Source organism: Setaria viridis, chromosome 3 (assembly GCF_005286985.2).
Source record: "Setaria viridis chromosome 3, Setaria_viridis_v4.0, whole genome shotgun sequence".
Lineage (NCBI taxonomy): Eukaryota > Viridiplantae > Streptophyta > Magnoliopsida > Poales > Poaceae > Setaria > Setaria viridis.
Window position 1 is genome coordinate 2056302 of NC_048265.2, and position 133769 is coordinate 2190070.

Sequence of the window (133769 nt, forward strand, 5' to 3'; positions counted from 1 at the left end):
TTACGCTTACAGGAGAGAAGGCTAACTTAAAAACACCTCAGCGATCGGTTTTAGTAATGCAGAGGCGATAGAGGAAAACAAGATGCAAAAAATGTTATGCTCTGTGGGAAGTGTGTGTTATGTATCTAAGGATGACAGGAAATGACTATGACCATTTACTAAATCGATTGCAGCGCATAAATGAACAGTTGTGGTGTTTTTCAGTAGTCAGTGGCTTTTGTACCGTCATTTTTTTTATTTTTCTTTTCCGTGTTCTTGTCTTTGATTTTTGTCTGCTTTCCTTCTAATAAAAATTCGGCAAATCTTTTCCCATCCGTTCAAAAAAAAGTGTAGCTGTCTTTTCTTATCTTACCGTATGCATACCTTCTTCCTCGAGTTAAGACCAACGGCATGCAGCACAATACACTATGAAGTTAGGGGTCTGGGAGAAGGAGGCATCAGGAATTGCTTTAGTTTGGTTGTCACGGGATCTGGCGCTTGTAGCCTTGTTTTCTTTGCAAGACGCTTGCTTGTCTTCGGCCATGGTAGCTCTCTAACCAATCGCACTGGTTTCAATTTAGCTTGGCCACTGATCCATGCACATTACCTTCTGCGTTGCAGGTTCCATCGAACCTATACGAGCAAGGCGTCGTCAAAGAAAATGCAGAGGGGCACGATAATCTTGGTGTCGTCCACCTGGCTTAGAAGATTGTATGATCACTAATGCCCCTGCTGGAGCCGAAAGTGATAATGTTTCGCCCTCTAGCCCACAGCATCATACGTCAAGTGGCAACTGCACTCCATGACCCATGATAGATATTGGTTGCCCGAGGTTATAAATCATTCATTTGCCTTTCAGAAAACATGAAAATCGTCTACAATGCAAGTCTTCTTCTCATCTAGCTCTTCCAGGGCCGCAGCTCCTGTGTTTGTTGAACTTGCAGTCCGCACAAGATTTACGTTCGATAGCAGCAGTGTTGAAATCGATGGGTGGGACTCGGGCTGCAAATAAAACACGGATAACATTCTCTCTCTCTCTCTCTCTCTCTCTCTCTCTCTCTCTCTCTCTCTCTGTCTCTCTGAATGGATTGTATGGATTGCTTTCATCTTTGCAGCTCCTTTTCTTTTCAGCTTGGTTCGAATTGAAAACATGGTTCCATTTTGTTGCCTGACAGCAAGATTCTGGTTGGGCGACGGTTTGATTACTTGCAGCACTGGAGCTGGAAGATGGTATCAGATCGAAATACAAGAGACATGAAAAAACCGAAAACTCTCGACAATCTGACCTGAACACTGCAGAGCTTTGCCGAAATCATCCATGTATTGCCATTCTTATCGCGTACAGAATAGAAGTACAGGCTCTATCTCGAGCACAGCTAAGTCAATCAGAATCTCGTCAAGAAAAGAAGACCAAAGCAAAATCGCCTTCTCTTTTTTTGCTGTTTCTGTTGGTGGATCCTATGGCTCAGAGCCGCAGTTCCGTGCAGAGTTGGAGGCCGTGGTCTTCGTCCACCGGCGCCGGGAGGTTGAGGTCGAGCCCGAGCGGCGCGCGCGACCGGACCGTGGAGGCGTCGTCGCCGTCGTCCACGACGGAGGCCGACGAGGCGCAGTCGCTGTGGCAGTCGGCCTCGGGCGCCGCCTTCCGCGGGGGACGCGGCTTTACCAACCGCCTGCTGCTTCGAGGAGCCACCGCCGTCGTCCCTGCCGCCGCCCTGGGCTGCGCCCCACGGGGCCCGCTGGAGGACTCGACGGTGGAGCTGGAGCTGCACGTGGGCGCGGCCGGCGCCGGCGCGACGGGGCGTGATGCCAGCGGGAGGCGGGAGGCGGCGGAGGGGAAGTTGGTCCTGGCTAGGGGCCCGCGCAGGGTCCGCGCGGCGACGTCGTAGGCCCGCGCGGCGGCCTCGGCGGAGTCGAAGGTGCCGAGCCAGACGCGCGCGCGCTTGGCCGGGTCGCGGATCTCCGCCGCGAACCGGCCCCACGGCCGCTTCCGCACGCCCCTGTACCGCGGCGCTGCCACCGGCACGGCCGCCGCCGTGTCGCACATCATCCTATCCTGCTTGTTTTCCGATCAGCTAGCTAGCTAGCTACCCGATCAGAAAAGGAACAACTCCTCGGCGCGCCGCGCGGCAAGCTGTTCGTCGTTCTGAGCTGAATTGAAACGCGCGGGAAAGCGGCGCTGCTGGCCGAGCCGTGAAGCGCGGGACGACGAGAGGAGGACGGTGTGGTGTGGTGTGGTCTGGCCGTGGAGGGGGGAGAGGCGGGGGGTAGAAGAAGGCGTGCGAGGTGCGGTAGGGGGAGGAGACGCGGCGCGGGCTAGCTTTGGGCAGCCGCTTCCCACCTTCCCCACTCCCTCTCGCCTCGCCATTATACTTTTCTTTTCCCGATTTGATTTCCTCCTCCGCGCGACGACCGTCGCCGAGTTCACTTTGTGCTCCCCGCGTCTCGTTGCGGGGCAGCAATAACACGTTTCGATTTGTTTTTCGGGGCTGCTGCCATCTCGCGGGTCGCTGTGCTGTCCACTACGTGGAGCGGACTCCGGCCGCACCAAGCAAAGCAAAGCCCCTCGCATTCACCTCGCACCGTCTGATCTGACGCAGGATTCGGATCCTATCATCCGTGCTGCAACTGCAATTCAGGAGAAGGTTAAGGCTGGGTAGGGTTACTCTTGCTTATTTTTAGCACGTGTCACATCGAATGTTTAGATACTAATTAGGAGTATTAAACGTAGACTATTTACAAAACCTATTACATAAGGGGAGGCTAAACGGTGAGACGAATCTATTAAACCTAATTAGTCCATGATTTGACAATGTGTTGCTACAGTAAACATTTGCTAATGATGAATTAATTAGGCTTAATAGATTCATCTCGTCGTTTAGCCTCCACATTAAGTTTTGTAAATAATCTATGTAATTCGATGTGACACATGCTAAGGGAACCAAACGCTCCCTAAGCAGTGGTAAAAAAACATCTGAATGTAAATGTCTGAAAGCATGGCATAGATTTTACTCTGGAAGTTTCACGCTCGGTTTGAATTTACAACGGCAGAAATAATCCAACTCCGCGATGGAATTAGGTTTCAGTGAGGGAGGAGTTGTTAACTTAGAAGGGACTTTACCGGGCTTAAAAGAGACGGCCTTGGGTTGGGTGATGTCTGCGGCGTGACAGTGCTCGCTGTATGGAATGGAAAGTGATAGTTTTGACAGCACCAAGTTAGGGACGTATGGCAGGTTAGATAGTGGGAACATCGCTGGAGATGGGAGGAGACTGTGTTGGAGCTGAGCGACATCTCGAAAGGAGCATGAGAGAAAAGTAAAAAACGGAAGGAGGAAACAAAACTACTAAAAGAGGAAGATGAATAGAGGAGGTCTTTACGTCCCATCTAGTGCCCAACTGCTGCCGGAGATCGTCGACAGAGATTTGTTCAATTTTATCCATGGTTGATTGCTGAGAATTAACATCTAATTACTCATCAATAATCCGAAGGTTCACGCTACTCACATTCATTTCGGTTAGGACCACGATTTGGGTGCAAGGGAGAAGCTAGGTAAAATCATTTGCACTGAGTTGTTTTGCCGTTGCAGTCACCTTGCCTAGAAAACTATCACATGGTGCCACTAGGTGTCTCCATTAGTCAATATACTAGAAAAGCTAAAACGTTGTTTGTTGCAGAGTCCCCCGCGTCACCCTCCTCGGGCGACACGGGCGGAGCCCAACCGCCCATGTCGCCGGCCCTCCTCCTCGTCCCCTCGACCTCGCCGCTGCCAGAGTGCCCTGCCGGAAGTCCGTGCGGGCACAAGGAGGGTAGCGGCAGCAAGAAGAACGCCGCGGGTGCAAGCGGCGGAGGTGGAAGGAGGCATGCGTGTCGACGCGGCAGCGGCGGCGCGTGGAAGAGGCCCGGCAGCACGGGACGCAAGCGGTCGAGCTACGGCGGCGAAGGCGGCCTGTTTGGCAGTGGTGCAGCGGACGCCTCAGCGGTCCTAAGCCACTGCGGGGGGTGACGACCGCACGCGGCAGCCGCCGCTTGTGCACCGACGATGCGGTGAGGCATCGTGGTGGCGCAACCGAGCGTGGTCTACCTGCGGCGCGAGGAGGCACGGCAGCGACACCGCCCCCGGAGGGCTTCCATGATTGTCGTCCTAGGAGTGCCGGGTTGTGTACATGCAGTGGCTAGGGGTGGGATGCTCCGGGTGAAAACTTTTGCCGGCGATCTTGTTGGTTGCGATGGCGGTGGTGCCTTAGGGCGTCGTTCTTCCCGTTGGGGGCGTCATCTTGGAGCTCCATCCCTACTGCACGGAGTTATTTGGGTGAAAACCCTGTCCAGATTTTAGACGAGCAACGGTGACGCCACATGCGTTGTCCTCTCCTTGGCAGCTTGTGGCATTGCTGGTGACGCATTGATCATGGGAGACTGCAGTCGGTGGCGACGGCCACGCCGCGACGGGCTTGCAGTGCGGCAAGGCGGTATGGTGCAGATGGCAAGCTTGACGGGGGTTGCTGAGCTCACGTGAAGGCTTTCGCAGTTCTGGTGGTGGCCAGGGGTTGTCGCATTTTGTCGGGTTGGCTGCTTGCAGCGGGCCACGACGGCGGTGTTGCTTGGCAACTGTCAGTGCGGTATGGGACTGCATCAGAGGACGACGCTTGCAGCAATGGCATCGTGGGACGACTAGGCTTGTAGTGGATTGTGTCAGGTTGCTCAGCTTTGTTGGGCTACTCCGGTGCAGTACATCGTCAGAAGATGGCATAAACGACTACTTTAGCCTGCTAACACGGTGGCGGAAGCTATGTGCTTGGGCGGAGCAATAAGGCGAAGTCGACCTGCGGCTGCGGCGGCTTGGCTATTTGATGGAGACCTTGGGAAGCGGGGCAACATTCCTCACCATTCTGATGGCGATAAAAGAAAGGGATCCGTGACATGGAGTACTGTGGCGGACGTGGCGAGGTCCCCGCGCACCGTGTTTCTTCGAGGTGACGAGAGCGATGTGGAGTCCAACGGAGGATGTGGTGAGGCCCCTCGCGTTTGTGTTATCGTGGTGGCGACTGCGAGGTGACCTGTGAGAGGTCCAGATCTGGTGGTTTCACTTTGTCGCGTGGAGTGTGGTGTTGCAGCGGCACTACGGTGAACGGTCCCGCATGGCGGTGGTCTTCTCGGTGCAGTGCATGTTGGGGATAGATCCCCAGTACCCGCAAGGAAGGAAGAAGACGAACTCCTACTAGAATTCCCCTGTAATCCTACTAGGACTCTTCCTTGTAACCGACTAGTAATCCCGTCCCCTGGAGTATATAAAGGAGGGCAGGGGTCCCTGGATCGGTAGGTCAAGATCTCATAGAACCACCAAGAAGATCAAATCCTCAACACCAAACAACACTGAAGTGCAGGGCACAATATACAACACCCCAAACATGACGTAGGGTATTACACTACTCTGGCGGTCTGAATCTGTATAAATCTGCGTCTTGTATCCTCGCTTTTACCATTGAGTTCGAGGTCCAGCGATCCTCCACCAACCAATCTACTACCTCGCGATACCCTCGATAGGTTGCTGGGTATAAAACACCGACATCTGACGCGCCAGGTAGGGGTGATCGTCGAGATCATCGGGCGAGCTTGAAGGACCTATCATCAAGATCAATTTACCCGGCGCTTGGCGGTTGCACAGCTCAACTTGCCTCCGCATCGAAGTCAGGACCCAAAATTCCAACAGAATCCTTTTCCTCAAATCCCTTGACCGATTTAGAGTAGAAGCCATCGTCAACCTGCGCCAGATTCCGAGTAAGAAGCCAAAGAATTAATTTTGGTATTCAAGTTCGAAGCACAACGCAAGTACTACTCGGTATCGCTAAGCTTCTCATCTACTTCGTTGCACTTACTGCATCGTTGGAGACTTCTCTCGTGTCGCTGCTGATCCAAGAAAAGAGAAAAAGAAGAAGCAAACCACGTGAATCGAGAAAAACTAAAGAAGCTTTGTTGTTTGTGCGGTGGATTGATTCTCGTCCAATTTAAGCGCCACCGCTAAGTGCACACTAAAGACTCCAAGTGCTGCGCGGAAACATCCAACAATCGCCGACGACTACTTTGATTACTCATCTCGACTAGAAACTAATCGGGGTCTGGGTCTCACACCATCGACAACTACTCGGAATCGACTCCGACTAGTCGGCTTCATCAATAACCGTTGCGGCTTCACGACGACCGCTACGGCTTCGTCGACAATCATCCACGAATCAAGCTAAGTCACTTTTTTAATTATTTATATTATCTTAATTTTTTGGCTTGTTTTCCACATGATGTGCAACGCCCAGAGTAATTATTTGTGTACGCCTCTCAACAGGAATTACCCACCAGAGCTACACTTTACCAATTATTGTTGGGGTATGTTGACCAACCGCCACGGGCTTGATACATCGAATTACAGAGGCTATGGCCACGAGTTTGGTGCATCGAGTACTGGAGGCTCACTGCGACTACACCATAAGGAGGCACAGATCTTATGCGCGGCAACACGCACTCTTCTTGTCAAAAGGCAGAAAATCACATCGACTACTTTATGCGCAATCGCGCTCTCTTTTTGTCGCAATGTCGACTAGTTATTTTTATGTCTCCTCTTACGGTTGTTAATCTACTCTAGCAGAACACACATTAATCTGTGAAAGCCTCGAATCTTCTGTTATCCCCAAACGCTAGGACGCGAGACAAAGATCTCCGTAGCAGCAGTGCCAATACGCGTACACGAGATAAAGATCTCACATGCAGTAGCAATGGCTAAACAGGGACTGAGAGCGTAAACGTAATAGGCTAACTACTTGGGAAAATATGGTCGAAACAAGAGCATGACACACAACATTTACATTATATTCATCACTGAATAATTTTCAGTAGTTCCAAATTCTACAAATATGCTACATAATGTATGCATCTCTTTTTGCAAGTCAAGCTTCGACGACAACTCTCAAGGACGCTCAGCGTACCTCCAATGGCTCCGCTAGCTCCCAAGCTCGGGGGCTAAGCGTCAATTACTACTCGGAATATTTCCAATGGCTAAGCTAGCTTCCAAGTTCGGGGGTGAAGCGCAAAATAACTACTCAACATGGTTCCTACGGCTCACCTGACGCATAAGCTCGAGGGCTGGACACCGCAAAACTACTCAGATGATGATTGACGTGAAGACTAAACTCACTAAACCCTTGATTGATTATTTAATCATTCCAAGGCTCGGGGGCTGATAAGCTACATCCAATAGTTAATTTTTTTCAAGATGAAAGAAAAAGATTTAACATTTTATTGACCCTCATCCTGATTCTTCGGTTCAACCTAAGACTCGGAGGCTACTCCATATGGAATGAGACTTTCGCCGCCCTCCATATCACAATGAAGATTACAAAATTAAGACGATCAAGGGTTTGAACACACCATAGCCTCATGGTAGCTTTGAAGAACTTTGAAGATTCAGCCAGATAAAGTACTCGAGAAGCACTAAACTACTCGGGGAGGATCTGAAAAGTACTCAAAAAATCTGCATTCGACTATGAAGCGCTCGAAGACTTGTCGGGGATAGATCCCCAGTACCCGCAATGAAGGAAGAAGGCGGACTCCTACTAGAATTCCCATGTAATCCTATTAGGACTCATATCATGTAATCCTACTAGGACTCCTCCTTATAACCAACTAGTAATCTCGTCCTCTGGAGTATATAAAGGAGGGCAGAGGTCCCTAGATTGGTAGGCCAAGACCTCATAGAACCACCAAGAGGATCAAATCATCAACACCAAACAACACCGAAGCGTAGGGCGCAATATACAATACCCCAAGCAGAACGTAGGGTATTACGCTACTTTAGCGGTCCGAACCTGTATAAATCTGTGTCTTATGTCCTCGCTTTACCTTCGAGTTCGAGGTCCGGCAATCCCCCCACCAACCAATCTACTACCTCAGGATACCCCTCGGTAGGTTGACGGGTATAAAACACTAACATCTAGTTTGTTTCTCTCGGTTCCCTGTCAACGCGAGGTCATGCCTGGAAGTTTCGACGACTACATGAGAGTGAGAATGTTGGTGGATGCCGCAATAAGGCTTCGGTTCGGCTGCCGTTGTCGAGTGGAGTGGTGCAGCCGCGTTGATGTCCCAATCCAACCGGTCAGGTTTGGCGGTTTCTAATTGAGTGGCTACCCGCTCTGATGTCCCAATCCAACTGGGTGAGTATAGTTGTTTTTCCTTTCTTTTCTTTTTCATGCTTATGGCATCCTAGGGCCGTAGTCTTATATTTTTTCTGCTATATCAATAGAAACCCGCATTATCTTGTTAAAAAAAACTAGGTATATCCGTTGTCTAGTTTGAAACTAAACGTTACCATTTCTTAATCTTATATTTCCTACTATGCATCATGCATTAAAAAGTAGATGTACCGTGGGGGTACGCGGAGAGCAACGTTGAATTGAATTGATCACACTTAGAGTTACAAATTGATGTACACATCGGCAGCACGCATCATCGGCTTATCGAATGAGAGACCCCAATCCCAATGCTGAGATCAATCGTTCCCCGAGCAGCCAAACAAAACGCCACGCTGCCCCTTCGGCCTAAAATTAACAAGAATCTGATCCTGGAATTCGCTTTGGGTTGGGCATTTTTGGAATGAAACTTTGCCGCCCGCCCGCCCTTGCATTCAGAGAAGAAAGAAAACGGCGGCGGGCAGTGACCCACTTGTCACGACGACGGCGCAGGGCAATCCGCAGCCGCCTGCCGTGCCGTGCGGTGCGTCGGCCTCGGCCAACCCAATTGCAGAAAAGAAACGGCAATTGGCGGCAGCGTCGGGAGGCACGCCCCACCACTCAACGTCCGGACGTCCCAACCCCAACACGACGGCTCCCACCGGCCGCAGCCGCACACCTCACCCGATCCCCCCGCCGCCGACCCATCACCATCCAGACGGTGGCCCCCGCAACCACCGCCGTCCGTCCCGCGCGTATCAGCGCGAGCGGCCGGTCGCCGCCACCCACGCGGGTCGCGGGGCCAGAGGAACCGCGCCGCGTGGTCTTGGTCACGCACTCGCGAGTCGCCCGCCGCCCGAGGGAGGGCACCCGCTTTTTTTTTTTTTTTTTGAAAGCAGGGCACCCGCTTTTTGATGTGACGCGACGCGACGCGCTGGGATCATGCGCGGTGGGAGGCAGGCGAGGCGAGGCCGGGCCGGCGGGCCCCGCCTTTGACCGCCCCCAAACGCGCCGCACCCCCGCGAGACCGGGTCGCGCGCCAGCGCGTGGTGGCGTGAGCGGGGCGCGCCGCGCGCGGGAGGAGATAGCGATGGTTTGGGCCGAATCCGACGAGTTCTTTCCTTTGGGCCACTTCTATTGAAGCCCATGGTTTCAAAATCTAGGCCTGCTAATGAAGCCCATGGTGCCTGGTCAAGGCGCCACTTGCCAGCGCCCGGCGCGGCCGATGGGCAACGCCGCGTTTGCCGCGGCGGCGAGCCACATTAACCCGCGGGAAGAGGCTCCCCGCGCGCGCCTGCCGTGGCATTCTCTGATTCTCCTTCAGGCACGAGTTGCCTGCCTGGCCTCCCCGGGGCCTCCTCCCTCTCCTCGTCTCTTCTCTCCTCTCCGAGGGGCTCCGGCAGAGAGGGAGGTGAACGAGCCGGGGAGAGAGATGGGACCCGACTCGTCGCCCAAGAAATGGAACCTCAAGGAGCAGCGCAGCACCTACCTCCAGTGGTTCTCCCTCGCCGACGAAGGTTTGCTCCACGATCCGTCGCACCTCCATGACAAATTCTAAATCCGTCTTGCCGATGAAAGAATGAATGAATGTTGCTAAATTTGATTTGCGCTGGTATGGTTCCGCGATCGAAGACGGGGATGGGCGCCTGACGGGGAACGATGCGCTCAAGTTCTTCGCCATGTCCAATCTCTCTAAGCCCGAGCTGAAGCAGGTGAATTGGCATACTCATATTCCTTCAGTCAGAGCAGAAATGCAGAAATTATCTGCAATTCTGCATGCATTGTAACACGACATGATCCATTGTGAAGAAACATGTGATGGGTTCTTTTCTCCTGATGATCAGTTTTCCAACGATCAAAATGTTCCCTGATTTGTTTTCCGTTTACCACAGTTACTAAAACGTTCCCTTCGGATCTTTAGGTTTGGGCAATCGCTGATTCCAAACGTCAGGGATATCTTGGATTCTACGAGTTCATGACCGCTATGCAGGTTTGTACACCATACATTGATTCTGGGCCTTCTTCAGTCTGATCTCAGCACTGCATATATGGACTTGTTTTTCTACGCCATGTTAAACTTGATAGCAACGTGCAGCTGGTTTCTCTCGCACAAGCAGGGAACGAGATCAGTCCAGACACCATTTCAAGTGCAGGTAAAGCAGATTCAAAGTAGATTAAATTACTAATGGAATTTACCTGAAAAAAAATTCGCTGATTGCTTTCTTTTGCTTCAGATTTGGAGAGGTTGCAGCTTCCCACAATGGAAGGTCTGGCTAAAAAACTAGTATGTCAACGTTACCTTTTAGTTAACTTGAATCAAAATGCGGCAATAGCACATCACCTCATTTATTTCTCCCTTTTCTTTTCCTATACGATTCTCAAAGAAAAAGAATTCTGGGGGCAAGGGCGAGTCTGCTATTGTAGGTATGTGTTGTTACCTTAAAACCTAATGGAAGTCCTAACCATTTGTCAGTCTAGTACTCTAGTGTGTAGATTGTTTCCGAGATCTCACTGGTATTCTCACCCATTATGCAGCATGTCATCCATCAGAATCACCTATACCAGCCAGCTGGTTTAACTCCAAGTCAGGAAAGAAGGTGCGCCGATAACTAGATGCACACAAACGATTCAGATATTATTTTTCAGAGTTTTACGTTGTACTCAATAAGTATATTCATTACTTTTACAGATTCCTTTAAAATCAGTTACTTCAATCATTGACGGGCTAAAGAAATCATACATTGAGAGGTTGAGGCCTTTGGAAAAAACTTATCAGTTCCATGACTTTGTGTCTCCCTTGCTGGTAATTATCATCCCTTTTTTCTCTCTTCAGTTTTGTTTCACAACAGAAGATACATCTGTTAAAGTATCGCGCTGTGCTCTTTAGATTTCAAGAAAAAACACATAATCTCCTGCCAAAATTTAAAAAGCTCCCAATTTAAAATATACATAGTTAAATAATAGAAAATAAACAAAATACTGGCAGAAAATGATGTCAGATATTACCCAAAAACTACCTTGGTATGTGTGATGTCAAAGGAAACAATGCATCTGCAATTTATGCTTTGCGTTGCTCATTTCTACAGCTGCAGTAAGAGTGTTGCATGGAAAAAGATAATACGTGATATGTTCAGACAGTTTACATGATTTACTATATATAGAGACTTCTACATCATGACTTTTTAAGATATCATATTTGTAGACTAGCAGTGATTTTGATGCGAAGCCAATGGTCATGCTGCTGGGTCAATACTCCACCGGAAAAACAACCTTCATAAAGCATTTACTAAAGACAAGTTATCCAGGTGACTAAGATGAATAACCCATTGTTAATTATCTCACTTTATCTCTTGAACATATTTAACAATATCTGCAACCTTCCTTGTGCAGGCGCTCATATTGGACCAGAGCCTACAACAGACAGATTTGTTGTCATCACTGTAAGTTCTCTCAGACAGCTATGATACTTTGATTCATTCAGTACATATATTCTTCATTCATCTTCTCATTCCTATGACAAATGTTTCTACCCCTGCAGTCTGGACCAGATGAAAGATGCATTCCTGGAAACACAATTGCGGTCCAAGCTGACATGCCATACAGTGGCTTGTCATCCTTCGGAACGGCATTTTTATCGAAGTTTGAATGTTCCCAGATGCCGCATCCAGTATAACCTTTTTCTTGCAATGATTATTTAATTTGACTTTTGTTGGTTTTCCTTGTGGTAGAAACTAACTTTCCATTCTTTGTGAAGTTACTAGAGCATGTAACCTTCGTGGATACTCCTGGAGTTTTATCAGGGGAAAAGCAGCGAACACAGCGCAGCTATGATTTCACTGGAGTTACATCATGGTTTGCCGCCAAGTGTGATCTTATTCTTCTCCTATTTGATCCACATAAGCTTGACATCAGCGATGAGTTCAAGCGTGTGATTGGGTCACTCCGTGGGCATGACGACAAAATACGCATAGTTCTCAACAAGGCAGACCAAGTTGATGCACAACAGGTGAATATTCCTGCTTATCGCCATGCCATTTCCCTATCCCTCAACACGTCAGGGTATTCAATTTTCTTGCTCCTATAAGGACTCTTGAAATATACGACAACAGAAACGAATCTTATGTTTCGGAACTTTGTATTTCAACAGTTTAGCCCTTCTAAGCTATTCAGTGTTTTCTGATAGGAAAAAAATTCATATTTTTCAGCTAATGAGAGTGTATGGAGCACTATTGTGGTCTCTCGGGAAAGTCCTGAACACACCAGAAGTTATGCGTGTCTACATAGGGTATGTCTATCCCCACTGGAGATCTAACATTTGGCAAAATATCGACCAGGTATTACCATGATGCGTTGGTGTCACTGAAAAATACTAAACTAAGTACCTCTTCTAGTTCATTCAATGACAAGCCGATCAGGGAGACAGCTGCTGGCCCACTGGGCATGGAGCTATTCCAGAAAGAACAGGATGACTTGCTCTCCGACCTGAACGATATCCCTAAGAAAGCTTGTGATCGTCGGGTGAGACACATCACCGTATTCAGAAACTATGTTTGCTGTTTCAATTTCACTTGTGCTAATCCATGTGATGACCTTTGGACATTTGGAATGCCAGATCAACGAGTTCGTGAAGCGTGCGAGGGCTGCCAAAGTTCACGCGCACATAGTCAGCCATCTGAAGAAAGAAATGCCTGCACTGATGGGCAAGGCCAAGGCTCAGCAGAAGCTGCTCGACAGCCTCGATGAACAGTTTGCCAAGGTTATAACCGAGCATTGCTCATTGCTTACACTCATACTCACTGTCTCTGAAGCTGAATCTACACGCACTGTCTCTGAAGCTGAATGGTTCCTTTTGTTTTTGCCGTACCATATGCAGGTCCAGAAGGAGCTGCACTTGCCGCCAGGGGATTTCCCCAGCGTGGAGGAGTACAGGGAGCTTCTAAGCGCCTACAACTTCGACAAGTTCGAGAAGCTGAGGCCAAAGATGGTCCAGGGCGTCGACGACATGCTGGCCTACGACATTCCAGAGCTCCTGAAGAAGTTCAGGAACCCCTACGACTGAACGAGGAACTCCCCGAGGTGGCAAAGCTGCTACGGCTCGTCGTGGCTGACGGGCAGACGGATCTGAGAAAGGGTTGCCCGTTGTCAGTCAAATCCATCTCTTTCTGTTTCTGATTGCTCAAATTCACAGCCTCTGTGGCTATCGGGAACTGGCAAGTGGCAACTAGCATCGTCTTTCCTGGCGACTGTTTGAGCTGATGTGAGAAGGTTGTTGAAGCCTCCTCACTCACTGAGGATGGGGTTGATCGGACTTGGGCCTCCAGGTCTCACCTATCTGCATTGGGCTGGGCCCAGCACCAAATCACTTCGTCTTCTTTTTCAGCCGTGTCTTCAGTTTTTTCACACCCACCTACCTCGTTTCTTGCCGGCGGAGACCGTAGAGTACGGCTGGACGGTGGACTAGCCGGAGAAGAGGTGACTCGAAACAGGCAACATTATCAACGTCTAAGCGGTGTTTGGTTCCTACAGCGGACTAAAATCTTAGACTAAAATCTCAAACACTATAACTAAAAGGTGATTAAAATCCTCGAGCCCTTCCACCCCCTCCTAAAATAGACCTACCGCTCGCTTCCTAACCCCCCTCCTAAAATAGACCTACCGCTCGCTTCCTAACCCCCCTCCCCTGACGCCGGTGGCCGAGCCCTCCCACCCTCACGCCTCCCTCGCGCTAGAGGGTGGCCATGGTGGGCGTGGGGCTCCGCCTCCCTCCTAGCGAGCGGCGACGGGAGGGTGCTATGGCGGGCATAGGGCTCCGCCTCCCTCGCGCCGAGCGGCGATAGGAGGGTGCCGTGGCGAGCGTGGGGCTCCGCTTCCCTCGCACCAGCGTTGGGCTCCGCCTCCCTCCTGGCGAGCGGCGACGGGAGGGTGGCCATGGCGAGCGGTGGCGCACTGGCTGGCACAGGGGCTTCAGTCTCTAGCGCCAGAGGCCATGGCGCAGGGTTAGGAGAGGTGAAGGCTGGAGCTGTAGAGGTGAGGATGGTTTGGTTGGGGGCGATTTGTTTTTGTGGAGAGATGCGGACAAATTTGGCTGACGCAACTGCACAGCTCGGCTCTGTTCGTGTATGCCTGGAGTGAGAAGGAGAAAGGAAAAGAAAGGGAGAAGAAGGGTAGAAATATCTTTATAAGGGTAGAAATCACTTTGTTCAACAGTATTTATGGATTTTAATTTATTTTAGTCCATGGAACCAAATAACTATTTTAATCTACTTAGTTCATGGATTAAAGTTGGACTAAGGAAGCAGGGGCTAAAGAGCCCTACGCTTTTTTTATATAAAAAAAAGAGCCCTATGCTTTCGATAGAAGATGAAAAGAAGAGAGAGAGAGAAGAGAGTGGCACGGCGACCGTAGGTCTGAACGAACATGCGTAACCATGAGGTCCGTGCACGCGGTACACAGACAGCCGTGTGCCGTGCCGCTGGCCTGTCCTGACCTGACCGTCTCCGTTTACGTAGTCGTAGCAAAGACCTCCGTCGCCACCACCCAAGACATCCGTCCCCCTCCCCCAACCGGACGGCAACGCAGGAGAAGAGAAGGGGAAGCCAAAGCCAAGGCAACCGAAACCTCTCCCCGTCTCAGATACCCAGCAAGATTCCCATCCCAACTTCCCCAAGTACTAGAGGCAGTTCCCACCCACCAAACCCAACTCCACAACCTCCCCTTCTCCTTCCTTGTCGAGCCCCCCCAGGCCCCCAGAAAGGCAAGACCCCAGCAAACCCTCAGCGCAGAGGAGGGGAAGCGGCACGAGCTGCGCGGCTGCCATCCCGCAGCTACTCCGAACAGCAACGTCGTAGCCGACGGGAGCCGTCGCCACCTACCCACCAACTCCGCCCGTCGCCTCCCCCGTTGGCTTTTCGCCGAGCAGTTGGTGGGCACCTAACCGGGCTGTGCTAAGGCGGGCGGGGGGAGAGCGGAGCCAGCGAGCTAGGGAGTGAGTGAGATGAAGAAGCTGTACCAGGGGAAGGGCCGCCGGGTGCACCCGGCGCCCGCGGACGCCGCGGCGGCGGCGGCGGCGGCCGTGGCGCTGCCTGCCGCCGTCCTGGCCCTGGCGTCAGCGCTGACAGCGGAGGAGCAGGAGGTGCTGGCCTACCTCCTGTCCTGCGGCGGAGCGGCGGGGGGCCGCCCGCGCCGCCGCCGCGGGCCCCACCCGCCCGAGATGGGATGCGGCTGCTTCGGCTGCTACAAGAGCTTCTGGGCGCGCTGGGACGCGTCCCCTAACCGCCACCTCATCCACCGCATCATCGACGCCGTCGAGGAGGGGGGCGGCGGAGGAGGAGTAAGCGGGGGCCCTGCGCGCCGCGGTCCGTCACGCCGCCGGCGCCGAGGCCGCCGCAGCAGCGATGCGGCCGACTACGAGGACGCCGCGGACGCCGGAGAGGTGGACGCCAGTGTGGACCACCACCACCAGGGCTGCGACGGCGGGATGGACCACCACGGCGAGTACGAGGGCGACGGCGACGACGAGGAGGAAGAGGCGGGCAGCAGCATGGACGGCGACGAGGATGACGCGTCGGTGGCCAGCGAGGGCGACGGCTGCGGCGGCAGCGCCGAGAAGAGCACGGTGGGGAGGCTGGTGCGCTTCATCGGCGAGAAGGTCTGGGGTGGCTGGAACTAATCCAGCGCACTCGCCTGTTCTTGTAGATTAGGGGAAGGAAGGAGACCACCAAGAAGGAGGGTCTCGTCAAGGTCAGTACCAGTAGTAGCTGTTTTGATCAAGAGCACCTCTGCTCTACGCCCTTTTCCTCTCCTTTCTTTTGTTCAATTTCTTGCACTCTGGTGAGCATGCGAGGATTGGAAGAAGGGGGAAGTTAACATCATCCCATCCAATTTCAGCTCCCCACCTTCATCCTCGTCTGTACCATATTTTTGCTCCTTTGGTTCAACAATGAACTCCTTGCAAGAGAACAAGCTCCCTTTTCCCTTTCTGCATGGTGTCAACTCTTTGGGCACTGACTTTTACTAGCACTTGGCAGCTGTGTTCTGTACTCGTGATTCATGTGTGTTGATTGATTGATTCTTCCTGCCCTGAGGAGGGAGGAGGAGGATGTTTGTTTAGCAAACCTTTGCATAAAGCTTGGCATGTCTGCAATTGGTGGTGGCATCAAGTTATGCCTGCCTCGTTGGCCACTTCTCCTCTACCATGGAAAGGGAAGCATCTGTGCAAAGCCATTGTGTTTTTTTTTCTTATGTTCGTTAAGTGTGTTGCCTGCATTAGTGGGGTTCCATCCATCTACCTGAATAATGGAATCATTAGGAGTAGTAGCATCTTTGATTTAGTCAGCTTGTGCTTATGCATCTCTGCCTCCTCCCCCACCAACGAAATTCCTGTTTCGAAAAACATGATACAATATATTGATATTGGACGGTGGAGCCATTCTGAATTATCAAGATTGCTCTCTTCATGTTGAAGAACAGCATGGTTCATGCTGAGTTTCTTTACTTGCCCCCAAAAGAATATTTTTTTCCTTGGCATTTTTCGCATCGGCTTTCGGTATAGTACTTGCGCCTTTCGTTGGGGAGCCTTTTGGACCAATCAATCGGTTCTTCGTCGGACGGCGCCAAAGGAACCACTGGAGCTTTCCTCTTGCGCTGCACCGCATAGGTGTACCCCTGTTGAAAGTAAAAGCGAGCGAAAGAACTGCCATCCATGCCTTGCAAAGCGAAAGTGAGCCGTGGGCAATACTGGTTTTCACCCTACTGACTTTGGCGAGGACGTGTACTCCACAAACCTTTCGCGAATTCATGACAAAGTTTCTGCCACTTTCAATACCGATCACCAGAGACTGATCCAGTAGTTACGCGAGCAGTAAATTGCATAGCACTGTGCGAGCACGTAGTAAGCAGGAGCAGGCGCGCGCCTCCACTGGCCATCTGAATTGGTGTCACTGTAGCAGCTCGGCTACGAGGGAAACACAAGTCAGTGCGGTTGTTGGGCGAAAACTTTGATCGCAGCTGCTGAAGGACAAAGTGAGCCGGTCGAGCGATGACACGCTCACACAATGCAGAATTTATGGGCACATCCAATGCTCTCTGCGTGCACTACGGGTCTACGGCTGCTGCCGCGCTGCTCCACTCCACCAGGGCAGGAGGACGACGGCGAGGACCTGCAAGGGCATTAAAGAAGGGACTTGATGACGAGCGAGCGATTTGGGCTTTTGGCGGCAGCCGATGCGAAAGCGAGAGAATGAGGTGCGGCGGCAGGGCGCTTTATGACGCAGGCAAAGTGCGACGCGAATGGCTCCCGGGTATCGGTGCCACGCCGCCAACCCTTCACTTGCTGCGGCTTCCTCCAGCTTGGTATTTTGTTTAAGGGGGGTGTTTAGATATTATGTGCTAAACTTTAGCAGTGTTACACCGGATGTTCGGATGCTAATTAGGAGGATTAAACATGAGCTAATTATAAAACTAATTGCAGAACCCTATGCTATTTCGCGAGACGAATCTATTAAGCCTAATTAATCCATCATTAGCAAATGGTTACTGTAGCACTACATTGTCAAATCATGAACTAATTACGCTTAACAGATTCATCTCGCGAATTAGACTCCATCTGTGCATGTGACATGTGCTAAACTTTAGTCTATGTTTAATACTCCTAATTAACATCCAAACATCCGATGTGACATGTGCTAAACTTTAGCACGGGTTATCCAAACACCCCCTAAGGTGTTCCTTTAACAGGATTTATCTTAGTTTTAGCTTCACTTATTTTGCATAAAACGAGACACTATTACGTGAAATTGTTTTGTAAGCCGAGCTTAAAATGAACTTAAAGTTAGGTGAATCCACTATTTTTAGCTTCACCGGTAAAATTGTTTTGGAGAACTTTCCCAAACGGTCGCTACTGCGATCTGGTCTCTGACCTCATTCGATTTCGGGGATGTTTTGAGAGCGATTCATCATAAATTTCAGAGGGCCGCAGTGCGTTCAGTCGGGGAGAAATGCGACCAGTCGCTCTCGCTGCGGCGTGGGCCCGCCTTGGTTCGTGGCGTGTGCGTGGCGGCCTGGCTCACTGCCTACCTGCTTTCCCTTGCCTGTGCCATGCATGCCCAGTCAGCAGCAACAGCGACAACACGGTGCAAAAGGCCGGTGAACTGATCTTGACTCTTTGACAGGCAAACGCTAGGCTTGCTAGGTACTTCTCCTTACTACATGGTAATCGGGTGGTTTGCTCCTTCTAGTAGTAAAAAATCACTCTTGCAGTCACTCTCTCAGTACTGGCAGGACATGTGTAGTACTGGCAGTACTATAGTAACCCTAGTCGAGGAGCAGCATATACTTGATTTTTGTACAAGAACACGGTACTGATGGTCGTACACTCCTCCAAACCGTGACCATGTTCGCATAGAGAAAGAAAGAAAGATTCTCCGTCTTGTTGGATTAGAAAACGAGAGCATTTCGCACATACCGATGATATACGCCGTTTAGGTCTCGTTGGATCAGGTCCTGTTTGGGAACATGTGTTCAAATTTAACCCAGGCTAAAGTTTAACCCCCCTAAAATCAAATTGGGATGTTTAGATACAGTGCTAAACTTTAGCACCTTGGTTGCTAAAAGATAACAGTGCCCCTTCTTTCCCTCCTCACTAGCACGCGCACTACCCTCTCCCGCTAGCACTTCTTTTTGGCGCCAACTTTCTGCTCGCGTTGCTTTGTTGCTCTGCTTTGCCCCTCTACCGTTTCTCTTTTTCTCTCATTTGGCCGTCGGTTTCCAAATAGTGAAGGACAAAAATATTTAAATTTATTTTCATTGTCATGAAATCACAGAAAAAATACATTGCATTGTCATTGCCCTTACAACACAACCATACACATTAGCTACGATCTATTGTACCAACCATTAGCTATGTCATCACGGAATTCATTCATGTTACAGTCTTCGTTACATGCTTGGGTATTCGTCGCATGTCCTTGACAGTTTGATGGTTCGGCCATTGGAACATAATTTTTATCACGATCGAACAAATCAAAGGCCCTATCGGCAATACCATTCTCTCGAATGCAATTATCAATTGCCATGCATGCTACAATTATTTTGCTTTGCTTATGCATTGGAAAACTCGGTATACCCAACAAAATCCTCCACTTCATCTTCAAAGCTCCAAAAGACCTCTTGATAACATTTCTAAGGGACGAATGTGCGAAATTGTTCATAAAGCAACAGAAATTGTTCAAACAGCCACAATGGCAATTCCTAACTAAACAAGATTGTTCTCCTTGCAATATCTCTTCAAGTGAATCAGCCTTCCTTCAGGAGTAGGTATGTTGCAGAAGAATTCCCTCTCATATGGATCTTTAAAGAGGTGTCTGCCTGCATAGAACTCAATAGTGTCAGGAGTTGCCCCACATTCTAAAGCCAACTGCTGGCACTTCTTAACAGACCGTGCCATCTCTTGCATCTTGCTCGGCTTCTGACTTTTCTCATTGATAGAGTTAGTAAGACTCTTCCCCACATTCTTGAATATACTATTAGTAGCATCTTCAGAGGCAGACCATTTAGCAACTAGAGTGCTCATCATCTTAACCATTGTGCTTTTGGATTTCTTTCCAGGACTAGTGGCAGTGGACCTGGTGCTAGTACTACTTGACCTCTTCCTGCTATTAGTGCTCATTGGGCTATGATCAAAGTCATAAAAAGACCCATCTTGGTCAACATCTTCTTCCTCTCCATCTTCAGCTCCTTCTTCCTCTTCCTCTTCAGCTCCAGGCATGAATGAGGTCGACCCATCCACTACAACATCATGGAACATTTCCTCAAGCTGATCAAGGTACTCTGGAGGACCATACTTTAGTTTCTTACATTCTGTTTCGCCCTGTTTTGCCCTGCAAATGAAGTGAATGTCCATATTAGACAATTCAAGAAGGCAACAACTTGACTGGATGCAAATAAAGTGAATATTTGTTACCTTTGTGTTTTGATCCCACCACCATTTTAGGGCAGAAATAGTACAATTGCAACAGATCAACATTGCCAACCACTAGTACATTACAAGTCATACACAATTATATCACAATTGCAACAGATGCTCATTGGCAAGCACTGGTACATACATTTCACATTGCATAAACATTAGACATTGCAACAACATTTCACATTCCAACCAGCCACACATTGCATATAGATTTCACATCAACATTGCATAAACATGAAGAAGAAAATAACTTAGAGCCGGGGAAAATAACTTCCACAGCTTCATCGTTGTTTCCTTCATCAAGATCGAAGAAATTTTCTTCCCCCAAGCCTTCTGCATCACCCACACTCGTCGTTCCTCGGCGACCTCCGCCCCCACCGGCATGTCCTACGCCGCCAGAGCCCCCCTTTGCCATGGATCCGCCACGGCCTACGCCATAGCCTCCGCTGCCGGCACCACCCTCGGGCACGGATCCACCGAACAAAGATCTCGTCGAACGCCCTCCACCACCTCTACCGCCGCCACCTCTGCTGCCGCCTCCTCGTCCTCCATTGCGAGGCACACGTAAGCCAAGGGTTCGACTGCCGCGGCCTCCGGGTACTCCGTCTCCTCGAAGGATCTCCGAGTACGAGTTGATGTCTGGGAAATCCTCCACCTGCGAGTTGAGGTCGAGGGCCTGCATGCCCGCTCAGGGAGCTCGAGAAGACTCCGCCTGCGAGAAGAAATCGAAGCCGCCAGCGGGGAAAGGCGGATCCGGCTGGAAGAAGAGGTCATTCAAGCCGTCATCGCGCGTGGCCGTCCATGAGCACCGCGCGAAGGTCGGGGAGACGGCGGCGCACTCCTGGCGGCGAGGAGGCCCTGGATCTGGGTTGGCGTAGGAAGAAGAGCAAGGATGGCGTGCGCAGTGGCGGGAGGGGAGGATCGGATGGTGCGGCGCAGGATGGCGGCATTCCGGGGAGGTGGCGGTGCACTCCTGGCGGCGAGAAGGCCCTGGATTTGGGTTGGCGTGGGGAAAGGAGCAAGGATGGCGCGCGCGGCGGCGGAGGAGAGGACCGGATGGCGCGGCGTAGGATGGCGGCGTTTCGGGGAAGCGGCTACGGGATGGAGTTGCGGCGCAGAGGAAAAGGGAGGCGCGGTGGGAGGGGGAAGAGGGATTGCGGGAGGGGCAACGGGAAAAAAATTAGACTGAGGACCACTTTTAGCTCTTTTAGCACAGTTTAGCACCCTTTGGTGGGGCTAAAAGAGGGAGCTACACTTTAGCACCATACCTTTATCATCCTTATTTGGCAATACAAGTGCTAAAATAGAGCTAAAAGTGGGGTGGCCTTCGAACGCTACTACCGCTAGCACTTTGTTTTGTAACCGTGCGCTTGCATGCTGCGATCAGCGGAATTTGACGGCGAGAGGTAAAGATCGATAAAAAAAGAAAGGGAAGGAAGGAAAGAGGACAAAAGCCGTGGACGTGGCGAAGCAGATGAGACGATAGGGCGATGGCCGATGTGATGATGCGGGTGGGGGCGGCGGCGAGCACGAGGCTCGGGGGCTCGGGGGCTTTGCCTTTTGTTCGCGTTGGTATCCTCGAAAGGCTGAGGCCCTCGCGTTTTCTACTGCCACGGGCGTTGGCGGTGGCGCCCCCAAAGCCGCATGCATCCCCCGAGCCCGCAGTTTTCTAGGGTCACCGGCCAGATATCGTAGAGAAGCTGGTGGAGACCGGTGGCCTAACTCTGGGGGACCCCATTCCATGGCCGTGCGCCCGGTGAGCCCGGCAGGCTGCTGTCAGCACTGCCACTAACCTGAATCTCGAGGGACAGGTGATATGCTACCCTGCAAATCTAGCACACCGTTCAGAACGGATTTGAATCCGGCATTATTGACCTCATCTGCTTGGATAGTGTCGATTTCACATGATTTTTCATCACAAAGAGTAGTTTATATGGTCACCTCTCGTGAGCAGTGGACAGCTATCGAATTTAGATCATGTTTGGAGAGGGGTTGCTAAACTTTAGCACCCCACTTTTAGCACCCTTTTAGCCCATGGACTTCCAAACAGGGGTGCTAAAAGGTGGGATGCTACAAGGTGTTAGCTAAAGTTTAGCACCCCCATTTTCTTTAGCACACTCAAGAGGTGCTAAAACTTGCTAAACCTGTTAAAAGTGGTCCACCAGTCCACATTTTCCTCGGTTGCCCCCCTCTCTCCTCCGCTGCCCCTCTTCTCCCTCCCGCACCGTGTGTCCCCCGCCGCCCTCCGCCGGCCACGCCACCTCCGTCAGTCCTGCTGCCCCCCCTCCTCCCCGTCACACTCCCACCGCCGTCCTCCTCCGCCCGGCCCCGCCACCTCTGCCGGCCACGCCTCCTTCGCCCATGCCTCCAGGAGGTCCGCGACGCCTGCTCCTCCTCCCCCTCCATCGCCACCGACCGGCACGCCATCCTCGTGATCGTCGTCGCCGTCGTAGCGCTTGGACCCCTCAAGGGCCTGCGCGTAGGCATCGACAGCGAGGCGGAAGGCAGCGAGCAGGTCCGGGTCGAATAGCATTGCCGAGGTGAGGTCCGGCCGGCGGTAGCAGGTAGGGTAGAGCTGTGCTCAGCCGCTATAGCCCATTATATCGCCGCTATAGCCTGTTAACTAGTACAACACTGTTGTAGCGGCAGTTAGCATCAACCGCTATAGTACCGTTAAAGTCTTACTATAACCCGCTATTTTGTAGATTGGTATTTGAGGAGGGTGTAGCGGCAGTTAGCATCAACCGCTATAGTACCGTTAAAGTCTTACTATAACCCGCTATTTTGTAGATTGGTATTTGAGGAGGGGTAGAAAAGAAAGAAAGAAAGATATACTTTTCGCATTCCAAACAGAGCCTTCTAGGAAATTTCAGTGGACCCTACACGTCAGGTAGCCCCCAAACACTGCATGCCACTGAGCTTTTGAGATTGCAGTCTGGACCTTACGCGTAGAGAGGCTGGATGGAAGGTACATCGTGGTCGCTTTCTCTGAGAAAATCTGCTAGTGACAACTCGATCAAGGTCAACAGCACAGCAGCCACAGGAGTCCAAGTGTCTTGCAATCATAAGTCACCGTTCCAGCGCCTTGAAATGGTCAGTGGTCAGAATCAGGAAATGGTCACATGTACTTTTGTGGTGACCGGTAAAACTGGTAGTCCCAATTCGCATCTCAATCTTTGAAAGGTACATGCCAATGAAGATTAAAGGCAGTTTAGTTGACCAGGTGCTTCAGGCTTATCGGACCTGTGGAATGTGAAATACCTTGCGGGCTTGCGGCTGACTGACTGAGAGACAGGCACATAGCAGTGCAGTATGAAACGTTTTAAATCAGAATTTTGGTTAGATGTGGGTTATCAAGTAATTCATGTATCCATTAGACCATCAGAACAGGGTCCATCGACACTGAGCTAGCACAACCATGCGGCGAGAAGAAAACTGCAGATGATCAGAACTGGAACCAAGAGATGAAGTATATCAGTTCATGCAACAAGCCAGAGCTGCAGTCCTTATATGCGCGATGCCAGGGACATCAGGGGCGTTCTCTAAAAAAAAAAGATAATCGACCGGAAACGTATGGATGTGGACCAAATATTCATGATAGATTGTATGAATAGACCCGGTAGCTGAATATTTGGTTTACTATTTTAATAACAGGTGCATAACGCAACAAATTCCAGGAGCAGTAGCTGACTGGTCCATCAGTCCATCTATCCGTTGACACATAGATATACATGAGAAATCTCATAGTAATAAGTTGCATGAGGCGAGGTCAGAAAGATCAAATCCAATTTAGACATGATGGCATCAGCCAAGCCGCTATACTGGGGATGGGGAACTGGTGGCGACTCGAACAAAAAAATGTTAATTGTCCTTCTCTTGAGAGGCTGAGAGACGACTCTTGATCCATGACTCAAGATAAAGCAGCTCTTCTTTGGAGAGCGAATGGCCAAGATCTGGATATGCCTGTAAAATGCACATGACAACAGCATTCAGAGCTCACACATTGAAGGTCCAATTGAAGTGAGAGAAAAAAGGACCATATAAAAATCTACCTTGAATTCGCAGCTAACACCCGCTTTTTGCAAAAATGGTGGACCAGCTTGACCAGCTTCAAACAATACTGTTCTGTCAGCAATTCCATGCGACCAAAGAATCGGGGTCTGAAAAGTTGAATGGGTTTGAGTTTAATAGTTAAATAAACTAACGGACATATTAGAATTTGAAATTTGTTTCAAACCTATATTCCTGCAGCAAACAGTTCACTAACTTTCTTCAATGTTGAATGAATGCAAGGTAAGGACATCCTTTTTTTAGGCAAGTCAAACAAGTGTCTGCACTCTGCCTGATTTCATTCAGAATTTTCATTATGTAAAGGTCAATGCTATCTAATATTATCCGAATGGGTATTGGCCTTTCTTGATGCTTTAGTTGATGTAAGACAACATATCATTCACAGGTTTATGATTGCTATCAAGAAACATATCAAGAGTAAAACTGCTGAGGAGATCCTTAAAGGATTTAGGTTACTATCATTACTGTGTAAATAAGCATTGTCATGAGTAGCTGAAATATAAAACGAGATGTGTAATCTAATTTCCATTGTGCAATGTTTGATCCTTTCTTAAGGGGAACAGTAGGGAAAGACCCCAACTGAATATATACACAACTATAATGCCCAGTGTCAACAAGAGTACAAGACCAAGGATTGCTAGCTATATACGGATAGCAAAGACCAAATAAGTATAAATGCCTTCAGAACCACATTTGTGAAGAGACCAATTAATTAGCTATTCTGAACCCAAATTAACAGATGAGACAGAAGTTCCTCTGAAGCCTCTGAAGTTGTCACCTTCAGCATAAGATCATGTCCTGAGGAATCCTCCTCTCCCAATGTTCAACCTATTATATTTGCCATAGCAAACCCTTTTTTCCCTATCCTACTTCCTACCTCCAAAGTCCTAAGATGGGGCATATATTCCTTTGCCTCAACTTGAGCCTACTTGCAACTTGATATGTAAGATTGGTCCATATATTGAAATATTTTTGTGTTTAGGAGAAAACTCTGAATATTAAATCTCAAGTACCAACTCAGAATTGTTTTAAGTTCAGGCACAGTGAATTCCATCTGAAGTCCAGGATCTTTTAATTTTGACACACAAGAAACATTCAGTAGTTCAGTTCAACAAATTACAATTTTGCATCATTCATATGTCTCTAGATTGCTCATGAAACAACACTGATCAGTAACCAATGTTATAACTAGAGGCACTAGCTGCTAGAAAGAATCGTAATTAAATGATGGTTCCTGGGAGTGGCCCCACCATTGCAGGTAGAGGTTCCAGCAGTGCTCCATAAGTAAGTGCAGTTATTTCAAATCAAAGGGTAACGACAAGGTACCAAAGATCAAACATCATCAGTCTTTTCATTCAGCAATTTTTACCAACCTATATATATCTAAGCTTCCTTGCACCTTGCGATGATGCACTAAACTAAATAGAAGGGACAAAGGGATGAAAATACTGATTACCTTCCTTGCTTCAGGTGAAATCCTCTCAGTGACTGATGAACCGAAAGGCACCCACCCGCTGAAGACTGCTCCTCCACCTAGCTTCTTCGGATAAAGCAACACACTAGCTAATGTCAGGGCACCTGCAGAGCCACGTTTCACTATTTAGTTCGCAACATCTCCAACATTTTACCCTCTCCGGAAAAACAACAGATTCAATATATCAATCTGTCCTCACCTCCTTGGCTAAAACCACAAACAAATATGTTGTCAGGGTGGATGCCATCGGCAACTTCCTTATCTATCATGGCGTGCACATTTTCCACAGCCTTCAGAACCCCAGCCTCATCTTGCGGAGAACCCTACCCATTCAAGATTTCATCTAGATCAACATCTAACGCCACATTTAGATATATGTTTACAAGTGGTAGCTAGTGAACTCACAGCACTCATGGGCAGCTCGTGGATGTCGAACCACGATGGCATCACAAAACCATCTGCAGGGAGGGAAATTGCTCTAGGGATCAGCTGATGCTAACTTGATGCAGTTATAGAGGAGGTAAAGAAGCGGGAGGGTGTGGAGGAAGCTCACTGTTGCAGGAGACGGGGGAGCGGGGGGCGGAGGGGAAGGACCACTTGGTGAGGCGGAACTCCGGGGCGGAGAAGAAGTTGCGGATGGGCTCGTTGGCCGGGCCAGAGTCGCCGAGGCCGTGCAGCCACAGCACGAAGCTCCGGTTGCGCCCCGCCATGTGGGAGGAGGGGACGAGCTGGGCGGGAAGGCCGGGCGGCGGCGTGCGGCGGCGGAGTGAGGCGACGAGGAGCGAGGCTGCGGCGATGGCCGCGGCGAGGGTGAAGAGGAAGCGGACCAGGCTACTCATGGATCGTGGGCCGAGCCGGGCCGAAATGTCGCTGAGATCGTCAGTTAGGCTGTGCGATGGATGATGATGTTGGTAGTAGTAGTTGGTTGTACCAAACTAAACTACTATACTGTGATTTCGATAGAACGTCAGTGTTGCGATGCATCAACCCAAAAGAATCACAATGCAAAGATACAAATAACGTTACAAGTCAACCACTGTTACTATCGTAAACCTTCATTGGATCACGATACAACTCACAAGGCATTCAATTCCTTCATTTGGCATCCTATAAAAATTGTTCAAGTAGCCATACAAACAGTACTGCACAATCTGATTGTGCAACTGCTTTATCAGGGCAGTCGCAATGGGACATTTACGATAGTTTCTATCCCTCTTAATTGTCATGCCAACTAAGCAATTTGCTGATGTGGCAGTAGATTTATTATGGAGAGAGAGAAACCATTTACTGGAGAGGAAACCAAGTCCTCACGCATACCGATGGGCCAAGAAACTAGCGAATCTGCATTGGGGAGACCCAAGTAGTTTCTTCTTTCTTACCGCCGGATCTTTTGCACTTGCACTGCTACTACCCATCACTCGAGCTCCTTTACATGATGCATAGAGGATCTGGTACTAGAAAGAAGAATAATTGGTTGGATTTTTATTTAGACTCTGATAAAAAAATTGCATTGTGAATGATGATTACCTTATTGATATATCGTGTGGTTCAATCACTTAACTGGTAGCATATTTATGGATCAAACGACTCAAATCAATCATTTTGGGGCCGGGTATACAGAATCGTGTAAATGGATTGTTCGTTTGTATGTGAAGTATTTTTCCAATTTAGAGATGATGTGCGGCCTAAAAATGCAGCCATGAATTTTAATACAAACTATTCATTCACAAGCAACAGCAAGCTACAGGAGATCCTTGTGCTGAGATGACGATGATGGCCTTGCGGTTTCAGTTGCTCCAGAGATCCCTAGACGACTGAGGATCCACTGCTGAAAATACTGGAGCTCTTCATCAACCATTGAATGTCCAAGGGTTGGATAAGCCTGATTATTTTGATTGAAATGATTGAAGTCAGCAAATTGGAAAAGAACGAGTCACACTAGGGCTTTGCATGTACTTCCATCTTTACCTTGAATTCGCAGGTCATGCCAAGCTCTTCCAAAAATGCACACCCAGCATGCCCCGCTTCAAATAGTACCAGTCCATCAGCCATTCCATGAAACCATAATACCGGTGTCTGCAAATTATTAAGAATTCATTGTTTAAATTAAGAAGGTGTTGTTCTAATGTGTGCCGCATTACATAAGGAAAGCTGCTTGGCGTTACCTTTCTAGCTTCAGGCGAAACCTTGTCAGCGAATGATTTACTCAGTGGAACTGAACCACTGAAAACAACACAACCACCTAGAGTTTTTGGGAAGAGTAGAACACTTGCTATGGCTAGAGCACCTGCAAAGTTGAAAACAGAAACTGTATTAGTACTATCTTATGACCTCGCTCCTCACATGTAAATGCAGATTAAGCTCGCCGATTTACCTCCTTGGCTCAACCCACAAACAAATATGTCTGACGGACTTGTTCCGGAAGCTATTTCTTTGTCTAACAATTCATGCACATAATCAACAGCTTTAAGGACTTCTTTCTCATCTCTAACAGTTTTCTGAAACAATCATTGGAAGTATGAAATCCTTAGGAGTGCTTGTAGTAGTAATAGAAACAATCAGATCAACAGAACGTTGAATAATGGAAAATTAAAGCTGCATTGTTAATAGTGTAGTAGAAGTAGGAAGCAATCAGCTGGATAAATGTTGACTGAAGATGTGGTTCTTTTGCCTGTTTTTTAATTGAAAGCATAATCTAATATGTATTCGAAAAAAATAGTCTATATAATGACAGAGTGTAACAGAAATCCACTTTGTTCGGTATATCCAAGCAGCATCAGGTTACCCCTCTGATCGGCATAAGTGATTCAGGGTCATGAAAACTCTCAAGAAGCCATGTGAATTGGGTTTAGAAACGTGTGATTTACAACACGAGAAATTGCTACAGAACTTACATATGAAAATAAGAATTTATATGAGAATGTGATTTCAGCTTGCAACAAATTGATAACTTTGCACTCTTCTCTTTATGTCCTTTAAACATGAGCTTTGTAATATTTCTTTAAATTAAACTCCAAATAGCACTAGCACTATTCTTTTAAGCTAAGCACTAGCAGAACCAAATGTGTGAAGCATGGTTGATTTGATTTCTGAAGCATGCACAATTGTGTACTCCATGGCAGATATCACCACTCAAATGTCCACAAATATTTGTTGTGAATTGAGTCAACCAACAAATATATTGAAGTGAAAGTACAATTAATCACAACATATAAATACTTGTAGAGTTAACGAGCATTGGTCAATTACCGCGGTTATAGGAACCTCCGAGATGCCGAACCAAGCCGTGATCACCGTATCACCTACAGAAGCATCAACATTGAGCAACGGAGTTAGAGAAAGAGCGCGCGCGTAATTTCTCCACTTACGAGCCTTGCAAAGCATCCATAGGGCGAAACAGCAAAGCAGATTGCATCCTTCATCCATCAATGGAGAAACACGCGGCGCAGCGAGGACGATGGACCGCCAAAAACGATAGGAAGTTAAGCAGCCATGATCAGATTGGTTCGGTTCATCGGGGTTCCTGGGGCGGGGCAGGTAACTCACCGTAGCAGGCGATGGGGACCGTGGGCGCGGTAGGGAAGGACAGTCGGACGGAGGAGGCGAGCTCCGGCGCGGCGAAGTAGGGCGCGACCTGGGCGCGGCTCTCGTCGCCCGACCCGGCGGAGCCGTGCAGGAACAGCACGAAGCCGCCCGCCGGGGGAGGAGGCGCCGCCGCCGCTGCCATCCGAACGCGCAAGGCGGAGGAGTTAGTTGGTGTCAGTCAGCGGTTCGGTTGGGCTTCCGGGGAAGGCAACCGCGGGGCTCGCCCGTACTCCCGCATATACTGATATATATTTTTAAAAACTATTATATTTAAAAATTGGTTAGAAATCAAACTTCTAGCTAATAATCAAAATTGTTTACCTGCCACTCTCTTATTTTTTTAATACTTCAATATAATACTCGTATAAATGTGCACTTATCTCTGTCTAGTCGTAATTAATTTTTAATTAGTATTTTTCATTTTGTATCGCACCTCCATACATCGTATTTAGTATAAAAATCACATTACTTCCTCACATACACATATAAATGACTATGATTTAGAAATCACATTACTTCCTCACATAAAAATTACATTACTTCCTCTCATCGATAATTTAGATATAGGTTTAAGGTTTATTTTAGAATATTTTCATAATCATAGTTGTCGGCAATTTTTTAGAAATTATAATAGACCAATGACTATGATTATTAGAGTTTACAGGATTCATATTTGATGTTTCTGATTTTTGTAAGAATTTTTAGAATTTGTCTTTTTTTTCTAGCGTGTCTTGTGAGAACTAATACGGAGTCTCCAATGGAAAAAATGAGACCACATTATTACAAAAATATTCATACACAATATTTTTATAGATATATTTTTATCCGATTGTGATAGATTTTAGTTAATACTTACTCTATAACATTTCCATCAATATTTATAATCGTTAAGTTTGGACTTTGCATCTCAAGTATGCGCTTGAATTTGTTTAATGGACCTTAAGTTTGAGCTATAATTTTAATATAGAAATCTATATTCTCATCACTTTCTCTATATCTTTATAAATGATAACACACACCATGCATATATACCTTAATTATTATATCATATATCAATAATGTAAAAAATAGATGATTTAGAATCATATTTTGGTGTACATTTTTAATTAAGGTAATTTGGATTCATTTTTAGGGTTACCCCATGTTATTTTTAATGATAGCATATGTTGATAATATAGATGCAAATTTAAAGGGTTATTTTAAGTTATTTTTTAAGCATTAGTGGTGGGCAATTTAGTTGCAAATTTAGGAGGAAGTGGGTAATTTTGATAAATATTAGGAGATTACTTTAGTTTATTTTATATAATGGCAGATGTGAGTAATTTAGATATAGATTTAGGGGTTACTTTAGGCTATTTTCATAATGGCATAGGTGAGTAATTTTTAAAAATTATAATAGATCCAATGGCTATGATGATTTGAGTCTACCGATTGATGGTGAGATGATATTTTGCTTTTTTTGAGAATTTCTAGAATTTTTTTCTTTTTCTAGAGTGTCTACCTAGGATCTAGGTGGTTCCATCTCTAAACTTCAAAAGGAACCTCCAATTTAAAATGTTAAAGCCTCCAAATAATAGTGAAATGGGGCGGGTGGGTGAGGTGGGATCAGATGAAATCGTCAGCGTATCACGGCATCGTCAGATGGCCCCGCGTGGCGTGGGAAGTGCCGCCCGTGATGATGGTGATGGCTCAACTGAACTGAAGTACTGAACTGAACTGGTGCCTGGCTCTCCGTGCTGAGAGCAAAGCATGAGCTCATGCAGAGTCCTCGCAGAAATCTCAATTCGATTCTTCGTGCGCGAGAAAGCGACGGAGAATTCGATCTCAAACAATCCAGCTCAAAAGGGGGCGGAGAAAATAAGATTCGCAGAGACATGATGCAGCACTAGCGTCAATTACAACATCACTTGATGCAATTGAAACAGCAGCTATCTATTTGGAGAAGCAGCTGAAGACTCCGCAGAACTTGCTCCCCTGAAGGCCACCGTTCTCCAGCTTCAGGTCTTCTCTGTGTTCGTTCTGAATGTTCTCTGACGCCCATCGCTCGCAGTACTCCATCTCGTACGGCGCCAGCGTGTGGCCAAGCCTGTCGTACGCCTATGTTCGCGACAAGATCAAAAGACGCAGCTTTGTAGGAGCTCAAACGCTGCCAATTTCAGGGTTTGGCCACATCTCGTACCTTGAATTCGCAGGTCATGCCGAGCCCTCGCAGGAACTTCACCCCGTCTCGCCCTTCCTGGATCGGGATCAGCGAGTCAGCTCCGCCATGGATCCATAGGACGGGCGTCTGCAGGAGACAACATTGATGTCTGACTGAATTACAATTTGGCAAATGCAGCAGGAGCTATTCGTCTGTCCGACAACGTCGATAAGATGACTAAGCGTTGCCGCTCTGTAGATTACGAAGATCACAATGCGAGGCAAGTTCATCGATGAGCAAGAAACAGATATCAGCAGGGAGGACTGAGGAGCATATTCCCTGCAGTGATCGCACAGAGGTAGAAGTTCAGTACTACCTTCTTTGCTTCCTCTGTTACTCTGGCCGCGAAAGAAGTAGAGTTGAAGGGGAGGAAGCCACTGAAGACTGCGCAACCACCAAGAGTTTTGGGGTACAGCAGCACGCTTGCTATGCTCAAGGCACCTGAAGGCATGTGTAGTTTGTTCAGTCATAGTATGTGCACGGTCTACTTCAATCATAGGAAAATCTGGAAGGAACAAAATATAGGCAAGGCAAGGACGGGTTGTACTTCTACCTCCTTGGCTAAGCCCAAAAACGAATACGTCTTCCGGGTTTGTTCCAGCAGCTATTTCCCTGTCGATCATAGTGTGCACAATCTGAACAGCTCGCAGCACATCCTCCTCATTCCTGACGGATTTCTGCAATCGATTTTTGTATAATCCATATGGCCACGAGGAGGATAATCAGGAATGCAAATGCAGGAAAGAATGTGGCACGAAGAACAGATTTGTCTTGCCGAAGTGATGGGCGGCGCGTCGTGGATGTCGAACCACGAAGTCATGAGCGCGCCACCTGCGATTCACAGTCAACACAAGGAATCGCGATCAGCAGCGACGAGCAAGCTGCAGCGCGAGTCGATGGAGTCGCCGGAGTTGTGATAGCACCTACGGTTGCATGTGACGGGGGCGGTGGGCGCGGTGGGGAAGGCCCAGCGGGTGTCGCTGAAGGCGGCGGCGGAGAAGTGGTCGGCGATGAACTCGTTGGCGCGGCCGCAGTCGCCCAGGCCGTGCAGCCACACCACGAAGCCGCAGCGCCGCGCCCTCCCGGTCCCGGTCCCGGCGGCGGGCATGCGGTCCTCCATCTGAATTGGGACTTGGGAGACGATGACGACGCCGAGAGGTGGAGATGGCGCCCGTCTTCTCGTCCTCCCCGTAAGGCGTAAGGCTCTGTAACAACATCATCGTCTGATCTCCATTGATATTCGATAGCCATGTTCTGCTGAATTTCCATGGCGCGTGTTGACTAACCACAATAAGTTGACTTTGACCGCTAGAACTGGGATGTGACATCATTGCATTCACCTTGAATAGCTGAATGCAGAGTTCAGAAACAATGAGCATACATGGGTTCTAACTGGAAAAAAAAAACAGCAACACTAATCCTGGTATCCCAGTCTAAAAAAGACAGCATCAACACTGTTGGATGCATAGACCTTTCAGACCTGAATTTCTGAACAGAAACCAGATGCATCCTCCATAGACCACATGAACATCAACAGGTATTATTTACCAAGATCTAGATTATGAAGAAATAACAAGGCAGTACAACAACAACAACAATGAATCATTTCGGTTCCAAGCAAGTTGGGATAGGCTAAAGTTGAAACCCAATGGGCGCCACTAATCAAGATTCAGACACAGTTATTAGGAAGAAAATAACAATGGAGTACTTGCCAAAAAACCATCAAGTAAAAATTATTGGTTATACACACGTCTATATGTAAGGAGATAAACTTGGAGAAATCTCGTACATTTCATTATTCAGCTCCTGGCTATGATGGAATAGCTCGAATAGTGTACAGTTCAAACTAAAAGGGGGACCAGAAATAGAAAAATTTCATCATAACCCCAACACTGAAAGCACAAACAACCAGTTCTTCAGAACAAACAAGTCATCAATACTCAGGTGTGCATAATAGATTGCTGTCCTCTCAGTTCCGATCAAACGATTGAATATGCTCAATGACTTGCTCGATGGTCTCGAATTGGCGTCTTCCCTTCAGGATCGTCTTCGCACAATTGAGGGCAGCACGCTCACACTCTGCTCTCTTGCTGGCATCCTTAATTGACTCAAGATCCTCAACATGAGCGATACCAACTATTCTCCTACATACGAAATAACAAAGTTTAGGAAACAATGTCAAGCAGGAATGCTAAAGAGAAATTATACGCATGATGTTTGGAACTGATGTTAAATGCCACTTAGGTTCTTTTGTGAAGCCATTTTCAGTTGAAAAGGAACAAGCAAATATTTTGTAAATTCTATATATTTCTTTTGCCTAAACTGCTTGAAACATAACCATTTTTTACTTCTCAGTTGATTTCATCAAAGCTGCCTCAAAAACTTTATTTTATGATGCACAGTTGCAAAATAATAGATGCTACATCAAAACTGAAATCCACAACCTTTTTACAGTTTGGCCTGAGTATGTTTCTTTCTAATTTCAGTCAAAAAAGAGAGTTATTATAATCTCATAGCAGTCCACAAATAAATAAGAGACTAAGAGAGAGTTAATTTATTTAGAAGTCTTCTCTTTTAAGTAAAACATTATTGAGAAATTTACTCTGTAGTTACCTGATCATTTTGGCTGAACCAAACCCAAGGCTATCGTGAAATAAGTTTGTCATGTACTTCTTCTGAGCAAGGCTCAGCAGGTTTGAGTTGTTGTATATGTCGGGCAGGTAAGCCTCCCCATTTCCTTCTTTGTGTTCATTCCATAGTCCAACAAACTTATTCTGGAACAAATTCCATGACTCTTCAATTGTCTTCAAGATCCATTTCTTGTAAGCCTATAAAAAATAGACAACACTTGGTTCATGCCTTGAACATCACGAAAATAGGTTCTGAACACAGCATGTTGAACATGCATCGTGTTCTATAATAAACTGACAATTCTGGCACTGCCTTTAAGTAATACTACAACTGAAGATGCCATCAAGTATTAAAGTTATCCGATGCAAGGCATATTTTGGGATGGTAAACTTTTGTCTGCCAAGCACTCTCCTCTTTATGCTAAACATGACAACTTGATTACCCCCCAGATATCAGATAAATTATCATTTCTCATAAAAGACATCAGCGCCATATTCCAGATCCATCAGAAAAAAGTAGACCCAAAGACGTGGCTGCCATTACCTTAAGCAGTTTGGAAACAAGCTAAACCACACAAAGCAAACCAACTACATTTGACACCAAGAAACCATAAGAAGAAAAATGGAGAATCTGGGAGCTAGAAAAGCCACCAATAGGCATACTACTATTGGAGTTAAGTGGTATGAGTAGATCACGTACTGATACTGCTATTAGAGATATAAAGGGCGCAAAAAGGAGTAAAGAACAAGCAAACAGATTCATACATACTTTACGATCATTTGCTTGATCAGCATGTCCGTTCTGTGCATAGTATGCCAAAATCAGGTTTCCTAGGAAGGCTCCAATGTCGAAACCCATTGGTCCATAGAATCCAAACTCTGGATCAATGACTTGAGTTGAATCGGGGGTCACCATGATAGAACCAGTGTGGAGATCTCCATGAATCAGAGCCTGAGCTCTCTCGATAAACCTGCAGTTGCAAATCAAATAAGTCGCATCCCCATGTAAAGAAACAAACCATAGGTGGCAATAATTTCTATGCAGTGAGGCAATTACATTGATTTCAATTCAGCTACTTCCAACTTCAGCTCATCATCCTCTCGGACTGCTTCGGCATCTTTGTCAAGATACGGTGAGGTCCACCGATTAAATTTGGAGACCCGGTATGGGTCTGAGAACACAACTTGCTCTGTGAGCCTACACATCTCCACATTCGCACAGTACTGAGCAACTGCAATCACAGCACATCCCATTTCAAATGCCATCAAGTTAATGGAGTACACATCTCCCCTTTACAGGCATGACCACGTTCCAATTGGGAATTAAGTCAACTCGCAAGCAATGAGCCAATGAAGCAGCTCACCTCCTTTCTTATGATCCGTCGTGTTGTTATAGAGGAGGGACGTGAAGAAGAGCGTCTTGGCCATATAATTGGACATGTGGTCGGCGAGCAGCGGGTACTCGACGCCGGCGATGAGGCCCTTGCGGAGGATGATGTGCGGTGGCTCGATGTAGCGCATCCCCATGAGCGACATGGCACGGTCGAAGTGGTAGACCTCGGGGGTGTGCTCCGGGCACAGGCGGCCGTGCTCCCGTAGCGTGGAGGCCTCGAAGTAGGCGCGCTCCCGCGTCATCGGCCACGAGTCCCCGACGCAGCGCACGTACGGAAGCGCCTGCGCGTCCCATTTCGCCCCGTCAGGTGAGGTGAGGATTAAATTAGGACGAGCGGTGGGTGGACGACGGTGAGCTGAGGTGAGGGGGTCGGACGGACCTGCTTGATGACGATGGTGCCGGAGCTGGACTTGACGATGTAGACGAAGTTGAGGTTGCCATCGCCGACCTCCTTGATCTCGACAGAGTCGAGACTGCCGCCGCCGCCGAGGCGGGAGGCGAGCGCGGGCGTGGCCTTGATGTAGGCGACCAGGGACGCCTCGGCGAGCGGGCGGAAACCCTGCTCCGCCTCCGCGGCCATTCCTGAGGCGCGGCGATTGGGGCGACGCCGCGGGCGCCGGCCGAGAGATGCGGAGGAGAGGAGTGGACAAGGGAGGGAGGGGGCCGACCGGGAGACTGGGAGAGCGGGGCGCGGTGGGAATCTGCTGTGCCGGGTGGGGGTTTATGTGGGCCGGTTCTCTGAACCTGGACGGTTGGATGGAAAGTTTCGGTGAATGTATCCAGCGTAAACCATATGTGCCGTGCAACTTTAAAATTATGAAGGTCACAAGAAATTGAAGGCAAATTAGTGGTATATAAATGCAAGTCAGGTTTATGTGAAATGAGGTGGTGCCCCACACAAAGCTCGCCAAACCCATTGAAATTGAGAGGGTGTAAGAGAGAGGAGAAAAAGAGAGGGAGAGAGAAAACTCAACATGCATCACCGTATTTTCTTCAAGAACCCTATTTATAGAATAGGGCATCGTCAATATTTTTGCAAAAGTAGTTGAATGCTAATAACTATTTTTACAACAAGACGCAGATAGTAAATGCTCCATCCCATCGTAAAATCGCATATTTACTCATCGATCACTCGCATATTTACTCATCGATCAGAGTGTTGTTGTATGCTAAGTAGAACAGAGCGATAATTTAGGTTAGCCTTGCAAACTCTAAAGAAAAAATTACATATTCTTTGGTGCGTTACTTGTCTTTTATCTTGGTTGATCACCATTTTTTTTTGTTGGCAAAGGTCTAGCTAGAAACTCAGCGAATCGATAAGGTGGAATATGACCCATCACTTGGCGGCATGCTTCACGCATTATTCGCACGCTATTCTTCTCGATAAGAGGAAATTCGGTTCCGCGGGGCCCTCAGATTGACTAGAACAGCGGGCATCAGCGGGCCGTGGCGTTCAGATATCCAAATAAACGAAGGCCCAGGTCTTTTCTTTCACAACCCAGCTAATCCTCACGTCATTTGCGAACAACATGGAAGTGGCCCGTACAACAATCATCAGCACGAAAGTGGCGAGCACTCGAAAAGAAAGCAGCATGAAACAGACCTTGTTTCGTTTGGTCCATTGCACGATAATGGATCACGAATTTAAATAGCTTTTTTTAGGAGCTTTGGAATGAAGATTACCTAATATCTCCCACGGACCACAGCTGTGTGGATCACGCATGATGTACGAGTACGACGCGGTGGCTCAGTCAGACGGTCACCGCTGGTCGCTGGAGCACGCAGAGCTATCAAGGAAACGCATAAAACGTGAAAAAGAAAAGCAAAATAGGAAACTGGGTAAAGTAACTCATAACTAAACAATTTTTTTTGAAAGTTTGGTTAAACTCAAACTTACCAGAGCCGTGCTTTACACCAGTTCGTTTTAGCTAATTTGCAGATTGTTACGTTATGCAAGCTAAAAACAAATAGGTAATAAATAGTATCAACATACCTACAAACTAACAACATGCTTCCCCTCGTCTTGCAAATCGTAACAGTTTATAGGATGCTCCATCATTTTAACTTTATACTCTATATAGATGCACAGTAAAAACTATGTATCTAGAAAAATTAAAATAATTTATAATTTGAAACGGAGGAAGTGCTATTTACAATCAACCAGAGAAAACAAACATGGTGATGAATAGTTATTAACTCTATTGTATTGAGTTTCCCAGATAAGATGGTGCCTAAAAACACGTAAAAGAAACTTAATGGGCTAACAACTGGAATTAAGTAGACCCATATACATGAAGTACATACTACGCCCCCCTTTGATAAGGCTTCTCAAAAAGCTTCTTCACCGGCTTTTGGTGAAGCCTACCAAAGGGGCAATGTCGTACATACATCTATTGGCCTACCAGAGGGTTTGAACAGTTCTAGATATAGGGCTGGACATCGAGACGTGTCAGATATGGAGGCTACGGTGCAGGACGACGTGGTCTACGTGGAGGACAGGAACTAGTCGAGGATTAGGAAACTACTCGTAGCAATTAGAGTAGGATTCACTAGTTGAATCCGACTAGTATCTTGTAAGCAACCAACCTGTAACCCTGCCCCCGGTAATATAAGGTGAGGCAGGAACCCCTCCAAAACAAGTCAATCCAACCAACATACAGGACGTAGAGTATTACACAATCTAGCGGTCCGAACCTGTCTAAATCGTGTGTTCGAGTTCATCTTCGAGTTCCTGATCTCGGCGATCCCCACGCATAAAATACTACCTCGGGCACTCCCCTCGGTAGGTTGCAGGGTCTAAACACCGACAGCTGGCACGCCAGGTAGGGGATCTCGCTGAGAATCCACTAGCGAACTCGATGGTCCAAGTCATCATCAAGCCAATCGTCGCGTTCGAAGCAGGCGCGACGTTCGTCTTTAGCTTCTGGGTTTGCGTCGCGGACGGTACTGGAACCTTTCACCGCCACATTGCGCCGGTCCCGGGGAAGAAGCAGCACGCTATCAACCTCCAGCGTCAAGTCCTGGAGGATATCGTCGAGAAAATCAGCGAAATTTCAATTTATGACTTAGTTAGAGGCTGGGGGGATGAGTCCGAGTACAACCCGACTTCTCCCACTAGTCGGACTGGTGTTCACGAGCCGATGCTTAAGCCATCATGCAAATCAGATTACGACCCAAGTCAATTCCCATTTGGACTTCGAAACATGGGTGTTGTCTACCAAGCTACCCTGTCCAGATCACAATTCAACACGAATTTGATCGAGGACCTCGACTACTACTCGGACCCGGATGAGGAGACTTCATTATCAGGTCCACAACAAAGCCTGGTGATTATTTCAACTCCACAGGACAGATTCGTCTACTGGTCCGACATGAAGCCACCAGCTCTCGCTAGGAACGACAACTCACGCCTTATCGCCTACCTTGATACTCTCCCGTACTAGGAGGGAACTCCTCTGCCACCCATCTACGAAGAAGACGGACTCTTCGCTCTCATTATTGCACAAGAAGGCAAGGATGAAGAGCAACTAGAGAGAAATCTGCGGCATGAACATCACCCAGATGACGTCTCGCAAGATGAGCTCACCGCCAACATAGTCGGAGAAGAAACTGAAGCTCAAAGAACTCAACGATGAGCAAGGAACGCTACAAGAGCATAGCGTCGCTGCCGCCTTGCAGCTAACTTGCCAATCATGAACTTGGATCACGCGTTTGAAACAGTTCAATCGCGTCAACACCGTACTCCTCTTGCCACCATCGCATCCATTGATCTCATTACCTGGGCGTGAAAAAGCCACAAACGGCTTACGCTAAAGAGGAGAACCCAAAAAAGTGGCTTCATCGGCTTCTCCTCCTCTCCAAGCATTAGTGATCATGAAATTAACCATATTGCCATTGAGAAGCTATTTTACCAAATATTTTTTCCAAAATTGCTTCAGCTCCTCTAGAGAAGTCACTCTACCAGAGGAGCCGAAGCCAAAGTCGTTTTAGCAGGAGTCGAAACTCTACCAAACGAGGCTGTACATAGTGCTGGTGATGCTAGTTAACAGCCATGGTGATAGCTTGATGCCGAATCTCTTTGGAACCACGCGGCATAATTTAACAAGATCGAGGATACATATAATTATTTATATTTCTATAGTTTATGGATCTCGTGGAGAAACATGCTGCCATACAGTGAAGTTTTACTCCACAAGTTAAAAACTAGAACAAATTTTCAATTCATTTTCTAAGATCGATTTGAAACTCTTTTCTAGTTTACGCTTTGTATTCAGGCCACCGGCTTTGGCACGCTTCTGGACCACATGTCACTGAGACACTGACTAATCATTCGGGCCAACTTTTTTTTGTTTTTAGCCCTTTTTTCAAAAGATTCTCACAAATAGGCTCCTAGAGGAAACATTTCAGAAAATGGACCCTGAGCTTGGCGCCAGCATTAGTGGCGCTAAGCATACACACCTCAATACCAAAGTCGTTGGCACCTAGATCCTTGCGCAGGTGATGACCTGGATGCTGACATGGCGAGGCTTGGCGCCAACCAGCCTGGCGCCAAGCTAGGTTACAAAGCCACGGGAGGTTTCCTTTCTCTGTTTTGCATTGCACATTTTCCCGCTGGCCCGCCACTCCTCCCTGCCCTCCCGCCGCTCGTCCCCGCGGCTGCCCGCCTGCTCGGCGGTCCTCCCCGCGCCGACCCGCCCGCCACTACCCGTGATTTCCATTATATGGCTCAGCAACCCGTGATGACTGAAGTAGTTGGTAAATTTGAAGCTATTGGCTTAAGGGCATTTCTTGAGCATAGATGTGATTGGAATGACACCATCATTCGTCAATTCCATGCTACAATAGAGATTAATTTTGAGGAAGATAAATTGGAGTGGATGACGGGTAAAAGGAAATATGAGGCCACATTTGCTGAGTTTGTTGTTGTCAATGAGGCCACATTTGCTGAGTTTGCTACTGTCAATCAATTAAATTATGATTTCCTCACTGATGATCAAAGCTTTAATATGGTTGATGAGAATCCACTAGAGCTTGATGCCATTACTTAGTATTATGAGCCGGCTAGGACGGGTATCTCTAGAATGTATGCCAAGATCAATGGTATTAGGCATCATCGAGCTGTCATTAATAAGATTGCTAGAGTAACAATACTGCCTAAGAGTGGATATAAAGATGGTTTTGTGGGCTACCAAAGGAACTTTGTTCGCCATGTGATGGATGGTCAGAAGTTTGATGTGGTTAGGTTGATCATGGATCAAATTGCTGACAAAAAGGTCAACCTTGAGATAAATGTATACTTTTCTCCATATATCATGGCACTTATCAAAGAAAAAACTAGGTTCCGAGGTTCTTGTGAGGTGGTTCACACTCCCTTCAAGTCTTATAAGAATGATAAAGTTTTTCTTGAAAGGGATTTAACTCCTTTCCCGGATGTGGGAGGCGTTCAAGATGAGAGAGACATGAGATACATGGGAGAGGCTCCACCTCAGGGTGATGATGCTCAGGATATGCCTCCTCCTCCTCCCCCTATGCAGTCATAGTGGGTACCTCCAGCTGGTTATTTTGACCCTTACTTCGCCACCATGCAGCAGAACATGAATGAAAACTTCCAACATATGCAGCAGGGGCTCAGTTCACACCTTGAGGCATTTGGGCAGCAAATGGTGACAAACTTTCAGAATATGCAGCAGAACGTGCATCAGTAGATTGATAACCGTTTTGTGACTTTTGGGCACCATATCCACTCTACTATATATGCGTCCATCATGACTAAGCTGCAGCACGTTCAGGAGGGTCTACACAGTGATATTGAGGCCTTGGATGCTAGATTCGGTGACTTAGACATAACCGAGCAGCGTCAGCAAGTTGAGGAGCGGCAGCAAAAACTTGAGAATGACTTCAATACTTTGTCATCCAACTTCTCGAGTTTCAGTGATCATTTCTACAACATATTTTTAGCTCCGGCACCTCCCCCTAAGTTCTATCCTCACCAACCTTATTATCCTCCTCCACCAGCGCCACAGGATGACTAGCCTCTTTTCATACTTGATCGCAAAGATGGAGAAGCTTTGGAGACTTGGAGTGGTGGATGTGTTGAAGAGGAAGCTCATGTAATGGATATTTGCATTTATGTTTGCATGGACTTTGGTTTTTAATAATTCGCTTCGCACTAAAACTTAAGTGTAATTCATGTTGAAATTTGTTTATGCGTTTTATTTCTTATTTTCTTTCTTGTTCTAATATTTGTGGTAATGTGAGGCTAACTTTTTCATGGATTTCGATTATATTCTCTATTCTAGCCTCGATTTCAATTTTGTAGGGTAATCTCTGCCAAAATCTCTATATCCATGCATATGTGAAATTAATGGAATCAAAATATATTAACATATGCATGAGGGAGTTCTTCTCTACTTATTAACTTAGTTTGAGAAAGTGAAAGAAATTACAAGAAAAAGTTGTTCTAAGAGAGGTCTACCTGTACAAGGGCGGACGGTCCAGCCCTAGGTGGCGGACGGTCATCTAAACATAGGCAGAAACATGTTCTCGGGCTGAGAAATTATATCTTAAAGGCGGACGGTCCGGCCCAAGGTCGCGGACGGTCACCTAAACCTAGACAGAAACATGTTCTTGGATCGAGAAATTATATCTCAAAGGTGGATGGTCCGTCGGTGTTTCTAGCAGACAGTCCGCTTGGAGCGGACATCCGGCCCAAGGTCGCGGACGGTCACCCTAAACCTAGGTCACCTAAACCTAGACAGAAACATGTTCTCAGCCCGAGAAATTATTTCTCAAAGGCAGACGGTCCAGCCCTAGATGGCAGACGGTCCGGCCCTATGCGGCGGACTGTCCGACCCTATGCGGCGGACGGTCATCTAATCATAGACAGAAACATGTTTTTGGGCTGTTTAAAAGGCGGACAGTCCGCTTGTGTTTTATTCGGATAGTCCGCTTGGGCCAAAGGGTCCGATCCTACAACGCCCCTCTAGTCGGTACTTCCTTTTGTCATCGACCATACTTAAAGTGTATTACATGATAACACAATGAAAAGTCCAACAGTAATGGAGACTACTGTGTGCAACGAGGTCACTTTTCCTTCCCCAGGGCATCGGGATTCTCCTCAATCGCTGCTTTCGCTCAGCGTGCACGCTCAAGCTTCTTCTCCCTCTCCTCCCTGTTCGCAGCTACACGTCTCCTTTCATTCTCTTCCTTGTGCTCCTTTTCTGCAGCCTCCTCTCTCCGTCCCTTCTCCATTGTCTCCTTCTTCTCTGCCTCCCAACGCAACATTTCCTGAATCTCCTCCTTGTCTTCAAGCTTGATCTCAGTGTCGATCCACTGCTCAAAATCACAGAGCGGTGGAGGGGTCTGCAACAAATGCAGTTGTTACAAAATAAAAAAAAACATGGAATATGTCATACAACACAAATTAATTATTAGACAACATCAATTTCTCACCATCTTGTTAATGTGCCGCTGACGAAGTGTAGGCTCAAACGCAAAATTGGAACACATCCAATACCTCTGCTTATACGTGTCTTCTGCATCAGATTTGGCTACCTTGCAAGGATCGTCACAAAAGCACATGGGCACTGGAACACCACTAGGCAGAGGCAATGGGTCGAAGGCATTTCTGGTCATCTGGCCATAACTACAATTTAGTTATTTTCGTTGTAAGAACCGAAAGCAATTAACATTAAACCTACACCTAGGCTTTCCAATTCGATCCACAACAATGAACCCATAACATAACAACGTGCGTTGCTGAGGTTACCTTGGTTTCCTAGCTTTTCCACGCCTTGACATCATACGGTTGCATGAAACCCTAAGTTAAAAAATTTAACTATTATATACCGAATTGATGTGAAAAAAAAATTATGAAGGAGCGAGGATACCTTGCTCTTGAAGATCCACGGAGCAAATCAAAGTTTCCAAGGTCCCATAGGCCGATTTGTGATGTATGGTGAAATGGGGAGGTAGAAAAACCGAGAGGGAGGAGAAATAAGAGGAGGGAGGCTCGGGTAGGAAGAAGACGGGTGTGGATGTTTAAAGCTTGGCGTCAGGCTGGGTGGCGCCAAGCCTCGTCGCCATGTCAGCATCCAGGTCATCACGTGTGCAAGGATCTAGGCGCCAGCAGCTCTGGCGCTGAGACGTGTATGCTTGGCGCCACCAATGCTGGCGTCAAGCTCAGGGTCCAGTTCGAAATCCTCGAAGAACCTATCTGTGAGAATTAAAAAAAAGAAAAAAAACAAAAAAGTCGGTCATTCGGGCCGTTCGTCAATCCCGATGCAACAAGGCAAAAGCCGCGGAAGAGTTTCGGACACAGATCTCATCTCGTGTGTCGTCGTCGCCTCGCGCGTGCTCCACCACTGACCGAGCCACCAAACAAATTCCTCCCCATTTCAAATCACCCAAACCGGAGAGAGATTCCCCGTCCACGCCGTCGCCGAACCCTAGAGCCTCCGGCGATCTCGCATGGCCACCCACCCGCGATCTCTCCACGCCCTCCTCGGCGGCGGCGCAGGTACGCGCGCCCACACGCACTCTCTCCCCTCCCTCCTCGGTTCCGTAATGCCGTCTTGTTATCCCCGCGGAATTCCGCCGATCTCTGACTGCTCCTAACCCCACCTGCGGGCTCCTGCTCCAGTCGCCGACGTGCTGCTGTGGCGGCGGAGGAACGCCTCGGCGGCGGCCGTGGTGGGCGCTACGGCGGTATGGTTCGTCTTCGAGCGCGCGGGCTACAGCCTCCCCTCGGTCCTGTCCAACGCCCTGCTCCTCCTCGTCGCCATCCTCTTCTTCTGGGCCAAGTCCGCGTCGCTGCTCAACAGGTGGGTTACTCGCCTACTCGGTTAATCTGACCTGCCCGCTTCTCCCCTGTTGGAAATATATTTGAGATCTGATATGCTCCTTTGCTTTAGTTGTTGCCGTGGTGCTTAACCTCTACTGAATTAGGTCGTGATGCATTATTATTACGAAATTGGATAATTCTCCGTCAGTTGGGATGAAGTACATTACTTCCTTCTAGTAGCTCACTGCCAACATAGTGTATAGTTTAGGGATTTCAAGGATTTCATTGCATGCTGCATCATTAAGACTTATTCTGGAGCTAATCCTTAAGAGCAGTTGAATTTTAATCAAGGCTTGATCTATCTTCTAAGTTTTGGTAGTGGGAGATGAGCAATCTGCTGGAGATGCTCTTACATTTTAAATTTTAAGCAATGCAATCAGATTTCTGTATTGCCTCGAATTGACTTGTACTTCTTTTTTTGCAATGTCCCTATTTCATATTTAGCTTTTTGTTATTTTAAGTGATGTCTTGTGATCAGCAATATACAGTGTACTTCCATTGTAACTATTCTACAAATGCTGTCCATTCATAGTGATACACTAAACAAGTTTTTGGTTCCTCTGCAGGCCTCTTCCACCTCTTCCTAATCTAGAGGTTTCAGATGTGGTTGTCGAGAAAGCTGCAGATCGGGCTCTGATATGGATCAATAGGGTGCTGGCTGTTGGCCATGATATAGCCATCAAGAGAGATAGGAAAGTTTTTATACAGGTCTGCCTCTTTCTCTGAGATTCTCAGTTTCTTACACTCGCTATTGGACGTCTGTACCTAATTGTGTATGCTCTTCCTTTTTCCTGTTCTCCTTGGTGCAAAAGGTGATATTGGTTTTGTGGGTGGTTTCATACGTTGGAATGCTCTTCAACTTCCTTACACTCATTTACATTGGTGAGTTCTGCGAATTGTTGCTTCATGATTGTTTGGATCTACTGTTCTCTTGTTACAGCACAATGTGCATACTAAGCTTGTTGTTTTGGCCTTTTTTTTTTTCTAGGGATGATGCTTTCTCTGTTGGTTCCACCATTGTATGAGAAGTACCAGGATCATGTTGATGAAAAGCTCGGTGTAGCACACAGTGTACTATCAAGGCATATAGATACCATCATGACCAGGGCTGGGCAATCAGCCAAGCAGAAGAAGAACGAGTAAAAGAAATGTTTTGTTGTCTTGTGGTGAGTTTTAACATGACTTCACGTTAAATATATTACTTATTCATGGTATGAAGCAAATTCAATCGAACAGCTTGCATGTTATGTCTCGTAGTGTATTACTCATACCGTTAACATGGTTGGTATTGTGGATTGTCTTGAGCTAGATTAGTTTTTTAATAATATATATGTGTCTATTTAAGTTTCGAAGTAGCATATGGTGTTTGGTTATAAACTTATAATTTGATTGTGATAAATTTAAGGTTTCAAGTGTACATAAAAATTCAAGAAGCCAAAGGGAAAATGATGTAAAAGACAGTTGCATAATAAGAGCTTACCTTGCATTATAGGATCAACAAACATGTGCAGTGAGAGGCTACCAAGTATAGGAGGTGTAACATACTACAAAGCCTTCTTAAATCAAAATATTTTAAGTAATGATAATCCCAAGAGCTCCTGTTAGACTATTTTAATATTTTAGAGAACCATGTATGTTGGCTATAAACATGTTATGAATGGTATTGAGATCACTTTGAACTTGTTATCAATCTTGGTTTATGAGTGACACCAAATTTGAAGATGACATGTGTTCTAGCAGTACATGCACTACCTAGATGTCTTTTCGTAGAACCGACTGCACAAACTGTTATATGAACAAAGTCCAAGGGATTTCCATAGCTTGTGGCTTTTTTGGACCCAAGTCCGGCAAACTACTGCTTTTTTGGACCTAGGTTTCATTCTGATATACAACTTATGTTTTGTGACGCATCGCTACCACTGTGCTAGTTGTTTTTTAGTTTTTCCCAGCAAAAGTGCATTTGCTGGAGTTTAAGTTGTAAGTGTTCCCGATAATTGCTAATTCTCATATTAATTATTAATTTTGTCTTGTCAGGAACATCTCCGGTTGTCTAGTGGAGTTGACTGTGGAGGCATGGAGTTGTGATCTTCAGTATGCTGATCTGAGGCTTTGATGTGCGCTGTTTTCGATCTGAGATATGAGATGACTTGTGTATTTTTCTTTTCATACATGAGGTTTACTGTGGGCGCATATCTTACTGGCAATGATATTGGGATATTGCAACTCGTACATACAAGAATGCGGGCTGCTTGCGCAGTTAATCATACGATCTTGCTGTCACTGATTTCAATTTTAGACCGTCTCTGAGTAACTTGTGGAGCTTATTCTATGCCCAACTGCCTGTAGCTCATTTTCTGAACTAATAAGAAACACTCCATGTTAGAATATGATGCCCCTCGTTATGCGCAGCAGCTATCAAATCTAGAAAGGATATTGCGAGTACGAAGCTTGCACGTATCAAGAACAACGTAGATGAATCTTGTAGAAATCATAGATGACGGCGTTGAGGCAACCACGATAATGTAGATGAATCTTGTAGAAATCCTAGATGACGGCGTTGAGGCAACCACGATAAGATAATAGGATTTTAATGATCTAGACCGCAATTTTTTAAGCACAACTCTAAAAGAGTACAAGTGCTCTTTTAAGACCCTACAATTCTTGCCCTATACAAGAATTTAGTGCTATAGAACTGTCTAGCCTATCCTTCTTGAGCTCCTAATTGCCTCTCACAAGTCTTGGATGAGACCTTAGTGTTTGCCTTTAGCTTGATTGATTCCTAGAGGCTCCATCCCTTGTTTATATAGTCCCTCCAAGATCCTCATACATGCAAATAGGAGTCCTACACCTAGTAGGATTCAACGCTCAAGTCCTAGTAAAACTACAAGTCCTAATAGCACACCCCTATTGAGTCCTGATCCGAGTAGGATTTGAGTCACCATACAACAATCCCCACCTTGACTCTAATCCTTTGAAGTCATCGTGCTCCTCCAAGAATTTGCTCCACATCAGCTTCTTTTTTCATTTTTATACTCCCACCACAGGAGTGCCCCACCACAGGGGCTCATCCACATCACCGCAATGTGTATGTTAGTGTCCCGACTGGAGCGCCTGGATCTTCACCTGAGAGCTCCTTCCTTGTGTAGTTTGGTTAACCACACCGTCCTTTCCTACCGCCCTCCATGCCATAGGTTTGTACCACCTTCGAGCTCCACCTGCTCGTCGGTACTGCATGGTCGGTCCCACCATGTCTTCCTCATTGCAATAGATCGCAGCTTCGCCTCTACGACTGTTAGCTTTGGCAACAGCCTTTGCAGCCTTGCACTTGATCGCAAATGAGATTTGAGTACCGGTCGTTGACGAGACGACTTCCTTCTCCTGATGAGGATTTTTACCAAATCTCCCAATGGTTGCACCGCATTTAAGATTTCCTATCACTCGGTATCCTTCATGAATCCACATACTTTTCATGATTAGTAACTCGCATGACTCCACCTTGAAGCGATAAGCCACAACCTTGGAGTTCTAGCGACCTCACGGATATTAGATTCTTTTTCAAACCCGGGATATACCGAACTCCCGTCAGTGCGCAATGTGTTCCATTATGTATCTCCAATGTAACTGTTCCCACCTTAGTGACTGCATACTCCTTGCAATATGCCAAGTGAGCAATTCCATTCGCCGAGCGTAGAGATTCTTCGTCAAACATCTCCCTCGCCAAACATATGGAAGCAACTCCCCGCATCTAATATCCATTCATGAGTAGTATCTGGTTGACTGACAATAAGTACATCACTTTCATCCTCACTTGCCACTAAGCATACTCCTCGCATAGTCTTCAAATTTGGACAATCTTTTATCATGTGACCCTCTTTGTCACAAAGATAGCATGTACGACTGCCCTTGCTCTTACCTTTCTTCTTCCCATGATTCTTGACTTTGCTTGTTCCTCCTGAAACAATCAATGCTTGATCACCCGAGGATGAAGATTCTTGTGGCTTCTTCAAGGACTTCACCTCGAGTAGGTATGCAACTATCGCGTTGAAGTTGAGAGTGATTTTCTCGATGAGAATACTCATCACCAATTGCTCCCACGATGACTGTAAGGATGAAACCAGTATGACGATCTTATCGTTCTCCTCAATATTCTCATCCACACTAATCAGCTCTGTGACAAGTTTGTTGAAGATATTCAGATGGTCGATGAATCGTGCGCCTTCTTCCATGCGCAACCTGAATAGTTGACGCTTCAGCACCCACTGATTTGTCAGCGACTTTGCCATATACAAGTTTTCTAAACTCTTCCGTAATTTCTTCGATGAATTCTCCTTGATTATTGAGTACTTTACCTCATTGGAGAGACATAGTCGAATTGTACTGACAGTCTTCCGCTCCATCACCTTCCATTCTTCAGCAGTTGTGCTCTCTGGTTTGTTTCCCTCAAGAGCATCAATCAATCCTTATTGGACAAGCACATCTGTCACCACGCACTGCCACATGCTGAAATTCCCTTTGCCATCAAATTTCTCTACTTGATTCCACATCCCTGTCATTGTCTTGATTTCGTGCTTCCTAGCACTTCCGACCTTCTCGCAAAATCAAATCAATCCTACCTTGGCTCTGATACCACTTGTGAGAATCTGATACCCCTCGTTATGCGCAGTAGCCCCCGGATCTAGAAAGGATATTGCGAGTACGACACAAACTTGCACCGTATCAAGAACAACGTAGATGAATATCGTAGAAACCCTAGATGACGGCGTTGAGGCAACCACGGAGAAAATAGGATTTTGACGAAGCCGACCAAAAATTTTTTAAGCACAACTCTAAAAGAGTACAAGTGATTGTGGCGCCCTCACAAGAATCTAGTGCTATAGAACTATCTAGCTTATCCCTCTTGAGCGCTCCTAATTGTCTCTCACAAACCTTGGATGAGACCTTGGTGTTTGACTATAGCTTGATTGCCTAGAGGCTCCACCCCTTATTTATATAATCACCTCCAAGACTCTTATACATGCAAGTAGGAGTTTTACACATAGTAGGATTCAACGCTCAAGTTCCAGTAGAACTACAAGTCCTAATAGCACACCTTTATTGAGTCCTCCGAGTAGTATTTGAGTCACCGTACAACATTTGACATTGACATAGACTGTCGTATCGTGTGAATGGCTCGGCATTTTTGTTGACGCCCAGGAAACAGAGTACCACTAGAGAAGTGTACTGGTTACTGCGAGCTATTTGTATTCTGTATGGATAAACTTGCATGTTGTAAAAAAGTAAAGTTGCATTCTCAAAATTTGGCCGGACAAAAGGGCAGGGCAAAGTAAAAAAGACGAGCGATAGAACTGAGCTGTGGTAAGCATGTCCCTGGGGGCGGGGGCTAAAGCATAGTTTACTTCAAAGTCTCAAATCAAAGCAAGTCAAGCTGATTCAGCCAAGCTTTGTAGTGTAAAAAGAATACGGCGGAGGCAATGCAATTATAGGTACTAATGTCTCGGCCTTTGCAAAAAGATAGTTCGAGTTTAGTAGCATTATGATACATTGATACCCATACGGCCATGCCTGATAGGCCCAATGGCCGATACTTCCTTTTTTTTTTGTCGTTACCCTACTTTTATGAAATTGGTAGAGCTCGTGCCAAATTGTTCAAGAAAAAGAAATCTTGATAGCACTTTCTTTTGGTGAGCCAGGGTACATGACATATCGTTGCTTGCACTCCGGCTTGCCTCCCTTTACCCTACAGGCTACAGTACGCATATCTTTGTGCTGTTCAGCTAATAAAGCCTGTAATGTGGAACGGCATCCTTCTTTTGTCAAAGTTGTCGATCGAATAAGCATCGAGCAGGCAAAGCAAAGCTAACACGCCCCAGAAATCCGTCTGTTGGTAGCGCACTCTAGTCTGCACCAAACAAACACAGTTCAATAATCAGAGGCTGTAACCGTATCAAATGGCAGATCAGAGTTCATCCCAGCATACGTAATAGTTGACGAGCAACCAAGAGCAATCACAGATGGTGTCGTTGTTTGCAGGCCTGATGCTCCTTGGAGCAGGTAACCTGCAGTCGCCTGGAACACGTCGGCTCCGTATTTCCATGTCGTCAGAGGCTCAAAGCACTATCTGAAAACACTTTCGGTTAGTGACTCTAATTATGTTATGTGCAACGTGCAAGTGAGCACAACAAGATAATGCATCAGCTGCCTTCGAGTCTCTCGCATAGTTTTCAAAGGAAAAGGCGTGTACCTGCCCTTCTGTCGAGGAAAGCCGACACTCCAGTCTCATCGCCGGCCGTTCCGATCCTGCGTCGTCTTCCCCACTGGGCACTGAGCTGGCACCGCAAGAACTCGTCACTCATCAGCCCTACCGAAAAGCCTTGACCAGAGCCGCACGAGTAGCTCGCTAGCCATTGTGCCCATTTGCCCAAGCACCGGGTGGTGGTGCACTCTGCACTGCGCGGCCTTCTCTCTTCTTCCTTGCTCGTCTTCTCCTACCGCCGACGGGGACTAACTAACTGCCAACCCCACTACCCTGCTCATGCTCTGCGTGCCATCTCACCACTCCGCCCTCAATTTCCCGCCCCCACACAAAGCTTCTCCAATTCCCACCTCTTTCCGCTCCAAAAGCGGCCGCGCTTATGCTCCACTTGTGTCGTCCGTCAGTGTGCCTGGCCCTTGCTGCTCAGTGTGTCTCGGCGTCTTCTCCTCCTTATATCCCAGCATCTTCACCGTATCCGCCACCCCTCTCTGCAACAACAACCCCATTGTTCGAAGACAAATAATGGCGAGGGGCGCAGTTGTGCCTGTCCCAGTTGCGATACGACATGCCGCGGTGGTAGCCGTGCTCGTGCTCGCCGCGGCGCACGGTGCTCTCTGCGGCCATGTCGAGTTCGCCGCCGGGGTCGTCGCGCGCGGCGGCGGCAATGCGCCGTCGGTGCGGCCCGGCGCGAACGTCACGGGTGCGGCTGGTGAGCCGGCCCCGTCGCCGGAGTCGTCGCTGGTGGGGTGCGGGTGCGGTCCAGCGCCGGCGCCGTGGCAGTTCCTGAACTACAAGCTGGCGGCGCTGTGGCCGGTGATCCAGGCGTTCAAGAAGACGATCACGTGCGACCCGCTGGGCGTGACGGCGACGTGGGAGGGCCCCGACCTCTGCAGCAGCTTCTTCAACGGCACCAAGTACAGGGGCTTCTACTGCGAGTACCCTCCCAACGCCAATGCCACGCTCACCGTGGCGTCCATCGACTTCAACGGCTTCGGCCTGTGCGCGCCGTCGCTGGTCGGGTTCGTGGACCAGTTCCCCGACCTGGCCCTGTTCCACGCCAACTCCAACAACTTCTCCGGCGACGTCCCGGACCTCACCCACCTGCCCTTCTTCTACGAGCTGGACCTCTCCAACAACAACTTCTCCGGGTCGTTCCCGGACGCCGTGGTGCCCCTCGGCGGGCTCCTCTTCCTCGACCTCCGCTTCAACCGGTACGCCGGCGCGGTGCCGCCGCCCGTGTTCGCCCTCACGGTGGAGGCGCTGTTACTCAACAACAACGGCTTCGACGGGCGCATCCCGGACAACTTCGGGAGCACGGGCGCCAAGTACCTGGTGGTGGCCAACAACCAGTTCACGGGCCCGATCCCTCGCTCCATCTACAACACCTCGGCGACGCTGTCGGAGGTGCTGTTCCTCAACAACCGCCTCTCCGGGTGCCTCCCCTACGAGATCGGGCTGGTGGAGGGGCTCGCCGTGTTCGACGCCGGCGGCAACGAGATCGCGGGGCCCATCCCGCTGTCGTTCGGGTGCCTGCGCGACGTGGAGGAGATCAACCTCGCCGGGAACCAGCTGTACGGGCAGGTCCCCGACGTGGTGTGCCTGCTGGCCAAGACGGGGAAGCTGCAGAACCTGTCGCTGTCGGACAACTTCTTCCACTCGGTGGGGCACCACTGCATGGAGCTGGTGCGCAGCCGGGTCCTGGACGTGCGCCGCAACTGCATCCTCGGGTTCCCCGACCAGCGCCCGGCGCTCGAGTGCGCGGCCTTCTACGCCGACCCGACCAAGCACTGCCCATTCATCCCGCACATCCCCTGCGACCTGCCCGGCTACCACCACTACCCGCCTGCCAAGGCCGCGCATGGCCATGTCCAAGGCCAAGAGGGTGGCAACTGATGGGGGCCGTACAGAACAGAGCAAAAGAAGTGATCGCCTTCGCCTGTGGTGGGGTGTTGGAGTGTGGCATGATTAGATTGGGGGGTTAAGTTGCTGCCTTGAAGCAGCAACTGCAACTGATGAAATAAGTGTGTTGTGACACTGAGGTCAAATAATTGCTGCCTACTAAAATGTACGTACCAATTAGCGCAGTCAATTCGTGTGATATGTGATCTAGACAAATCGTGCGTTGCTGCTGACCACTATCTGTATATGAGCTAAGGGTATACTACCAATACGGTCCGTAGTTGCTGCTTTCACGGGCTCACTCCCACTTATGATCAGAGTTCTTCTCCGGTGTCCGGTGAATGAGCACCACACCAACGTTTTCAAACGAGCGTGTTCAACTAAAAATCGAACCAATATGTAAACATCGAACTAATCACCGGTTCAACTAAAAATCGGAAGTCCTGAGTATTAGTTGGCGCCCTCTCCCAGCCCAACGTTTCTTTGAGACACCAAGCAACTTTTGGCAAGAATGCAAGAAAAAAAGATATGATCAACTGTTTCCGGCACCCTGCATATCACGCAGTTCCTATCCCCCTTCCAGTTTTTTCTTTTTTTTCGCGCCACGCCTGTTTGAAAGTCTTTCCTGGAGAACTGGCCACAGAAACACTTTCAGTTTTATAGGTAGTTTGCTTTTCCAAACTTTTTGCAAACGTCAGTTTACCACCCATCTCGAAGACAACCTTCTGTACATGGACTTGACGGTGAAGCAACCTGATTTTTCTAAAATCACTTTGTCCTGCCCCTCGTTCAAATTCACACCCTCTAGCTTGTCCATCAGCGCGTCCCATTCTGCGATCTCTTCCTGGCCAAAGGCCCTTCGGAAATCCACTTTCCAGTTACCCCCTTCGTTACAATCACTCACCAGACGTTTCTATCTAAAGTTTAGGGAAAGTTATTTTCATCCGGTATAAAGTATCAAGTTGCATCGTATTGATATTTCATCTGGTATAAAGTATATGAACAGAAAGAAGGCAAATGGGTTGCAAGTGTAGAGACATTGTCCAACGAATTTGATAATTGCAGTATAGTACATACATGCTATAATGGTTGATCTGCACACAGCCCAAAGATCAAGACCTGTAGACCGCAAATGGCTTTCCAATACCTTCGGGTGAGTGAAAATTTTGGTCCAATTTCACTCTATTATGGACACATTTGAGTTCCATCTAAATAACACCATAAACAGCAGAGTATTCCAAAACAAAAACGCACATAAACACTTCAACTGGATTATAAAACACTCCATTAATGAGGCATAATATCCTTGAGGAATCAGAGTACAAATTATAGCTAGTTATTTACAGCGAATAGTGAATTCATGCAGATACAATGATCCACGAAAGCCACGTCTTCATGCTCCGGGCTCCAGATCGATCCTGTGGACGAGTTCAGGCGGTGTTCAGCGTTGCGAGGGTGCGCTTCAAGGCCGGCACGCTCAGTGGGCTGTTCTTGCTCTGCTCAATTCAAACAAAGAGATGGTTCAATATGTCAATTCCTGCTATAGTCATATCGTGACAAGCACAAGCAAAACGCCAGAAGCCAATAAGCCTAAGTTAGCTCATGCAGGCTGTGAGGTCATGTATAAAACTGTAACTTCCATAACCTAACGAGGAACAGGGTAAGACTGAATTACTTGGGATGCCTGTGCCCAAACTAAACAAGGCTGCAGATCGTGAAGACATTAAACAAAACAAAGAGATTACCGCTGAGCAAGTTTGAGCCCTGATGTTGCACACAGGGTAGTCCGGCGGGCAGCAGCTGGCATGATCCTTGCAGCACGTGGCACCTTTAATTGGGCAGCAACCCCAGACCAGGCAGACGCTCCTGAAGCCAAAAGCGCAGCAGCAGGTGCTGCCTGCTGAGCAGGAGTAGTTCTCATCACAGACATTGTCAGGGGCGACTGGGGGAGGCGGTGTTGGAGGGGTTGGAGACGGCTTGGGAGGGTTAGGGCCCTTCTTAGTGGGGTAAGATGCCATCATAGCAATTCCACACTTCCCAGTGATGGCGTTGATGTTGCGCTCCATGCGGATGTACCCAGACTCACCCCACTTTGGACCCCATGAGTTGCGGACAATCCAGTAGTCCTTGCCGTTCTCGGTGCCATAACCGACCGCAACCACACCATGGTCAAGGTTTGTGGTGCAACTTCCGCTGAAGACACCCTGTAAGAAAGATCAAAGGGGAAGTTAAGACAAAAGGCCAATTTGTTGGATCATAACATAGGCTGATTGATGCAGTAGGCATGTTTACCGATTTGTAGAGCTGGAACTCGCGGCCACCAGCCGCAATAGCAACGCTGACTGGCTGGTGAGCAACCGCCTTCTGCAGTGATTTCTCATCATTCTTTGGCACATCTTCAAAGCCATCAATGCTCACAACCTTCGCATTTCTCTGCAGTGACCAATGTACCATTCTGAACATGAGTAACCAGCATCACCTGAAAAGAGGTGAAGCATATTAAGGGTGTTAGAAGATGTACCCTGTTTACGTCGCATTTGCCATCCACAGCTTTGTAAGGGTAGTCATCTTCAGTGTCGATGCCTCCGTTCTTTATGATGAAATCAAAGGCTGAATCCATAAGACCACCATTGCAGCCACTGTTCGCGGTTGAGCACTCCACAAGTTCTTGCTCTGACAACGTGACCATCTCACCAGTAACAAGTTTGTTAATGCTTTCAACTGTGCTTACAGCAGAGAAAGCCCAACAACTTCCTGCACACCATATTTCAATAACAACAAATTAATTACAAAGGAAATATATTCGAGTCTGCATGAGTTATAATAGTACTGACTTATATGGCAGTTGCAACCCTAATCATGACTCTTCCAGGATAATTCAGATTGAACTGTGATTTGCAGTCAAATCTTGTGTTTGACCTTTTTTTTTCTTGTGAGGCAATTTTATAAGCAACCATAGTTGGTTGTTTTGCTTATTGCAAGGGTTACCACAAGGTGAGGCTAAGAACAACCACCACCACAGGTACAGTAACACCATGAAAGTCAAGACTTTCCCAGTATGGTCAACAGCCAGGCTAGGTGTAACATATCCTTAAAAAAAATATCTGATAAGTATTCTGGTTAACGCCTTGATATTGGTTGATGGTTCAAGTCACGAAGGTCAACATGTCCCTAGCAACTGATGGATAGACACAACCTACATGATCTTCCATTGAAGGACCACAAAAAAACAAACCTAAAAGAGTGATCTTAAACCAAAACAATAATTTGGAAGATAGCTGAACTGTAACCCTCAAAATAGTAGGGAAAGCAAAACTCGCAGGGCAAGTCCAACTGTCCAAGAAACGCTAGGGGATAGTTCCGTCAAAATTCCATACAGCACGACTCATAGTCCTTGCTTCGTCCAGAAGCAAAGAATGAAGGGGGAAAAGCACCTTCTGTAATCTTAACCCGTTGAAAAAATTCTAATCACAAAGGTGGAACAGCAACTAAAATCTCAATCATCATATTCTGAGCAATTAAGATGTTTATTAAACCTCATAAAGTTCAATAAGAAAAAGATCCAACTTTACTAGAATTTTTCAGAACGCCACCTAAAACCCATCTTTTTTCAACATAAAAATAGTGTGCTTACAGGAAAATAATTAAATCATAGGTCGGAAATCTGATCAGCTCACAGGACTGGCCAGATTAGTATAGACCTAAAAGATCCGGTATGAAATTGGCGTGCACAGATCCGAAGTTATCGTCCACGAACTGATAAATCGCATCTAGTTGATAACAGTAAAGTCGAAGAAAGAGGAGGAGAGATTTCTCACCACATTGCCCCTGGTTCTTGACGGGAGCAACTGCCCCCTTGTCCCTCCAGTCGACGTTCTCCGGCAGCGCCTCGACGCCGTCGTGGCGGTACCTCTCCCCGGCGGCGCGGTCGTCCCCCCGGGCGGGGAGCCTGGCGCCGAGGTACGCGGCGCGGAACTCGTCGTTGGTCAGATCGGCGAACTGGTTCATGCCGAGGCGGTACCCGTGGTCGCCGGCGCGGGCGTTGTGCGCGTCGACGAAGCGGAGGTTGTCCCAGAACACGCGGAACCGGCGGTCGTGCTCGTCGAGCGCGTTGTAGGCGCGGCCGTGCTCGGCGAGCCAGAGGTCGTACATGGCCCGGGCCTCGGCCTCCGTCCGCTCCAGCCCCCGCGCGCCGTGCTCCTCGTTGTAGGAGATGATGGACATGTCGGGGGCCGCGGAGACGGCGGTGGCGGCGAGGAGGAGGACGGCCGCCGCGGCGGCGAGCAGGCCCCGGCCCAGAGCCATGGCGGCGGACGTGACGAGACGAGCGTCTCTTTCTAGCCTGTCCCCCTTCGCTTTCGTGTGTTCCTCTCCCTTTGGGTTTGGTTTGGTTTTTCGGGTGTGGAGTTGGGGGTTGGACGCGGGCCGGATTTATAGGCACGGGACGGAAGAGTTTGGGTCGGTTTGGCTTACAGGGCATGTTTGGTTCCATGGGGTGTTTGGAAAGTGGTGCTAAACTTTAGCACTCAGCACTCATCTTTTAGCATCCTTATTTTCTCTAGCACACCTACACCTAAGAGGTGCTAAAAGGTGCTAATAGGTACTAAAAGTGGTACCTAAGCTCACTTTTTCCCTAGTTGCCCCCTCTCTCTCCCCTCCACTTTCCCCAAGCCAGTCATAAACGAGGGCAATGTAGTCATTTTCTCACCCAAGGTGCTAAACTTTAGCACTGTATCCGAACAACCCCAAGTGCTAAAGTTTAGCACTCCATTTGAGAGTGCTAAAGTTTAGCATTGTGTATCAAACGGGGCCTTAGTCATGTTATATTGAATGTTAAGATATTAATTATGAGTATTAAATATATATTAATTATAAAATCAATTGCAGATATGGAGACTAATTAGCGAGATGAATCTATTAAACCTAATTAATTCATGATTAGCATATATGGACTAATTAGGTTTAATAGATTCGTCTCGCGAATTTAGCCTCCATCTCTGCAATTGGTTTTGTAATTAGCTCATGTTTAGTCCTCCTAATTAGTATCAAATATTCGATGGGACAGATCTAAACTTTAGTCTAGACTAAAAAGAAAGTCGTCGCTTTGGTTTGCTTAATCGAATAAATAAATAATCGTGATGATATTTTTGTGTTTATGATGATCACGAGGACTGTATCAAATATCAATATCAAAGTTCTAATCTTTTTGTTATTAGGGGGATATCGTATATCAGAGTCCTGATCGAGGGAAGGAATCAAGGAAACAGCGTGGATGCCTTCTCCGGACTTAATAAAGAAACAGTGCACGAGATTGATCGGATAAGAACCCTACACAGTCTAGATGCCCTGTCATCTTAACATGGGGTGTTAGATTAAAAAATGTAGTATATACTGTGGGACATACATAATTGCAGTTAGTACCAGTATTAGTTTTTTTTTTGTTATTATTACAGCCACGGCAAGAGTAAGACCCACGATTTGTTTATTTGTACTGCTTCGCAGCATGGATGGATGTACCTGCTTCTTGCTTGCACGAGGTTGATCAAATGGTAATGAACTCTCATCGTCAACCATCATTAACATGGGGTGCTTGGTAGGTAATGGACATCCGGGAGATTCTTCTGTGGACTAAAAGCATTTTTCCCCCTCATGGATTCTGTAGTAGCATCCATCTCTGGTACTGTTCACCCATGGACGAGACGTCACCAAAGAGCCCGTAGAGAGCTACTACGATCACGGGCCGACGACGAGCCGCGAGGCCGACCGTTGGCGTGTCGCCATGCACGCTAGCCTCTCCTTCCACGAAGGGGGAATCGTTTCGAGTGGAGCTCCGGCTTGGAGAGGCGTCAACGATCGGCAACTGCCGCTGCGGGAAATCGGTTCGGTTCGGTTCGTTCCGTGCCGGCACGGGCCACGCCGCCATGCAGGTGCAGGCCATAATGGCGTCGTCGTGTCACGGCCCCAGCGCGGCGCCCCCCGCTTCCTTACCCGGGAAGGAAAAAGAAAAAAACACAGGGCTGCTCCCGGCGCCACGCGGCTCGGCTGGTCCGTCCCGCCTATCGGTGACGCACGCTGCTGAGAGACCCGAGTCCCAGTGCAGCTGCCTCGCGCACCCATGTTCTCGGCCGCCGAACGATCGCGCGTGCCGTGGTCCGTCCAACTTGGTGGCGGCGGCGGCGGGCGAGCCTGCCATTGCCTGCCACCCACCCGATCGCCTCGAGAACCGGCCAGATCGAGCGCCGTGCGCGAACATGGACGGGAACATGGGGGGCGTTCCCCTGCATGCCCCCGCCCGGCCGTGGAACGTGCGGCTTGCGGCGGCGTTAATTTGACTCGCGGAGGGATTAACGAGACGCACGAGGGGTCACGTGTCAATCTTATCCCCGGCAGGCGCAGGCCGGCATCCTGCTCCGTGGCCGAAGGGGCGGCGGCCGGAGCACCGCAGAGAGAGAGGGCGAGATCTCCGTCCCCCACCCGGTCTCGTGCCCACCCCGCGGCGGCGGCCTAGTGCGCCAAGCCGCCAACTACCGTCCACCGGACCGGCGATTTGGCGATTCGCGAGCTCCAAATCCCGCCGCGGTAGTAACGTCCGAGCCATTTGCCGAGGGAATCAGTATGGCCGGGACGGAAGCAGTGGAATCTGGAGGTCGGCTACCCTGTTCATCCAGGCCATAGTTGGCTAGTCGCATGCAGAATCTGCAGCAAGAGCAACGTCCAATAGCGATAGGTCGCTTTTCACGGGTCCGTTGCGCCGGCGAGCTAGAAGCCAAGCCAATTCACGGCCATTTCGAGCGGCTACTGATCGTAGGACCCCCCATGTCTCTGCGCAAACCATGATTCTGGAAATTGGGATAACGACATCAACCAATCCGGTACGATAACTTCTGAATAATCTGAATTCTGACTACGTATAAACTAGCTAGCATTATTGTTTACGAGTAATACTGAAAAGAAAATGCATTGCTGGACGGACACTATTGCACTGCACTGTCCCACAGAGGCGAGAACGGGTACAGGTGCTGCTTGCCCTACGCAATGTATAATCCGTAACCAATGGGGTCTCATAGAGTCATGACAAGTCACTTAAAAAGATGGTCGTCCAAGTCGTCGCCTCGCCGTTGCTTGTCCGAGCGCCCAAAGGCTTCCTCAAAGAAACGAGGCCTTTGACTTTCTTACATGATAGTGGGGATCACGTTCTGCACCCTGTGCCATTTCCTTAATCTCGCAAAGATGCTATCTTTTCGGGTTTCCCTTCCTGAATCCTGACCAAGGAACGTTTCAGCCCTTATCACCAAGCAACACAGTTAACTGGAGCTTCCTTACCTTACCTGTTCACATACGGGGAAGAAAAGAAGCCTTCGCAAATGACGATGCTGCTTGAACAAATGAATATTTCTCACACAAATTCGTAGACTGCTTCACAAATGCTGCATATATTGACCGTTGTACTCGAACGCATTTCAAGCTTCCTTCAGTTTTTCTTTAACCGGTAGCTATCTGGACGTATCTGAAAATTCCATGTATATCAGTTTTGTTGTGAACGGAGAAGTGAATGCCTGTATAATAATAGTAGGTCCAAGGGTTCTGCTTCTGCATCATTGGGCTTGGTACATTGGATTATACTGAACACCACCTCCATGGCTCTTGGAAGATGCAGCTATGGACTCTTTTGTTAGCAACGGAACTGGGAGGAAGAAGATAGCAGAGAATTCAGATCGGAAAGCAAGAAATTGGACTGGCAGAGGGATGCTTGCATTAGGAAGGAAATTGACTTGTGTTCATACACGGATAGTCCTCTCTCTGCTCATCCCTCTCCTCAAATATCAGAGCTTTGACAACTCCACTGAATTAGTGTAGGGATGTGAAACATGGCGTGCATGGACTGATGGACGGGCTGGAGGAATGGGTGCTAGCGTGGCTCAGAGAGAAACCAGAGTGAAGACAACACAGGCACACGGCCATGTCCAGACCTTGAAAGCAATGCAGGTTTCATGTCCCCTGGTAATAGAAAATTATTGGAAAACCATGGATTGCTCACTCTGCTTGGGTTTGATGAGTGTAGGTGTTGCATTTGTTTGACTAGTGCTAGTGCAGGGAAGATCGGAGATGCTCGAGGTCACCTCTTGGAGATCAAAGAAGCTCTGCCTCACGCCGACGAGGTGATGATGGCTTCGCTGGGAGGCTGCACAGGGGCGTGGGGGAGCTGCACATCACCGGGGCCGCACACCTTGCTCGCGTGCGCCTTGCGCAACGCCGCAGCGGGACGAGCGTGCTGGAGGACAGCCGCTTCGATGCTTCCAGTGGGAGCAGCAGCACCTCCACGAGCGGCGGAACTGGTGCTCAGTGGAGGCGGGAACTGGTGCTCGAGGTCAAGGAGCAGAGGGTGGTGGAGGAGCGTCAGCTCCCACGGCGGTGACGGGGCGCCGTCCTTGGCAGCGTTGAGGAGCCTTCCCACGCCGTGCTCGTCGAGGTCTCGGCCGTCTCGCGCCGTCGTCAAATACAGCTCCGCCGCGGCCCGCGTGCAAGGCTGGAGGCAGAGGCGCGGCGCGTGAATTCGGCGAGACGAGAGCGGGATGCTTAGCAGCGGGGCCAGCGGGGTTCGCCGCCGCCGGCGCGGCCTCGCGGAAGAGATGTCGCCGGCCCGAAACATTTGCAAAACGCTCCCTAGATTGGATCGCGACTAATAATCGCGATCCAAATATTTTCATATAAGCCCCTATTTTCGATCGCGATTAATAATCGCGATCCGAATATATGCAAATAACCGCCTCGTTTTGGATAGGAATTCAGCGAAGTGCCCCCTCTGGCTGGCTCTGGTCTCTCCTCGTCGGCTCATTCTCCGGCAGTTACGCCGCCGGCCGCCGCCTTCCGTCCCCGCCGGAAGCGCAGAGACCGACCCCACGATCCGCTCCAGCTCTCCACTCCTCTGCCGCTCCCAAGCGCTCGAATCGCCGGAGTCTCCCAAGACGCCGGGTGGAGTGGAAGCGGAACGCAACAGCACCTCTCACCGATGCAGCAGATTGCGCCGGCTACCAACCCAGCAGACGCAGCGGCCGTCGACATGGATAGAGGCAACAACTGCTCGAGGAAATGCCTCTAAGGTCAGTACACTTCCCAATTTCTTGCGTGAGCACTGAGCAGTCAGCTATCATGGCCTCCTCTAATCTCTCCTCTCTTCTGTGCAGTAGGTGATCGATTGGTGCCGTTCGCAATTAACAGGCAGGTGATTTCCCCTAATCCCCACCCTTCTCTTGCATACAAATTCGTGAGATTTGTTGGTATTATTTCTAATATCTTTGATGCCTGTGAGCTTGCAGTTTGAAACATTTGTTTCATTTGTTCAGACAACTGGCTGCTTTTGTTAGGAAAGATCATCTTTTTATTCAGTTTCATGCGAGCAACTGGATTGCTTCTGCTTTCTGACATCAGGTGGATCTGACATCAGGGGTAATGTCAGGTGCTCATGAGGGACATGTCTAAATCATGACTCAAAAACACAATTCTTTTTAATTGATTGCTCTCACTCTTGCTGCAGATCAAAGCAAATGTTAGTGCTGATCTAGAAGGAGGATATGATAGTTCAAAAGATGAAGTTTCATCTATTTCCTCATACAACCCTTCCAAAGCAAATCCTGAATTCTCCCTCAGGAACTCATTGTCGATGCAATCTCTGTCATCACGCCTCTCCACAAGTGAGCTGTTTTATAATCAATTAGAACGACCCAATTTCTCATCATACAGCCCAATTCCTCGATTGTCAGTGTCAGAGATTTCAGATGACCATGTCGGAGGTAAATACCTGAAGCTTATAGTTAGATACTTAGATTTGAGTTGCGTCACAATTTTGGTACTCAACTCACAAGGAGATATCAAGTTCACAATATTATTTGTTTTGGTTTTCTCCAAGATTCTCTCTCCCTCTGTGGTGTTTTGGGCCTTCCTGGAAAGTAATGATGTGGAATTTTTTTCTCCTAGCTTGAATGCTGGTAGCAGCTATCTCTTTTTTATTTAGTAGGCAAGCCTGCAAGGTTTAAAATCTTAGCTTTTGTTGAGTTATCCTTTTGCAAATTTGAACATGTTTCTTTCTGAAGGAATTTTTTTTTAATATATTAGCTATGCATCATCCTTTACTGCAAAACTGGAAGCAGATGTGAGATGTATTGGCAGTATTGCTAATTTACTTCTATCACGTGACAACATGACCTGTACATGGCTCCTTACAGAAAGAGGGAGAGGGCACAACTCTGATAGACATGTGTAAATGTTATGTTCTTATACTATCATAGTTGGTGTTTAACTAAATAAATGGCACAAACAGGTTTAGTGTCACCTCAAAGGAAGCTAAACCATTTGCTTCCAGATCATCCATCAAATGGGCAGATATTTTCTCCAGATTTTAACACTGCCTTACCTGGAAACACCTTCAACTCTTGAAGTGAGCTGCTGCTAACAACACCTGGATTTTCATCCTTTGCTTGCCAAAGTTTAGTTCCTTTCAGCTGTAAGGAATACCAAATTATTCTGACTGCTACAATAACATCAAAAGAAGTTCCTTAGTTTTTTTTTTTTGACCGAAGTCAGTAGGAGAGGCCCCTACCTATTTTTTTTGTATATATATAAAAGGGAGCAAAAGTTATGTACTGACATTTACAAAAGCCTCAGGCTCAAGGGAGGAAGGGGAGAAGGAGAGCTATTCAGAAACTACTCAGCCAATTGGAGACAGGAGCTTGTACAGATGGTTTGGCTTTAACCAAAACCATGGTTACTTCATGAACAAAGAACTCCCTCCAAGCTCCCAGCGAGAGAATTCCATTATAAAAAATAATACTGTTCCTGTCGCACCAGATGCTCCAGCAGCCAATCAAAACAAGTTCCCTGAAGATGAAGAAGTTCCTCAGTTGTTTGAGGATGTGCAATGTGGTGCCTATTTGTGCAAAAGCACTCCAGAAACAGAGGACAAACAGAGCAAGGAGACTGATCATAAGCATCAAGATGGCTGCATTTGTTCATGGATTTCCGTACTTGGTGCAACATCAATACCCACAAGATTCTGGTCATGAGTGCACCACAGGTATACCTGCTACACAAGCTCATCGGTCCAGCGCTGTGTCAGGGATGTGCCTGGTTTGCTAACAGGTGTTTTTTTTATGTCACCATGTTTTCAATCAATAAGTCTCGTAGTCTCAAAGGAAGAAATAGTTGTAACTGACAGATGGACTCATTTGGGGTTCCTATATGCTATTACATTGTTATATAATAGTACAAAGATATTTGGCCATTAATTCCTTTTATTTTGTGGAAAACAAATAATATTATACAGTGATTATCACGCTCATATGTATCTTGTGTCTTGAGGCTGCTGGGGGGTTGCTGTAACGTAGCCATTCAATCTGTCATGTTCAGTCAAATAATCATTTAGCATGAGCACCAGACAGCTGCCGTAAGATAAGTTCGTTTTTACTTCCTCTATCCCAAATTATAAGTCGTTTTCATTTTTTTTATTAATAGATTTTACTATACACCTAGATATATATTATGTTTATATGCATAGTAAAAGTTAGAAAAATCCAAAACAACCTACAATTTGAGACGAAGTGAGTAGAATGGTAATATCTTGGTGCCACAATAAATCAATATACCTAAGCTAGGCTCATGATTTTCTGGCTTTGCTCCATAACAGTTGCTACAACTATCCTTGATGATGTATCTTTTTTCGACGCTAGCGCTCGGATGTCTGATGGAAAATTTTTAATCGGACGCTCCGACGAAACATTGAAAATTAATTAGTGCACACTATTTGCAACATGAAAAATGATGTGTAAAAATGACTACGTCATTTGACTCTAGGATAGAAAATTCCCGCCGCAACATGAACACTATGTTTCATGCAATATCTACCGTGAAACATGTAGAAACAATAGTTGCAACATTGATATTTAACTATTGTAACATATGTCGGAGCGATTTTTTTTAAAGTTCGAACATCCGACCGTAGCATTACCGATCTTTTTTACTCGCAAATTCTATTATTTTCTTTGTACAAGTTTTGAACACCAAGCCATCGCATGCAACAATTTACGAGGCTAGAATTTTTCCCGAACGTAGATCTAACGCTACTTCACGAGGCTAACGGCAATACTAATTCAATGACAGGCTCAACAATTTGCTTACAAACTTACACCTCAGTAGCTGTCAAAAAGGAGGTTTGTCTAGGAAAAATAACAAGTCTCGTATCAATGGCTCGTCTGTGATTCTATACGATCTCAACATCCTGATTTGCCAACATCATCGTCACTCTCATCCGTAGTCAAGGTTAGATACCTATCGGCGACTCGCTGAGCACTCGGCAGATGGCATTCGCTTTAACTGAGCATGACAAAACACAAGAATGCAGCAGAGTCGGTGCAAGCCATCAGAGTAAAACATGACTCAAATCAACGTTCATATGCAAAGAGCTCCTAGGTCTGATGCAACTCTAGGCTCCTTGACTTGTGCTGCTTGTGCTTGTTCTTTCTTCCTGACTTGTGCTGCTTGTGCTTGTTTTTGTTCTTTCTTCTTTTGCTTCTTCCCTTTCTGGCCTTTCCCTTGGACACCTTTGGCCCTGATGGTATCAGTAAAGCAGGCATCAATCAGTTTCTTTTATGAACTTCGACATTTTACTAAAGCATATAATATTCTTGGTCATAACCACCACCCAGGTGTCATCAGTTAACAAATAATTCCTAAAAGTAACCTGAATGTAATGCATGATTTTTTTTCAAAGATTATTGCGTGCTGGCGGTGTAGTGTTGGACCACTTCATTCCAGGTCTCGATTGTTTCTATTCACCAGTCAGTTTGTAGTGCTCATGTTCTAGATATGTTGTGTGCGCGCGCGCACACCTGCGTGAGTGTTGAGTTCAGGTGGACCTTTTATACTTGTGTTCTATTTCTTTTCTTAAATGATTGACATGCAACTCTCAAGGTTTCTTCTTCTTTTTAATATAATCGGCAGCTCTTCTGCCTAGTTCATTTCCAAAAAAAAAAACTCTCTTGCGAGAAAAAAATATTGTTGCCTCCCAGTAAAGTATATGCATGATGTGTAATTTTCCTTCCAGCAATTTTACAATGCAAACAGTGGGAAAAGCTCAGGTCACAATATATTATAAAAGACAATGGAAACATTAAAAGGTTATACCTTGAAGGTTCTCCTGGTGGTGTAGCCGTGGCTAAACTACAAGACACCTTATGATTCTTTGTAGATCCACAAGAACTTTCCTTGGTTTTGGATTTTTCCTGTTAAACATGAATATACAGGTTACATTTCTTCTTTTCAAGATAATGTGTCCATAAGACATGACATATTGGGTTAACAGTCTTTCGCACCTTGGAATGTGAATCTTTTGGTTTCTGAACCGTTTCATCTTTGCTAGAACAACTTGCTTCATCCTTGTGATCGATCGCCTGGTTCTCATCGTGCCATTTGGAAAATTCATCTACTATGAAATAATAAACTTTTAACCATAAAGAAAATTATACCCAAAAAATGCACAGGACGAGCTGTATCTTTAGTTTTAAGGACAACTGCAGGTTACATGAGTGACTCCCACCATTTCGACAGCAAAAAGAACTATGTAAAATGGGCCCAAGTACATGATTGGTATAGACTATAGAGAACTGAACCTTAGTTGAGCACAAATGACAAGGTCAAACAGAAATCAAAATAGTGGACGCCCTCACTTTCCTAAACAACTAGACATGCTTGTAGAATCTATTTACAAGATCTTTCTGACATCAACAGCAACACCTGTGATCAGAGATTAAAAACCTATGAGCTATTCATTAAGAATAACAAAAGAAGCAGCCTACATGTCCGCAAGAAAACTCTACTCTTCCCAAGTATCTGTTCAGGCTTCTCAATGATAATCTTCACAGTGACCAGAAAAATGGTAAAATCTATTAACTAATATGCATTCACCCAAACAACTTGAATACAGACCTAACTACTTGCAGACCTGCCAGTTATCTATTTATCTCAGATATAAAACCCCCTTGACAACTTCATGGGTGAATATGAGGCACATCTGCACATGCTAGACAGAAATCAAAGGAGTCCATATTTTGGCACGTACAACTAAGCTTATGGTGTCTCAGGAGCCAGGGCAGTTGACAGGTTTACCTAATGCATAGTCCGTATAAGGGTCTCCCTCTGCATCATTAGCACCCATTGCAAATTGCTCCGCTATCATGTACTCAATAGCAGCATCAACATCGCCGTCCATTTCTCCCAAAACCTGTAGAATAATAGCAAATTTGGCATTAGAAGAAAAATTACTACCAACAAGCAAACTTCACTAAATGCAAACTGCACTGCAAGCAATGATGATAGATTGTATAGTTCATACGTGCTCAGCTATGGCAGCATCAGAACATCCAGTTCCAGCCATGACCAATTTAACTGATTCTTGATCATAGGTTGATCTGTGTGAGGATTTCTTCGGGTCCTTTGCTTTTGTTTGGGCATTATTGTTTGTACTAGATATGTTGGCATCTGTCTGTAACTCGGTAACAAAAAGAAATAGACCAAGGTAAGTGGCAGTATTGCCAATGTTTCCTGAAGATCATTTTTTCTTCAAGGAACAACAGAGCTGAACAATTAACAAATATCACAACCAAAAACCTTGATGAGAACTTGCATTGCAGGACCTTGACATGGATCTTCTCTCAGCCTGACACTGTTGTAGTGCTCGCCATGATGGTAAGACCTGTATTGGCATGAAATTGATTTCAGAGTGTAAATCTTTTAATATCATTCAACATGTCCTAACATTAAGTAAGTTAATTCAAGAATACTTTAACTTACAAGTGAATCATATTAGCAGCTTCACGGCCAGAGAAGTTGTTTATGTACCAACGTGGTGAGTTAAGCTGCAGATCAAACAGCAGTTCAGTAATGTCCAACTGCTAAATAATACTTGCAACATAAGAAGATGCTAACCAGAAGCGTGAAGCAGCCATGGTAATATTAGTAAAGTAATCCATACGAGACACAAAGTTCTTGACTGCATAATCTGTGTTCTATAAATATCAACAAATCAGAAAGCTAGGCTTGCATCACAAACTCACCATGTGAATGCATATGTTTCTTCTCATGAGAAGAGAAGCGGCTTGCAACTCCATATGTCCAGCCCAAGTCCCATCCTTCAGCATAGAGTCACAATATTCTTCAAACGGAACTTCGTCCTCGATAAATGGCTCAAAATCCTCACGGTGCTTCTGCAGATGCATACAAGAAGGATTAGAGAGCATAGATAATCCAATGCCTACATATACCACCAGCAATTGCTAGATTCTTCAATTAAACTCTATAAGCTCTCCTCTAATTCATGAGGGCAGTGTTACAAAAAAAAGTTATATTGCATACCGCTATGTACTCCACAACCATTGCTCGGTACTTCATGTGCTCTTCTTCGCTGCCCTCAAGCTGGTCACCCAGTGCCCTGCATACTACAATGAGTAGCCATACTCTCATATAACTCAAAAAGATGCGTAACTCAAAAGGTGCACTAGCATTTTGCTCAAAAATAGTTAGCCTCTTTTTTCTCAAGACGACAAGGACATGCACAGTAGAATCCAAAAGAGGTCAGTCCTAAACCTGAAGAAGCAATTGCCATCTGCGTTCACTTCGACTATCTTTAGCCCCAGCGAGTCCAGCTGCGCCCTGAACTCCGTCATGTCAGCCTTCTTCCCGAGCTTCTTCTCCTGCGAAGGAATCGAGTACGAAAGAGAGAAAAAAAAGGAAAGTCAAATCCCCCAGCCCTCGGAGAGGAATCCAAGCGCGAAAGATTGGGCCACTGAGGTATTGCTACCGCTTCGCGCTTCGGCGGCTTGCGGAGCTTGGCCGACGCGGTTGCTTTCTTCTTCTTCTGAACCATCGTGCTGTCCTTTCCTGGGGCTCGGCGGGAGGCGGCGGCGGCGGCGGCGGCCGACGGCAAAGGCGGGAGCACAAGCAAAACTACAGAATTCCGCCGGAGCCTGGAGAGAGATCGGACGCGATGGAAGGGGACCGAGAGAGAGATGAAGCCTGAGCCGGCACAGGTACGGCTCGGTTACGTCAATGGGCTGAACGGGCCCGGTTGGGACTTGGGTGACACTTTCCAAGCCGGTCCCTGGGCCGTGCGATCTCCGAACCCGGTCGTGCTCCGTGGCTTGGAACTGTTTTTTTTTTTTTTTTTTTTTTGAGGAAGTGCCTTGGAACGGTTCGTGCCGTGCACCCCCTTGCCCCTCTCGTACGTGACACCCCAGTTCTAAAGGCTTTTCTGACACCTTCTTTGTGTTCGTCTCGACCGTTCGATCTCTAATCCACATCAAACTCAAGTGCCTTCGAGAGAATTGAATCATCATGATCGCATACTGCCTTGGTTGCAAGCCACATTGGAGTCGGAGCCTGACTGACATTGTGGTACAGCACTTCGGTACGGAGTACGTGCCAAATTCTGTAGGAGTGGATCAGAGACGTGTCCTATAACAAACAATGAAACTACCTTCCATTGTCACGCGTCCGACCACAACTCCCCGTCCCGACCCATAAACTTTGGGGTGGTTGGGAGGAGGGTGCGAATGTTCGGATACTAATTAGGAGGATTAAACATAAGCTAATTACAAAACTAATTGCAGAACCCCTAGGCTAAATCGCGAGACGAATCTATTAAGCCTAATTAATCCATCATTAGTGAATGGTTACTGTAGCACCACATTGTCAAATCATGAACTAATTAGGATTCATCTCGCGATTTAGTCTTGGAGTTGTATAATTAGTTTTGTAATTAGTCTAGGTTTAATACTACTAATTAGTGTTCAAACATTCGATGTGACGGTTTAGCCCCCTCCTCCCAAACACCCCCAAACCGCCGACCGCCGGGTTCTCCTGCACATCCAACCAAATCACCAGCGCAAGTCGTGCGCAAGCGCACGTGCAATCTCTCTCTCTGGTGAACTCGTCAGCTCGACACGAGTCTCGGCATCGCAAGCGTCCGCCGGCGAAACGCGACAATGGCACGAGCCGTCGGCCGCGGCGGCCTCGTCGCGGTCGCGCTAGCCTTCCTGCTCCTCTTCGCCTCGCCCGCCGCCGCGGCGGGGCGGGGCATGGCGCGGACGGAGGCGCAGGCGCGCGCGGCGTACGACCTCTGGCTGGCGCGTCACGGCAAGGCGTACAACGCGCTGGGCGGCGAGTACGACCGCCGGTTCCAGGCGTTCTGGGACAACCTCCGCTTCGTCGACGCGCACAACGCCCGCGCCGGCGCGCACGGCTACCGCCTCGGCCTCAACCGCTTCGCCGACCTCACCAACGAGGAGTTCCGCGCCGCGTACCTCGGCGGCGCCGGAGCCGCAGCGGGCCGCAACGCCACCGCCACCGGGGAGAGGTACCGCCACGACGGCGTCGAGGCCCTGCCGGAGGTCGTCGACTGGAGGCAGAAGGGCGCCGTCGCTCCCATCAAGAACCAAGGCCAATGCGGTAAGAAGAATAAACTGTATCACTTTATTTCCTTTGCTTGCATGAGAATCGAATATCACTGATCGGTGATGCTTTGCTTGTTGCGGTGATCAGGTAGCTGCTGGGCGTTCTCGGCGGTGGGCGCGGTGGAAGGGATCAACAAGATCGTGACCGGCGAGCTGGTGACGCTGTCGGAGCAGGAGCTGGTGGACTGCTCCAAGAACGGGCAGAACAGCGGGTGCAACGGCGGGATGATGGACGACGCGTTCGCCTTCATCGCCGGCAACGGCGGCATCGACACCGACGACGACTACCCCTACACCGCCCGCGACGGCCGCTGCGACATCACCAAGAAGGCCCGCAGGGCCGTCTCCATCGACGGCTTCGAGAACGTCCCCCGGAACGACGAGAGGTCGCTGCAGAAGGCCGTCGCGCACCAGCCCGTCGCCGTCGCCATCGAGGCCGGCGGCCGCGAGTTCCAGCTCTACGAGTCGGGCGTGTTCACCGGCCGGTGCGGCACGTCGCTGGACCACGGCGTCGTGGCGGTGGGCTACGGCACGGAGGACGCCCAGGACTACTGGCTGGTGCGCAACTCGTGGGGCGCCGACTGGGGCGAGGCCGGATACATCCGGATGGCGCGCAACGTGATCGCGCGCGCCGGCAAGTGCGGCATCGCCATAGAGGCGTCGTACCCCGTCAAGGCCGGGCCCAACCCCGGCCCGTCCCCGGCGCCACCGTCCCCCTCGCCGGCGTCACCGGTCGTCTGCGACCGCCACAGCACATGCCCAGCGGGGAGCACCTGCTGCTGCACCTACGGCGTCCGGGGCATGTGCAAGGACCGCGCCACCTGCTGCCCGGCGAGCCACCCCGTCTGCAACGCCAAGGCCCGCACCTGCGCCAAGAGTAGGAACAGCCCGGACACCGTGGAGGTGCTGCTCCGCTTCCCGGCGAAGAGGCAGCGGGGATCGCTGATCGCCGAGGAGCTGGTCGATTCCGTTTTCTCGATTTGATTTAGGCATTGTTTACGTTATATTTTTAATTAATTAAACATTAGTCTAGGATTTATTGTACTTGAACAGTGTACGTCAAGTATTTTTCATATGTTGTTTCAAATTTCGCAAAAGAAAACGTTAAGTGTCTCGAAATCAGAAGAGAAGGCCACCCCTCCGCGTCCCCGTTCGTGGACGTCGGTTCGCCGAAAAAACGCGGGAGGCTCGAATTCCGATTCTTGGTCGCATTACATCTCCCGAATTCTATCAAGAATCGAACTCCGATTCCTATATAAACACAAGCGTAGTCAGGCAATCTGAAGAGAACAGCAACCAAGCCTTTTGCGAGTGCTGTCTGCCTCGAGCCTCCAACGCCTCCGTGTTCCCCTTCCTCTGTAGCGCCGCACCCCGAAGCTAGCTCGCAACGCAACCATGTCGCTCGACGTGGCGCCGTCGCTGCCTTCCGCCTCAACAATCTCCGCCACGGCGACCACAGGGATCCACGTCATCAAGCTCAGCGGCTACTCTCACGCCAAGCTGCTCCTGGAGAATCAAGGTCTTCCCCAACGGAAGAAACGAGCAGTGCGCCCCCGGCTCCATCGCGCTCTTCCTCGTGCTCGTCAGCGAGCCCAAGCACGACGTCCATGCCGATTTTGAGTTGAGCCTAGTGCGCCATGGCAGCAAGCTGCAAGTAGAGGTGCTGCGTCATGGCGGGCCGTCCACCTTCAACGGCGATACGAATGCCTGGGGCTACGAAGATATTGGAGCCAGAGGAGAGCTGGAGGATCCAGAGTTTCTCAACGACGACGCCATCCTCATCCGCTGCGACATCACCGTGCTGAACGACCCGGCCGTCGAGCGGCGCGATCTCGAGGCGCTCGACCTCCTCTGCGACTGCAACGACGGCCGGTGCAAGAACCTCCACACCCACGGCGGCGGCATCAGGAAGAAGAAGAAGAAGGTGCAGAGCCATTCCGACAAGCTCCAGGAGACGCCGCCGCTGCCTTCCGCCTCGACCATCGCCATCACGGCGAGCGCCGGGTGCCACGTCGTCAAGGTCAGCGGCTACTCTCAGACCAAGCTGCTCCCTGGCAACGGTGAGTACATCAAGTCCGCGGAGTTCAAGGAGGCCGGCCACAGGTGGTGCATCCGGTGCTACCCCGACGGCGACCGCGACGAGACCGCCGGCCACGTCTCGCTCTTCCTCGAGCTCGCCGGCAGATCTACGGAGGTCCACGCCGAGTACCAGTTCAGCCTGGTGCCGCACGGCCAGCTGACGACGGCGCCGCACGGTGGCAGGACCGGCACCGATCGCAGGACCTTCGGGAGCAGGTACACCGACAATCGCTTCGGCTTCTCGGAATTCGTGGCGAGGGAAGACCTGGAGAGGTCGGAGTACCTCAAGGACGACTGCTTCTACATCCGGTGCGACATCATCGCCATGAACAAGCCGGTCGTCAAGCTGCATGATCCGGAGACGCTGGACCTCCTCTGTTACTGCACCGATGACCTCTGCGAGAACATCCACGCCCGTAACAAGGTGGAGGCCGAGGCGTTCGGCAAGCCCCGGAGGTGTCTCAGGATGAGGCTGAAGAGGATGCTTCTCTCGTGCCTTCGCATCCGAGAGAAATCATCGCAAGATCCTGTGTTTGACGTTGAGTACTCACGCCTGTGAGATCGGTCTCTGCGTTTTCCTTTCTAGATGGGTGGCACTTTACTATTCAGCTGCACATTTTATCCTCTTGAATTCATTTTATCTGCTGTAATGTAAGCAGTTTGTATTGTACTCCGTAATGAAGGACTAGCTACATCTGCATTTGTTTTCAGCTTTGGTGCCCATGTCCTTGTTTCAGCTCCTTGCTGCTAGCTAGCTGATCGTGTGTGTAAGACTGACACTTCCTCAGTGCCTCTGGTGATCGGCAATTCTTTCCAATCTTTCATAAAAAATGAAGTGCATCACAGGACGCATGCTTGCTAGATGCTCATAGCTGACGCTAATTATGCATCGTTGTATTGACTGAAGACGCTGCTCAACTGCAATGCCGAATGTTCAGTAAATCCAAGATTTGGTGTGCGTCTGACGCCAGGCAGCAGCGCCGTAGCGCACAGCACCGAGAAGGCATTCCGGGGCCATGCTCGGCTCCGACGCCCGGCCGTCGCGGCCTTGGAGGCGTCCGTCCTGCCCTCGGTGTCCTCTCCGCATCTCGCCACTTGTCTTCTCGGATGTAATCGGCGAGGTCTGGACTCGAGAGCACCTTCGGCCTAAAAGCATACAAGATTGGGAGAGGAGCGGCGCATCCCAGATCCCCACAGCTCCCACTGGGCCGTCGGGTGCCGGCCGCCGGCGATCGAAGAGGGATCATTGAGATCGTCTCGCGACTGCGATAAAACATATTTGCGAATCAGTCCAAATATTTATAGATAGCACCCTAATTAGGATCGAAATTATTATTCGCGGTCCAAATATTTACCAATAAACCCCTATTTTTTATCGCGATTATTCTCCGCGATCCGATTATTTGCATATTAACCCCTCGTTCTTCCATCGTCATCATTCCCTCCCATGGCCGTGGCCAAGCTTCCCTCTGCCGCCGGCGAGTTGGACGTGCCGCAGAGCTGCGGCCGGCGGTCCAATCCCATCCTCCGTTCGCACCTTCCCCCCGTGCCGACCATTCGGTGCTCCTTTCCTCCGACTAATCATATTTGCTCCTCTGCCTCCTCCCTTCTCCGCCTCCGGCGGCGGCTGGGGTGCACTCGCACGGAGCCTCAACTGGGCTCGAGGGGGCGAGACGTCCTCTCTTCCGACCTCTCTCCCTGTCCAACCACCTCCTCATCGCCTACTTCTAGGCGCGCCTCCACCGACACGGCCTCCGCTTGTTCGACGAAATGCCCCGGCGCAACTCTGTCTCATGGTCCTTCGCCATTGCGGGGCTCACGCAGGGAGGCCAGCCCTGCGAGTCCAATGTCTTCCTGATGAACGTGTTCCTCGCTGCAATGGTCCCTCACGGGCAGCTCGTGGACGCGTTGCAGTTGTTCGAGGATGCTTGTGTCCGGGACAGAGTCTCGTGGATTCTATGGCGAAGGATGGTCAGGGAAGTGGCTTTCAGGACTGGCAGCAAGGGCGAGCTTGCAAGTTCATGCGCAGCTCGTCAAGATTGGGCCTTGGGGAAGATGTCCTTGTGTCGAACTCTTTGGTGGAGATGTATATGAAAAGCAAGTGCCTAGTTGATGGCACCAAAGTGTTTACCGAGATTCACTGCATCGCTGCAAAGATGCTGTGTCGTGGACAGAGATGGCCACTGGCTGCCTGCATCGTGCTGAGCCAGCTAAGGTTATTGGCATTCTCAGTCACATGATTCAAGATGGAGTTAGCTAACTGTTACAAGTTCTATTTTTTTCTTTACCCCTTGAAGGCCAACACTCTCCAACAGTCATTTTGTCTTATTTTTTCAACTTGATGATTTTGAGAAATTTTAGAGTGCTTGAAAAAAAATAAAAGCCGTCCATCCGGTGAAATCGAACGGTGGAAATAATGAAAGTATCATGAAGTATCTAAACAGAATTAGGTGGTATCAAGTACAAAAATAGTGAGAAATTACTATGATGTCCTTTTAATTATGTGTAAATCTATTTAATTGTTTTTTTAAGAAAGATAAGAAAGGAAAGTATGCAGTACCACCGGTACTTTAAAAATATTGTAACAAAACCCTATAATTTTACCTTGACGTTTCGAACTAATGATTGAGTTAATTATGTCAATTCAGCTATAAAAACACAACTTTTGCCCATATGAATTTGCCACTATTTACTTCAATATCTTTGTATTTTAAGAGAAAATTATATCAACTCTAATTTTAAAGACCGTGCCTTTTTTATTTTTTTAAAATGCAGCATGGGTGTCGGCCAGCGAAGCTGAGAGCTCGTTCCAAATTATAGGTCGTTTTAGTCTTTCTAGATGCATATATATTATTATGCATCTGGACATAGGTAATATCTAAGTGCATAACTGTAACACCCTGGATTTTTCCCAATATCCGGAGGCTACCAAAAGCATAAAAAACACTGAGTATAGAGTTTATTGAAAATTTTGATAGAGTTTCCTCTGTAACTTGGGCATCCCAAACATGCACATCAACAATAAATCACATGAATAACATATAAACAATAAGTAAGCATCACAACTCTTCCCTAAGATCAAATATTTATAGATAGCACCCTAATTAGGATCGAAATTATTATTCGCGGTCCAAATATTTACCAATAAACCCCTATTTTTTATCGCGATTATTCTCCGCGATCCGATTATTTGCATATTAACCCCTCGTTCTTCCATCGTCATCATTCCCTCCCATGGCCGTGGCCAAGCTTCCCTCTGCCGCCGGCGAGTTGGACGTGCCGCAGAGCTGCGGCCGGCGGTCCAATCCCATCCTCCGTTCGCACCTTCCCCCCGTGCCGACCATTCGGTGCTCCTTTCCTCCGACTAATCATATTTGCTCCTCTGCCTCCTCCCTTCTCCGCCTCCGGCGGCGGCTGGGGTGCACTCGCACGGAGCCTCAACTGGGCTCGAGGGGGCGAGACGTCCTCTCTTCCGACCTCTCTCCCTGTCCAACCACCTCCTCATCGCCTACTTCTAGGCGCGCCTCCACCGACACGGCCTCCGCTTGTTCGACGAAATGCCCCGGCGCAACTCTGTCTCATGGTCCTTCGCCATTGCGGGGCTCACGCAGGGAGGCCAGCCCTGCGAGTCCAATGTCTTCCTGATGAACGTGTTCCTCGCTGCAATGGTCCCTCACGGGCAGCTCGTGGACGCGTTGCAGTTGTTCGAGGATGCTTGTGTCCGGGACAGAGTCTCGTGGATTCTATGGCGAAGGATGGTCAGGGAAGTGGCTTTCAGGACTGGCAGCAAGGGCGAGCTTGCAAGTTCATGCGCAGCTCGTCAAGATTGGGCCTTGGGGAAGATGTCCTTGTGTCGAACTCTTTGGTGGAGATGTATATGAAAAGCAAGTGCCTAGTTGATGGCACCAAAGTGTTTACCGAGATTCACTGCATCGCTGCAAAGATGCTGTGTCGTGGACAGAGATGGCCACTGGCTGCCTGCATCGTGCTGAGCCAGCTAAGGTTATTGGCATTCTCAGTCACATGATTCAAGATGGAGTTAGCTAACTGTTACAAGTTCTGTTTTTTTCTTTACCCCTTGAAGGCCAACACTCTCCAACAGTCATTTTGTCTTATTTTTTCAACTTGATGATTTTGAGAAATTTTAGAGTGCTTGAAAAAAAATAAAAGCCGTCCATCCGGTGAAATCGAACGGTGGAAATAATGAAAGTATCATGAAGTATCTAAACAAAATTAGGTGGTATCAAGTACAAAAATAGTGAGAAATTACTATGATGTCCTTTTAATTATGTGTAAATCTATTTAATTGTTTTTTTAAGAAAGATAAGAAAGGAAAGTATGCAGTACCACCGGTACTTTAAAAATATTGTAACAAAACCCTATAATTTTACCTTGACGTTTCGAACTAATGATTGAGTTAATTATGTCAATTCAGCTATAAAAACACAACTTTTGCCCATATGAATTTGCCACTATTTACTTCAATATCTTTGTATTTTAAGAGAAAATTATATCAACTCTAATTTTAAAGACCGTGCCTTTTTTATTTTTTTAAAATGCAGCATGGGTGTCGGCCAGCGAAGCTGAGAGCTCGTTCCAAATTATAGGTCGTTTTAGTCTTTCTAGATGCATATATATTATTATGCATCTGGACATAGGTAATATCTAAGTGCATAACTGTAACACCCTGGATTTTTCCCAATATCCGGAGGCTACCAAAAGCATAAAAAACACTGAGTATAGAATTTATTGAAAATTTTGATAGAGTTTCCTCTGTAACTTGGGCATCCCAAACATGCACATCAACAATAAATCACATGAATAACATATAAACAATAAGTAAGCATCACAACTCTTCCCTAAGATCAAATCAAAAGATATAAGCAATCCCGAGATATTTTACCATCAACCAACGATAAGGAACCAATTTACTAGTTACAGTTCTAATGAATGAACAAATTTAACTAACCAAGGATAAAATTAGACATGTATGCTTTGGATGAGTGCACTTGTTACCTAAAACCAAATAAACATAAGGGTGAGTAAAAATACTCAGCAAGTACAATTAGAACCGGAAAGAATATAATTTAATCCAGAAAAAGCGAATGGAGTGAGTAACCGTGAAATATTAGTTTCCGTCTGAAACGGACACAACCTGAAACATCCTTAGCATTTACCGGTAAAATCGAGCAAGTGGGGCCAATACTTACTCACAGGAATATGAACATAAGAACCAAATTGCACATCCGAATCCACCTAAACATGAGGTGAATATAAATGAATAACTTGAATCTTGAATCACGGAAGCGGGAACAAAAATCATAAAGCTAGAATATTGTAGAAACAAACAGCTCAAGAAAACAGCCAGCACACAACACACAAGTTCGTCATGCATTTGCCTTAACCTTGATGAGAACCCGGCGTCTCACACTTAGCTCTAGGACTCCCCAAACCTGTGGAGCAAAACCATGCTTAGGAACTAGTCCAAATCGAACACACGTCTAAATATTCGAAGAGATCGCTTGCCCAAACCCCAAATCGCCACTTCTCTGGTATTCCGAAATTTCGACTAAATTACTGCAGGGCCTACTGTTTGCTATCATAATTTTTGATCCGCTTAACCAAATACAGCAAATAAATACATTTTAGATATCCACACAAAATTTCCAACAACTTTCATATAAGTGATCAGGACAATTATGACTATAACTAAGTCGAAAACCCATGAACAGATTTCTGTGCGAAACATCACAGCGGAGACAGCAGCACGGTTTTGGGCATAACTCGTAAACCGCTAATCAGATTCCAGTGAAACCAACGTCATTGGAAAGATAACAGCAAAACCTACAACTTTCGTTATTGGACCGGGTTGACATTCCCCACCAATTAATTCCAGAAATTCATCGAAGAAATCAGCTTAATTGATTTGGCATAAACTGAAAGTTAAACTACCGATCACCTCGTCCATCCAACTACCAATCGAAGAAATTAGAAATTCTCGAACTTAAGGTTAAAAAGTCAACTCATTGGCCTGATCAACACTTTATAGTTTATTTAATTTTAGGATATTATAATAATGAAGTTTATAAATTTAATAAAAGTAAAATGATCTGTATTTCGGGACGGAGGGAGTATCACATTTGTGGATGGCTTCGATGGATGTATTTGGCCGTTTCCTCGAAACCCACAGCGAACGGGGTCCATCACGGGGCCCGCAAGCACGAGACGAGGTGACAGATCGCTCGGCTGCTAGTGTGCCAGCCAGTGCCGCCCAGATCCACCGATCCACGGCGTCCTGCAACCTTCGCTACTCTACTGGACCACATGGTTGCGGCGGCATGGCCCGGCTCCGGCGCAGCCTGCACCTCATCCCCCAACTCCCTGCTGCTCTCGCGTCCCCCAACCCACGCGCCTCCGCCGGCGAGCTCCATGCGGCGGCGGCTCGTCCTCGGCGTTGGCACCCCGGCCGTGGCGGCGCTGGCGGCCGCGGCGCCGCCGGCGGTGCTGCGGGATGGGGCGGCCACGCTGTTCGTTACCGCGGGCGCCTACGCCCTGGTGCGCACCTTCGACGTGCTCACCGAGCGGCGGCTCGTCGAGAAGGTCTCGGCCTTCACTGGTCCCCCAGCATTTCTTGTCTTGTCTTAAACGAAGTTTTAGCTTAAATCTGTCGTGTTTGGATACGTCACATGTCCTTGTCATAATCGTGAACTGATTGCTGCTCAGATTGATCCGACGATTTGTTGAATTCGGATTTCTAACAAATGGGGTTGTGGTTTTGATTGATCGAAGGAGCATAAATGCCATCATTTACTAATGCTGTTTCTTGTTCGCTTCTGATTCATGTCATGAATAAAGGCAGAGTTTGAGCAGGAAGATTGTGCATGTGCTATCCGGCGTTCTGTTCATGTCATCCTGGCCACTATTCAGGTATGCCCTTCCACCGCATGAAGCATCAGAATGTTCACATTTGGAATGACACAGCTTAAGAAAAGGGTGCTCTATCTGCAGTAATTCGACAGAAGCACGATATTTCGCTGCAGTTGTTCCGTTCTTGAACTCAATGAGGCTTCTGACTTACGGACTACGTCTTTCCACCGACGAAGCTCTAGTAAAATCCGTGACACGGGAAGGAAAACCAGAGTAAATCCTTTTGACCGAGAAGTTGTATTGTATGATCCTTTAGCATGCTGCTTTGACAAGAGCTTTTCTTCTTTGCAGGGAATTGCTGAGAGGTCCTCTCTATTATGTCTTGGTTCTACTCTTCAGTGTTTTAGTCTTCTGGCGGGAGTCCGCAATTGGGATTGTTTCCTTGTCGATGATGAGTGGCGGCGATGGTATTCCCCATAATCAAGCATCATTTATTCATTGTACATCTTTTGTAGGACATCGTCATTGCATTTGGTTGATTCTGCTAAGTATCTGCATCTGCTTGGGCCTTAACTTGGCAGGCTTTGCTGACATTGTTGGGAGAAGGTATGGCTCAGTGAAGCTGCCATTCAATGAGAAGAAGAGCTGGATTGGGAGCATCTCGATGTTCATTTCTGGTTTCCTGCTATCCGCAATGTAGGTCTTCCCCCTCAAATGTTTTGCTGATTCTTGTAATGTATCTTGAGCTGTTAAATGACGCATTGATCTGTTCTATTGCAGAATGCTGTTCTACTTCTCCAGCCTTGGTTACATTCATGTTAGCTGGGAGGAGGCATTTGGTAAACTGGCTCTTGTTGCATTGGCAGCCACCGTAGTGGAGTGTATTCCTGTGATTGATGTTGTAGATGACAATATTTCTGTACCTTTGGCCACCATGTTGGTAGCTTTTCTCTTGTTTGGCTCCAACACACAATGATGTTGTAGATGACAATATCTCTGTACCTTTGGCCACCATGTTGGCAGCTTTTCTCTTGTTTGGCTCCAACACACAATGATTAATCAATACTACTAAATAGTAAATTTGTTATTGAATTTCCCTGTGGTGCCTCCAAATTTTCTGCCTTCTATTTTCATCTTTTACGCGCAATGAAACCAAATGTAAAGATACATGCCTCATTGTCATTTCCCATGTGACCTCTATCTAGTACTTGATGGTGGGGGCCAAACATGTCATTTTTGGTGGAGAATTATGATTAGCTGGTTGGAAGTGGATCTCACTCTCAGGTATTCAGTGATGTGCTTGGCTTTATCTGATGACTGATGGTGTGCTCCATGCATTCTCCTCTCCTACCCATTCTGCCTTGCTGTGTGATTGGGTGCCCTTTCTCCTTTCGTTATGTGATTTGTTGGAGAGGAACGTTGATGTTGTGTTGGCTGGCTGCATTATCATGTACGGTTGGTTTGTCCTCTGGAAGGTTGTGGTCTCAGTTATGTTTAGGAGACTTCGATGGCATTTACCCTTCGCTCTTCAAGCATCTTAACCTTATGAACCCAATCATCTGTTCATATGGACAACACTGTAAATATTTGTTCAGCAGCGGTAGCAATTCTTATTGCAGTAAACAAACAAATTCCATTCCATTTTTCAATTCAAATGGGCAATTTCCTGTATGAACTATCACCAAACTCACTCCAATAACACATGGAACCATGTGGAAAACCACTTCTGAAGACTTTAGAAGAAATTGGTTAAACATCCGCCTACTGTTACATACTCATATTTGCAACTACCAATAAGAACAACAAAAATGGAATAAACTTGGAGTAACCGCTGATTCTCACAAGCCTTCCCGTGGGGTACCAGCAGCTAACATAAGTTCATGTACAATGACACCGGAGCGGGATCAATGCGCCATAAGGTTTCCGCTTCTCCCGAATGATTGCCTCCTGAATCGCTGGTAGTTTCTGATGAATCTTCTTCCATATGTAATTCACAGCACCATCAGGGGTTCTGCTACTAGAGTAACTAGTGTCATACTCGAAGATAGGTTGGACATGAGCCAGGTTTCTTCGGAACTCATCCTTCTGCTGCTTGGAAATATTCCTCAAGTAGTTTGTTAGCCATTTCGGTCTCATTGCGTTACTAACTGACACAAAAATGGAGAATTCTGTGTAGTCTACCATCCCTTCAAAAGGGAGCTCAACCTCATCGCTAACAATGACAGGAATGCAAAGACTGGCAATAGCATCAAAGAGGCGACATGAAGTTGGTGTGTCACCAGCTGGGTGCAAGCAAAATTCCGATGCCCGCATCCCTTTTACCGATTGTTCACGTCCAGTGGCATTAGGAAAGCCTTCTTCCATGACAATATCAGGCTCATTACCTAGCAAATCCCATAGTTTCTCTCGCACTAAACCACCCTGAAAGAAGAAAGATATACATTAAAAAAACATAAGCCAATGCCAAAGTTAGAAAAATCATCCAGCTAACAAAATTACAGTGTTTAATGCATCCTAGTCTAGCTGCTCAATCATGTATCGTCTGTTTTGTCACTACTGGTCATTAGTGAACACAAATATCTTACAATTATATGCGAAAACCAGTAATAACATAAAAAATGTTGTAGTGTTATACTAATGTAAATCGCAAAACCTTTTAACAAAAACAAAATGGGATATCCTAAGTAGAATGCAATGGAGAAAGCAGCATGTGTAGAGCTGATTTCTATATATTATCTAATGCATCTTAGTCTGACTGATCAGTCATGTATAGTCTGTTTTGTTGGTACTGGTCATCAGTGAGCAAAAATCTCTCGAAACAATTATATGCGAAACCAAATCATGGCATAAAGAAAAGAGAAAAAAGAATGCCGTCGAGTTATACTAATGTACACTGCAGAAAGTTTTCACGATCAACAAGATAGATTATCCTAAGTAGAATGCAATGGAGAAAGGACCATACATAGAGCTATTGTTAAAGATTATTATATGGCATAGCAAACTACGAGATAATTAAGATCAAGTACTGTTGAAAGCACATTGCTCAAATGATAGAGCTAACAAAAGCCTTGAAGAAAATTTATAAGTAAAATGCATCAAGCATAATTTGTTCATGCTTCTAACTTTGAGTAAATGTCAGATATCCGAAAGCTGATAAACATAAAACTGGTGCAAGTAATGTTTTTTACAACATGGAAATGTAAACGAAAATTCTCACATGTACAGGTTCCAACATTTCTTATTGATGGTGAAATGATTGTGAATAGTTTCGTAAAATTTGGAACCAAATGGGTCACATGTCCTAAGTGCTGAATAGTGTAAAAAAAAGTACGAACCCGATGCCTATGCTTTGCTCCCTTGAAGTACAAAAGGGTGGGGCGATCCTTATTCTCTGATAAGGGCAGTGTGGGAAGTAAATGTGTGTAAGGAACAATAACATCCTTAAGTAATGATACTTGAGTGTGCTGTATCATATGAGACGAGTTTCTGCTTGCAGTCTTTGAATCAAGTTTGTACCAGCCTCCAAAATCAACCACCAAAAGAATTGCTGGAGCAATCTCAGTCCGGACGTGCCACATAGCCACAGGGTCTGTCAAAGAATGCTTCAGTATTTAACATAACCTGATCATGCAAAAGAACAATAAGCTGGTACGCAGATCAATCTTCAGCAAGACATAAACATTACACATCGTATTCAAACATACTTGAATTATTGCAGGAAAAGCAACATCATCTGCTCTGTCACTCTAAAGCATGGTAACAGACTAACAGTTGCATTAAGACATCGTTAGATGTATCCCGAGCCTCAGGCATTGGAATTTATGAAACACAATATCAACTATCAGTGTCTTGAATAAGAAAAAAAGTCATGCAACTAAATTCTAACTCGTGTGCTGGTGTGTTGCAAGGATTTGTCATGATGGCACTAAGCTTGAGTGAGCCTGATTGATGCTGAGAAAGTAGAAAGGATGATTTGAAACCTTCACCAGCTTGCAATTGCAGAGTCAAATAGCTAGATCCTGTCAATAATATCCGGATTACCTGTGAGGACGAAGATATGGTCGCGGCCGCCGGACCTCCGCCACGCGGGGTGGGCGGTGACGCGGTCGACGACCTCCCGCTGCCGCCGGTAATCTTCGTTCCCGTCCTCCTTGCGGAACGCGCCCTTGGTTCCCCACCCGAGCTCCATCTCCGCGGAAAGCGTCGCGAAGAAGGGCACGAAAACGACATCAGCTTCCCTCCAGTCCGCGACGACCCTCACGGCGGCCGTCGCCGCCGTGCGGAGGGAGGCGAGGACCCAGTACTCGGCGCTGTACTGCTTGATGAGGGGGCTCTCGGGGTAGGGCGGGTGGTTGCGCGGGGCCGGGTGGTCCGGGTCGGAGGACGCCGGGATGCGGGAGTCGGTGGCGGGGAGGGACCAGTAGCGGTCGAGGAGGCCGTAGTTGAGCGCGCGGGGGAGGTCGGCGACGTAGACCCTGAGGGGGCGGTCGGGTTCGAAAACTTGCCGCGAGGGGAGGAGAGGCGAAGAGGTGGGTCGGAGGAGGAAGAAGGAGAGAGGGAGCAGCAGGAGGAGGACGGAGACGGCGAGGACGGCGAGGCGCTTCATGGCCGCCGCCGGCCAGATCTTGGTGGCCGGAGGAGGCATGCCGGCATCGCCACTTCACTTCCTGAAGGCGCTACGAATCTCCGACCGGCCGCCTTGGGTCTTTTTTTTCCCTCACTCCTATGTTTCTCGGCCCATTAGCGCATATTATCCGGCCCATCATCACTTGCCATGCAGCCATGATGCGGGCGATTTGAAAGCGCCACGTCAACTCGGTGGGGTGTGGCCGTGGCGGTGCCATCTTGCTCGGGCCGCTCAATGCAGCAGCGCCACCACCTCAAGCCACGTACGGCTGCGCGACGTCCGTCGCCGCCCGCCGCCGTCGTCTTCCCCGCACCGCCCCCGAGGCCCGAGATCGCAGTATCAACCAGCAAAGCGCCACCAACGCCGCGACAGGTTCAATGCCGCTTAACACCCGTAGAGCCGGTACATAAACCAACGCAGCTGCAGCTCCACCGATGCAGCATGCTCGCGACAATGGCAGTCGTCGCGTACCTACTGTTCCTCCCACTCGTCACCTGCGCCGTGCTTCTCCTGCTGCTCTCCGCACTGAAGCCGCCATCCAAGGCACGAGCCAGCGGCGTCCTCCCGCTGCCTCCGTCCCCGCCCACCGTTCCCGTCGTGGGCCCGCTCCTCTGGCTTCTTCGCGCACGCAACCGCCTCGAGCCGGCGATCCGGGAGCTGCACCGGCGGCACGGCCCCGTGCTCACGCTCCGCTTCCTCTCCCCGCGCCCCGCAATCTTCATCTCCGGCCGGGGCGCCACACACCGCGCGCTCGTCCGGCGCGGGCCGGCCTTCGCGAGTCGCCCCCCCGCCATCGCGCCCTTCCGCGTGCTCACCAGCGGCCAGACCACCGTCAGCTCCGCACCCTACGGCCCGCTCTGGCGGTCGCTGCGGCGGAATCTCACCTCCGGCGTCCTCAGCCCGTCCCGCGCCCCGCTCTTCGCGCCGGCGCGGCGGCGGGCCCTCGCGGCGCTGGTCTCCGACCTCGGTCGCCGGAGCGAGGAGGGCGGTGGCGAGGCGGTGGCCGTCGCGGAGTGCATCCAGCGCGCCATGTTCTCGCTGCTCACGCACGTGTGCTTCGGCCGGAGGCTGCACGGCCGCCGCGTCGGGGAGGTCGAGGCCGTGCAGCGGGAGCTCTTCGCATCGTACATCAGCTTCCAGGTCTTCGCCTTCTGCCCGGCGATCACCAAGCGGGTGTTCTGGCGGCGGTGGAAGAAGGTGATCTCCATTCGCCGGAGGCAGGAGGAGCTCTTCCTGCCATTGATCAGAGCAAGAAGAGATCGGGACAACAGCAGCATTCCCTTTAATGGAGGAGTATACGAACACGAACACGAACACGACGAGAGCCTGTCGTACTGCTACATCGATACGCTTCTCGCCCACCAGCTGCCCAAGGAGGAAGGTGAGCGCGCGCTCACCGACGCCGAGATGGTGAGCCTCTGCACGGAGTTCCTCACCGCGAGCGTCGACACGACGGTGACCGCTCTCCAGTGGATCATGGCGAACCTTGTCAGGCAGACGGAGGTGCAGGCGAAGCTCCTGAACGAGATCAACGCGGTGGTTTCGGCCGGCGACGAGGACGATGACGTCGGCGAGGAGGACCTGAAGAGCATGCCGTACCTGAAAGCGGTGGTGCTGGAAGGGCTCCGGCGCCACCCGCCGGCGCACTTCCTGCTCTCGCACGCGGCGGTGGAGGAGACGTCGCTGGACGGGCACCGCGTGCCCGCCGCCACGCCGGTGAACTTCTCGGTGGCCGACGTCTCGCTGGACGAGGCCGTCTGGGACCGCCCGGAGGAGTTTAGGCCGGAGAGGTTCCTGGACGGCGGGGAAGGCGTCGGCGTGGACCTGGCGGGGAGCCGGGAGATCAGGATGGTGCCGTTCGGCATTGGAAGGAGGATCTGCCCCGGGCTGGGCCTCGCGCTGCTGCACCTCGAGTACTTCGTCGCGAACCTGGTGCGCGAGTTCAAGTGGGGCACGGTGGCCGCCGCCGGCGTGGACCTCGCCGAGAGGGCGGAGTTCACCGTGATAATGGAGCGGCCGTTGCGCGCGCGGGTAGCCCGGAGGAGGCGCGCCGCCGTCACGATTTGATGGCACGATGATGTATGATTTGGGGGCCGTTCGCTTCGGCTGATGCTTATCAGCTACCAAATAGTGTTTTTCTCTCACAACAAATCAGCCCGTTTTAGTTTTTCGATCGCTTTATAAGCTGAAGTGAAGTCGCTAAGGTACCAAATAGTGTTTTTCTCTGACAACAAATCAGCCCGTTTTAGTTTTTCAACCGGTTTATAAGCTGAAGCGAAGTCGCTAAGGGCTCGTTTATCAGGTTTATAAGCTGAAGCGAAGTCGCTAAGGGTTAGTTTACCAGGTCGGTGGCTTCAGCCGTGGGAAGCAGCTTTTACTGGCTCCGGCGGTTCGAAAATCGTTTGGCAAAGCCAGTTTTTCTAGGTTATTTAAAATGAATAAAATATGAAATGATCATAATATCCTTCCTTTTCTTCTCTTTTATTTTTTCTTTCCATTCTATTTCTCTTTCTTTATTTCTCATCCCGTCTCTGTTATCCATTATATCCGGATCTTCCCCTTATATTGACTAAAGTTTGCATTTCCCTTTATAACATGATTCCTTATGCAAAAAAAAAATCAATAAATAAAATTATAGATTGATCCACACCCGTTACCTCTTTTCTTTTTTAATACATCTTTTTCTTCTTATTATCCGGTTCCGTTCTTTTTACCGCGGTCCTTCCCGTTTCTTCCTTATCTTATCCGATCCCGTTTGCTCCCCGTCTCTTTCCACTCGCGCATCGTGACTTGCCTCGCCTGTCGGCCGCTCACCCCCGGGCCCCGGCCGCCTCGCCTCGCCGCGCCGCCGCCGACCACCGGCTCCGTGCCTCGCCGCCGCCCTCCACCCCCCACCTTCCTGCGCTCGCCATGTTTCTGCTTTTAGATATGAACTGCGATTCTATTCGAGTAAATTGATTTCTGAGCTTTAGATTTGTAGCCTTATGCAGATATTCATTCACTTTTTTTTTAGAGTAAAGATATTCATTCACTAGAATGGTGCTGAGCCTGAAATTACTTTTGGTTGTGATGTTTTCTTATGGATTTGGATGTTTGTTATTATCATTTCCGTTTCAGACAATACAGAGTCAAGGTTCAGACTCAGGGTAATTTTCTGCTGCACTGATATACAGACTGAATGATGTCCTCAAAAAAAAAATATACAGACTGAGTGGGGTTTGCGATATGTTCACTATGTTTCAGGATTCAGGAATTGGCTTCTGGAACATATCAGGAGAAAAAACCCTATCTATCAACTAATAGTTGTATACTTGTATAGGCAAAGGTTTCCAGTAAGAGGATGAAATTTTATAAATCCATGGTGTTTTAAATAATTGTGTTGTTAAAGTCGTGCGCCTGGTAAGGTGCAGAAAGAAGTTATCTCAGGGAACATCTTCTTTTAGTGGACTTTGTTGTGTAAAAAACATGGTTACATATATGCTGGTTTAGGAAAGAAAAATAGTTTGGCTGTAGATATTTACTACCTGGAATTTGGCTTTCAAGAAGCCTGACCTTCTATTGAACATTGCCTAATTGGTCATAGGCAAGCACCAACCGCTTCAGTTGTATGCTTGTTTCAAGGAGCTAACTGAAGCGCTTGTCATGCTTATATGAACATTTTTGTTACTGTTGCTCTTTTACTACCACTTCAGTTTGTATCACATCTCATGCTATGCATCTTTCTTGTTCTTACCCACTTTTTTCCCTCAGTCCTGAAGGATCTGAAGTATGCTGACACACATGAATGGGTGAAGGTCGAGGACGGTTCAGCAACTATTGGGATTACTGACCATGCTCAGGTTAATACATTCATCATTTCTGTCACTCTGATGTGGAATCAATTTAGGTGCTGAATCCTCCATGCATTAGGTTATTCGGTGCTTCACTTGGTACCTATATACATATTGCATATAATTCATTGCCTAAACATTTTGTATAATATATACCATATGTTATCCATGGTTAGAGTCAGGACTTGAGTTTAAGTTCTGTTATGGCAAGCCATAACAAGTTCACAGTGTTATTTTTGGGGCTTTCAGGACCATTTGGGTGATGTCGTGTATGTGGAGCTGCCAGAAGTGGGTAACAGTGTATACCAGGGAAAGAACTTTGGTGCTGTTGAAAGTGTGAAGGCAACCAGTGATATTAACTCACCTGTATCTGGAGAGGTCGTTGAAGTGAATGGGAAACTAAGCGAGGAACCTGGATTGGTAAGTTGCGACTAGTAGCTAAAACTCATTTGAAAATAAACCTCCATAGAATCATAGTGTAGATTCAAACAGTGTCATTACATTTATGCTGTTTTTTTTTGTTTGGGGGCTATCTAGGTCAATGCAAGTTCATATGACCAGGGATGGATTATCAAGGTCAAGCTCAGTGATTCAGGTGAGCTCAGTTCGCTGATGGATGATGAGAAGTACTTGAAATTCTGTGAGGAAGAAGACAAGCATTGAACAAACAAGAGGTGCTTGTGAGTGCCAAAAACCTGTATTTCTAGCTTTTATCATGGGATTTGAACTGCCATAAAATATTTGCGTCTTGTAACCCACCTTTTCAAGTTGTCAATTTTTTATCATATGGAATAAAATAGTTTTGGGATATAGTGAAATTGTAATAACAAGAAAAAGATATAGGAAGAGGTGCGGCGAGGAAGATCTGGTGAACAGGTGGGCCGTTGAGCAGAGGAGAAATCCTGCAACGTAGAAGTTGAGTTAGGCCCGGTGGGCCTTCCGGTGCCAAATCAGCGTAGCATCCTAGACAAATTGGACCGGGCTGTGTCCGAATCGTGTTCTTTTGAAGGTGCAACCCACCCAGTTGGGAAAGATAATGCGACCCGGATGGTTCCGTCCGTGGTGTGTACTGTGGTGTACACAAGCCAGAGCCAGGTGGCGCTGCATGCAGCTTGACACCGCTGCCACGTACCAGCGGCTATCGCTCGCGCTACGCGACACCGTCCTTGTTCGAACAGCTGAAGGCATGGTCGACCGGAGCAAAAGAACAAAAAGCCGAGTGCAAAAGGTCTCTGAATGCTCGCGGGCTGTCTTTTTAAATTTTTTTTTACAAGGCGGGCTGTCAGCGTGTGTCCCTGCCGACGTACGGTGCGGCGGAGTTGCTTGCTCGCATGATCCCAAGCATGCTAGCAATGATTGCATCGTCGTCAGGAGACAGCTTGGTTTGAAAATCTGAATAACAAAAATGTTTCACAACTCTTTATTCCTTTTAAAGAACTATACTACTCCCTCTAGTAAGAAGATACTCCATAGCTTTTTTTTCCCCCCTTCAGAAATGAGAACCGTTTGTGTATAGATGGCTGGCCGTCATTCTTAAGTTCACTCAGAGATTCAGTGCAAAATCCAAATAGAAGCATTTTTTTGAACTCCGAATGGAAGTATTGTTCTGCCAGCAAACATTGACCTCTCATCCATATCCATGCATCATGCGCAGAACAGATATAGATTTGGGAGAGATTCATCGATTACGAAATTTTAACTGACAATTCAGAGTTACATGCTGCTATATCTGTTGATGATAGACTTGTTCAGTACACAGGACAGGATACTAGCAGAACAGGGGGGCAAACTAAAGCGATCAGAAAGGAAAGTAGAAAAGAAAAAGAAAGCTACAAATCAAAGACGACGTTCCTGCTTCCATTGTACAGGGCTGGCTAAACCTATGATGGCACTTGCAGAATCATGTCAGTAGAAAGCGAAAGCTTCAAAGGCAGGAAGCTGATGAGGGCAACAAAGCTCAGCAACGACGACAGACAGATAAAAGCTGGAAAAAAAAAACCAAAGCTACAAAAGGGAAAGCAAATATGCTATAGCTAGCTGCATATCGATCATTTTGTTAGCAGGTCGAGTACTCTCCTCCGTCTCTGACTCGATCGTCATTGTCTCTACTGCACACTGCATGCTGCTTCCTATGTCTCCATCATCCTTACTGGTACCACTCTTTCACTCCCTTTATGTTTTTTGTGTGAGAGCCATGTCAGTCTTGATCTCATGGCTTCTGCCCTTTTGCATATGCCAAATGCCAGCAGCCACCACCCCGAATCATTCCATTCCATAGATCGGCGTCTGAAAGGCTGCCACATTTGGGTACGAGTATCCAAAGGGGCCTGGCGTCATGGAGCTTTCATAGGACCCACTGAAAGCTATCGGCATGGCGAATGGTGGGGAGGAGCAGCTGTTGGAGCTTTGCTGCGCCTGATCCTGCTGGTGATCTTGCAGCTGCTGATGGTGCTGGTGCTGCTCATGTGAGGCGCCATTGGCGTAGCAGTTGGCCATGGATGAAGCAGTTCCATGAGAGTTTGCGAAATCCAGGTTCACTCCGGAGCTGTAGAGGCTGAACCCTAGCCCCTGCAGGTTCCCTTGCTGGTGGTGCTGCAATGCGAGCATTGACAGGTAGTCCTGCTGGTCGTACTTCACCGGAAGCGCGGCAAACTGCTGCGTGGTGCTAGCTTCAACGGGCATGGCATCTGATGAGTTGGATGGAGTACACTCCAGGGCCTTGGAGGTCCTGCCCCCGCTTGCTGACATGCTCCCGATAGGAAGATTGCTGCTGATTATGCTCTCGACATTGTACCGGCTGATCTCGAAGTTGGTAACAGCATTCAGGCCGCGGAACTTGATGGCCGCAATGTCATAAGCCTCTGCAGCTTCCTCCTCCGTACCTAGACAACATTTTTAGAAGGCAGCATTAGTCACTGAACTCCGTACACACAAAAATGGAAGAAACATTCTTCACCATTACCATGTATATATAAACTTCAATTTTTGCACTGAAGATCAACACTAACTAGCTAACATGTAAACTGGCGACAGATATTCATGCCAAATTCCAAAACATTACAACAGAAAGAACTACAAATATGTCAAGGCTGTGCATGAACATAATGAAATTATTATTACAATTCGTTTCTAGACAGCATGCCATGCAACTAGTACTAGCATCTATAGGATGTTTAGACAACATTTTTAGAAGGCAGCATTAGTCACTGAACTCCGTACACACAAAAATGGAAGAAGCATTCTTCACCATTACCATGTATATATAAACTTCAATTGCACTGAAGATCAACACTAACTAGCTAGCATGTAAAGTGGCGACAGATATTCATGCCAAATTCCAAAACATTTACAACAGAAAGAACTACAAATATGTCAAGGCTGTGCATGAACATAATGAAATTGATTATTATTACGATTTGTTTCTAGACAGCATGCCATAGCATCTATAGGATGTTTGACTAAGCTAACAACTATGCATGGGACAGGAGCTTAGTTAAAAATTGAAAACAGTAGTGGCCGTTTCAGAAGGTACTCTTTAGTTTAACCACAACCCACATGCTTTACATGGAAAACCGAGAGGCAATGATAAAAAATATTCCAAACGACAGGTTGCTGCATGCAGTGCACGAAGAAAGCAAGTGTTCAGGTTGCAATGCAATCAAGCCAAAATGCATGCATGGTTCCCTCTCTTTCCTTCTCTGCATAAAGCCCCCAAACACATCATGCAGGTCGCAAAAGATGACAAACTCAAATCAATCGCCGCACTACACATGCGTACATCTGGTCAAAGCAGATGGTCTTGACCTACATAAAAAATATGTCGACGAATCTAGCTACAAGGATTGTACGTACAAATCATAGAAAAAGAGGGGCCCTACGTGCAAGGTGTGGTATATTTTATGGTAATGTGGGAGTGAAGATAGTGATTTCTAGTATCAGTTGACCAATGGTCCCAACTTGTCCATCCTAGTCGAATTTCATTTTGAGCAAAGAAAAGAAGTTCCACTGGTCTGTTAATCTATTCATACATGAAAATCATATTCATTCAGAAATAAAGAAAAGATATACGATCATTTAGTTTTGCATTACAAAACCTCTGCATTTCTACCAGCAAGGAACTGGTATTGTCTACTCACGGAGCATCCAACAAGAACTAGTACAGCTAGGAAATTTGCATTCTGCTCTAACACAAGCATAATGTATATATACTCACTGAATGTTCCAAGGTAGAGGTCCTTGTTCCCGGCCACCCTTCCGATCCTTGCTTGCCATCGCCCATGCTGGTGATGTCTGCACGAATGCATGGACAAGGACACTTAGACAACTACACGCAAAAGGACAAAACACAACTGCAAGTGGAAGACGAGGGGAAATATTCACCTGGTGACACCTCTGTAAATAGAGGCACCCCTTGAGAATCCACTGCTCTTCCTGCACCACAAAACCAAGCATGTTATTATCAGAGCCAGTATAGAATGGCAAAGCTGCAAATCTGAACAATGCATGAAATGCCCAAGCATATGTGTTGGATAATTTGATCATCTGCAAACAATGTTTCAACATTTGGAAGATACAGATCAGTGATGATCATTAGCTTATACCTCCTAAGTGAAGCTACAAACTCTTGCCGAGTCATGTTCTTCATCTCCTCAAGCTCCTTTTCATACTCAGCAACCTGAAAGAATACTTGCCCTATGAAGATACATCCAGCACATAGATATGTTGATGCTTTTACTACACACTTGCAGTGTATGTATTTTTCTGTAGTCATGAATGGTCTATCTGTGTGCTTACCGGAAAGTTGGTGGTGGTGCTAGGCCCCCAATATTTCAGTGCCGCAAGATCATATGCTCGTGCCGCCTTCTCCTCCTTATCATAGCCACCTGCAGTTCATGAATAGAACATTTTCATCATCCATCCCTCCTACGTTAGATAGGGTACCACAAACGCTTTTTTAGATGAGATGTTTCAATAGAAGAACTAGAAGCCTTTTTTCTTACCCAAATACACTGAACACCAGAAGCATCAGCCAGCAACAAGAAGAATATGCCACCAAGTAAGACACAAAAAGATAGTTAGCTACACAAACACGACCACACGAGTACTAAGATCATTTGCAATAGCTTCTTAGAAGGTGATGTACCTTGGCGGCCCTTGCGGCTCTGGCCTTCACGCCGGCAGCTGTTGTCCCAAAGATGTGCCTCGTACCTGCCCGTCCACCGGTGCCTAGAAATCACCAAAAATATCACCTAAAATTTTAGACAAAGCCAAAACCCGTCATATAGAGAGCTTAGTAAACCCTTTGAAACTTACTCCCTCCGTCCCTTACTATTTATCGCTCGGGAAGCGGGTTTGTGAGGGAAACAAGAGACAGAAAAAAAAGGGACAGAGGGATAATTAAGATCAAATCCTTTCTGCTATCTCGGAGAAAAAACAGCCTAAATAGTCCTACTATTTGCAGCTACTGATCATTTGCTTCTGCACTAACATACACCATCGCACAAAGACTTGAGATAATCAGCAGGTACAACAAAAGGAACAGTTTTCTTGAACAAATCCCAACACGTTTGCATCCACTGATCCACATGGAAGCATGAAGAACGAGGCATGCCTGTGATCGAAATGCACAGACGACACACCAGACACCAACCAAGCGACCAGGTGCAACTCCGCATGCAGACAGCATCATGGTAGTAGCACTCCATGATAAGCCGCACCCAAATCCAAAGACACGCTTTTTTAGGATTCTTGGCATAGATGGACCGATCTGCGGCAGCTTACCGTGTGACGCCGCGGTAGATGGACGTCCGCTGGCCGAAGGAGTCCACGGCCTTCCTCTGCTCCGGCGCCGGAGCCGCCGCGGCAGGCAAGGCCAGCTTCGGGTCGGCCTGGTCGAGCGAAGACACCGGCGACGGCGACGGCGCCGCCGCCCCAGCCGCGCCGCTCGGCAGGAAGCCAGCGGCTATGAACTTGAGCTCCGAGTCGTACATCTCCGCGGCCGCCGTCTCGGCCCCGGGCACCGGGCCACCGCCGGCGGCGCCTCCACCGAGGAAGTCCTCCAGCTTCGGCGGCGGCGCGGCGCCGGCGATGGCGGCCAGCTCGGCCGCGGCGCCCCTCTCCTCCTCCTCGAGATCACCTGCTCGCGCGCAAACACATGCAGAGCAAACACCTCGTAAACACAGATATCATACACGGAAACCTAGACGGACGAACAGAACAGGAGCACCGGGATTGAAGATGGATTCGAGGAAAGCAGCAGTGGAGGTTCGAGCGAGGACTGACAGTGGTGAGCGAGGGAGAAGTTGAGCCATGGATAGTGGTGCGAGGTGTCCATGACGACGCCGGCCCGCGGTCAGAAGGGAATCGGCGACGTTAACTTCCGTCTCTCGAGGTGAGTTTTTTCCCGAGCGCAAGGTGAGAAACCGGGCTCGCGCAGCTAGGCGAGAGGATTTCTCGGGAGGTGAAGAATGGGGAGGCGGAGGGTGGTGATAAAATAGGGGAAGGAGAACACACGGGAGCTCCGCATGCCAAGCTAGCCGCTCACACCCAGACACGGAGGGGGGAGAGAGAGAGAGGTAGTAGAAGTCGGGGAGAGAGAGAGGGGAGGGCGCACGAGCAACGAGGCGGCGGTATATTTATATGTGGGTTTCGAGGAGCCATGTAAGAGGAGAGAGAAGGAGAGATGCTTTCACTCCAGGACTCCTCCCTCTCTACAGTGGTTTTGGCTGTTTGCTGAGGTGTGTGGGCTTGCATGGCGCGCGGTGGCGCCGTGCTGCTGCTGCTGAGAGTTTTCTATGGCGCGCGCGGGTGGTGGCCGGCCTCAGCGTTTTACAGGTGGAGGCGCGGCAATGGGCGGCCGGGGCGGTATCCTTGACCGCCTTGGAAGCAAAGGGGGCCGGGAAGGCCGAAGGCCGGCGCCGTTTGTGTCCTCCGTGCACCGTGCTACAGCGCTCGCGCATGCATGGCAATCCCCTTCCTACCTCATGGTCACGGATGTCTCTCAGACTCTCTGTCTCTGGGACTGGGGCCATCGGCTCTGCACAGCCCGCGCCTAATTCTACTCGCCGCCTGCTTCCAGCTTTCGTCCCCTCTGCTTTTTACCGTCTTTTTGTTTTTTTTCCAAAGCTTTTTTTACCGTTCCAACTCGGAAAAAAATTGTGCGGGACGGTCACGTGAGGACCCATTCCGGATCTTTGCTGCGTGGACACTTGGCGAATCGGCGCTCTTGCTTCGACGCTCGCTCAAAACTCTGCTCGGCTCGGCTCTGTATAGGAAGAAACTCGACTCGCGGGTAGGTACCGCATGATAAAGGAGAGAGGGCATGATCTCACCATGCGCAGCCGTCACTATGGCCATGGGTGACTCTTCCTCGTGGTTCTGCACAGGGAGAAGACGACAATCCCCTTCTCCAATCCGCTGCTTAGGTGTGCGAGGAGAGGGGTGCAGCGGCAAAACGGAACAATAACAACTAGGGTACTCAGTTTTAGCGGTTAGGAAGGAGAGGGAGTGGAGTATAGGGAGGGGGCAGCCATGGATGTGACAAAGGGGAGGTCAGCATGGAGGAGGTACTCGTGATCTGATCGGGAGAGACGAGAGGGATGGAGGCTGTGCCAATTAGGGTTTCCCGCGAGCGAGCGTTGAAACAGGGAGCGCTAATTTGCCTAGGTGTCCACCCAGCAAAGATTCAGGACGGATCCTCACGCGGAGAACTATGGACCGTCCCACACAATTTTTTTTCCTCCAACTCGGCTGCTCCGGTTTTTTACTTCGGAGCTTGGCGGAGCCATGTGTAGATTACAATTTTACTTGCATCTCAACTCAATGGGCATGTTCACTTCCGCTTCTAAGCCGGCTGAAAAGCTGAAACGGCTAATTTATTATAAGAGGAAAACACTGTTTGGTGGCTCAATAAGCGAACAGGGCCAGTGATCCTGCTGCTTCAGAAAGGTCTTTAGTTTGCTGGTGCCTGCCTGCTGTTCGGCAAACAGAGAGACCGTAGTAGAGGACGAAAATGACAACACTCGGAAAGTCCAAATGCTCGCTACGCAACGTAGCATGCATGCACGGTCGCGTGGCGCAGGGGTAAACCCTCCCAGGAAAGGAAAGCTTCCAGCGATGCATGCAGGAGCTCGGAACAAACACTAGAATGTGCAGTCAGGTGTCAGGTCTCTCGTGTTTATCCGCACCACTTCTCTTCTGAATAAAAATATCATGCACAGTGCCGTGGATCACACACCACGCTGCTTGCTGCAGAGATGGATCGGTCACCTGTCACCGTTCGAGCAAAGATGGCTGTCCCAGCGACATGCATGCATTGTAGTTTTCTTCCGCCGTATCCAACGGGAATACGCGGGGCAAACAGTCAAAGACGGCAGGACTGATAAAGCTGGGTAGGGCAGGGCATCCATTGATCGTAAAGCTAGCGGCGACCAAAAGGAGGGCCGACCAGGGGCAACTGGCTGCTACCATGGGTCATGGTCCTCGCTTGCAAAGAACACCGGAATTAAGGAGCTGCTAATGAGTTGTCGTCAAGCCGGCCGGCCGGTGGGTACAAAACATCATACTAGTCCGGGGGTTCTCCCCCTAATTTACTCTTTTTTCTGGTGTACAGATATGCAGGATTTGGACATGGATTGACATCTGATGATCTGAATGGCTGCATTTGGGGCGTTGACGATCCACGTCGTCACAGCACAGCCCCAAACACATGCTGTAGTGGAGCATCTTTCCGGTCGTAGTACGTCCGTCGTCGTGTAACTCTCAGCTACGTGGGCTACGTACCCACACCACACTCATCAAAGGAGGGGCATGGTCGGGGGCTTTATGCATCGCATGGAGGAAGCAAGGAAGCAGGAGGGGAGGCACGGGGGACCCTCGCCGACGTGTGCGCACGCCTTTGGCGCGGCCAGCTTTGGCGATTTCTGGCGGATCCACGGAGCACGGACCCGGCGTGGTCAATCGCTAATCATGCGGCGCCGAGCACGCCTGGCCATGCCCAGCGCGCCGCGCCCCCGCTGGCCCCGTCACCGGGCGCCAGCAGCTTTCGCCGCTCCCGCGCCCGCCCGACGCGCGGCATCCCGGATGCGCCTGGTGGCCGCGATCCATGCGTGGTTGGTCGTTGCCTGGTGGCTGGTGGTGCTTCGTATCCGAATGATCGGACGTTTCCCTCGTTGCGTGGGGAACCTTGTGTTTCTGCGGCTTCTTGTGGAATCTGCGAGCTCCGCATCCACTAAACTAGAGAGAGAGAGGGGAGATCAATGTCGCGGGGGCGCGCAGGCCGCGGTGGATCCCCTTGGGCTGCTGGAGCGACCGGGCACGTGCCGGCTGGCGAGCGCGCGGGTGGCGAGGAGAAGCAGGAGCGGGAGCAGAGGCCGCGGCGAACGTCGGCAGGGCTGGGCTGGGCAGGGCACGTGAGGTGGGGGAGTACGGCGGTGCCTTGGCCCTGCCGCGACCGCTTACAGGAGCGGCGATTCTCTCTGACACGTGTTCCCCGGAGCGGCGATTCGGCCGTGCAGTGCCCCGCCGCTGGTGATGGTGGCGCAGGCGCAGCGAATCCAACCGGAAGGAGGACTCTACGTACGGGGAATCTGGTCAAAATGAAGCCGGACCGCCCGGCGGAGGAGGATAGAACTAGCAGAGGGTGGGCGTCATGTGGGCGTGGCCTTTTTTAACAGGCCGGCGCTGGCAATTCGCTCGGCGTACGAGTAGTTTCACATTGCCATCCCCGTGCCATTTGCCGCCCTGCCTCAGCACGTTGCTCGTCAGACGTGGCAGACACCGGGACCGACCATCCCATTTGTGCCCGGCAGTAGCAGGAGCTCTAAAGTCATAACCCCTGTATTCCTAAACACCGACTTTTTTTTTTCTTCAGCGTGGTGTTGCAATCCGTCGGAACACTGTCGGTGATTTATACCGGCCGTCTACCGAGGGGTACCCGAGGTAGCAGAATGTGTAGCGGGTGATCGCCGGACCTGAAACTTGAAGGTAAAAGCGAGGACACGAGACACGGATTAGACAGGCTCGGGCCGCTAGAGTAGCGTAATACCCTACGTCCTGTTTAGCGGTGTTTGTATATTGCGCCCTGCGCTTGGGTATTAAGGTGTGACCTGTCGAGCCAGGTACCCCTGCCCTCCTTTATATATTCTAAGGGGCAGAGTACTAGTCGGATTACAAGGAGGAGTCATAGTAGGATTACACGGGATGAGTCCTAGTAGGATTATAGGGGAATCCTAGTAGGAGTCTGACTTTTTCCTTCCTTGTGGGTATTGGGGATGTATCCCCGATAAGCCCCCGAGCGCTTCATAGTCGAACGCAGCAATCTTCGAGTAGTCTTGAGATATTCACCGAGTAGTCTTGGTGCTCTTCGAGTACTTTGTCAGGCTGAATCTTTCAATGCTTCTCAAAACTGCCATGAGGCTATGATATGCTCAAAGTCTTGATCAACATGATATTGTAGTCTTCATGTATGGAGGGTGGCGAAAGTCGCACTCCATATGGAGTAGCCCCCGAGCCTTAAGTTGAATCGTAGAATTAGGCTGAGGGTCAAAATCTTGAATCTTCCTCTTTCGACTTGAAAAAATCGATTGTTGGGTGTAGCTTATCAGCCCCCGAGCCTTGGATTGATTGAATAATCAACCCGAGGTTCTTGAATCTTCATGGAAGTCATCATCGAAGTAGTCTTGTGGCGTCCAGCCCCCGAGCTTACGCGTCAGGTGAACCGTAGGAACCATGTTGAGTAGCTTTGCAGCGTTCAGCCGTTGAGCTTGGGAACTAGCTGACCCACTGGAGATATACCAAATTCAGTTTATTAATATACTGAGGAGTGCCAAATTCTCAGAGTATCAAAACGCCAGACCACGATGAGCAGAGATACGGCCGGGAACATGCCAAGGACATGACATTTTTCTTTTTTGCGAGAAGCGTCGTGATTCGGTAACCGTAGCGGTTACACTCTACACCAACAGCCAAAAGACCTAAAGCAGGTGCCCTACTCCTACGGCGGGCGGATAACCACGGATCGGAGTCGGACGCATGCAAATCCTTTGGGAGGGCACGTCACCGAAGCGTGGTATACTGGTATCGCAGAAGATAGGGACGAGAGGAAGGATAAAGCAGCCCGCCTGCGCGCGGATACAGTGTGCCCTCACCTCACGGCGGCCGATCATTAGGCGGTGGTTAGTTGCCGGTTAAGTACTCTCCGATCCGCGAGTGATCCTCAAGCAAGGGAAGGGATATGCCCGCGACACCTCAGCCTCGCGCTTTGCTTCCCGTACGTTCCAACCTAGCGTAAACTAAGCTGCGAGGTGCCCGGAAAGCTCAGCGCCTGCACGTGCCCCGCACCACCTTTCCTCCCGTTCCTGCTGTAGGCTGCGGACTGCGGCTGATATGAACCACCTGTTGGTGATTTTGGTGGATGGTAGGTCGCAAACTACGGCGGAATCCTCCAGAAAGCCGAGACACGGCATGGCCTAAACAGTGCGTCGTCAAATGTGTGGGCTTGGTGATGTCTACGCGAGAGGAGGAGCCAGCCGGAAACTGGAAGCATGACGATAAGAACACGCCTGCAAGATGACTCATGCATACTGATCCTTACCATTAGCTACTAGCTAGGATCATGCATCGTGCATTGCCGAAGGACAAGTTGGAGGGCGACATCATGTGGGCAGCGCCGAACACTGCTTCAGTATTGTATATGGCATCACACACACATGCATATATGATTCTTTTTGCCACTTACCGTCTTCTGGACCATGTGAAAGCTTGGAGGCGAAATGTCATTGATCCGGCCGTTTTTCTTCTTCTGAAGCCGGAAGTAAACGGAAGCCAGACAGTCAACGGCGATCGTGGCAGCGGCTCTGCTAAACCTGTATCTTTGACCGTGCGTGCGTGCGTGCGTGCGTGAAGCGTGCTGCACGTTTGCTGGGATCGACGGACGCCATGCATGCCAAGCACGTATACACCCCTGTCGCGCGCTTTCCGGCGGCTCACGTAGCCACATGCCTGCACGAAGAGACGGAGACCAGGACGGGAGAGGTGGACAAGCGCAAGTGCAACCACCTGCACATTTCTGGCATGGGTAAGAGGACTAGTAGCTGGGTAGTGGCTGGGCCAGCTGATGCCCTAATTCTGATTCGGCATGCGATTATTTTAGACACAGGAGGCAGGAAGCAAACAATTTTTTGTTTATTGTTAAAATGGATTACTTTTGCTCTCCGTTCATCAGAACAGTGCAGAAATGGGAACGCGGTTTTTTTCTTCTTCAAAAGAAGCATAGCTTCCTACTATCTCTGAAGGTCTGAACTCTGATCCTAGCTCGACCGAACTAGGCCAAGTTTCAGCACACCTTGCCAGGTTGCCGACCAATGTCGTCAGCACGTGAAGCTCGACGGCGACATTTCTTGTTCGCGAGCGTCGTACGTACATATGAACTAATTTTTTTTATTCAAGTCACATTATATGTTTGATATCAATTAGAAGATTAATCGCGAACTAATTTCATATATTCGTCTCGCAAATTAAACCTCATTTATGCAATTAGTTTTATCACTAGACTATATTTAATACTCCTAATTAGTGTGCAAACATCGGACAGGGACTAAAGTTTAGTCCGGGGTATCCAAACACCCCCTAAATATAAGACTGGACACTGAGACAAATCTGACATGAAGATTATGGCGTAGGACGGTGTAGACTACGTGGAAAGTCAGAAGCTAATCGAGGATTAGGAAAAGTACTCATAGCAATAAGAGTAGAACTCGTCTATTTGAATCCGACTAGTATTCTTATAACCAACCGACCTGTAACCCTACCCCTGACAATATAAGGTGAGACAGGGACCCCTTCAAATCAATTCAATCCAACCAACACACAAAATGTAGGGTATTACGCTATTCAGCAGTTCGAACATGTCTAAATCGTGTGTCTGAGTTTAACTTCGAGTTCCTGATCTCGACGAGCCCCACTAACCAAAACACTACCTCGGGCAACCCCCTCGGTAGATTGCCGGGTTTAAACACTGACAGCTAGCGCGCCAGGTAGGGGCTCTCACCGAGAATCCAGTGGCAAACTCGATGGCACAAGTCATCATCAAGCCAATCATCACATTTGAAGCAGGCACGACGTTTGTTTTTGGCTTCTCAGTTTGCAACACAGACGGCGCTAGAAATTTCCGCTGCCACATTGCGCCAGCCCCAGAGAAGAAGCAACAAACCATGAAACTCTAGCGCCAAGCTTTGGAGGATCTTGTCGAGAATTTCGACAAATTTTTAAATTCTAACCTAGTCAGAGGCTGGGGGACGAATCCGAGTGCAACTCGACTTCTTCCACCATACGGATTAACCCGCACGAGCTAGCACATAAGCCATTGTGCGAATCAGATTGCCACCAGAGTCGATTCTCGTTCGGACTCCGCATCGCGACCACTGTTTATCAGGCGGTCCTGTCTAGATCACAATACGATATGGATGCGATCAAGGACTTCGACTACTACTCGGATCCGGACGAGGAGACTCCTCTATCAAGTCCACAGCAGCGCCTGGTAATTACATCAACTCCCCAAGGTAGATTCGTCTACTGGCCCAACATGAAGTCACCCACTCTTACTAAAAATGACAATTCACGCCTCATCACCTATCTCGACACTCTCCCGTACCAGGAGGGAACTCCTCTATCGCCCATCTATGAGGAAGGTGACACCACGGAGGTCATCACCTCAAGCTCGGGAAGCTATTCCCCAGAACGAGAACTCTTCACTCTCAGTACTGGGCAACAAGACGAAGAAAAAGAGCAACGGGATAGAAACCCACGACATGAGCGTCACCCAGATGACGTCTCGCAGGATGAGCTCACCACCAACGTTGTCGGAGAAGAGAGTGAAGCTCAAAAAAACTCGATGACGAGCAAGGAACGCCACAAAAGCAGAGCGCCGCCACCGCCTTGCAGCGGACCTACCAATCATGAACCTGAATAACGCCTTTGAAGCAGTTCAAATGCATCACCATCGTACTCCTCTCGCCACCATCGCGTCTATTGATATCATCACTCGCGTGATGCCGCAGAACAAGTACACTAGATAGTTGGCAGAACGCGCATACGAACAACTCGATCAACATAATCCAATACAGTCAGTCCAACACACCGCATCCCAGCGAAGTCAACATGGCAACAGCCATAGAGGCCCTCCGTGTAGACCAAGTCAACTCGGAGGCACCAAACCAAGCCAAGCTGGAGCTGAAGGTAGTCGGGCAGGACCCTCGGGAGGCCGTGGCCACCGTGGGGCTAACCCAGAACCCGAACGCCCAGTAGAAGACTTCCGCAACAAGATCAAGGCCAGCCACGATGTCCATACCATCATCGACGGACAGCGCCGCGAGCGCGAGCAAGAAGTCGAAACCTAAGAGATGATACTGACGGGTTCCCCTCCTTCTCCAGACGTGTGAGGAGGACAACTCTACTCGAAAAATTCAAACCACCGGGTATGACCAAGTACGATGGCAAGCAGGACCCAGTCCAATAACTTCGGTGCTGCTCGCTATCAATACAAGCAGCTGGGGGAAACGACGAGACCAAAGTCATCTACTTCCCCATCTGCATGGAGGCGGAGCCACTCACATGGCTCAAATCGTTGGACAAGAACTCCATCGACTCATGGAAAGATCTCAAGGTGGTGTTCACCACCAACTACGCAGGGGCAATGCAGCGTCCTGACAACAGGATCGACTTATCCCAGGTCAAGCAACAAGAAGGCGAGACCCTGCGGAGCTACTTACATTGTTTTTCTGACAAGAAGGCCACAATCGTGGATATCACGGAGCGTGACATCATTGACCGTCGGATGTTCCAGGACTTCGCCGCATCCAAGAAGCTGTCCTCATTAGAGCTTGAGATTCCAGAAAAGAAGTCGGGCAAGCCGACAAGTGAGTAGACGTCAAAGCCATTGTCCTTGAGACTGGTGATAGCTCCAAGACAGCCCTGATCAGCACAGGGCTGGATCCTAAATAGGAAAGCACGCTCGTCAGCTTCCTCCGGGCCAATCGAGACATCTTCGCGTGGAAACTAGCGGACATGCCAGGGGTGCCTAAGGAGTTGATTATGCACTCACTCAACGTGAATCCAAAAGCTACACCGAAAAGGCAATGTCTATGACGATTCGCCCAACACAGAAGAGAAGCCATCAAGAAAGAGCTGGCCAAACTACTCGCAACAGGCTTCATAAAAAAAGTCTATCATCGAGAGTGGCTCGCTAATCCCATCTTGGTGCGAAAGAAAAATAATAATGAGTGGAGAATGTGTGTCGACTACACAGATCTCAACAAGCACTGTCCAAAGGATCCCTTCGGGCTCCCTAGAATCAATCAAGTCATCGACTCCACAGTTGGATGCGTCCTCCTCTATTTCCTCGATTGCTACTCGGGGTATCACCAGATAGCTCTCAAGGAAAAAGACCAGATCAAGACCGCGTTCATCACTCTGTACGGAGCTTTTTGCTATTCAACAATGTCTTTCAAGTTGAAGAACGCAGGCGCTACTTATCAACGGACAACCCAGAAATCTTTCAAGAAGTAGCTACATCGCAACATGGAGGCGTACGTGGACGACGTGGTTGTAAAAACCAGAAATCCCAACGACCTAGATCTAGAAGAAACTTTCGCAAGTTTGCGAGAATTCCGGTGGAAGCTCAACTTGACAACGTGCAACTTCGGCGTGCCTTCCGGAAAATTACTCAGGTTCATCATCAGTCACCGAGGCATTGAAGCTAACCTTGAGAAGATGTTTGCCATCACCGATATGCATGCCCCCTCAGGCATCAAGGACGTCCAGAAGCTGACTGGATGCATGGCGACCCTCAACAGATTCATCTCAAGACTTGGAGAACGGGGCCTACCCTTCTTCAAATTATTCAAGCGGCAAGATAAGTTTCAGTGGACCGAGGAGGCAGATCAAGCCCTACAACAATTAAAGGATTTCCTATCAAAGCCATCAGTTCTCACGGTGCCAAACCCTAATGAAGACTTGCTGTTGTACATCATCAGCACGACGATCGTGGTTGAAAGATCGGAATCAGGCCATGTATACAAAATACAGAGGTCCGTCTACTTCGTCAGCGAGGTGTTGTCAGATTCCCAGGCCAGATAGCCGCCGGTCTAGAAATTGCTATACGCAATACTGCTCACCTCGCGAAAGCTACGACACTACTTCCAGGAGTACAACATCTCCAGGGAAAAGTCAGAACCAGGCAGTGTAAGACCGCGCTTGATGAAGTGAGCGAAAATTAGCATTTCATTGGAGTGTTCCTCCAATGGCCACGGATTTCCGCATGCGGATCTTCAACTGATGAAGTCTTGCTCTTGGAGCAGCTTGGCGGCCACAAGCGCCTTGATCTCCTCCTCTTTCAAGGATGACCATTTCCAAGCGCAAGCGGGAGTTGGCAGTGCGATCTTGTTGGTTTTCCCGTACTTGGGTGCCAGCAACTGGAGATCTTTTTTCTTACCAGATCCTTTCTTCTTCTCCCCCTCGGCAGGCTTGACAGCAGCAGCCTTCCTCCCCATCCTTCATATCACGAGTTTCTTCTGTCGCATACGCTCGGAGGTTGAGTGGTGGGGGACGGTGGCGCTAGTGCTCGGAGATTGGGCAGCGGCGGTGCTAGGGCTATAGTGTGGAGATTGGAAAAGCAACTGGAAAAGGTGAAATGGAAGGGATAAACTTCCTCCGCTATTTATCACCACGGCACAGTAACAACAACGAGAATAAACTAGTTTCAGGTATAACGGATCCACAGATTTTGTGACACCTGAATTAGCATCTATCTTTATTTTCGGAAGAGATAAGATTTCCTTTCAGAGATGGTCACGTTGACCAGAGGTTGACCCTTATACCCACCAAACTAGTCGGGACAAGGCTCGAGGGTTGTGTGTCACGTGCCCATTGACAAAAAAGTTTTCTCTCTTGGTTTTTAGGGGAAATAAATACAAATTATAGATTGATCCTTAGCCTGATTCTTTGATTTAACCTAAGGTTCGGGGGCTAAGTGCCACTTTCGTCGCACTTCCATAGAAAAATTCAAGATTGAAGGATAAGAGAGTGAGTCAAATAAGGCTTGTGTACATTCTAGCCGCATGGCAGTCTTTGGTTACCTTTGAAGATAGATGAAGTACTTGAAGAGCACCAAAACTAGTCGGTGAAGTCTACAAAAGTACTCCGAACTGCTGCATTTGACTAAAAAGTATTCGGGGGCTTGTCGTACATACATCTATGGGCCCATCAGAAGGTTTGGATAGTCCTAAATATGAGGCTGGACACCGAGACAAATATGACATGGAGACTATGGCGCAAGACGGCGTAGTCTACGTGCAAAGACATGAACTAGTCGAGGATTAGGAAAAGTACTCGTAGCAATAAGAGTAGAACTCATCTAGCCGAATCCGACTAGTATTTTTGTAACCAACCGACGTGTAACCCTACCCCCGACAATATAAGATGAGGCCGGGACCCCCTCCAAAAAAATTTAATCCAACCAATACACAGGACGTAAGGTATTATGCTATTCGGCGGGCCGAACCTGTCTAAATCGTTTGTCTGCGTTTACCTTTAAATTTCTGATCTCGACGAGCCCCACTAACCAAAACACTACCTCGAGCACCCTTCTCGGTGGGTTACCGGGTTTAAACACCGATAACGAGTACGGAAAGTAGCACACAGTGCTAAGTATTTGCTTGGAATAGCACCGCGTGCTTAGGGCGTATTTGGATCCTTGGGCTAAAGTTTAGCCATTGTCACATCGAATGTTCGGATGCTAATTAGAAGAACTAAACATGAGCTAATTATGAAACTAATTGCAGAAGCCCTGGGCTAATTTGCGAGACGAATCTATTAAGCCACCACATTGTCAAATCATGGATTAATTAGGCTTAATAGATTCCTCTCACGAATTAGCCTCCAACTATGCAGTTAGTTTGTAATTAGCCTATATTTAATACTCCTAATTAGTATCAAACATCCGATGTGACAGGATTAAAGTTTAGCCTAGGAAACAAACACCCCCTTACTCTTTCATGACGAAGATATCCTACACGCAAAGACCAGCTGGCTATGAACTAGCTACAAGAGCTAGCTAGCTCTGCAAAACGCCACACCACACACTTGTTTGACATTGATGCCGACCACGTGCCTCTGTCAAATCAAGAACTTAGTTTGCTTCAGTAATTTAAGTACGGCTGCCCCTACATAAAAAGTCTATTTTACTTTCGTCATCTATTTATGTTATCCGCTTAACCTCTTAAGCAAAATTTAGACTCACTTTATTGCTCCGAACTATTTTATTTGGTACAATCTACCCCTACTTTATTGCTCCGAACTATTTTATTTGGTACAATTTACCCCTTAATTAGATTTCTCTCTCTTAGGCTCACTTTACTACTCCGAACTATTTTCTTCATTTTTCCGCGTATAAGTTGAGTTTTAATTTCAGATTTTATCACATAACTTATAACTTGATGCTCTACCTTAGAAAAATACTTTAGAAATTTTTTATAATTACTTTTCGTACATTTTTGTATATCTAAGATCAATTTTGTATTAAATATTTCTAATCTATAAAAATAACCATAAAAATTTTAGTATAATTTTTTTACATAAGGAGTCATGTTTTGTATATGCTCACAAAAATTGAACTCAAAATTCAACTCATACACAGAGAAAAAAATCTAATTAGGGATAGATTAAACTAAATAAAATAGTTCAGGGGAGTAAGATGAGCTTAAATTTTGTTGGGGAGTTAAACGGACAAAGTGGATAGATATTAAGCGGACAAAGTGAATAGGTAAGAGGAGTTAAATGGATTTTCTCCTCCCCTCCCCTGTACTGATACTTAGTGTCTCGTTTCTAAGAACGACTGTTGGAGTGAGTAGTTTTGTGGATTCGATGCGCTCACAAGTGCCCCCGTCAGCATCACACACGCGTGCTGTCGGCCTGTAGTCGTGCAGTCAAATTTTCCCACCATGTGGAAGGACTTGGGAAGCGCTGTGACTGTGAGACAATATGCATCTTTCTTCAACCAAATAACTGCATACGGTTTGCCTGTATCAAAAATTTGGTCGGCAAAAACGACCAAAATATGTCCGAAACAAATGGTTCGAAACGACCAATTGCCGTCTTCACGGAAATAAGCCAAACGGTTTGTGCAGGGCGGCGTGCTGGAAGAAAAACAGTGTGCGTCCGTGCGTGCGTGATACACACACGGTATACACACACTGTTTACGGGCTGACATTGCCGGTCGACTTTGGTGAAGAAATCCACGAGACCAACCATTGCAAGCCCAGGCCCAAGTGTGTGAATTCAGGCGCCAAGTCAAGATCTATCGGTCGGAGCCTAAAAAATGATCGTAGAGATTGGGTGATTTGTGCATCTTATTATAGGGGTGAGTGCAAGCATACCATGTTTTGCAATTTGCAGCCCATCCTCGTAGCACTGATTTGCAGCTATGCGTACAATCACTGCAACTGCAACATTACGATGCAACAAGATAAACGATGAGGTAGGCAACGACAGCAATCATAATAGCAGTAAACAATTATCTTTATAAAACCAGAAGCAAAATTTGTTTTCGGTGGTCTTCTAATGTAGTATACATAATGTCCTCATCTCAAACTGTATACATAATGTCCTCATCTCAAACTGTATGATTTATCCCCATTGCTACAATCTTAATGGGGATATACCAATTTCAAGTTCTACAAACCTACAACAGCACTTATTCTCCCCAGTGTTCACCATCCATATAATAAATATATCAGGACCATGTTAGATGTCAAAGAATTACACGGATCAACTCATTACAAATTCTAATCAATGGTACGCTTCATTTCGAAAACTGGCAATCGGGTTGGCATTCACCATTTCATATACGCAAGCCAGCTTTACTCCCGCGCGCTAGAGCTATGGCAGATTTGTGTGATGTGTCACCATACATCACGAAGGTACCTGCCTTCCATCTGCAGGCTCTTTACGTAGCTCTCAGTTTTGGAGCTATCCAAAGATCCCTGGAGCAAAATATAAAAGCAATGTTAGCAGCATTAATACAAGCTTTACACCATCTCTCAAGTGATGAAACACAGTTACCTACCTGCTCTTGGACTATAGTATGCAGCACTCTATGAACATCTCTAGCCATTCCCTTGGCATCACCACATACATACAAGTAACCACCCTGTGAGATGATATTCCAAATTTCTGTGGCCTGGTAACAAAAAGAAGCAAATCTAGTTCAGCCCAACAATGTAAACAATGTTGTGTGTATGAACTACTCGATATAAATGCTAAGGAATGTTGTAAGCAATATTGTGTGTATGAAACACTCTAGATGTATGCTAAGGAATGTTGTAAGCAACGACGTGCGTATGAAACACTCAAAATGTATGCTAAAGAATGCTGTGTGTATGAAACACTAAAGAAGTATTGCAGATGTGTATCTGACCTTCTCTACCATCTTATGCTGCACATATTCTTTCGTCGGTCCTTCACGAGAAAAGGCAACAATTAGCTCAGAAAGTGCCCCTTCCTGAAGGAAATTTTGCAACTCATCTTCATATATGTAGTCCTGCAATGATCATTCAGATATGAGTTCCATCAATATTAAGTTGAGAAATACAGCCATAACCACATGTATTTATTTCAGTAACCAGCGATTCTTACCATATTACAGTTCCTGCATCCAAAGAAGAGAATTGAAGTGCCAAGTTCCACTCCAGATTGTTTCAGAGCTAACCTTTCCTGTCAAGAGTGGAGAGAGAGGGAAGGTAAGTTACACTAGAAAATGTCAACCAGAATTGCAAATACAAGACCATGCAGGATTCCCTGGCAAAACAAACCTGCAAGAAGCCTCTAAATGGTGCCAGCCCAGTCCCAGGACCAATCATGATGATTGGAGTGGACGGATCAGCTGGTAACTTGAAATTTGACTGCCTCACAAAGATAGGAGCCCAGCTGCATTCTTCGCTGTATTCCAATGGAATTGTATTCTGCAAGCAGATGATCAAGGATGAACAAAATCAGACTGTAGGAAACTTCCTAATTGTAGACAATGCAGGGGCTTTAGCTTTATGTCAAAAAAGCAATGTTTCAAGAGATCTACCTTCATCCATGTCGAACAAACTCCTTGGTGGATCCTTCCTGTGGGTGAAGGACCATAAACTAATGCGCATGTTACATGAATTCTGGAGGGAGCCATCCTGCACAGAAGACATAAGTTCTATGAGGCCTCCCCATACGGAACATACACCACCTCAAGCATAATACAGTACGCTGATATGAACAAGACAGACCGATAATATAACAAACAAGATCTGATTACTTAAGCTTAGCTGGTGTCTGTAGTCCAAAATTAAAATAATATAAATGGAAGAAACCAAACAAGAAGCAATCATTTTGTAACACTGGACCCTCACAAAACAAAAGTCTAGTACAAATTTAGCGTTAAATCTTGCAAGATAAAGGTCACAAATGGAGGAAAAGGACAGGTTTTGTAAAACACTTACTTTGGAGATGAAGATATTGAGTAGTATCGAGGTTGCAGACGAGGAGCTATAGCTGCGAAAAACACTCCCAGCGGTGGCTTAGCTGAAGGGAATGCAGCCATAACTTCAAGAAGGCTCCTCTGACTAGCAGTTATCCATTGAGAATACTCATCCTGCACATACAATTCTACTAGTCAGCAAAGGGAAAAATATCCAATTTAGATGGCATAAGATGGGGATTCCGAAAGAGTGACAACCTTTCCAGCAGGAGAAGCCAAGAATCTAAGTCGTTCAGCTTCAGCTGGATCAGAAGCGTGAGAAGCTAAAGCAAGCAAAGCAGCCTGAGATGTTCATCATTCAAGAATCGGTCAAATGATTACGAGAAAATTAAAGGAAGGAAAATGCATAGAGGTCATGCGAACCTTCTTTGGTGGATTGAGTAGATCAGCATAACGTAAAAGCGCAGTCCGCAAGGTACATGGAGATGGGAAAGGTGGGGCCAAGGAACCTCCTCCTCTACGAGGAGATCCATCTTCTGCATCTGCATGGATAGTGAAGACTGTATCTGGAGAAAGGTCGAGTAGCTTTTCAGCTTCCTCCACGGTCTCAACAGAATTTTCCGAATATACACCGACATGATCTCCAGTTTCATACCTGAAACAAGTTTTCAGAATTCAATGTGTTATCATATGGATCAGGAGAAATCCTTGCATTCACACTTCGAACAAAATTGTCCGGACTAATATAACACCATATGTGAAATCTGGAATATAAAAAATATTATGCAACAATCAGTACAATGAACCTGTGACTCTAGCAAGAGTTTGAAAGAAAAAGAATCAGTTTGATGCCTGGGGTTTTGACTTGTTGATTAGCAATCAAATAAGTGCATGCCCCTTCATCTCTAGCCAACCCAAACTTGTTGGTGGCTCTTGTTCGGTTTCATCTCTACCCTTACCCAAACTTGCTTGACACAAAGGCGTTGTTGTTGTTGTTGTTGTTGTTGTTGTTGTTGTACAGTACTCGACATCGAAATGACTGCGTGTTTAATGGAGCTGTCCCCAGCATGGTTACAGCCTTGACCCTAGCTAGAGAAGAAACTGAATTATGGTGTTTAGCAGGAGCAAAAGGCTTATCCTTGCTCGTTGCCAGGGGGGTTGGGTAATTTTGCTGTACTCTCCTTTGGTTGGGTTGTCTCCTAGTTGTGACTGGTGATTGTCGGTTTTAGTTCCAGTGTGTGGGTGTGTGTGTGAGTCTCTCTCTCCTTCTTTTAATACAATGATACACAGCTCTCCTGCGTGTTCGAGAAAATAAGTACAAAATACAAAGGCTCTTCTTTGATCTTAGAGTTTCATGGAACAAGAAAAATTGTGACTGAACTTGTCGCCTCGATACGATCAAATAGAAGGAAATACCGAAATAACATGATACATACTAATAAAGAACCAAATGAATTAGTCAACCTTTTCAAAAAAATAATAAATTAGTCAACCTACAGGAAGTAACATGATTTTCACAGGGGCAAGCAGTGACACAGATAAAGATGAAGCCTGAATAGCCCCAAAATAGAGAAACGCAAGAAGAAAGGAATATGCTGACCAAGAAACTTACACAACCCCAGTGCCAGAAATATCAAACTCCAGATGAATACAAGAGCGATCTGAAGCTGGTTTATGGAGCTCCTTTCGAACAGCAACATTAGACCTAGCAATTAATAACTATACTGTAAGACAAATTCTGAGGAACATGAAAAAAACTAAGTCGTTCTCGCATTTAAATACCTGCAAGGGTGGTGAATATCAATAACACCAGTACCATTGGCTAGTGTCCAAGATCTATCTTGGAATGACAGGTCAGATCTATCAATGAAAACAACTCTGTATTCAGGAATAACAGCGGTATAAGGAGTCGATGCACCAGTTGTGTCATCCTCATCCCGGAGCAATTGGTCTAACTCTGGCCACACTAGTTCTTTCCTACAGATAACAACAAGGGACAATTCTTATTGAGCAGTAATTCCAGCCACATTTGAAATATAAAATAGCAACCTGGCATTTACAAAATATTATCAAGGGATGAGCTAAAATCTGACAAGAAAACACATTTAGACAACATGCACAATACAAATAATAGGTCATAACAAATGTCAGTTAAGACATCTTTATTCTTGGATGCACAATGTAGACAAAAATGCTTTCCTAGATGCATTAAAATTCAAATAGCTTAGCAGAAGTTTTACCTAAAATTTTTGTTAGGGCCCTACAAAAAAAGGCAATATCGAATAGCTGATATTCTCATAAATGGAAAAATGGAAGTTCTTTAAGCATTACTAATTCATACATAACTAGACCGTCAGTGTTTACATGTCCATACACAGCAAAATAAGTAAACCATCCACTTTATTGGATAAGGATTTAGTAAGGGCATTCATTTCCCCAATCCAGAGCAGAAACAAATTCCTAGCTACAGAGAGGACAGATATAACTCTGTTCAGTATATCCACATAAAGGACCGATTGACATCAAGAATCAGAACTCAGTCATGGATCTGGGGAGATATGTTTATCATCACTGTAGCTAGATGGGTATTACCCAACACACTTTAATGTCTACATGATAGGTATCTACCACGGCGAAGGAATGCACAGCAGATTACATCAATTAGCCTTCATACCATGCGGTGAAGTCGTCCTCAATGCACTGATCATCATCTCCAAGGCCAACAGGAACAAGACGTTTTCCACCTAGATATACAAAAAAAATTGCAAGTCATGCCTACAGGATCAAACAAAGCAAGAATGAATCATGCACCCAAACAAAACTTGATCTGTAGCACATAACAGTATCGAAAGCATTGAGTAAGAAACAGCCATGGCGACTGATGGGGAAAAAATAAATGTGTTGTAATGTGATACTGCCTTGGGACAGAAACGTTGGGGGATGTCTTCTAATTCTAGAGATCTATTTGTCTCATTTTGTCCTATGGTAAGTAGTGTAAATTACTTACCCTGCTCCTGTAGCAGCTCATCCACCACCTTTGCAACCTACATTTTCCATGCGCATAAGCCCATCATCAATTACCATACACTGAACAGTAATAAGATTTATTTTTCAAACCACAAGAACATGTAATTTCTGCCTATTAACCTTATTAAAATGTTCATACTGCCTGTTCCCAAGGCCAAAGACACCATATTTAAGATCCTTCAGCCAAACTTCCTTCTCTTTCCCCTGTTCAAGCATTGAAAAAGAGTTCAGAAGTGTAGTAGCAGTAAGCATATCCCAATTACAGAGATTTCACAAACCTCAGTGAACCATTTATAGAATCTAGCTGCATTATCAGTAGGCTCTCCGTCCCCATATCTGCACAAGATGAATATAATTAGCCACAAAATGTAGATGAAAGAGCAAAACTAAAAGAGGTAAACTGCATAACTCATAACAAACAATGTTGCTTTTCATAAATGGTGGAGAAGTACTTTGCCCAACTTAATTACTTTCTCATTATTGAAAATAATGTTTTATATGACAAAATCAAACAGTTCATTAGAACTGGGACAAGATAAATGGAGCTGAATCTCCACAGAAGAAATTGCTTCGCAATTCCAATTCGGACAGAAATGAATGCCTGTATCAATAAACTATCATGTCATCAGTGGAGGATCAAAGGCACATAGACTATCCCAATGTTATAAAGCATAAAAAAATCTTTGGGACCTCAGACATGTTTTGTAATACACCAAGTACAAGGACTGGACCAGCAGTTTATTTGAACTTTATAACAGAAAAGGCAGGTGGGTTCCTAATTAAGGAGTAACCAACAAAAGTTGCTTAGCCAATCTATACAGTATTTGAGCTTTACAAAATAAGGCAGGTGGGTTATGGAACTGAGACACAAGACGCAGCACAATTCACCAATCCATACAGTTCACTTGAGCTTTACAACATAGCGCAGGTGTTATGGAATTAAGCCGCAAGCGACAAATGGCGCAGGCAACCCATCCACACAGTTTGAGCTCGATAGCAAACGACAGGTGGATTATCATCAGTGGGATTAAGGCACAAGAGACGAAATCCGCAATCTACCAATCCATGCACTTCACTTTGAGCTTCAACAAGAGGCAGGTGGGTCGTGGAACAAGTAGCAAGGGACAAAAGTGGCAATTCACCAATTGACCAATCGGTACAGAGATGAGAACTCACGTTGCTAAGAAGAAGAGCACTACGGTTTCCTTCTTGAGCTTCTCCTCGTACTCCTCATCCTCCTGAGCATAGTCATCCTGCACACGTCCCACAAATCTCTTCAAATTCCGAGCACCAAGGACCAAGGTAGGATAGAACACGCGTACGCATATAGATCGTGCAAAATTACCAGATCCACCACTTTGAACACGGCCTTCTCGTACCGCGCCCTCGCCTCCTCCGCCATGGACTGCAAGCAGAATCGCATCGAGTCAAAACGGGCCGCCGGATTAAACTAAACTAAGCGCAGGCAAGCTCCCTGATCGGATCGGGCATCGACCTTGGCGAAACCCTCTGCGGTGCCGGTCTGCGTGCCGAAGAAGATGGTGACGCGCTTCCGCCCGTCGTCTACGTCCGCGTCGGCGTCGATTTTCACCGGCGGCGGCCGTACCGGCGTGGGGGCGGGCTTGGCCGGCGCCCCGTTCCCGGATCGGAACCATACGGCGAGGATAAGCAGCCCCGCGACGAGGGCCGCGGCGGTGGCCGCCAGCGCGGCGAGCGGGTCTCCCCCCGCGGCGGCGGCGAGCTCCGGCGGGATGACGGACGCCGCCCACGCCCTTGCCGCCTCCAGCGCCGCCATCGCTCGCCCGCTTCCTCCCCCGCCCGCCGCGAGGGTTTGGGTGGGGAGGAGGAGGAGACGAGATCGAGGACGGCAGGGGTGGGGGAGGAGGTGGGGTGCGTGCACCTACCAACAACTAGCGCTTACTACTACCCACTGGAGACGGAGAGCGCCCGCAGCGGCAGGCAGGGGCTTAAGTGCCTTTTCCGCTTGCTTTTTTATACGAAAAAAATATGAAAAAAAATCTTTTGAGGGAAGGCGAGAGGCGTGAAGGGGCCTTTGAGGCTTTGGGATCTTGATCTGCTCTGCTTTTGTCAAAAGACAGCGTTTTTTCAATCGGGGAGGGAAGGTGGCTTTGTCTGAACTGGGATCCGAGCCCGGGCGCCCGGCATCTGCTGATCTGCAGCTGACGGACCACACGGTTTGCTAACGTAGAACAGAATGGCGTGCGTGAAGAGGTCGTTGATAATGTTCATGAAGAGCATGTCACGCCGTTGTGCCGCATTACCTGCTCTCGCCCTGGATTTCTATAGACATATCGAGCATAGGAAAAGTTTATTAACCTATAGCTACACAGCACACTAAAAACAACGCAGATGTACAAGATAAAGCGCGAGAAGGAATAGAAAAAAGTCTAATACCAGTGTGAAAAAACGTTTGTCGTCAAACTAATCTCATGTTTTAGGCTCTACCAATAGAGTAGGTGGCTACAACAATGATAGTGACATGGTAAGAAAAGTTGATAATTTATAAGGATAAAAATGGTCAAAGCACGTGATAAAAGAGATGTGGCCTGAAAAGAATCATAATGTATGTTGTCAAAGAACCATACCAATGGATGTAGCTAGACCGCTAGAGAAAGAGGAACAAATAGCCAAGGGAGGAAAGATTTGAGATTGACTATATCCAATGATACTCAATAATCCAACATTGTAACAGTAACAAAACCCCGTTCCATAGCAGGCTGCTATAAAAGTACATGAATTTTAAGTAGTCATTTTCGAAATTTATCTTATCAGCTTTGCTATTTCTCAATCACATAAAGCTATAACTTATATATTAGCTTAAAGTAAAAATGTTCGAAACAGAAGAAAAAAATTCAATCGCCGGAAGTTATAGATCTTATGGACTGCTGTGATTAGAGAAAATAAAAACTTGTTTGAAAGAGCTCTAGCGTGAAGCACTTTTATGGAATTGGATGGTTAGTTCCACAAATACAAACTCATATTCTCCTAAGCAACCCCCAAGGATCCAAAACAAGGGAGAGATATGCACGCACCACTAAGAACGGGTGCAACTTTCTGAAAATGGGACTACATGATGGTGAAACTCGAAATATTTAAGTGTAGTATAGGTTTCGTGCAAATAAAGATGATTGCCTAATTATTATGGTACTAGCTTTGGCACCGGATATTCTTTATTATTATCAAACTTTAGCTTTGCCGTGACTCTTCTGGGAAAGAGAACAGACGATAGATTGGCCTTTCAATGCAATTTACACACTACATTAACCACTTCATTTCTCCAATCCAAAATAGGAGTCCTAACAAAACATGACTACTACACGCTGTATCCAAAGTCAGAGCAAGCGTGCCGCGAGAAGTTGGAACTCAACTGCCGGACCAGTTTTGGACAACCTCCTGAGTGGAGTGGTGTGCAATGTTTGGAGTATTGACTTGATGTTTGAGTGGTGCGATGTGTTGTTGAGATGATTAGTGTTGGGTTGTTTTTCCATTTTTTTTATTGCTTAATATAATCGGCATCGTTTAAAAAAAGTTTTGGACAACCTCAGGAGTTTTGACGGTTTGGGAGCGAAACGAATGACGCCAAGTGCTGAGAGGAACTACAACACCCAATCCCATTTGCTCAACACTGAATGTTTGAGGGAATCACAATCATCATCAGTCACCAAGGCTTGATGTCACTTCCTCCTCTTCTTTTTTTTTAATGAAAACTCTGTCACCTTCTTTTTCACTGCATCGACAAGATCTGGTTGTTGAAGTCGCTGTTCGTTTGGAAGTGGTTGTAAACTTCGAGCAATCAATTTCGTGATGATGAACTTTCGGTTGTAATTGTAAACAGGATGCAACAACAGAGGGAGATCCAGCTTCTTTATGGGCCACGTCCTGCGAAAGTACGCTGCCCCCCGGCGGCAGTCCAATTGATTGAGTGTGGGCCGCGTGGCACCTGGACTGTCGGGCTCGTCGTATGCAGACCGAGCCCTGTTCCGATCCGGTGGTTTGATCCTCGAGCCATAGTTTAGTTCTTATCCCATCAAATCTTCATATGCTAATTAGAACAATTAAATATAAATTAATTATAAAATTAATTATACAGATGGAGGCTCATTCGTGAGATGAATCTAATTAACCCTACTAATTGCATAAATGTAGGTTAATTTAATAGATTCGTCTCGCGAATTAGCCTCCATCTTAATAATTAGTTTTATAATTAGTCTATATTTAATACATCTAATTATTATCTAAACATTTAACGTGCAGTGCTAAACTTCGTGGGACCACACGGGCAGCTGTGTCCAATGGTAACAGACAGCTGGTAGCTTTAAGAAGACGTAACACAATGAGAGAGAAATGCGTGGAAGAACGTGCGAGACCATCTCTTCCTCGGGCGCTAGCTCTTCACTTTTGCTACTGTTCACGAAGTAAAAAATAATTTAACTGACTTAGAGCTACACGGTTGGAGGAGGTTTAATTGCATGTACTAGTAGTCTGACAACTTAACATGATTTTGGATCCCACAGCTCCAAGAAGAAAAGAAACACCAAGACATGCATTGGTCGAATCTTTGACATATTGCTTCCTATAAAAACTTTGACGTGTACGGGTACCATGCATGAATTTTGTGACGCACGGATCTTCGGATCCTGAACTGATTTTTAATTCGGATCACATCGGATATTTAATATCAATTACAGGACTAAATGTGAACTAATTAAAAAACTAATTGAATAAGTCGTAGCTAATTCGCGAGATAAATCTATTAAGCCTAATTAATTTATGATTAGCACATATTTACTGTAGCATCATATGGTCAAATCATGGACTAATTAGGATTAATAATTTCATCTCGCGAATTAATCTTTATACAATTGATTTTGTAATTAATTTACATTTAATATCTAAACATCGAACGTGAGCGGACGGTAGAAGCTGCTTTAATTTCCTAACGCACATGGAGAACTCGCACCGCATGCACTGGCACTGAATTCCTGCATCTGGATCAGAGAATGACTTCACCACGTTGACCTCCACGATTGGCTGGCTCGGCCCGGGGACTGAGACCAGGCACGGACGAACCGATTGAATTCCGCCATGGTTCTGCTCGCAATCATCCAGACGATCAGTGTCCATCCGCGCCTGTCTTTCTCATGCGTCATGACATCTCCGAGTCCCAACCCGAAACGCGACACCAACCCCAGCGTCTGATACGTCCCTTTTCCCCGCCACGTACGCCGGTCGGCCGGTGCCGGGGGCCGGCTCCGGCGGTCCTGGCGCTGTCAGACGACGCGCGCCAAACATGCATGCTGAGCAAGCAAGCGAGAGCAGTGGTCTGACGATCGAGCCAGTGACGAATTCAACTCGTCGTGCCAGATCAGATCCATCCCATTCATACAACCTAATCATATCATACAGTACTGAGATTTCCTACAACTGTATTGTATACTCATTTGTTGCCGGGAAATAATGGCACGTAGACGCAGCAAGGACGCATCGATCGATCGATCGAAGCACGCCGAGTAATGGCAGCCGGCTAGCTAGCAGCTGTGTTGATGGCAGTAATTCTGCCGGCATCCAGCTCAATGACTCCATGTCTCTTCTCCCCATCTCCGTAGCTCATCGCGGCCGGCCACATCATCATCGCCATCGTCATCTTCCTCCGATGATCCTCCTCCTCATCATCGTGCTCAGTATAGATGTTCGTGCATCCCGTAGCCCGACAACCCGACACGAAGCTTGATTTTTTGGCCCGTCCCAAGCTCAGCCTGACCCAGCCCGTAACTCTTCGGGCTCGGGCTAGCCCGACCCGATGGCTCATGCCGGGCGTGGGTGGTCCAGCCCGGCACGATTTTAGGGTGTCAGCTCTATTGACCCGTTACCCTCCACCCCATATAAAACTAAATTTAAACCCTAACCATCACTATCCCTCCTCCCTCCCCTGCTGCCACCTGGTTGTTGCCTCTCTCGACTCTCGGTATGCCTGGCCGCCCTGCCTGTTGCCCGCCGCCACCCCCCCCGCCACCACCTCTCCTCCCCTTCGCCCCCCCTCTCCTCCTCTCTGCCGCCGACGTCGCTCCGCCACTCCTCCCCTCTGGCACCGGCGCTGCTACCCCCTCCTCTCCTCCACCGCCGGCACCACTCTACCTCCTCTCCTCCGACGCCGCCACCTCCTTCCCTTCCTCTTCGACCTCCGCCTCCCCTCTGACTCCTGGCCCTCCGCCTCCCCTCCCATGGCCTCGTCGCCCCCTACCCCCGCCGCACGCCGTTGTGCCCTTCTTCTCCACGGCAGCGTGGGGCTGGCTGCGGGGAGCAGCACGGTGGTGGCGCGGCGAGGCGGATGCAGCGGCGACGGCGTGGGGGCCCGCCGTGCCTTGCTGGGCTCGCAACCGGCCGTGCTTTACGGGCCGGCCCGGCACGAAAAAGTCTTACGGGTTCATGCTTGGGCCGCCGGTGAGGCCTGTGGGACGGCACGGCACGGCACGAAAATTCACGAGCCTTGCCGGGCCCGTGCCGGGTGGCCCGAATGGACATCTATAGCTCCAGGCTTCCAGCGGCCGGCGACCATGCCATGACAGTGAAACCGGACGTGTTGTTTGATTGTTTGCCTCTCGATTGCCACGATGCCACTGCAGTACTGCACTGCACGCGCGCCACACGGTTCACGCGCGCACGCAACATTCCGTTGCCTTTTCCATTGATGGGGGCCGTGCTGCACTGTGGCGACGCGATGGCTACAGGTATCCGTTTCACTGTTGCACTGCTCGCGAGTCGCGAACGGACGCTGGCGTTAACAGGGAGATCCCAACTGTCAATCTCGATCGGTCAGTTGCTCAGCGGCCACTGCCACTGCCACTACATGGATAGATCAGGTATGATCCAAGTATCCAATCAATCAGGCAAAGCAATCCGCAAACCAACACATCGACTGTCATTGACTCGCGGGAGAGGCCGACACAGACTTGATTATATGCTTCTTTGCTATAGGTCTTTAACAACAAGGTCCTGTTTTTTTCATTGTATAAGCTAGTGGTCCAAGAGTAGTAGAGTTAAAAAGCATCATGGGATCACTATGGAACCACGAATAATCTCAAATAAGCTGCTCAAGGCTAGCTTATTTCAGATTACTTGTGATTCCAAGATGTTTTTTACAATAGTACTCATGACCCATAATTTAGCTTATATAATCTAGGTGGATTATAATCTCAAACAGGACCTAAGACAAACAAATAAACGATAAGTGACCCACCACTTTACCAAGTAGATAACTAATTACATGTGATGCTGAATAAAGTGCAGCGATTAATTGTCGAGACCTCCTCCGCATTTCTTCGTCCTGCTTGACTTCTTGACAGGAATGATTCGGATCCTTTTAGCCACACGAACGAAATCGCTGCCAATTCCAAAAAAGAAAGACAAAACATGAGCTCGAGTTACGAAAGATGTTTATGTTTTTTAATGATGAAAATGTTATATATCACTCATGGGATTGTACTCCGTAATTAATAAGAGATAATCATCATCTTACTTCCACTTGAGATCGCCGGCGAGGAGGAGGTCGTCCTCCATGTCTTCGTACGCCACGACGTGGCCCGGGATGGCATTGGCGATGTCGAGCCCGTCCTCCCCCTGTTCTTCGTCCGCGGCGGCGTCCGTGTCGACGAACATGCGGCGGAGCGCGCCCGCGAGGCTGCGGTATCCGGTGTGGCGGTTGAGGTGGACGCGGTGGCAGATGCAGCGCCCGTCCAGGACCACTGTCACCGGCGGCACGACGCCCGCGGCGACGTCCTCGTCGTCCTTCACCGACAGCTTCAGCCGCAGCTTCCGCTGCTGCTGCGACGACGGTCCCGACGGGGGACGCCGCTTCGCGTGCTGCTCGAAGCTGGCGCTGGCGCTGGCACTAGCAGCGCCGCCGCCGCTACTGCTCATAATTGTTGAGATGATGGGGACGGACGACGAGGTCTCCGAGCTCGCCGGAGAGTCTGTGGTCGTGATGCAGAGAGGAGGATGGGTTTTGGAGATAGAGAGAGGGGAGAGAAGGTATGGGAAGTGAGAGCACTTTCTTCTCGATGGTTAGTTGTGTTCTTTGCCGGCTGCAGCGCGCGAGGATTTATAGGAGATGGAGTGTGGACTGGGTTTACAGCTCGCAGTGACTTTCCCGTCACTGGTCACCTGATTGAAATATCCGAACTGAAACCGACGAACCCAACCGGAGACCGGAGCTGAAGTGAACTGCCAGCAGGGAGAGTAGCTAGGGGTGTCGGGTACTCGGGTTGCTTGCAAGGGAGAAAAAGGAGAGAGATCAGTGGATCGACTCGAGACACACATCATAAACAAAGCCGGGATCGGCCACCATGACGACCCGCCCGCTCTTTTTTTAATCAAAGGAAGAATTGTATTAAATCAAAGTTGAGTACATCATCGTGTCGTTCAAAGAAAATAAAATTACATTTAAGAACGATCAAGTACTCATCTTCGTCTCTATTGTGCTCACGCATCATGCAGCTCCAAATCTCAATCTCAAACCTATATAAAGGTTCATATAAAAGGCCACACAGGCATACGCTCAGCAAGCAGGCTGAGAACAAGCGCCCAAAGAATGACGACCAGCATCTCTGTAGGCTGGACCGAGCAAAATCTCCTTCTTCCTTCTTGCGTCTTTCTTCTTCCTCTTTCTGCCACCGATGAAGAAGAGAGATTGATCACAATCTACCCAACCCAAGACTGATCAACATCAGCTCAAGGGGCAGAATTATTCTCAAAAGCCTTTCACCGTGGTTGGATCTAACCACGACAAAACGGAGAAGGGGTTGGAGAAAATTATTCCACGACAGCAGTATCATCCCCGCCTCGATATCGCCATCCGGAAACCTAATTGTCCATGTCTTCATGCCAAGGAAGTTGTCGACGTCGTAGTTGCCACCATCATCTTCATTGGAGTCGCCATGGACATACCAAATCCACCCTACCTCCTCGCCGTTGTCGGAAAAGAGAAGGAGGAAATAAATCTCCAATACCACGAACCGCGGCATGGAAAAATCTAAACCCTAAACTAGACTTGATCTACTAAAACTTATTAGAGAGATGAATCCTCACTCTCTCTGACCTCCGGCGAGATACCGAAGGTGGGAAGGGAGGGGGACCAATGATGGTGCAGGCGGAGGGCCGGCGGCAGGATTGCGGTGCCGCCCGTGTTGCCCTTCGGGACGACGCGGGGGCGATCCGTTTTTTCTGCCCGGTGCGTGCGTGTGATTGCGACGACCCGCCCGCTCTAGCTGCACCACCGTGCGCGAGGCGGCATCGGTGGCCGCGTGTTCTCCTGGGGATTGGGCACGGGCGTGCGCGGTGCCGGTTGAAACCCACCACCACCACCCCGTAGCGCGAGAAGCGGGGGTTTGTTCTCACCGCCCCGCACCGGGCCGCGAGTGGGGATCGGAGGGCACCGCACGACCGCGCAGCGGTTGCCGAACACGGCGCGCGGGGCTCGGACGGCTTTGACTGCTAGGGCACTAGGCTTGCTCGGTCGCGGCGTCCTCATCCCTCCCCCCGGTCGTTGGTTACGGCGTGCTCGATCGCCCGGTTGCCCCAGGCCTGGCGCTGGCGCGCGCACGGCGCACGGCGGCATGGGCGCGCGCACGTACGAGCGCGACACCTCGCTCGACCGGGGCGGGGCGGGGCGGCCGTCCCGTGGCGCGGTTGCGCCTGTTTGCTGAAAATAACCGTTGAATTGGTACGGGATAGCCTAGCCCCGGCATGCCGTTCCTTTTGCGCCGGGCCGGGGATCGGATCAGGCACGCGCGCGTGCGTGCATGCATGATCGGGCGGTGCAGTGCGGGGGCGTAAATGCGGGTGGATCCGGCGGCCGGCGAGCGCGCATTCCGGCCGGGCGCTCGCGGTGTCGATCTACAGCGGCTGGGACGAGCACGCGCAGGGAGCCTGCAGATTGCCCGTGGTGGCGCGTTGTGTACGTGTACTGTGCACAGACATCTTTCTCTGTGCAGCGGGATCGTGGTGCGCCCAGTCGAGAGAGGACGCGAGCATTTAAGGTTTTCCGTTGCGCGATCAGCCAAGTTGAAGCCTGCAATCCACGCTACAGTATACACTCCTGCAGGATACGGTGACAGTGCTGGTTGCTGCAGCTAGCAGCACGGCTGCACAACGATCGCTGTTTAGATCTCTCGGTTGGCCACCATGGTACATGTACTGTATTGCTGACCCCTGTTTCCTCTGTACGTACGTGCGGCGGCTCTACGGTGCATGTATTTCTGCGCTGCCACGTGCATGCGACGCGATGCGTGCCGGCCTGCTTCGTTCCATCGGGATGAAGACGATGAATGACAGCTTCTTTTCAGCTTGCTGCATGGACGGTGTCCACGTACGTACGTCACGTCGATCAATACTCCTCCGTACGTACGCGACAGGAACACGTACAGCGTGTATAGTGTCCCGGCGTTTTGTACGTACATCAGAACTGAATACCTGCTACTACAATCAACGAGAACCGGTTGCATTGCATATGCATGATGCCATCTGTGTGTACAGCCACACTGAAATGCATAGCAGTAGTAACAGTGACATGATACCGGTGCGATGCGGTACCTGCTGTAGTGGGATTTGATCTTCAATTTCGGTTTCGATGTGCGAATATTGTTATGATTTTCTGCACCACGGGATCGATCCATGCGCCGAAGCAAGCAAGCAACGACAACAGCAAAGTGTCCTCCGCACGCATGCATCCACACGCCCGCATGTTTTCCCAGACCGGTCGATGTGCGCCGCGCACATGCACCCTCGATCACCCAGCAAAACCACACCGCCAGTAGTTTACGGCTACCGACCTCTAGCTTTGTGTCCAAAGTCACCTGCTGCTACTTTCCCGCCAATCGTTTTTTTTTTATCCTTTCTAGACAACGGTGCATTGCCAAATTTTGACCGTACCAGTGGCACGCTTGTTCTACTTCCCATGAACCAATTGTTGCTGCCAAGTTGCAGCGGGTACACACCACACCAGCACGGCGCGTGATGGGCGCTGGCTGTTCTGCCGCGCTGCTGGAGCTGGACTTTGAAGCCGCCGCGTTAAATCTTGGAGCAAGGACGCCAGCAAGGCGAATGTTCCTCTGCAGCTACAGGGGCAGCGCGACGGCGACCCTGGAGTCGAGGGGAGTGGAGGGAGGCCGGCCGACGAGGCGGGCGCCGAGCGCACGCCGCGCCACGCACGCCGGAGCCGGCCGGGCTCCAGCACGCCCGGTGCGCGCGTCGGTGTCCGCCGCACGTGCAGGGGGGTTGCGTGCGTCGCTCGCCTGTCCGCTCGACGCCTTCGGGAGGCGATCAGGGGTGGCGTTGGGGTTGACGGATTGGGCGACGACTGCTGCGCTGCTGCTGGCCTGTATTTTTCTGAAATCCATGCACGGGGCCGGGAGGGGAGGATGGGCGGCCCCTGCTTTGCTTCGGCTCCACTGCTTTTCATTTCTCCTCGTTGCTGATGTATAATGCTGCCTGCTTGATTGAAGTTGTGCTTCTCTTTTCTTTCCCATCATTTTCAACTTATGGGAGACTAGAAAAAACAAGTGGAAGGACATGCTTTTGTCGGGGATGTTGACATTTGGTTTGTGCAAGTAATTTTTTCACGCTCTCGTACACCTATGCATATTCAGCGGGTCAATAATTCATTCTTGATTTTTGGTACGGTTTTCAAAACTTTGACCATTGCCACCCAAACCGCAAAATAGTAAAAGCAAAAAACAAACAAGATAACAAAATTTGTGCGATACAGCTTGCACTTGAACTTGAAAGATTAGGCTAATTGGAGCACGCTGTATGTATGATCATCGCGTGCGAATACCAAGTGGCGAAGAAACCGGACTCTAGAATCGCATCACAAAGTCCAGACACATGTTCAGTTATAATGCAGGTGTCCCATGTCATAACAAAGAAAACCGGCATCTAGAGCCACAAAAATTGATTTGCCATCAAACGTACACACGGTCGCTAGCTAGGAAAGACCAGCTTGGATGCAGAACCAACCATGATCATGCAGACATCATAAACCACAAAAAGGGAAGAAAGCTTTTGCCAGCATCGATCATACCCAAATATACATTCTGCGACCCGATAAAGAAACCCGAAGAATACAGGGGAAAAAAGGGCAAGATTAACTCAATTAATTGAATTTAACAGGATGACATTTCTTGTTTCTGTATACATCGAGACTAGCCCTAGTACCCCTCAGTATCCACACAATTCCTTCCGCAGTTCATGAAGGAACCGATGATGTGTGATGTTACTGTGTTGCCAACATGCTGCTTCAGGCAGGCTGAACATTGCTATGGTGGTGCACCTCAACAAAATGGGATTAGCAACCATCGAAGGTATTTGGTACATTACTTACAGCATCTGTGACCTCAGCCATCACCTGGAAAAGAATTGTATGCTCATATTTATGATCCAAGCAGTCTCAAATCATATAAAAGAAAATCAGCTCCAATTAGTCTATAGTGTCACTGGTTCATTTTTTGACATCCAGTGAATAAAAGAACAAGCAGGCAAGAAAATGCAACACAGGAGACAACAACCAACATAGGCGCAGAAGAGAGAAAGTACATAAAAGTAGCATAAATAAACTAGCTCGTTTTCATGTACAGTTCATTAGTTCCTGATATGTAAATAACTAAACTAACTGGAATAGGAAAGTAGCAAAAAGCAGACTAACTATGAAAATGCTACTCACTTGATTGCGGATCAACATGAACAAAGAAACTGGCAGCAACTATCAGATAACACAGGATCAGCATAAGTCCTTTCAAGTAGTTTGCAGTGCCATCCTGTGATGAAACAAACACATCGCGAAGGGTTAGATACTTAGATATCAAATGTAACTCAAGTTTGTGAAAGACAGATCTCAGTGAAAATGAAACAAGGTAGCTGACCAAGCACATCACTGTTCAAGGAAAGAGATCATTATAACTGGAACTGAGTGTAAAAGGTGAGTGTTGCAAATAATAAGATACCAGCTAATAGCCACATGTAACCCTAAGAAAGTTGGAAAAGCAGTTTAGCTTCACCAGCATTTACAGTGATCACAGTTAACATAAAAGGTTTCCACATGTTGGATCTGTTTTTCTGTTGAAGCTATTGTTGCACTTGCGAGCAAAACAAGTGATGAGTAATTCAGAGTAATTATATGCTCTAAGTTACTATAGTTTAATGGGTTAAACATAAACTGAGTGGACACTACAGCTGTTAAGGCAATGCAGCTAATAACAGCCATTCAGAAAAACTGTTAATATTAACATAGTGCGGTAACACTTCAAACCAGTTCCACTCTAGATGAATGATGAAGCATTATCAAGATGGGTATGTTACCACTATCTGAAGGGCAAATTAGATACACATGTGCACAATCTAAATGATGTCAGAAACAAATTCCACCAACTTCCATTTCAGCGGATATTTATAAAAGGTTTCTTAATATCCACCTTAAGAACCTACCTGTAGCATAAATGCCACCACAAGTACTGTTATGAAGAGACTTGCTGTCTCAAATAGTTGAAAATTCAAGTCCATCTTTTGTCCCATCATCCAACCAATAACAACACAAAATGGAATCTGTATAGGAGAATAGCATGTCAAACATCAGAAACAAGGAAGATTTCAATGCATTCTCTGCAATCAGTAACATACTTTCTGTTTATATAACTAAAATTTTGGTAGGGATTTTCCCCTTTGGATCGCTTCAAAAGAGAAAGGGAAAAGGCAGTATGACAAACAAGTAGAAGCTAAGAACAGATATCTAATAAGGAGCAGGCCAACATTTGCATAATTGGGATAAACATGGTCAAAAGTCAAAAGAAGTACCACAAACATTGATATCTGTGTTGATGAGCCAATTGCAACACCTAGCGTTATGTCCTGCAGGAGAGACAATCACATGCATGACAATTGACCAGCTAAGAAGCAACAGAAGCATGTAAGCTAAGCACATGCGGACACTTACAAGCTTATCTTTCATGGCAAACATTATTGCACTAGCATGTTCAGCTGCATTGCCCACAATAGGAAGCAAAATAACACTGATAAAAGCCACCGGTAGGTTCAATGAATCAGATGCTCCCTGACAGCAATAGATCAAAACAGTGACCAGTTACATCCTTGCTAAGGTATAAACTATAAAGATGACCGGTATATGTGCATCATGGTAAGAGCAGTAACTAATTTGATATGTCCTAACCTACATGTACACCCTCATAAAAAAACCTCAATGTGCATTTCCAAGTTTAACATGATCATCTTCCCTGACAATGCTTCAGCATCACCAAAATGTAATTACTTGTCAACTGTAGGAAGGTAACTTTTAACAAGTCACTTGCCCCAGATGAGTAAAAGATAATTTTACTATTCTTGTTCAATTGGAAAAGAAGAATACCTCAATGGCGTTAACTAGGTATTCAGAAAGGACAGACACCCACAGTGTTAGCACTGCAAGCCAGGTAACAGCCTCCCACATGCCAATCTCAGCTTCTTCATCCTCTTCTGCTGCATCCTCAGTAGGCACCTCTTCCTACAATATATAAGAATAAATATGGTGAAAATATGAGCAAGTGACCAAGCATGGATTGTAACTTCCTATATTATGGCAACAGTCAACACAATATTTCAAGCAGCTCTTATCATACAGATTTGGTTTGTCAAATGGCTTTTGGACTGAAGCACCCACACAGTGTGCATTACATGAACTAACATAGACTAAAATAGCCATACTCATAATAGAGAGTATAGCATCACACCAGCAAGGAAGAAATAAAATGAGGCAATGGACTTACACTGCCAATTGGACTGTAAATGTTGCTCCGACCACTTAGTTGGAAATAGAGATAGCTTGCATATGCCACGAGCATAATGCAACTACTGAACCTTGAAAGTGAAACCTCGGATGCTCCTTGGCGCGCTTCTGAATGTGTGAAGTGAAGGACAGCGGGAAACATCAATCCCATGACAGCCATCAACAGTAAACCTGAGTTGACAACTGCAGTTGCCTGCAGTGATAGAATATTAATCCCACCATCAGAGAAGATCTATGGAAGGACACAAAAAGTAACACAAACATCACCTTACTGAAGACTTGGTCTTTATTACGATGAATTATACCACCAGCAAAGAAAGCACATCCCAAAACCAACAGCATATTTGATAATATGGAACCCAATAGTGACTGCTGCACTACTCGGATCATTCCATTTTTCAAAGCGTATACTGCGATGATCATTTCAGTTGCATTTCCAAATGTGGCATTTAGAAGGCCACCAACTGCAGTTCAGGAAAGATGTAATTGGTTGTTGTTTGAAGACTCTGATTTCAAATTGACTATTAGCCATAAATAGAGACAGACATACCTGTTGGACCAGTGTATAGTGCAAGCTGCCTGTACAACAAACATCGACATTAATAAAAATCTATAAGAACAGGAAAAGTAAGTATACAGTTTAGCAACTTACTCAGTTGCGTATCCCAAACGTTCTGCTAAAGGTGTTATTCCTAGCATGCTGAAAAGGAAAACCAATCCCTGCAATTTTGATGGCGTAGGAAGCATGCTAGAATTAATTTATCAATAATGGGATCACCAATAACACATGTTGAATTCAAGTGACGAAGGTCTCCTAGACTCCTAGTGATAAAATGTGTACCAGTAGCATGCACAACCAGAACAACTAAACTAACCATGTTGTTCAACAGCAAAACTAGTGTGCAAAGACTGATTACTCTTAATTCTTTTATAACGTCGTTTGAAGTTGGTATTCATTGCCACTGAACAAACCATCCATAGACGAACCAGACAGAAAGTTTGGTTTTCCATGATCAACACTTACATGCCTCCTAGAAGTGAAGTGGAGAATGATGGACGCAGGTCCAAATGGCATCAGCAAATTGAGCTTGGAGGTGAAAATGACGATCCTGATGCTCCTGAGCGTCCTCTCGACTGTCCTCCGCGAGTCCCAGGACCCAGCCATGGTCGGACGTAGCCCGCCGTTGGGCACTTGCGGGCTGTTGACTTTGAAACCACCCATCTCTATTTGAGGAATCTCCATCTTCTAGTCTACGTCCACAGGGGGGAAAAATAGCAGTACCAGTGAGCCGAGCGAATAAACATCGCAATAAGCAAATTTGCTCCAACGAGACGGACTAAATTTTCAGTCATGTGAGATGAGGCCCAAATTCCTGCTTGAGTATGCTGCTTCTCAAATCTACCACTTGCTGATTAAGTCTGGCTGCTGCTTAAAGCTACTAGCTAATTAAGGAATGCGGCTAAATCCGCCTCCAGATCCACACCAAGCCTACCCAACCCAGTACATGTTTATCAACCGCGCATCTACCGAATCCAAAAATTCAGCAACCGCCCCAAATCCGAGCGCACCGACTAACCTGGACACTGCGGCGGAGACGCCGCCGCCGCGATCGGCGGGGGATCCGGAATCAGGAGTCGGACGGGGGCTCCGGCCGCCGCGGTTCCCTAGGAATCATCATTCGGTCCCCGCGCGAGGGCCGGCAGGATGGTGTGGGTGCGCGGTCGGGTAACAGCGCGTGCCGAGTCGTCGTCTCCTCGCACCGGCCGCGGCCGGCGATACAGCCCGCGCGGGGTTCCAGGTGGAGGGCAGATGGTTCGGGATCGCTGGCACCCCCCTCCCTGCCGGCGCCGAGTCGCCTGCTGTTGCTGACTGCTCGCTGCTGGCTCACACCGCCCGCGCGCACCAAATATCCCTGCTAGTTTCCTGCCTGCTTGCCTGCTTCCTTGCTAACCGGGCAGGCGACGTGGGCTTGGTGGAGGAGTTGGGGGAGGGTAGCGAGCACGTCGACTTTGCGTGCTAGGGACTTCGTATTATTTTCTCGGAAGCCTCGGAGACGACTTCTTCAGACTTATAATTTTCGATGGACGCAGTAGTGCCAGAACCCATGTGTTCTGTAAATCCCATGCCTTAGACTTTAGACCACTCGGTTGGCATTAGCGTTCGTAGAGGTAAAAGTACGGTGGAAGTGCGTTGCCAGGGAATATTTGGCCAACGAAATAGACTTGGGTTAGATTCTAGGACTAGTCTTTGTGATAGTCAAGTATGTTTGTGAATGAGCGTGTAGATGACGTGGCAAGTACCGGAAATGGTGTAACCAAAGTGTGCTTTTCTGAAACTTTCCGAGTGGATGGTCCATTGTGTTTCTAGGGCATAGCCCGGTTGGCTGCATTTTAATCCAAAGAGAGCACCACTATACCATCATGACCAAATCCATAACCTCCTCCTATAAAGTGTGGCCTGGTTGTATGTCGTCATGTCATTTACTATATAGTAAGGCGCCTTTGGTTAGGTCATCAAATGCGGCCTAATTACAATAGTACCAACAACACTGGTCGCTGATTCTTTTTGTTCTCTAAGAGCTTCCTTAATTCTTTTGTAGTGCCTTTGGAGTTAAGCCATCCGCTGTGAGCATTTTCCAAAAAAAAAAAAAACTCTTGACCGAGCATAGTAAAAGTTTTAGAGCAAAGCCGTGCAAGGTCAGTACTAGACAAACGAGCTTTTTTCAATCATTGATGTACCAAAACTTAAAATACTTGTAGATACCAAACAAGCAATTTCACCTGATTAAATCCACAGGGCTAAACTGCAAAAAACCTTGTTTTGAATTGTTGGGTTCCTCCTAAAAGGAGAATCCCCTCCAAAAATAGGCGTATGCTGCTATTTGCGGCGCGCACACGGTATTCTTTAGTAAAAGGCGAAAGAATAGTTCGCTCTGTGCTCACCGCGCAGCTGCGTGCTTCAACAAGGTAGCCCTGGCCCTCCTTATATGCCTTCCCCCCGGCTCGCACCGCTCATGGCTAAGCAATGTGGTACTAATCCCTCGCAGGCTCGCAGCATCTCAGTCTCACTCACGCCCTGCCGCGATCCGCGCTGCTGCGCTAACAAACTTGGGCTAGGCCCGCGAGAGGTCCAACCAGGCCATCGTCAACCACTAATGGGCCGAGCCCGCCGAAGATTGCACATGCATTTTTCCTGGTATAGCCCCACCTGCAGTCTAACAGCAATCACCACCTAGAAAAATTCCCCATCACGAGCACCACCGCTCACAGTGAAGTCAGCCATGGCCCTCGCCCTCGCCACGACCCCACTCGCGCACCTCGCCCTCGCCCCGCCTCCGATCTCCGCCTCCCAGTCCTCGCTGCTGCTGCTCCCGCGCCGCCCGTCGCCCGCCCCCGTCTCCATCTCCCTACGTTCCCGCCTCGTCGCGGCCGTCGCAACCAAGGAACCAGAGCTCGGCGGCGGCGGATCAGAAGGCGGCGACGGTGCAGGTGGCAGCGGAGGCGGCGGCGGCGGCGGTGACGGTGACCCGAGGGAAGGAGGTCCGGAAGGGGAAGGGGAGGGGGAGGAAGAGAAGATGGGGCAGGGGCTATCCATGTCGCAGAAGCTCACTCTCGCCTACGCCGCGCTCGTTGGAGGTAATGCTTAAATGCTTTGCCCCCAAGTGATCCGTTGCAATTTACAAATGACCTGGATTGGGTGTGAAGTTTCCTATACGAATTGGGATCAGTTACAAATCACTACGAACCAACCTGGTCCGAAAACTATTCCTAGCTGTACTTCAAGTTGATTTGAGGGGAAGGGCTGGTCGATCCTGAAGTTTGTTCTCCAGTGCCCTTAGTTGTTTTCACTTTTCAGCTGATATCGTTGTCTGTGTGATGGTAATGAGTCAGAAATATCTACCATACTGTCGTGAGATGCCAATGAAAAATAGTACCTAAATTCCTTGAAGTGGTGACTATTCACCAATCTTATTACATGCACTCTGCATTCTGCATGCTGCAACGTTGTTGCCTCAGTAGATGGAGATGACACATGTGCACAATTAAATATTGTTGCCCCTGAGAGTAACTTAGGATCAGTTTAATGGCATTGGGCCATTGGCATTGGTTGCAATTTAGGCAGGGGAAACCAGAATAAAGATGAAATTGGTATGTTTTCGCAAATATAGAAATAACTTACCTTCTGTCTACCACAGAAAATAGAATGCTCTGCTTGTTTGTTATCTAACTCCATTAACAGCTTAAAAAATGTTAATACTGTAGATTGCTCCTAGCAGGAATGGTATTGTGAGCATCCAAACAAGCTAGAAATGGTCGGCTTAATTCTATAACGGAGTGGTTTATTTCAATGATATAGCTATTGATGGTCTTTCCATATGGTGTCTTTGGTACTTGGTCTTCCTTATCATGTTTACTGAAGTTAGCAGAAAGTTAGGGATTCATAGCATAACGGCAGCTTCCTCTTCCAAAAAAACCCTCCTCATAGCATAACGGCAGCTCTGCCAATCAAGTCCTGCAATACCTTCATGTCTATTTTAGATGCAAAGCACGAACCAATGCTCTTATTATCACTCTCCATTAGACTAGTATAACTTGTTTAGTTGTTCTGTTTCAACCTTTCCGGTTCTCATTGTTGTCCTTGAGATAGTGACCAGTCATGTGGTGATACATACAAAATATAGTAATTGAATTCTTTAGAAACTGGTGAGTACTCACCAGTCTTATTTCATGCACTGTCTTCTGCGTACTGCACTATTATTGTGCCACTGCCCTCATTAGATGGAGTTTCTTGGCTTCATATTGTACAGATGAAATCTTGTTGCCCCTGACATTTCTAAGGATCAGTTTGATGGCATTGGTCACAGTTTGCTTGGGAATAGGAATATAGGATAAACGAGAATGAAGATGACATTGGGATGTTTTGGCAAACATAGAAGTGCATTACATCTCTGTGTGCCACAGTTGTTTTTTTGGGGCATATTATTTGATCTGATTCCACTAACAGATTAAGGAAAAAAACAATATATGCTTTTTTTAGAATTAGCAATGGTATTATCTTGCTCCTAATATGACTTAAATGGCACAAATTAGAAATGTTGACTTGATTCTACAAAGTGTTTTAATTCCATAATATAGCTGCCGGTGGTCTTTCTGTTTGGTCTGTGGTGCCTGGGGTTCCTTTCCCCATGTTTAGTGTGCTTGTTGAAGTTAGCAGAATGTTTACTGGCATTACCTCATCCGCCAATTGAGTCGTGGGATGTCCACTTATCTGATTTAGATGCAACTGTTTACTGTGTTATGCCTGGATATATCCTTGAGATGCAAAAAATTTTCTATGCTCACTGCTCCTGCCAAAGTTCAAAAAAATATGGGAGCTGACTGCTGTGCCTTTGATTTCTGTAGCTGGTGGTGTGATGGGATACATGAAGAGTGGAAGCCAGAAATCCTTGGCTGCAGGAGGCATATCAGCCCTCATTCTGTACTTCGTCCACACTCAACTCCCAGTGAGGCCTGTCTTTGCGTCATCAATTGGTTTAGGTACACAAAGTCCTTTTCTGGTCATTTGCTCCTTTGTCTGGCAGTTTTACCAACTTGGATTCTTCGCCTGACATTGTTTTGGTTTCGTGTTCCAGGTATATCGGCCGCGCTACTGTCAGTGATGGGGTCTCGCTTCAAGAAGTCCGGGAAGATATTCCCAGCCGGTGTCGTGTCCCTTGTATCCCTGGTCATGGTCGGAGGCTACTTCCACGGGATCTTGCGTAGCTCCCATGCTTGATACAATCCGTTGCAGTCACACCATCTGCACTTCACATTGCCATCTTTATCGTGTTTTCTGTTTCATGCACTTTGGCACCCCTTTGGTGTTTAGAATCTGAAGGAACTGTTTCACTTCTTGGTGGGTGTTCTATTAGTGTGCCCGTCTTCAAGTTTAGTCCATGTGCTGTGCGTTGTGCGTCTGTGGGACAAATAACCATGTGAGCTGTAGTGGTGAAAGACGACCATTCATGTACTTGCAATGTTTTTTGTGCTTGTGCCCGCCCCTGAAAATCATAGATTTTTTTTTTTTGAGACTGCCCTGAAAATCATAGATGGCCCGAACGTGAAAAACCTGGAAACGGGCAAGGCTCGAACTTTCATTGGGCCCGATGCGGCTCGGCCTATGAAGGCCCGTTCTCAGCCTTCGTGTAACCGCATCCCTTTCCCTTCCAGCCCGGGTGTCTTTTCCGGTTTTCCCCAACTTCGGCGAACCCTACCGCGCCACGCCGTTACGCCGCCACGGGTTTCCTCTGCTCTGCCAGCGCGGGCCACTAGCAAGCCAGGCGCGAGCGTGATGGAGGAGGAGGCGCCACCAGCACCGACGGCGGACATCAACCAGGACGCTCCAGTGCTGCCCCCGGAGGTCATCACGGAGATCTTCGCCCGGCTGCCAGCCAAGTCGGTGGGGCGATTCCGCTGCCTCTCCCGCGCGTGGTGCGCCATGCTCTCGACGGACTACTTCGTCGACCTCCACTTGCGGTGCGCCAACCGGCCGGACCACCCCAGACTGCTCCTCACAGCGGTAGGGTCCGACTACGATGACCATCTGCACTCGTGGCGGCCCGGTGGTGCGGTTGAGAAGCTCATGCCCGACGATTTCGCCGATGCGATAACCACGCCTGTAACTAAGCCTTGCCGTGGCCTTATCCTCATCGGCGACGCCGGCTACGGCGGGTACTTCGTCTGCAACCCTTCCACAGGTGATGTACTGGCTCTCCCAGATAGCGAGGCTCCGAAGAAGATGACTTGGCGGGTTAATAAATTGTTTCAGCCCCAACCGCCCCCGCTCTTCGTTGATGTATCCTACGGTATTGGTTACTGCACAATGAGGAAGGAATTTAAGCTAGTGCGGTTCTTCTGCAACTCTGAGACTGAAAATGGCTTAGCAGAGTCCACAAACTGCGAGGTGTTTGTCCTTGACAGGGCTGCGTACTGGAGGCCAACAACT

General features: G+C 47.9%; 22 protein-coding genes, 1 long non-coding RNA gene and 1 other non-coding gene across 36 annotated transcripts in view; 11 read left to right on the top strand and 13 right to left on the bottom strand.

Annotated features, from left to right (window-relative positions):
* Positions 1-1281: 1281 nt before the first annotated feature.
* LOC117849938 (ethylene-responsive transcription factor 7) lies at positions 1282-2376 on the bottom strand. The gene has a single exon (XM_034731684.2). It carries the CDS (start codon positions 2024-2026, stop codon positions 1445-1447), a length of 582 nt encoding a protein of 193 aa, XP_034587575.1. The 5' UTR covers positions 2027-2376; the 3' UTR covers positions 1282-1444.
* Positions 2377-9352: 6976 nt separating this feature from the next.
* Positions 9353-13686, top strand: LOC117847754 (EH domain-containing protein 1). Its single transcript, XM_034729031.2, has 16 exons — positions 9353-9704; positions 9820-9899; positions 10109-10177; positions 10283-10340; positions 10422-10471; positions 10572-10611; positions 10723-10784; positions 10877-10990; positions 11390-11492; positions 11578-11627; positions 11726-11854; positions 11942-12193; positions 12393-12472; positions 12579-12705; positions 12800-12943; positions 13061-13686. Exons 1-16 carry the CDS (start codon positions 9359-9361, stop codon positions 13244-13246), a joined length of 1890 nt encoding a protein of 629 aa, XP_034584922.2. The 5' UTR covers positions 9353-9358; the 3' UTR covers positions 13247-13686.
* A 1029-nt stretch (positions 13687-14715) lies between these two features.
* LOC117848087 (uncharacterized) lies at positions 14716-16166 on the top strand. The gene has a single exon (XM_034729399.2). The coding sequence runs from the start codon at positions 15182-15184 to the stop codon at positions 15854-15856; it is 675 nt and encodes a 224-aa protein (XP_034585290.1). The 5' UTR covers positions 14716-15181; the 3' UTR covers positions 15857-16166.
* Positions 16167-23772: 7606 nt separating this feature from the next.
* On the bottom strand, positions 23773-26572 carry LOC117848431 (probable carboxylesterase Os04g0669500). The gene is made up of 6 exons (XM_034729838.2): positions 26251-26572; positions 26103-26155; positions 25897-26020; positions 25680-25801; positions 24205-24312; positions 23773-24115 (listed from the first exon to the last, which is right to left on the bottom strand). Exons 1-6 carry the CDS (start codon positions 26534-26536, stop codon positions 24014-24016), a joined length of 795 nt encoding a protein of 264 aa, XP_034585729.1. The 5' UTR covers positions 26537-26572; the 3' UTR covers positions 23773-24013.
* A 740-nt stretch (positions 26573-27312) lies between these two features.
* LOC117848430 (probable carboxylesterase Os04g0669600) lies at positions 27313-29494 on the bottom strand. Of its 4 annotated transcripts, XM_034729836.2 has the most exons (7): positions 29244-29493; positions 29066-29113; positions 28947-28999; positions 28072-28195; positions 27863-27984; positions 27666-27773; positions 27313-27579 (listed from the first exon to the last, which is right to left on the bottom strand). In XM_034729836.2, exons 1-7 carry the CDS (start codon positions 29422-29424, stop codon positions 27439-27441), a joined length of 777 nt encoding a protein of 258 aa, XP_034585727.1. In that variant the 5' UTR covers positions 29425-29493; the 3' UTR covers positions 27313-27438. The 4 variants fall into 4 exon arrangements, with proteins under 4 accessions (XP_034585727.1, XP_034585726.1, XP_034585728.1 ...); XM_034729835.2 differs by having other exon boundaries at positions 28947-29113; positions 29244-29494; XM_034729837.2 differs by lacking the exon at positions 29066-29113 and having other exon boundaries at positions 29244-29491.
* Positions 29495-31106: 1612 nt separating this feature from the next.
* LOC117848432 (probable inactive carboxylesterase Os04g0669700) lies at positions 31107-33048 on the bottom strand. The gene is made up of 6 exons (XM_034729839.2): positions 32410-33048; positions 32258-32313; positions 32036-32159; positions 31799-31923; positions 31462-31569; positions 31107-31379 (listed from the first exon to the last, which is right to left on the bottom strand). Exons 1-6 carry the CDS (start codon positions 32600-32602, stop codon positions 31215-31217), a joined length of 771 nt encoding a protein of 256 aa, XP_034585730.1. The 5' UTR covers positions 32603-33048; the 3' UTR covers positions 31107-31214.
* Positions 33049-33190: 142 nt separating this feature from the next.
* On the bottom strand, positions 33191-36193 carry LOC117848429 (methylthioribose kinase 1). The gene is made up of 6 exons (XM_034729834.2): positions 35885-36193; positions 35477-35786; positions 35170-35344; positions 34882-35083; positions 34096-34310; positions 33191-33626 (listed from the first exon to the last, which is right to left on the bottom strand). The coding sequence occupies exons 1-6, from the start codon at positions 36083-36085 to the stop codon at positions 33452-33454; spliced, it is 1278 nt and encodes a 425-aa protein (XP_034585725.1). The 5' UTR covers positions 36086-36193; the 3' UTR covers positions 33191-33451.
* Positions 36194-43824: 7631 nt separating this feature from the next.
* On the top strand, positions 43825-46642 carry LOC117847107 (reticulon-like protein B11). Its single transcript, XM_034728267.2, has 6 exons — positions 43825-44023; positions 44147-44327; positions 44914-45055; positions 45160-45229; positions 45336-45513; positions 46382-46642. Exons 1-5 carry the CDS (start codon positions 43975-43977, stop codon positions 45488-45490), a joined length of 597 nt encoding a protein of 198 aa, XP_034584158.1. The 5' UTR covers positions 43825-43974; the 3' UTR covers positions 45491-45513; positions 46382-46642.
* Positions 46643-50747: 4105 nt separating this feature from the next.
* Positions 50748-52792, top strand: LOC117849638 (uncharacterized protein At4g06744). The gene has a single exon (XM_034731255.2). The coding sequence runs from the start codon at positions 50880-50882 to the stop codon at positions 52491-52493; it is 1614 nt and encodes a 537-aa protein (XP_034587146.1). The 5' UTR covers positions 50748-50879; the 3' UTR covers positions 52494-52792.
* A 975-nt stretch (positions 52793-53767) lies between these two features.
* On the bottom strand, positions 53768-56903 carry LOC117849639 (oryzain beta chain). The gene is made up of 5 exons (XM_034731256.2): positions 56318-56903; positions 55021-55253; positions 54792-54932; positions 54245-54703; positions 53768-53995 (listed from the first exon to the last, which is right to left on the bottom strand). The coding sequence occupies exons 1-5, from the start codon at positions 56802-56804 to the stop codon at positions 53930-53932; spliced, it is 1386 nt and encodes a 461-aa protein (XP_034587147.1). The 5' UTR covers positions 56805-56903; the 3' UTR covers positions 53768-53929.
* Positions 56904-59929: 3026 nt separating this feature from the next.
* Positions 59930-63834, top strand: LOC117849564 (uncharacterized). 7 transcript variants are annotated; one of them, XR_004639055.2, is made up of 6 exons: positions 59945-60500; positions 60594-61600; positions 61688-61722; positions 61817-61946; positions 62035-62290; positions 63162-63834. It is a non-coding gene; the product is annotated as an uncharacterized lncRNA (long non-coding RNA). The 7 variants fall into 7 exon arrangements; XR_004639058.2 differs by having other exon boundaries at positions 59930-60500; positions 61688-61956; XR_004639057.2 differs by having other exon boundaries at positions 59932-60500; positions 61688-61946; positions 63156-63834.
* A 788-nt stretch (positions 63835-64622) lies between these two features.
* LOC117849563 (OVARIAN TUMOR DOMAIN-containing deubiquitinating enzyme 7) lies at positions 64623-68573 on the bottom strand. Of its 3 annotated transcripts, none has more exons than XM_034731147.2 (11): positions 68347-68573; positions 68133-68239; positions 67902-67977; positions 67604-67753; positions 67341-67405; positions 67158-67242; positions 66883-67032; positions 66657-66771; positions 65864-65973; positions 65676-65773; positions 64623-65100 (listed from the first exon to the last, which is right to left on the bottom strand). In XM_034731147.2, the coding sequence occupies exons 1-11, from the start codon at positions 68410-68412 to the stop codon at positions 64941-64943; spliced, it is 1182 nt and encodes a 393-aa protein (XP_034587038.1). In that variant the 5' UTR covers positions 68413-68573; the 3' UTR covers positions 64623-64940. The 3 variants fall into 3 exon arrangements, with proteins under 3 accessions (XP_034587038.1, XP_034587040.1, XP_034587039.1); XM_034731149.2 differs by having other exon boundaries at positions 65864-65976; positions 68347-68572; XM_034731148.2 differs by having other exon boundaries at positions 65864-65976; positions 67902-67984; positions 68347-68572.
* Positions 68574-69537: 964 nt separating this feature from the next.
* On the top strand, positions 69538-70981 carry LOC117848093 (cysteine protease 1). The gene is given in 1 exon segment (XM_072292258.1): positions 69538-70981. A coding segment is annotated over 1 exon segment (1359 nt). The 5' UTR covers positions 69538-69622.
* A 7344-nt stretch (positions 70982-78325) lies between these two features.
* LOC117849812 (probable phytol kinase, chloroplastic) lies at positions 78326-80035 on the top strand. The gene is made up of 6 exons (XM_034731504.2): positions 78326-78676; positions 78936-79003; positions 79085-79216; positions 79295-79410; positions 79525-79639; positions 79724-80035. The coding sequence occupies exons 1-6, from the start codon at positions 78401-78403 to the stop codon at positions 79917-79919; spliced, it is 903 nt and encodes a 300-aa protein (XP_034587395.1). The 5' UTR covers positions 78326-78400; the 3' UTR covers positions 79920-80035.
* A 621-nt stretch (positions 80036-80656) lies between these two features.
* LOC117849810 (probable arabinosyltransferase ARAD1) lies at positions 80657-83665 on the bottom strand. Its single transcript, XM_034731503.2, has 3 exons — positions 82985-83665; positions 82279-82532; positions 80657-81364 (listed from the first exon to the last, which is right to left on the bottom strand). Exons 1-3 carry the CDS (start codon positions 83586-83588, stop codon positions 80822-80824), a joined length of 1401 nt encoding a protein of 466 aa, XP_034587394.1. The 5' UTR covers positions 83589-83665; the 3' UTR covers positions 80657-80821.
* Positions 83666-83732: 67 nt separating this feature from the next.
* LOC117848094 (cytochrome P450 89A2) lies at positions 83733-85703 on the top strand. Its single transcript, XM_034729408.2, has one exon. The coding sequence runs from the start codon at positions 83805-83807 to the stop codon at positions 85635-85637; it is 1833 nt and encodes a 610-aa protein (XP_034585299.2). The 5' UTR covers positions 83733-83804; the 3' UTR covers positions 85638-85703.
* A 662-nt stretch (positions 85704-86365) lies between these two features.
* On the top strand, positions 86366-88210 carry LOC117848809 (glycine cleavage system H protein 2, mitochondrial; the record flags this gene model as incomplete). Its single annotated transcript, XM_072292522.1, has 4 exons — positions 86366-86519; positions 87321-87409; positions 87650-87820; positions 87938-88210. Coding segments are annotated over 4 exons (540 nt in total), but the record flags the coding sequence as incomplete, so codon positions are not given.
* Positions 88211-89113: 903 nt separating this feature from the next.
* Positions 89114-93734, bottom strand: LOC117848808 (AP2-like ethylene-responsive transcription factor AIL5). The gene is made up of 9 exons (XM_034730358.2): positions 93683-93734; positions 93182-93536; positions 92544-92626; positions 92401-92409; positions 92195-92283; positions 92002-92075; positions 91781-91831; positions 91614-91690; positions 89114-90282 (listed from the first exon to the last, which is right to left on the bottom strand). Exons 1-9 carry the CDS (start codon positions 93732-93734, stop codon positions 89663-89665), a joined length of 1410 nt encoding a protein of 469 aa, XP_034586249.1. The 3' UTR covers positions 89114-89662.
* Positions 93735-106955: 13221 nt separating this feature from the next.
* Positions 106956-113879, bottom strand: LOC117848722 (NADPH--cytochrome P450 reductase 1). The gene is made up of 18 exons (XM_034730241.2): positions 113432-113879; positions 113282-113341; positions 113113-113189; positions 112215-112272; positions 112057-112140; positions 111917-111953; positions 111584-111653; positions 110692-110886; positions 110522-110614; positions 109333-109564; positions 109168-109251; positions 108932-109083; positions 108529-108625; positions 108266-108415; positions 108090-108167; positions 107872-107994; positions 107521-107634; positions 106956-107437 (listed from the first exon to the last, which is right to left on the bottom strand). Exons 1-18 carry the CDS (start codon positions 113729-113731, stop codon positions 107357-107359), a joined length of 2085 nt encoding a protein of 694 aa, XP_034586132.1. The 5' UTR covers positions 113732-113879; the 3' UTR covers positions 106956-107356.
* Positions 113880-118856: 4977 nt separating this feature from the next.
* On the bottom strand, positions 118857-121487 carry LOC117850263 (auxin-responsive protein IAA33). The gene is made up of 2 exons (XM_034732080.2): positions 119474-121487; positions 118857-119338 (listed from the first exon to the last, which is right to left on the bottom strand). Exons 1-2 carry the CDS (start codon positions 119872-119874, stop codon positions 119248-119250), a joined length of 492 nt encoding a protein of 163 aa, XP_034587971.1. The 5' UTR covers positions 119875-121487; the 3' UTR covers positions 118857-119247.
* A 2501-nt stretch (positions 121488-123988) lies between these two features.
* LOC117848345 (vacuolar cation/proton exchanger 3) lies at positions 123989-128815 on the bottom strand. 2 transcript variants are annotated; one of them, XM_034729707.2, is made up of 12 exons: positions 128362-128815; positions 127809-128030; positions 127437-127504; positions 127335-127363; positions 127052-127248; positions 126765-126977; positions 126368-126502; positions 125939-126055; positions 125800-125853; positions 125434-125550; positions 124673-124766; positions 123989-124357 (listed from the first exon to the last, which is right to left on the bottom strand). In XM_034729707.2, exons 2-12 carry the CDS (start codon positions 128025-128027, stop codon positions 124347-124349), a joined length of 1254 nt encoding a protein of 417 aa, XP_034585598.1. In that variant the 5' UTR covers positions 128028-128030; positions 128362-128815; the 3' UTR covers positions 123989-124346. The 2 variants fall into 2 exon arrangements, with proteins under 2 accessions (XP_034585598.1, XP_034585597.1); XM_034729706.2 differs by having other exon boundaries at positions 127809-128035; positions 128362-128814.
* Positions 128816-129617: 802 nt separating this feature from the next.
* Positions 129618-129736, bottom strand: LOC117851095 (U5 spliceosomal RNA). The gene has a single exon (XR_004639460.1). It is a non-coding gene; the product is annotated as a U5 spliceosomal RNA (small nuclear RNA).
* Positions 129737-130021: 285 nt separating this feature from the next.
* On the top strand, positions 130022-132814 carry LOC117848349 (uncharacterized). Its single transcript, XM_034729711.2, has 3 exons — positions 130022-130420; positions 132188-132322; positions 132418-132814. Exons 1-3 carry the CDS (start codon positions 130066-130068, stop codon positions 132558-132560), a joined length of 633 nt encoding a protein of 210 aa, XP_034585602.1. The 5' UTR covers positions 130022-130065; the 3' UTR covers positions 132561-132814.
* Positions 132801-133769, top strand: part of LOC117848346 (F-box protein At5g62510) — a 3698-nt gene continuing 2729 nt past the window's right edge. The window contains exon 1 of the mRNA XM_034729708.2: positions 132801-133769. This exon is cut by the window's right edge and continues 1598 nt beyond it. Coding sequence (XP_034585599.1) covers positions 132801-133769 — 969 coding nt within the window.

Excerpts from the sequence above, each read along its gene's own strand:
- LOC117848345 (XM_034729707.2), bottom strand. The coding sequence starts at position 128,027 with ATGGAGATTCCTCAAATAGAGATGGGTGGTTTCAAAGTCAACAGCCCG. Across the intron at positions 126,978-127,051 it reads AAGACCAAGTCTTCAGTAAG|GCAACTGCAGTTGTCAACTC; the intron begins GTGATGTTTGTG and ends CTATCACTGCAG. Across the intron at positions 124,767-125,433 it reads TGGTGGCATTTATGCTACAG|GATGGCACTGCAAACTACTT; the intron begins GTAGGTTCTTAA and ends GTTTCATCACAG.
- LOC117848087 (XM_034729399.2), top strand. The coding sequence starts at position 15,182 with ATGAAGAAGCTGTACCAGGGGAAGGGCCGCCGGGTGCACCCGGCGCCC.
- LOC117849638 (XM_034731255.2), top strand. The coding sequence starts at position 50,880 with ATGCTCTGCGTGCCATCTCACCACTCCGCCCTCAATTTCCCGCCCCCA.
- LOC117848094 (XM_034729408.2), top strand. The coding sequence starts at position 83,805 with ATGCAGCAGCGCCACCACCTCAAGCCACGTACGGCTGCGCGACGTCCG.
- LOC117850263 (XM_034732080.2), bottom strand. The coding sequence starts at position 119,874 with ATGAGCAGTAGCGGCGGCGGCGCTGCTAGTGCCAGCGCCAGCGCCAGC. Across the intron at positions 119,339-119,473 it reads GCCGGCGATCTCAAGTGGAA|CGATTTCGTTCGTGTGGCTA; the intron begins GTAAGATGATGA and ends TGGAATTGGCAG.
- LOC117847754 (XM_034729031.2), top strand. The coding sequence starts at position 9,359 with ATGAAGCCCATGGTGCCTGGTCAAGGCGCCACTTGCCAGCGCCCGGCG. Across the intron at positions 10,178-10,282 it reads AGTTCATGACCGCTATGCAG|CTGGTTTCTCTCGCACAAGC; the intron begins GTTTGTACACCA and ends AGCAACGTGCAG. Across the intron at positions 12,706-12,799 it reads AGAAAGCTTGTGATCGTCGG|ATCAACGAGTTCGTGAAGCG; the intron begins GTGAGACACATC and ends TTGGAATGCCAG.
- LOC117848808 (XM_034730358.2), bottom strand. The coding sequence starts at position 93,734 with ATGGACACCTCGCACCACTATCCATGGCTCAACTTCTCCCTCGCTCAC. Across the intron at positions 92,627-93,181 it reads ATCTACCGCGGCGTCACACG|GCACCGGTGGACGGGCAGGT; the intron begins GTAAGCTGCCGC and ends GGTGATTTCTAG. Across the intron at positions 91,832-92,001 it reads TTTGTAGCTTCACTTAGGAG|GAAGAGCAGTGGATTCTCAA; the intron begins GTATAAGCTAAT and ends TTTGTGGTGCAG.
- LOC117849639 (XM_034731256.2), bottom strand. The coding sequence starts at position 56,804 with ATGGCTCTGGGCCGGGGCCTGCTCGCCGCCGCGGCGGCCGTCCTCCTC. Across the intron at positions 55,254-56,317 it reads CAAGAACCAGGGGCAATGTG|GAAGTTGTTGGGCTTTCTCT; the intron begins GTGAGAAATCTC and ends TATGGTGTGCAG. Across the intron at positions 54,704-54,791 it reads AGTTCCAGCTCTACAAATCG|GGTGTCTTCAGCGGAAGTTG; the intron begins GTAAACATGCCT and ends TCTTTCTTACAG.
- LOC117848431 (XM_034729838.2), bottom strand. The coding sequence starts at position 26,536 with ATGAGTAGCCTGGTCCGCTTCCTCTTCACCCTCGCCGCGGCCATCGCC. Across the intron at positions 26,021-26,102 it reads ACGAGCTGCCCATGAGTGCT|GGTTCTCCGCAAGATGAGGC; the intron begins GTGAGTTCACTA and ends TTGAATGGGTAG. Across the intron at positions 24,116-24,204 it reads GTGTTAGCTGCGAATTCAAG|GCATATCCAGATCTTGGCCA; the intron begins GTAGATTTTTAT and ends TGCATTTTACAG.
- LOC117848722 (XM_034730241.2), bottom strand. The coding sequence starts at position 113,731 with ATGGCGGCGCTGGAGGCGGCAAGGGCGTGGGCGGCGTCCGTCATCCCG. Across the intron at positions 111,954-112,056 it reads AGTATGAACATTTTAATAAG|GTTGCAAAGGTGGTGGATGA; the intron begins GTTAATAGGCAG and ends TGGAAAATGTAG. Across the intron at positions 109,252-109,332 it reads TACTCAATCCACCAAAGAAG|GCTGCTTTGCTTGCTTTAGC; the intron begins GTTCGCATGACC and ends TGAACATCTCAG.
- LOC117848349 (XM_034729711.2), top strand. The coding sequence starts at position 130,066 with ATGGCCCTCGCCCTCGCCACGACCCCACTCGCGCACCTCGCCCTCGCC. Across the intron at positions 130,421-132,187 it reads CTACGCCGCGCTCGTTGGAG|CTGGTGGTGTGATGGGATAC; the intron begins GTAATGCTTAAA and ends TGATTTCTGTAG. Across the intron at positions 132,323-132,417 it reads TGCGTCATCAATTGGTTTAG|GTATATCGGCCGCGCTACTG; the intron begins GTACACAAAGTC and ends TTCGTGTTCCAG.
- LOC117849812 (XM_034731504.2), top strand. The coding sequence starts at position 78,401 with ATGGTTGCGGCGGCATGGCCCGGCTCCGGCGCAGCCTGCACCTCATCC. Across the intron at positions 79,411-79,524 it reads GATGATGAGTGGCGGCGATG|GCTTTGCTGACATTGTTGGG; the intron begins GTATTCCCCATA and ends TTAACTTGGCAG. Across the intron at positions 79,640-79,723 it reads GGTTTCCTGCTATCCGCAAT|AATGCTGTTCTACTTCTCCA; the intron begins GTAGGTCTTCCC and ends GTTCTATTGCAG.
- LOC117849810 (XM_034731503.2), bottom strand. The coding sequence starts at position 83,588 with ATGCCTCCTCCGGCCACCAAGATCTGGCCGGCGGCGGCCATGAAGCGC. Across the intron at positions 82,533-82,984 it reads CCATATCTTCGTCCTCACAG|ACCCTGTGGCTATGTGGCAC; the intron begins GTAATCCGGATA and ends ATTCTTTGACAG. Across the intron at positions 81,365-82,278 it reads GAGCAAAGCATAGGCATCGG|GGTGGTTTAGTGCGAGAGAA; the intron begins GTTCGTACTTTT and ends TTCTTCTTTCAG.
- LOC117848430 (XM_034729835.2), bottom strand. The coding sequence starts at position 29,424 with ATGGCAGCGGCGGCGGCGCCTCCTCCCCCGGCGGGCGGCTTCGTGCTG. Across the intron at positions 29,114-29,243 it reads GGTCCCCATCGCCTGCTACG|GATGCAATCTGCTTTGCTGT; the intron begins GTGAGTTACCTG and ends TGATGGATGAAG. Across the intron at positions 27,774-27,862 it reads TTTCGCCTGAAGCTAGAAAG|ACACCGGTATTATGGTTTCA; the intron begins GTAACGCCAAGC and ends AATAATTTGCAG.
- LOC117848429 (XM_034729834.2), bottom strand. The coding sequence starts at position 36,085 with ATGGCCGCGGAGGCGGAGCAGGGTTTCCGCCCGCTCGCCGAGGCGTCC. Across the intron at positions 35,787-35,884 it reads GCACCATCGTCATCAAGCAG|GCGCTTCCGTACGTGCGCTG; the intron begins GTCCGTCCGACC and ends TGGGACGCGCAG. Across the intron at positions 33,627-34,095 it reads GGTTCAGCCAAAATGATCAG|GAGAATAGTTGGTATCGCTC; the intron begins GTAACTACAGAG and ends TTTCGTATGTAG.
- LOC117849563 (XM_034731149.2), bottom strand. The coding sequence starts at position 68,412 with ATGGTTCAGAAGAAGAAGAAAGCAACCGCGTCGGCCAAGCTCCGCAAG. Across the intron at positions 68,240-68,346 it reads AGCCGCCGAAGCGCGAAGCG|GAGAAGAAGCTCGGGAAGAA; the intron begins GTAGCAATACCT and ends ATTCCTTCGCAG. Across the intron at positions 67,033-67,157 it reads CAATGCAAGTTCTCATCAAG|ACAGATGCCAACATATCTAG; the intron begins GTTTTTGGTTGT and ends ACCGAGTTACAG.
- LOC117849938 (XM_034731684.2), bottom strand. The coding sequence starts at position 2,026 with ATGATGTGCGACACGGCGGCGGCCGTGCCGGTGGCAGCGCCGCGGTAC.
- LOC117847107 (XM_034728267.2), top strand. The coding sequence starts at position 43,975 with ATGGCCACCCACCCGCGATCTCTCCACGCCCTCCTCGGCGGCGGCGCA. Across the intron at positions 44,024-44,146 it reads CCTCCTCGGCGGCGGCGCAG|TCGCCGACGTGCTGCTGTGG; the intron begins GTACGCGCGCCC and ends CTCCTGCTCCAG. Across the intron at positions 44,328-44,913 it reads TCCGCGTCGCTGCTCAACAG|GCCTCTTCCACCTCTTCCTA; the intron begins GTGGGTTACTCG and ends GTTCCTCTGCAG.
- LOC117848432 (XM_034729839.2), bottom strand. The coding sequence starts at position 32,602 with ATGGAGGACCGCATGCCCGCCGCCGGGACCGGGACCGGGAGGGCGCGG. Across the intron at positions 31,570-31,798 it reads TAACAGAGGAAGCAAAGAAG|ACGCCCGTCCTATGGATCCA; the intron begins GTAGTACTGAAC and ends TGTCTCCTGCAG. Across the intron at positions 31,380-31,461 it reads GCATGACCTGCGAATTCAAG|GCGTACGACAGGCTTGGCCA; the intron begins GTACGAGATGTG and ends TCGCGAACATAG.